This window comes from Xyrauchen texanus, chromosome 39 (genome assembly GCF_025860055.1).
Source record: "Xyrauchen texanus isolate HMW12.3.18 chromosome 39, RBS_HiC_50CHRs, whole genome shotgun sequence".
NCBI lineage: Eukaryota > Metazoa > Chordata > Actinopteri > Cypriniformes > Catostomidae > Xyrauchen > Xyrauchen texanus.
In genome coordinates, this window is record NC_068314.1 from 14303508 (window position 1) to 14447686 (window position 144179).

Genomic DNA, 144179 nt, shown 5'->3' on the forward strand with positions numbered 1-144179 from the left:
TCTCAATCTAATTAGCATCTGCTAAACATCTTCAAAAGATCAGATTTACAAAAATACTAAATCATAAATGTCTCAAAGACATCTGCTGAATGGATTATTGACATCCAAGAGCAAACGTCTAATAGACGTATTGCAGGGTGCAGACCAGGGGTGGACTGGCCTTCGGGAGCACCGGGGGTTTTTCCACTGGGCCGTTGGGTAATGTGGACCAGCCCATTACTGTGCAAGTACCGGCCTATCGTACAGGCAATGTAGGTAACCGCCTTGGGCTCCAACATGCCTGTGCGGATCCCATTACAGAGTGGATATTCAAAAATATTGTAAGGTAAGGCCAGTACAATGGCTTTTATTTTGAAATACTGAAATGCCTTTTATTTTGAAATTACTTACACATCGTAGTGCATTTTCTTATGTGTGTGTTAACTCCATACCTCCCATGGACCTCATTATTTGACATTCAAATAACAAAAATGGTGACAACCAAAGACTCTGGAAAGCCAAATTATATTTTAATGTTTCCAGCATTACTCATCATAATTGCATTTTACTAGTAAGAATGCCAATTACAGAGCTCTATAATTGAATTTTTACTAGTATGAATTCCTATCAAAGAGCTCTCTATCTGAATTGTTACTGGTAAGATTTTCAATTTCTGAGCTCTCTAATTTAATTTTTTGCTAAAGTAAGAATTCCAATTAGAGAACTCTCTAATTGAATTTTTACTATTAAAAATATCACATTAAAGATATATATAATTGCAGAGCTCTGTAATTTAATTATTGAGCTCTATAATTACATTCTTACTAGTAGGAATACCAATTACAGAGGTCTGCAAATACATTCTTACTAGTAAAACCGTCATTGTAGAGCTCTACAATAGTGATTCTTACCAGGAATAATTGCACTGTAGAGCTCTCAATTCAGTTCTATCACATTATTGTAATGGCGCCTCATGCATATTCATATTTATCTGGCTTGTATAAATTGGCATATAAATATGAATGGGGGGGATCACAAAATGTATTATGAATATACAGTTTATGATTATATATTATTATATATAATATTATATCATATGTTATTATACATATATTACAATTATTTCAGTTATTACAAATTTTGTTATAAAAAAAAACTTTCCCAGTATTTCATACATTAGGCACAACTTGTGAATGTAGGAAAAACAATGCCAGGGTAAATTAAAACATAATATGCATAAAACATTTTATTACATTTTCAAAAGAAGAAAAAATTTGCTATCCTCCTTTATGATTCATTAAAAAAACAAAAAAACAAAAAACAAACAAACAGTAAAGCTACTTGTCTTTCTACTGTTTTGCATGTACACCTCTTTGCAAACTTTCACACAATCTATACAATCTATAATCTATATTTACCTTTGAAACATTTTGATACAATTTTGTCCCATTTTCGGGGACAAAAATAGTATGTATATGCTGCAGACCGCAGAGGGCTGTATGAGTTTCTGACATGTGAAAAACTTCTTTTAACTTTTTTCAAGAGTATACAGAGGTGAATTAATATAGTTAATTCATATAATTTTTTTTTGGTTAAATAAAGGTTATAATAATAATAATTATTATATAAAATAATCATATAAGATATTATCCTTCATTAACAAAGCATATTTCTGTTTTCATCTCTATATTCTCTATAATCTTCACACAATGTAAATGCAATCAATATGTTTTCATGCTAATATCTTACCATGTCAAACATGGCCTTTATTTTGAAATTTAGCCTACCTCAGGTAGGATTTGGAAAGGGAAATGGGTATAATTGCCTCTGTTTTACATCTAATGAATACAAATTTTTACTTGTAAGAATACAATTGTAGAGCTCTGTGATTGAAATTCTTACAAGTGAAAATTGAAAGAGAGAGCTCTTTAATACAGGTTTTACTAGTAAGAATCAAATTACAGACCTTTTTAATTGGAAGTTGTTACAAGTAAAAAATTTTAGAGCTCTGCAATTGCATTCTTACTAGTAACAACGTCATTACAGAACTCTGTAAGTACAATTCTTACTAGTAACAATGCCATAACAGAGCTCTGTAATTGGAATTCTTACCAGTAGAAAATATATTGTAGAGCTCTCTAATTTAAATATTACTAATACACATGAGTACAACCAGTAATGCTGGATGAACCCAAATTGGCTTGCCATAGAAGATAACGTATTAAGTATAAGATGAGTTCTGAATAATCACAAAATGACAAAGATCTGCAACTTACAACAAAAAAAATAGCACCATATATCTACCCACATAAGAGAACAATGGCAATCTAATGTCAAACTGTCTTTTTACACAAAATAAATTGAAATGGAAAAAAGTGCATTATGTCTTTTCATACCTTTTCTTTATTATTCTACCAATCAATAAGGGTAAAATTAGCCTTTCCTTGTCCTGCACATATGATGTATTTGCACACAGGAGCCAGATACTTGTGCAGATAATCATTAAATGGTAAATGGTCTGCAATTTTATAGTGCTTTTTAACATTAGCGGTTTTCAAAGTGCTTTACACTGTGACTCATTCAACCATTCACACACACTCACACATCAATGATGGCAGAGCTGCCATGCAAGGTGCTAGCTTGCCATTGGGACCAACTTGGGGTTCAGTGTCTTGCCCAAGGACACTTTGGCATGTGGACTCAAGATGGCGCAGAGTATGGCGGCTGCTGCGTTGCGAGCTCCGACAGAACATTGCAGTTTTTTGTTTGTTTTGTTTACAGTTTTAGTTTTTTTGTCTCGGAGGTTGTCTGCCTTTTTATATACGACAGAAACGCTTTTGGACATTGGTTCTGCAATTACACACCAAAAACCGGACTTCAAATTCCTTAATGCCGACCCGCTGTTTACAAACACACCAGCGGAGCCCTTTGCCTGGGTAGCCCGGCCGTGTAAATGCAGAAGGAAATGGGGAAAAAGAGCTGGCGTTCTCATCAGAATAAGACATCGCGCAAATCGACCCCCGCTACCCAGTATAGTACTGGCAAATGTTCAATCTCTGGACAACAAGTTCTGCGAGCTGAGAGCGCGGATCTCTTTCCAACGAGAGACAAGGGACTGCTGCATTATCTGCCTAACAGAAACTTGGATGTCTGAGGAGATTCCAGACTCAGCCATCGAACTAGGGTGACCACCTGTCCCGCATTTCAATTATGTCTTTATTATTTTGTATTTTTATTATTAATATTATATTTTGGCATAATTTAATTTAATCGTCCTTTAATTACAAAATCACGGAAAAAAAAGTTAATAAGAAAACACTGAACATGCGCAGCGCAGCCGTTTTTCTTGCCAGAGCGGGAAAACACTGGAGAAAGAAAAAAAACTACAACAGAAAGATTGATCTATCTGGTGCTCCCGAGAAGAAAAATTGTCTTTGTTCGTATAATAAAGAATGGGAGAAAATATATACATGGTTAAAACCAGTTACAGGTGACCCTAAAAATGGAGAGTGCAGGGTATGCCACCGAAGTTTCACGGCAGCTCTGCTGAAGCATTTCAGTGCCCCAAACATGACAGCTCTGGTATCTTTGGCTTTGAGCATTCCCATCACCAACGCGTTCGTGGAGCGGGTGTTTTCACTGATGACCACTGCGTGGACAGACACAAGGAACTGAGGACCTCTACATCTATGGACCTCATCAAAAGTGAACTCCTGGTGAAAGTTGTACAGACATGTAATGAATGAGAATGCCCTACTCGAAACTGCCAGATCAGACAAAATGTTTTAATTCAAGATGCACTAAATCCGGTAAGAACACATTAATTCTTTCTAGTCTTTCCTAATGGAATTGATGTGCTTATTTGGAAATGTGCTTTTTAACGATTAGATTATTATTTTCACTTCATTATATTTACATTGAGTAGGTCTGTGCTGTTACAATTAGTTTGTATCGTAGACCTTATTCCAAACTGAGTGACGTTCACAGCGCCGTCATTAACATTTAACATCACTGCAAAAATACATCTAATATAAAATCAATTTATTCACCTAGTACAATAATAGTAAGTTATTTGTCCCTAGTGTCCCACATTGTCCCACAAAATCAGGTCTGCTGACCTGCAACAGAGCAATAGCCAGGTGGTCACGCTACATCGAGCCCACTGGGTTCTCCGTGCACCGAGCGGACAGAGCGATATCCCTCTCAGGTAAAAGCAGAGGTGATGGTGTATGTTTTATGATCAACAAATCATGGTGTGATCAGAGGAATGTACATTTTATCAAGTCTTTCTGCTCTCCTGATCTGGAATTTCTCATTCTTCTGTGTCAAACATTCTGGCTACCGAGGGAATTCACAGTGGTCATTATCATAGCTCTGTACATCCCCCCACAAACTGACACAGACCAGGCACTCAAGGAACTGTATGGGAGCATAAGTGAGCAGGAAACCGCATACCCTGAGGCCATGTTCATTGTGACTGGAGACTTTAACAAAGCCAATTTGAAAACAATTGCACCAAAACACCACCAACAAATCAGCTTCAACACACAAGGGGACCGGGATTTGGACCATTGCTATTCTCCTTTCCGGGATGGCTACAAATCCCTCCCCCGCCCACCAGGGCAAATCAGACCACTCTTCCGTTCTGCTGCTGCCCACTTACATGCACAAACTGAAACAGGAAGCACCCACCCTCAGAACGATCCAGTGCTGGTCGGACCAATCAGACTATATGCTACAAGACTGTTTTGATCATGCGGACTGGGAGATGTTCCTTTTTTGTTATTGTATGTGTATTCTATATTGTGTGTATTGTTTACTGTACATTGTATATTATTATTGTGTTGTGTAATTATGTGTACATTTTATATGTAAATATGTTGTTTATTGTAAATTGGTATATATATCGTCACTGTCATGACTGCTATGTTGCTCGGAACTGCACACAAGACTTTCACCCACTGTTGCACTTGTGATATGGTCGTGTGACAATACAGTGATTTGATTTGATTTGATGTGGAGTCATGTGGGCTGGGAATTGAACCACCAACCCTGCGATTAGTGGCCAACCTGCTCTACCACCTGAGCCACAGCTGCCCCATTAGAAACAGTAAACAAACTGATTTGATGATGTTCAGTATTGAGAACACTGACACACATCTTTATGAAGAACCAAACTCTGACAGGATATATGCATAGGCTGGTTCACTGGTGACACTTCACATAATTGGCTCAGCGGTTGAGGCTCTGGGTTACTGACCAGAAGGTGAGGGGTTCAAGCCCCAGCATTGCCAATATGCCACTGTTGGGCCCTTTAGCATGGCCCTTTGACCATATCTGCTCCAGGGGTGCCGTATCATGTCTGACCCTGCACTCTGACCCCAGCTTAGCAGGGATATGTGAAAACAAATAAATTTCACTGTACATATGCAAATATGTATGTATAATGTGTGACCAAAATAAAGGCTTCTAGAAAATAATGGAAAATAAAAAGCTAATTTCCCAGTATATTTACATTGAAGGTTCTGTTTTCTTCATCAATTTTTTTTAAATTTTAATTTTTTGTGTGTGTGAGAAAAGGTTGTGCATTTAAGCTGACATCAGTTTTAATCAAAATCAATTAGAGTTGGATCAAATTGACTGGTGGGCCCCATCAAATCACTGACTTACATTAAATAAAAAAATGATATTGTACAAGGAGACTGAGTAATGGTGGTAAGCAAGAAAAACAGCCGGTACTCTGAAGACTATATTTGAGAAGTGCAGGTATTGCTTACCATCAGGGTTGGGGAGTAACGAAATACAAGTAATGGGAATATGTATTTAAAATACAGAATTCCACTACAGTTACAATGTAAATCATTGGTAATTAGAATACAGTTATTTTCAAAAGTATTTTGATTACTGAAGAGATTATTTTGCATTTTATTGTAATTTGTTTCATTTAATATTTAGTCCTTTTCAGATGGAAAACATTTATACATATAAATAATAACAGCGGTGAAACACTTTTTTTATAATGTGTTGCATTCATACGAGCAGACAGAGAAGTTTGAAGTAAGTTTGGAACAGAAGAATTAGAAATAAAACTTGTGTAAATTGTCAGCTTTACACTAAGCTAAAATGCTATTTCAAGCCATTTCACATGCACGTTACCAGGTATGATCATATTTTTTTTATCAAGAAAATTCAAGTTGGATCATAATTTTTTCTTGTAAAACCTTTGATAGGGCAAAACTCTTATTCTTGATAGTAATTTTTTTTATTGTTTTCCTGTAAAAATATAAAAAAAATCCTTAAAACATGATCAATTTCATTTATCTTGTTTTAGAAACAACACTGCATAAGATATTTAGGTTTTTCAGAGAAAGTATTTTTAACAGAGTTTTTATAGTCAAAACAAGTGAAACAATCTACCAGTGCTGAAGAAGTAATCCAAAGAATTTAGAATAAATTACTGACCTTGTGTAATCTAACAAAATATGTTACAAATTACATATACAGCATGTATTCTGTAATCTGTAGTGGAATACATTTCAAAAGTAACCCTCCCAACCCTGCGTACCATTAAGGACCTGCCCACTTCAAGCACTGGTCTCTAGATTAGTGTTTCCCAACCACTGTGCCACGGCACACTGCCGTGTCGTGGGAAATTATAAAATTCCACAAAATAAACAAATGAATGAAAAAAAACTATAATTTCAGGGATCCAAACTTCTCAAATTTCAGAGAAATTTACCGTTTTGAAACCATAATTTGCCACTTTTGTGATTGTGAAGAGCAATGATTAATGTGGAAAAGTGACTGATATTTATATGTGTTAAGGGTGCATGACTTGCGACAAGTCTATGAAGTGACTTTACACCAAAGTGTTTTTCACACACATGTTTCTGCTTCACTAAAAATGTCTTTGAGAGCAAAAAATGTATACTTAAAATCTGTCCAAATTTGTGAAGCAACATTGATTGTCTCATAATTTCTTTTAATTAAATATTACCTTATTGTTTACGAATATCAGAGACCCCAGTTCTTTCACCAAGAAAACACTTAGACTGAAACATAAACAAGTCCTTTTATTACTTTCTGCTATCAAAGCAACTGCAAGCTTTTTTTCTGTCTTCCAAATACATGTTTTCAATGTTTATTGTGCACAACACACACTTTTTTTACATGTCAAACTTGTAAAATCGCCCCTCTGTGACACTTTCTTCAACTCTTGTCATTGACTCTTGGCAATGCGGCGTTTGACGCTGGGTTCAGCCTCCAGAACCAAATTAAAACTGCCACGAGAAGTCATCTGTCCGAGCCAAAGACACAAAATCTAATGACAATTGCCTCCGCATCAGTCTCCCTTGATGCGTTTGATTACGCACAGGCGAGCACACAGTTTAAGTTGATGCGGACCAGGAGGAAGGTTTGAGTTGTCGATTGAATTTTGTTCAGTTAATTGTTTACGTTTTTTGATCCTATTTTAATCGTATTTGTTTTTTTGTAATATTGCGTTGTTCATATGTCTTGTTTTAGTGGCCTCCGCTGTCACTGCGGGGAAAAAACATTAATCTGCTTCGTGTGGTGTCTCTGTTGTTCATCTGTTCTCTTCATAAATAAATAAATGTATAATCTGCTGTACTGTATGCTCGTCCTGTCAGTCAAAATAACGGACGATGAGAGTCTAACGCAAGCACTGTATGTGGCTTTTTTTTTTCAGAGCCGGATTTCAAACATTACAAGTAAACGCGTTACTAAGATGGACAGAAAACATGGACAAGTTGTTGAAAAGGAAAAATATGGACTATAGTTAGCCTATGTGGGATAGTGGTGTGCCGTATAATTTTTCAGTCATAAAAAGTGTGCCATGGCAGAAAAAAGGTTGGAATATACGGCTCTAGATGCCTGCATTGTGTTGCGCTCCATTCAGCTGTCTACAACAAAATAATCTGTAAACAGATTCATAATCATTTTGTGCAGCCTGCTCTCAGTAAGTGACTTCAGTGAATGCCCCATCCTGACTGCGACTCACTAAGCCACAAAAGTGGTTCTTTAAGCTTGAATTGCTCTGAAAATTCCAACATTCCTAAATTCCTCAGAATTTACATATTGGTTAAGGAGCATGATTTATTACATTTTTGATTTTTACCCAATCCTTGTGTTGTAAATGCCATGTGACTAATCACTATGGAAAATGATGTCCTGACACTACTGATTGGCTTATTGCACCATAAGAAAGTGCACAGTCCCAAGACCTTTACTAAACACTATTCTGCCAGTGACAATGGTAAAACATCTAAAATAATATAATGAAATTGTGGCAGCGGGTGAGTGGTCAAGCGGCCGCCCGGAGAGATAGAAAGCGGTATGTGTGCATACACCTGAGCCAGATTACGATTAGCACCTGTTTCTAGTTGCAGTGAACTTGGGGAGAGCGGTATAAAGACAAAGAGATCTAGAGTCCTGCTGAGTAGTTGATGTGTGAATGTGAAGCTATTGCATTTTTGTGAAGCTATTGTGTTTTTGTGAAGCTGTAAGCTCAGAAGAGTTGACAAATAAAAAGCCTTACCTGAGACTGAAGGAACCCGGTTCCCTGAGTCCTACTTCCCTCCTTGTGTGAGGTTTTGTTACAGAAATGTTTGTGATAGTTGTATTTCATCAAAATATATGGCTGCATTTGAATGGACATCAATGTAGAAAGATGATTTTTGCCTCCATGATGTAGTTATGGTACCTACAGTACCAGTAGGGACTAACTGCTGAAGTTAATTTGCCAAACCATGACCCTTGGTTTCAGGATACTTAATTGGCGTGTTTGATTAAAATATCACTATATTGCACAGATCATACAAAACAGAGACAATTATATTTTAATAAAAATTCAGTGTGTAGCATTTTATTAAATATACCCCTTTCAGCAACTATTTAAAATGGAATGTAAGCTGCCAGCACCTTTAAGCAATACTGTGGGCATTGCCGTTTGGTAGTAGTCATATTTAGGTAAAAGTGCATCATCTGTCTAAAAGGGATAGTACCAGTGTATAAAAAAATAACAACCGCCACATGCCAAATGTGTATAATTTTGTGTCCTGTAATTTTGCTCATCTGCCCGACACTGTAGCAGGCAATCTGTAAGACATCTCGGAGTGACTTATGACAAGAAATCCCACTAGACACAAATACACATGCCTGAAGAAACACAGTTGATTATATTTTAAAGAGAAGATGACAGGAAATTAGTCGTTGTGTGTAGCTGATTCACTATGTTATGATTCTAAACGTGTGTTTCTATATGTTATCATACGAAGCAAATGGCCTGCAACAAAATTGGGGCTGCAAGTGGCATGTGTCAACATAATTCAGTACAAGCCTCAAAACATCGCCTCAGAAAAGGATTTCTTCTGTGCTTGTCTACTTTTTAGCCTATGTATGTTGCAAAATTATCATGATGATAAATAATGTGGTATAATGTGTTATTTTTTATCTGTGATAAAGGCGAGCAGGGATGGCAAAGCACTTGTAAGTGCTTCTTACAGGTTAGGATGTTCAGTGGATAACCAGGTCACCAGAGCCAAATGACATGTGCATCTAATGGAGTAAACAATCGCTAAGAACTTTAGGAACAAATGTCTTAATGTTGGAACATTCAGCAAGAACAGGGTCTGCATGATGGCCCCTCTAAATCTCTTCCAAGTTCCATTTTTACTGGTGCTACAATCATGGCTGCAGGTGAGAATGCATGTTACATAGATATTTGTCTCACTCTGCTGGTTGTCTCACTCTGTCAGTTGCTGCCCACTTGAAGTTCGAAACACTAGCGCTCGTCACTGGATCTTCATCCTCCTCTCACAGAAATCTGTGGTCAGTGAATGAATTTGCCTCATGGTATGAACTCAAAGAGGAACAAAGTCACTCTCAAAACTTCATATTCACTGTACCTCTATGGTGGAATCACCTTTCCAACTCCATAAAAAGAGCTGAATCCCTCTCTACCTTTCTTACAGTAGAAATATATATATATATATATATATACATTTTTGTTATTTTTTTTATCCAACGAAAACTCCCAACACGATTGTGACAGGGCGGAGGGCGGGGCCAGGTTGTGATTCTACACACCCGGTCCCTTATCAGGCTTATCAATCCTCCGAGAGAGATAAAGGCCAACTGCGGATGGTGGTACGACAGAGAGAAAGAGAATCTTTACAGGCAGCTGTCCATCCTATGTGTGTGTTTGTGTCTTTTGGTTTCAGTTTTACATTAAAATATTATTTATATTGTCAAGCCGGTTCTCGCCTCCTCCTTTCCATTGTTCCCTTTACACTGGTCCCGAAACCCGAGAAGGAGGAGGGATACGCCGTAGTAGAGTTCTCGCCGCTACCATCCACCTCATGGCCATCTTCCGGGGTACAGAGGAGCCCGGCTGCCTGGAAGTGGAGGAATGGCCGTGAGGGAGAAGGGTCTCCTAGCTGACCGCCTGGAGCAGTCAGGGCAGGCGGTAGGGGCGGAGGAGATCCCTACCAGCCGCTGAAACAAGGCGGGGTCTGAGACCGCCAACCACGGGCAGGGAGGGGCTCGCTGCCGACCGCCTGGGGCAGGAGAACTGCTGCCAGGGTTGGGGGATACCCCTTCTGTACCCCGAGAACGTGACGGTGCATGCCGTCCGCCAGGGGCTGGAGGACTGCCTCCGATCCGCCTGGGGAGGCATGGCTGTCATCCACTAGAGTGTGGAGGAGTGGCCGATGACCAAGCTATGGCGTATCGGAGAACCAGCGAGTACGTTTTTTTTCCCTTTATCTCTTCCACTGCCGCTCTGCGTTGGCCTTTTCCCTCTTTTAAATTTTACTGTGTTTTTTTAGGGGGTACTACACTGTTACAGGAAGTACCCCCTATTTTAATAATTTTTGTTTCCCTCCCCCTGTCCACTCCCAGATTCAGGAAAGCGGGGATGACCTGCCTGCAGACGGGGCTTAAGGCACACCATCCCCCAGGGAAGGGGGGGGGATGTACGTCATGCCGGGGGCTCCCTGGCCTGAGAGAACGAGAGAGGAATGTGACAGCTCGGAGGGTGGGGCCTGGTTGTGATTCTACAAGGAAAATGCCAGGAAAATGCAACCAACACTTTCAGATTAGTTTAATGTGCAGAGACAACTAGAAAGACATTTTATTATTATTATTATAATTAAAATTCTTTCTCCTATCCAAGTTTAATGTGCAGCGACTACTAGAAAGACATTTTATTATTATTATTATAATTAAAATTCTTTCTCCTATCCAAGTTTAATGTGCAGAGACAACTAGAAAGTCATTTGTAGGATGATTCCCTGGATTTTTACAAACTGTGTCTCCTTTTCTTTGGTGCTAAGGCTGCACAATTTACTGTATTTTAATCCCTATCACAATTTCTGCCGCTCACAGTTAATTAAGCATAATCGTCTGCAATATTAGTGAGCTAGCAAACAGAAGGTGCCAGCCAGTAAGTTGCAAAATGTTGTTCATTTTCATTATAGGCTCTGTCTGCATGAGATCACAAGCTCTTTCCTAGTCTGTTTTCACCACACCTGACCAATCACGCTCTCTTAAGAAGTTCGCTACTGACCAAACACTGTTTCTCTTTCAGGGACATGCTGAAATACAGAACTGCACCACAGATGTTTATGAGTCTCGTATGTGTGACACACGTGGATAATGATACCCCGTTCTGGGCTAGATGCACATGAAATTAATTCCATCTCGTGTTTTGATAATGTACAGACCAGCTGTCTCTGAGTGCACGTCGCTAACGTGCGCTGACTGGGTTATTTTAAAGTGCTACGCATTTACCATTTTAGTTCCACATTTGCCTAATTCCAAATATATTTGGCCATTACAAGTGTGTAACAAATCTAAAGTAACCCCATGACACCAGGTTGTGTGGAGAGAGGAAGAGACGGGAGCACAAAAAGCCACTGTCACCTCTGCTGGTAACACACTGAAACAACACTGTCTTCATTCAAAATAAAAGGCTTGATAAAATAATTAGGCCCTATCTGTCACTCACTCGATGTTGTGTCGATGTAGTGACACTAGTGGTCGCTCTTGAGAGCCCAAGACACCTCTGATCTTTGATAAAAGGCAAATGGGAATTGGTGAGTGGTATTTGCATGCCCCTCCCCAGACATACGGGTCTAAAGGAGGGGACGTGTATACCGCTCATTCAGATTTTCTCTTCGGAGCTGAGCGGTCGATGGTTCAGCGAGCTGAATTTCCCACGGCTTCCATTCTCACCTCTCATGGACATTACCGTGGCTTTCTCCCATCTCTGCACGGGTGCACTGCAGAGATTGCCCCTGGGCACTTCGGCAGATCATATAGAGTGTATTCTGAAAGAGTAGAAAGCACGCCACCCCAGCGGCTCCCTGCCTCAGTCCTTCTACGTACAGGTATGAGGCCAGCACGGCAATCTCTGGGGGCGATTCAGGGACCACAATGGGACCAGTTCCACCAGGTAAATCCCCACGGACTTCCCATTCCTCGGCATGCTCGTGTGCTCCGGTTAGGCGCTCGGATGAGTGCGACTGCTCATCCCAGGGTGAGTTCAGCTTCTTGTTTGGTGCCCGCGAAGGTGATGAGCTCTCAAGCACGGTGTCGGAGAGCGGGGTCGTCAACTCTGACACGGAAACCTCTGATGGGCTTCCCCCCCCTTAGGTGTGGTCACCAAGTCACAGGCAGACTCCAAAATGACGGACATGCTTTCCCTGGCCACCGTGAGTGACGGGCAGAGTGTTGCGCCTCACGAACGAGCATCCCATCCCAGGCGACCTCAACACCACAGCGTATGCGCTGTCACGGCATGTCACCCACAAGGGAGAGTGGAGATTCCGCCCTCAGGTGGTCCAGCTGATCTGGAGTCGATACGGGCAGGCACAGTTAGACCTCTTCGCCTCACATTGCCCACTCTGGTACGCCCTGACCGAGGTATAGACATGCTGGCACACAGCTGGCCACCTGGACTATGCAAGTATGAGTTCCCCGCAGTGAGCCTGCTTGCACAGACCCTGTGCAAAGTCAGGTAGGATGAGGAGCAGGTCACCCAGACTTGGTTCTCGGACCTCAAGCTCCTCTCGTCAGCCCCTCCCTGGCAAAATCCCCTGAGGAAAGACCTTCTTTCTCAGTGACGGGGCACCATCTGGCACCCATGACCAGACCTCTGGAACTTCCATATCTACTTCATTGAAAAAGTTAAGTCTCTATTGGACAAAGGTGGGGTTGTTGGAGCTGTGTTTCTTGACCTTAAGAAGGCTTTTGATACTGTTAACCATAGAATTCTTATGTCTAAATTATTAGCTTTTAATTTTTCTCCAGAAACCTTGAGTTGGATAGAATCATATTTGTCAGGTCGAACACAGTATGTTCAAGTACTGAATTATAAATCAACAGCCCTAAGTATATCCACAGGTGTCCCCAAGGATCTATTTTGGGTCCAATGCTATTTACTTTGTATATTAATGATCTTCCATGTAACATCTAGATGTGTTTTTGTTCATGTTTTGTTTATGTCCTTTTATTTTGAAAAGTTTGTTCATGTTCCATGCCATGTTTTGTTCCTGTTTCCTTGTCATGTGACCTTCCTGTTCTCTCCATGTTCATGTGTCTTGTTTTCATTGGTTCATTGTTTGATTACTTTTTTATCAGTTCTAGTTTGTCATTGGTTTTAGTTTATTGTCTTGTTATCTTGTTTAGAGTTCTGTTTGTTCATTGGCATATGTTTCCCCATGTCCATGTATTTAAGCCCTCATGTTTGCCATTGTCTCTTGTCTAGTATTGATGTTTGTTTGTGAAATTGTTCATGCCACGTTCATAGTCAAGTCCAGTTAAGTTCATGTTTATGTTTGTTCAAGTCAAGTTCATGGTTATGTTTTGTTTTGATTCACATTTTTAGTCAGAGTTTTTTTTATATTACATTTTGGAATAAACTGCACTTCAATTCATCATGTCATTGTCATTGCCAGCTACACAAGCATTACATTCCATCTGTTTGTCCCGACACTAACATCCAAATGTATGCGGACAACACTGTTAGTTAAATACATGGGAGCAGTGTCACAAGTTGCTAATGAACTTACAAAATCCATGGTTCATGTAACAGCTTTGTTAGAACAATGCTGTATACAATTAAATCTCTCTATACCATTTGTATATTTTTTTACCAAAACAAATAGTTCACGTGTAGTCCCAGAGGTTTTTGTAACAGGGAAAAGGCTACAAGTTGTATCTGAATTTAAGTACCTTGGAGTTTTGATTGATTCAAGACTTTCTTCCAAAGCTCAGGTTTAAAAGTAATCTGTAATGTAATCGGGTCAAATTTAGTCTCTCAAATTTTAGATTAATTCTAGTTTTTATGTCTACAGAGGCTGCTGTGATGTATGTACACTCTATGGTTATTTCTCATATTTCTCATTGTTTAACAACTTGGTCACAAGCTAGTATAACTACTCTAAAACCATTGGAGTCTCTGTATAAACAATCACTAAAAATTCTTGATAAGAAATCGGTTTATTTTCATCATTGTCCAATATAAAAAAAAAATAATCTTCTTAGTTGGGATAACATGATCAAATATGTAGATGTTTGTCTTATGCTCAAGACTATACATAACTTGGTCTCCCCATTAAAACAATATGTTAACAGAAGAACAACTGCCCATTGGTCCACAAGGGGTGGGGCAAGAGGGGACTGTATTATTTCCCTCAGAATGTGTACATTTAGTCAGTCTGTATTTTCTGTTAAAGCTGCATGAAAATGGAAATCCATCCCATCAACAATTAGAGGACTGGATACATAAAGTTCTTTTAAGTTTCATCGTAAAAAAAAAAAAAAAGTCAAGATAAAATCTGTTACTAATATAATGTATTTAATATGATTTATTGTGCTTGGAATAGATTATGTGCTTGTATTTATTTTTTATTATTATTATTTGTATTTGATAATGTAGTTTGTGTGTGTTTTTAATGCATTAATATATAAATGCCTTGTATTTTAGGGTGACTTTTTAACATTCTGTCAAGGGTCTACAGATGAAAAATAGCCATTTGGCTAATTCTGCTATATTTACAGTCATGTTTATTAATGTGCATTGTCCCTGTAAGTAAAATAAATAAATACAAATACTTTACCTTCAAATCCTATATACTTCCATTGCTAATGAAGTGTTGTTGTATTTTCTTTTAACTGTATTTAAGAATCATTCAAATAACCAAACAGAGACAATTATTTTTAACAATTATTTTTTAAAAATGAGTAAGCAGACAATTCATGTCCAGTGAATAACAAAATCTGTGTAAAGAGTAGGGCTGGGCGATATGGCTCCAGAATTTATTTCTCAATATTTTTCTGCAAATTGACTATATTTGATATCTCAATTATTGTGTTTTTGATCTGAAATAGCATAAAAGTATTTATATTTACATTTTTTTATCAGAGGAAACATCATTTATTCCAAACAGCCAATGTAGCAATGTAGAATTAATATTTTAAAGGCATTAAATAAAAATCTGTTTAAAAGTGATTAAGGCATTTTCCCCACAGTTTTTCAATAAAGGAACACAAGGGAAAGTAAAATGTAATCATTTTCATTGATTTGCACATTTATACTTATATTTAAAGGTGCAATATCTAACAATTTTCATGTAATATTTGCTATTTTTTTGATAATGTATGAATGGCTTGCAACGCAACTTAAAAAAAATTGCCCGTCCCAGACTTCCTAGGTTGGCTATTAAAGCCTGTAGACTGATTTTCATGTTGAGTGAAAACTAGAGTGAACATCAGCAGAGCATTTCATTCCTGATTGGACCTTTGTTCGGTTTTAGGGATCAAAACCGACCTTGAATTGCATTCTTCTTATTGGACAGGTAAGCTTACATAACTGCAAAGCATTGATCTGTGTCATTTTAGCTAAACTACAAGAACACATGAAATGAATGCTAGACAATGTTCAAGATAATGCAAAAAGACCCATTCATTAGTGTAACGTAACTTTGTTATACAGAAAATATATACATTATATTATTATAAAACAATAGTGCATCAATAGATCAAAATGACAGTTGTGATGGAATGACATCAATATATTTTATAAACAGCTACTCTCATTATACACCACATTTAGCTAACAGCTATTGATAAAGCTGGCTAGCTAGCTAATGCCGACATAGGCTATCGTATAAATGGAGTCAATGTATCATGCAAAGTAAATGTATTACTTCAAATTACAGTCTCGCATAGTCAGACCTATATCCACACTTTGTTTCAGCCCTGTTCCAGCACTGGAGAGTCAAATATAATATACAGTCTCAAAGTTTGTAGTAAAACAATCATAACTATGTAATTTTAATTATGCTACCTCATATTTCAGCATGATGCCGGTGAATCACGCTCAGTCTTTTTATACGTCACGTCATTGTTTTGGTCAATGCATGCTCGTGTCCCTATGGAGTGTGTTAAACTCTGGCAACAGGTAGATGTGCACAAGCACTGGCAACAGGTAGATGGCTGCAGTTCACTTAAAGGCCACAAGTGTCATTAATAACAAGGGTTTCTGAATCTATAATACTGCACCTTTAACATCCATATATGATTGTAAGTTTAATAAAAATGTATCTTTGTGAATAAACAAGGTGTGCAAAATCTACTACACTAATCTTTTTTGGTAACCAGATGAATATTGCATAGTAGCATTCTAAATGATTATTGTGGAACCCATGTTTATTATTATGAAATAATACTGAATTGTTATTATTATTATTTTCAGGATAAGATTTATTAAAGATAAATTTATATATTTCTGTCCTATTTACATCACCCTAAACTGGGGTTTTTATTTTGACTCTGCATGCAGTCATGTTGGTTTCACCTTCACCAGGAGCTTTTATTATGAAAGGGAAAGGGCAAAGTTATGAGTTTCGCAACTTGTGAACCGTTGTTAAACACTCCTTTACTGTTCCGCGGTTGTAGATTTGTATAATAAATTAATAGCGGTTACTAATGTTTGGAATGGCGCGTACGCTTGAACCGGCTGTACTTGCAGTTGAATTGCGATAAAAACACACACGCCCTAGCATACACAGAGATCAGTGTGTCGCCGGTTCATTCTAAAGCGCACACAGACCATGTTTATCTGTCTTTAATCACATCCTTTGGAAGTTAAATAATTACATATGATCATATCTCCATTTTTATGTTATTTTGATTAGTCATAGAGCCCTGAAGGATCGTGACATTAGTCTACCATTGCACTCTATGAAACTTAATGGGCAAAAAAACAAAAACAAATTAAAATCATTGTGATATTAACGCTATTGTTGAATTTACATCAGCAGCAAAATCATCGTGATTATATCGTGTGTATTTGATGTATCGCCCAGCCCTAGTAAACAGCACATCAATTCCATCATACATCTTTTACTGCTTTTACATACATCTACATCACATTGTTGAAAGACATATAAAAAGTCTTCAGAGAAACACGTTTTTTTTTTTGTCATCAAGAAATAGTACACAAAAACCTAAAGCAATGTAAAAAATATACATATGTTTGAAAGGTTAATTGGTCATTAAATCACAAACAGGTTTACTTGCACAAACTGATGATGTCACGATGGAACAGACCAGTCCAAAGATTGCATTCATGTGCAAAGGGCTCACAGTGCATCCTGAGAATACTACACTTAACACTAAATTGTTCATAACTGTGATACTACATTCCAGATCCAGCGCAACTTAATGGAGGTACTTAAGGCTGTTGGATTGCTAGGGTCCTTCAAATATATTTCCACTACTTGTAATCAATCTTTCCATACAAAATCTATCCTTTACGGAATCTATTCCATTAACGTTTCCTCCAGAGGCGATTCTAGGGACTCTGGGGCGCTAGGCAAATAAAAAAGCAGGCCCTTTATGAGATGATTTAGGTGGATGGATCACAGTGATGCTGTACAGTCCCAGCAGGGTGTGTCAAATATGGTGGTCTGCGGCATCCTTTTACTTGTGCAAATTGCATTCAGCAGTGATTTTGTCTGCAAGTTTGTGCCATTGCCTTATCTGCTTAATTTAATTAGTAAATAGGCCGCTAAACCAGTGCCGACAGTGTGTGAAAAACAGGGCGCAATTCATTCTTAGTGAATCTGCCCCTGAATGGCAATCCAATCTTTTCTAAAGCAATTTGAAGTAAAAATTTGAATCCATAAAATTGTCTCTAAATGCATACATATTTGGACTACAACTTCTAATGGCCTTGCAATGACAAAAAGGGGTGAGATCACTTTAATGGGCATTTTGATTTTGCATGTCAGATGTGTACTGATTAAGGAATTACGCTCAAAGTAACATTTCTATCATAAAACAGTGGCGAAATTTCAAAGCTGGAGATTACACCTTTCTAATGATGTAGCTATATTTTGACGAGATTAAATAAGAATTGTATGGAGTATAACATGCTGTAAATGTAAACAATAGCCTATCCATTGTGAATTGTGCGGCCTCTGACTCCCGGATTGTTACGTCGGACATCCTCTTCATGATGCCAGCATCCCCTTACTTAAATTTGATTGTATCTAAAATGATGGGGAACCCTAGGGGGGGGTTTTCGAAAATATCATTCTAGTCTACTAAGCATTGCCATTCATTGGCTTCAAGTGTTATTACTGTGAACTACTGTAATTGCCACCCACGGGGGGGCCCTCCCAGCTTGGGGCCCCAGGCGATTGCTTGCTTTGCCTGTCCCGTAGCTCTGCCTTTGCAACTGGTTTGACATCAATGAAACCAAACAGCACTGTTTTTTTTTTTTGTCTAAAGCTGCAATGGAGTGAAATATTTTTAGTGAATACAGTCTTAAATTTCTGTCTGTTCCTGATACAAAGCTATCGTATTGCTTAAAAATACAAGGTATATAGTGCAAAATTCATATTGTCTATTTTATGGTGTTTTCTTTTTTCTCTAAGGAGCTTTACAGCCCATAGTCACAATGTAGTTACAGTACATTGTATAAAAAAGGAGCAGCTTGGAGATTCTTATTTAGTTTTTCATGGAGGATTTGAAACAACATCAGGGAGAGTAAATGGTGCCAGAATTTCTATTCCTTTAAAGGCTACAAAAGAATCACAGTATAAAGACTCAACGTTCATGAACTTAAAGAGTGTGTATGAATTACTCTTTGGACCCTTAGCCGAAATGAGAAAAAGTGATAAACTGTGTTTGGTCTGTCACCTTCAATTAAACTCATTTTAATGGGTGTGAAATGGCCAAGTTTTGAACCGCTAAAGAAACCGTGGAGAATGGGCTTGCTATGTCATGCTCGCCCTGTGAGTCAATACTAGCTGAAGGACAGAGAACCACAGCACATCCAACAACACTAAGCCTAACCTTTAAACACACAGTCAACATTTGGAATGGTCCTCAATAGATCTCCTACCAATTAGAATATAACTCTAATGTAATCCAAGACCAAGAGTCAATGTGTAACAACATTTCATAGCACATTATTCCTTGGCATCTTTCTTAAAAAAAAAAAAAAAAGAAAGAAAAAATTAAAATGACTAACGTGACAAAAAGTGACGTGATAGGACAACAATTTTATCTGGATTTAGATAGACTCTGATACAAAACTATTTTAATCATGATGTTAATTTATGATGTGTTACCTGTTTGTGCAAACAAGCAAGACTACAAATGTGATCATAGTATTCTTTCTTAAAAAATAAAGGCAAACATATATTTCTTTCATATTTTTCTGTCTCTCGTGTCAGTGATGTCCATGTCTTGGGTTTAGAAATGCGTTTCTTTCTCTGTGATGGTGGAGATTTTGCCGCCCGCCCTCATTTTGGCATTAGCGTCATTGATAGCGCAGGGACCCCTGCATCCAAGTTGACCTCTCATTCTCAGGTCAGAGCTGGGGGTGGTCAGCTTTTTCATTCTCTGCAGTCACATGCACATAATATGTAGCGTGAGTCTATTTGTAGACCATTTTAACATGCACATATTTGCATACAGATGAATTGTTCTGCAAAATAACTAGTATATACATTCATAACATGTACAAGGTCAAGGACAATGTACTGTAATATCAGGGCAGAGATTTGGCTTGAACATCCCCCTTGGAATCTATGCCCCTAAATATCATACTAGAACCTTCCAAATTCTTTTGGCCATGGATCCCTAGGTGGATGGAGGGACAGAGCAGGGACCCCCTGATACATGTAGAATAAATCTTAGTTTTGGATTTTAAGTCTTGCATATAATACATAATATGTGTCTAGCAACATATTTAATGTATTTACATACTTTGTCACGATGCTAACATCTGAAAAGCTACAGTATATTAAAATAATAATTATTGATGTACAAAGTGATGTACTTTTGTACATTTTACTTTTACAATTTAAAGCATTTTAGTGTGGGAGGGACGATGAAACATTTACCAGGACTTCAGTTTCTGATAATGAGCTTTTTTGGAGTTTCCTGAATATCCCTGGTGAAAAAAAATAAAATAAATAACTACTGTAAATCCAGGTACTAGTTGGCTGGTCTTGGCTGTTCTAAATGGTATTAGGCTAACTGCATGCTTTAGGATGGTTTCCCAGCCGGACATGGCCAAAACCCCTCTAAAACTAGCCAACTGACGAACCAGCAAACCAGCTTAGACCAACTAACAAGCATGGTCTAGTTTTACCAACACAGTTGGGTGTGAGAATGTGTTGGTTTTACCAGTTCTTTTTTTTTTTTTTTCAGCAGGGATTGTATTTTGCTTTAACTTTCACAAAATTAAGTTTGAAATCAAACAATAACTGGCAGACCCCCGAGGGGGCCCCTTGTTGAAGGCCACTGAACTAAAATATACTTTACTGCTGGTTTGCAAACCGATAATGAGTCACAGGTCAGTTATAATGGGTCTGGAGGGAAACGCAATGCTACATGAAAATAATTAAATTAGAGCTGTCAATCGATTACATTTTTGATAGATAAAATGGTATCACTTTACAATAAGGTTCCATTTATTAACATTAGTTAACAACATTAGGTAACATGAACTAACAATAAACATAATACAATACAATAATTAAAATCATTTGTTAATCTTAATGTTCATTTCAGCATATTCTTATACATTTTTTAAATCAAATGTTGCATTTGTTAACATTAGTTTATGTACTGTAAACTAATATGATGAACAATTGTATTTTTTATAAAATAACATTACAAAAAGATTATTAAATGCTGTTAAAAATATATTGTTAATTGTTTGTTCATGATATCTAATGCATTAACTTATGTTAACGAATGGAACCTTTTTGTAAAGTTTTACTGAATTAATTACATGATATGCCGATAAATTAATCAAATTAATTGCAAATATCTATATTTACCAAGACATCCCCATATTTAATACATAATAATTACATAATTATAAATAGCTACATTTAAATGTCATCTATTTATATTAAATGTAATATAATTACATTTAAATAATTATACATTTATATGATAAATATGATATCATAGAATATGTCACTTTGGATAAAATAATCTACTAAATAAATGTAAATTAATGTAATAAGTAAAGCATTGATTAGACAATGCAAAAAGTGGCATTAGAAGTCAATAAATGGTTGAAATCAATGAAAATAAGACTTTCATTGGCACAAAGTCAACAGCAATCAATTTTGCAATTGAATGTGTTAATTTATCTGATGTAGACCTATTATAAGGGCTTTTCTAAGAATGTGTCTATGTATGCATCATACGGACACATTTGAAGCTTCTCACTTTGGTTGCGTTGCATCATAAACAGCATGTTTAGTAAGCTGTGTCAAATTACAAGTAGTTTGAGGGGGCCTGGGTAGCTCAGCGAGTAAAGACGCTGACTACCATCCCTGGAGTTCGCAAATTAGAATCCCAGGAATTCTGAGTGACTCCAGCCAGGTCTCCTGATCAACCAAATTGGCCCGGTTACTAGGGAGGGTAGAGTCACATGCGATAACCTCCTCGTTGTCGCTATAATATGGTTCGCTGTCAGTAGGGCATGTGGTAAGTTGGCCGTGGAGCCTCCACAGGTGTTATGTCTCTGCGGTAACACACTCAACAAGCTACTTTATAAGATGCGCGGAGTGACGGTCTCAGACGCAGAGGCAACTGAGATTCGTCCTCCACCACCTGGATTGAGACGAGTCACTACGCCACCATGAGGACTTAGAGTGCACTGGGAATTGGGGAGAAAAAAAATGTAGTTTGAAACATGTCACAATCTCCTCTCAAAACCACATCTCAAAACCACGTCCGGAGTTGTGCCCCATCCAATTGTCTTTGAACATAAGATTGCGTCCTCATTGTGTGCTGTCGGCAATCAGAATGTGTGACTTGTTGCCTGTAAAGCTGGCACATGAAGGTGGCACATGAATTGCTCTGATGGTAATAGTCCTTATTACGGTCAGAGGACATGATTTTTTTTTTAACACGTTACTTAAATTGCAACTAACCACATACATTGAAATAGTTAGGATGGGGAAAAAAGTCTAATCATCTTAAAATGGATAAAACTATTTCCATATCTTAAATTTTTTTGCAGCCAAAGGCTGTGTGACAAATCAAATGGTATTTTAGGCACAAATGCATCTGTTCTTAAGTAAAAGTTAGCCAAATTAGTAAGATGAAAACATGGATACGTTATCCGACATGCCTCATCCTCAAATACTGTGAAGAAAACTATACAAGGTAAAAAATATAAATATATTATTTATATATATAAATATATATTATATTTAAGCAATATCACACGACCTAGAATGCGATATGGCCATACATCAGCACCGATTCAGCCACAGACACTCACAGTACTGCTGATTTAGGGTCATATAGCAAGATTGCAAGGATGATATTGCTTATATAGAACAGTTCAATAGACAAGTAAATAAAATAAAAAATAGGAAAGAAAAGAATCTGCCATTGATATTTCAAAACAAATAATGTGTCCAAGACTCTCACTTTACAAAAATCTCACTTTAGAACAACTAGTATCACGGCTTGGGCTGTTTCTAACATGTTATTGGAGAAATAAGGATGTGTGTGAGAGAGAAAGAGAGAGAGCAAGAGAGAGAGGGAGAGAGAGAAAGAGAGAAATGGAGCTTGTGTGATCTCCTGTTGATGCTGTAGTTTGTTAGTCAGCTTTCTGAAGATAATGTAATTTTGGTTAAATTCATCCTATTTTCTCAGTGGAAAAATAGCCATCCAAGCAGGGGTATTCCTCCCTATTTCGTGGTAGCTGGTGTGCAAGAGTCATTCACTATAGGAACTGCAATCTCCTCCGTCCTTATGTCCTCTCCAATGTGGAAACTCCAGTAAGAGGTAAGCGCCTTGAGTTTGTGTAATTATCAGTTGTGTCTATCAGCTGTGATAAGCCTTAATGCTGAAGTTGTTAGTTTAAAGCCATTTAAATGTATTTCCTAGCTTTAGTAGTGTAGTAGTAATACAAGCGATCACAGAGTTCTGTTGAATATAAACACCTACTGATGCTGACTTCACATCACCTAACAAGCTAATATTACACACAAAAAATATCTTTTGTCAGCCACCTGCTGGCTAAAATCTGTAATATCACAAAATTAAATGTAAAGAGACACATATAGTTCTTAACACATATGCACTGCTCTTACACTTTAGTTTAGAATGACACGAACACAAGCGGAGTGATACAAACAGTGAAACGTCGGAGTGTTGATGGTGTGAGACCATCAGTACTCATAGAACGTCTCTCGTACAATCAGATTTGAGGACCAGAACTGATATATATATATATATATATATATATATATATATATATATATACACACACACACATACATACAGTTAATATAAATGGTTATATGTCCTAAATGTTTATAGTAGTAGGCTGGTGTAGTACACAAGCCCCGTCAAACAGCTCTGTATGCTTTCTGAAGCAGAAACAATCAATAAGACATGACACAATGGGGTCATGTCAGGGCAGCATCCTCATCATGCCCGCAGTGTGACATCAATAAGAGATACGAGTACATTTGCAGTAAATTTGGTATTTTATACCTCCCTAACAATGTGAGGGTGCTCTTGAATGAATCAAGAACAGCAAAGGAGAGAGCAAATGGACAGACGTTTCTTCACTAATGATACAAAGATAAATGTGAGTGGTGCTTGCCAGTGAAACAATGCTTGGTGTTGTAGTTTTATTCTTTATATAAAATGCATAATAGTGATTTTACCTCACGGAAAGTGCCTTTAGTTTTCAAGATCTGAAATAAGATTCCCAGAGGAATGCACACCATAGAAGACATGGCCATCATCCAACCAATCCCATAACCCCAGTCTGGATATGTGTACACATTATTATACATCAAAGGCTTGTACTTGATTAAGAAGAACAGAAAGATTCCCTGAAAAGACAGCAAGAATAAACAATCATACATAAAAAACCATACAAATGTATCTTGACTTAAGTTAGCCTACAGATAATACAAAACATTAAACTTACTGCACAGATGCCTGGAGTGAAGTACTTCCAGCACCATTTGATGAAGAAGATGGGTTTGAATCCAATCATATCCTCAATGTTCAAATAAAACCTGTCGCTACCTGAAAATTAAACAAATGATATATTATACACTGTGTTTTTCTTTTATGCATTTTGCTTGTGGAAATGTAATAGTGGGGGTTTTCTTTTGATGTTGGAGCAAAACATATTTGCAGTGGTCTCCCATTAATTCCCGTTAAACGGGAAAAGAAACATCCCTTTTTTTGAAAAATAATTTTGTAAAAAATTGTAAAGGGATTAAACAATGTTCCCTTACGAGGGAACTCGCGATGCGTCGATGACGATTTGGGAACGCCTTTGCGTGATTATCTCTGAAGCACGTATGTCAACTAGTCAATGGAATGAATGAACGCCACGGGAGGGTGACGTCATGACCAGGAAAGGATATAAGCACATCCGGTGCGTTACTCATGTCAGCTTTTGTGCCTCAGCAAAGCGCTCTGTGTCAAAACTGTCTGTCTTATTTATTGTTGTCGGTCTCTCTTTATATTGGATATTATGGCGAAACAAATATTTAAAGCCTGTGCTTCTCCTTGCCCTCGTTATATCATGGGTGGAGATACACATGAGCTTTGTGTAGTTTGTTTGGGAGTTGAGCATGCGATGTCAGCCTTCGAGGGGTCTGACTGTCAGCATTGTGAGCGTCTGCCGCTCTGCGTGCTCCGCGTGCTCCGCTCCCGTCTGTCCGCATTTGAGGATGATGGACAGGCTCGCGAACCTCAGGGTTCTGGACCCGCGGCTGCCGAGGCAGCGCGGAGAAAGCTCACTTGGGTTTCGCAAATGGATCTCTCGGCGGGGTTGGAGACGGGCTCTGCCTTATCTCCTCCTTTACCCGAGGAATCCATTGCTCTCTTGCCGGTGTCGGAAGCCCGCGCTGCGGCTTCTTCCACCCGGGAAGAGAGCCCGATGCTTTGGTGCTCTAGCTCTGAGGAGGTAGAGTTACTGAGCATTTATGAGAGTGACACAAACACTAACACAATAAGGGAGAGGATTCGCCATCCCTCTCCCCAGCATATGAGGAGCTTATTGAGGTGATAACTCGTGCTGTTGATAAATTAAATATTTACTGGCCAGCAGAAAAAAGAGATACTCGTCCTAAAAGCAAATTAGACGAGCGTTTTCTCACATCTAATGTTTCATCTCAATCACGGGCCCTTCCATTTTTTCCTGATCTACATAGTGAGCTATGTAGATCATGGAATAAACCATATTAGTCTTTTCACGTCTTTTTAGTCCCCATGTTCACATGTATTCAAATATAAAGGGGCTGAAAGATTTTGGTTATGGGTCGATGCCCCCAGCGGAACAAACGCTTGTGAGCTATCTGTCTCCTGGGCCAGCATCGTCCCTGAGGGATCCCGTGTTGCCGAATAAACCACTAAAAACCACATCCAATTTAGTGGGTAAGGCTTATACGGCAGCAGGTCAAGCTGGAGCCTGTCTGCACACGATGGCAGTGCTCCAAGCCTATCAGGCAGATCTGCTGGGGGATATCGATAGGAGTGAGGGAGTTAGTCCCGACGAAATTCGAGAACTTCGTCGGGCTACAGATCTTTCTCTCAGAGCCACGAAGGAGACCGCCCGTGCTATTGGGCGGTCTATGGCAGCCCTCGTAACTACTGAGAGACATCTTTGGTTAAATCTTGCAGAGATTAAAGATAAAGAGCGGGCTTTTCTCTTAGATGCCCCTATGTCTCCCTCTGGTCTTTTCGGTGACTCGGTGAATACGGTTGTTGAAAGATTTCAAGAAAATAAAAAACAATCTGAGGCTTTTAAAAAATTCCTTCCTCGCCGAGTCCATCCCCCTGGGGATGCTGGGCGTGAGCATCCCCAGCCAAGTTCCTCGCACCGTGTGCAACAGAAAATAAGTGTTGCGTCTCGTGCTCCCCCGAATAAATCTTGGGGACTGAGCCAACGCTCTCAGCCGAAGTCGGCTAAGTCTAAGTCGGATCTGAGGACCGTACTTACGGCTAAGAAGGCTTCGGCTCAGAAAAGGTCCTGACGCTATGCACGTCAGACCATCGAGAACAGCCCCAACCGGGGTGGAGCGGTGTACACCTCAGAATACGGTGCCTGCTCCACTCCGGGGTCCTCATGGGACCAGTCTGCCAACCCGCCACCCTTGGTGCTTCGGGCGCAGTGGTATCCAGCGAAGTTCGACGCAATGTCGACTCGACGTTGCGTCGGACGTGAGCCCTCTGAGGGGGGTTTAAAAACAGTCAGTTCGGTTGTTTCCTGCCAATATGCTTCAGGTCGCCGAAGTGGCTGTTCCTTTAACACCAGAGGCCAGTCTCGAGAGTCTGGTACCCTTAGTAGATTTTCTGACAGAGTGGAAGAATCTGGCGAATATATCTCCTTGGGTCCTGCAGATAATAGAGAAAGGTTACAGAATCCAATTCGGTTCTCCTCCGCCTCGTTACAACGGGGTGTTACTCACGGTAGTACATCCCGAGCAGGCTCTGGTAATGGAGCAAGAAGTAGAGTCTCTCTTAGCAAAGGGAGCTATAGAACAGGTGTACTCCCCCGACAGAGAATCGGGGTTTTACAGCTGATACTTCATTGTTCCAAAAAAGGATGGGGTGTTGCGTCCAATTTTAGATCTCCGTTTGCTGAATCGTGCAGTCATGAAATTGAAATTCAAGATGCTCACACTCAAACAGATAGTGACTCAAATCAGATCCGAGGACTGGTTTGTCACGATAGATTTGAAGGACGCTTACTTCCTTGTCTCCATCCTCCCTCAACACAGGAAGTTCCTGAGGTTTTCTTTCGGGGGCAAAGAATACCAATATCGGGTGCTTCAATTCGGTCTAGCTCTGTCACCCCGCACGTTCACGAAGTGCGTAGATGCAGCTCTGGCCCCGCTCAGGCTGCAGGGCATACGCATTCTGAACTACATCGACGACTGGCTGATTCTGGCGGAATCAGAGCAGTCAGCGGGTCGGCATCGAAATGTCGTTCTCGCTCATATGAAGAAATTGGGGTTGAGACTCAATGCCAAGAAGAGTGTGCTTTCTCCATTACAGAGAACCACTTTCCTTGGTGTGGTATGGGATTCAGTCACGATGCGGGCCACAATATCGCCCGTTCATGTAGCTGCTATCTTCACAGCCGCAAAAGAGTTGAAGCTAGGCCAGTCACGCACTGTGAAACAGTTCGAGAGACTGTTAGGCCTCATGGCAGCAGCGTCCAATGTGATCCCCTTTGGCCTGCTGTACATGAGACCTTTGCAGTGGTGGCTCAGGACCAGAGGGTTCTCCCCGAGGGGGAACCCACTTCGTATGATCAAGATCACGCGGCGGTGTATCCGCGCCTTGATTATATGGAGGAAACATTGGTTCCTGTCCCAGGGTCCGGTGTTGGGAGCTCTTTGCCATCGAGTTGCTATCTCGACAGACGCTTCTCTCACCGGCTGGGGAGCGGTAATGGAAGGCCACTCAGCTCAGGTTCTGTGGAGGAACCATCATCTCTCTTGGCATATAAATTGCCTGTAGATGATGGCCGTCTTCAATGCGTTGAAACATTTCCTCCCAGATCTGAGGGGCCATCATGTGCTTGTCCGTACAGACAACACATCGGTGGTCTCTTATTTAAATCGACAGGGGGTCTACGCTCGCGTCCACTCTGCAAACTGGCGCACCAGATCCTCGTGGTCCCTGGGTTAAATACTCTCCCTGAGGGCAGTGTATATCCCAGGGTACCAGAATATAGGAGCAGACACCCTGTCGAGGCAGGTGCTGAGGCCAGGGGACTGGAGACTCCACCCCGAGACGGTGGAGCTCATTTGGGAATTTTATGACCAAGCAGAAGTGGATCTGTTTGCGTCTCAGCTTACGACGCACTGTCCACTTTGGTTCTCCCTCACGCAACCAGCCCCCTTGGGGTTGGACGCTATGGTACAGACGTGGCCGAGGCTACGCCTGTACGCATTTCCCCCTGTTGCTCTGCTCCCAGGAGTTCTGGAGAGAGTTTGCCAGGACGGAGTAAGTCTATTATTAGTAGCTCCACGCTGGCCGAGTCGAATTTGGTTTGCGGACCTAATTCATCTCCTCTACGGCCCTCCTTTCGAGGTACCTGTCAGGAGAGACCTTCTGTCTCAGGCAGGGGGCACAATATTTCACCCCCGACCGGAGATTTGGAACCTATGGGTTTGGCCTCTGAGGGGGCCCAACTTTTAGAGAGTGGTCTCTCGACTGAGGTCGTTGACCATTCTTAGCTCCAGAGCTCCAGCCACGAGGAAGTTATATACACTTAAGTGGAAAGTTCACACGTCTTGGTGTCACCAGCATCAGCGAGATCCAGTTAACTGTTCAGTCAACACAGTACTTGAGTTTCTCCAGTATCGTTTTACATCAGGTTCATGTCCTTCTACCTTAAAGGTTTACGTGGCGGCCATTGCGTCTTTCCACGCCCCTGTGGGTAGTACATCTTTGGGTCGAGACCCCCTGATTATTCGTTTCCTTCGTGGCACCTTGAGGCTGAGGCCTGCGGTTCGAACTAGGGTTCCGGCATGGGATTTGGCGATAGTTTTTGAAGGCTTGTCTGGGGCTCCCTTCGAGCCCCTAGAGTTAGTTTCAGAAAAATTTCTGACATTCAAGACTATCTTTCTGTTAGCCATTTCGTCCCTAAAAAGAGTCGGAGACCTTCAGGCTCTTTCAGTGTCTCCCACCTGTTTGGAATTTGCACCGGGTATGGTTAAGGCATTCTTATACCCTAAGCAGGGTTACGTCCCTAAGGTGCCAACCAATATTCCAAGGCCTATTGTACTGCAGGCATTCAGTCCTCCTCCGTTTACATCCTCGGACCAGGAAAAACTGAATCTCTTGTGTCCACTGGGCTGCCCCGTGGAGAAGATCTGATCAGTTGTTTGTCTGTTTTGGTTCACCTAAGAAAGGTCTTCCTTGCCTTCTAAACAGACAATCAGTAAGTGGATAGTTGAGGCTATTTCTCTTGCATATGAGTCCTCTGGCCAGCCGTGCCCTTTGGTGGTCAGAGCTCACTCTACTCGAAGTATGGCGGCCTCTAAAGCCCTCTTATCAGGAGTTTCCCTCCAGGAGGTTTGTGATGCGGCAGGTTGGTCCTCGCCGCTAACTTTTGTGAGGTTTTATAGCCTGGACCTGGAAGCTGCCCCAGGATCCCAGGTCCTTTTTACTTAATTTGCCGACAGTTTTTTATCATCTGGCATTTTGTAATTATGGCGGATTGGGTATTATCGTTCCCAAAGCGTCATCGACGCATCACGAGTTCCCTCGTAAGGAAACGTCTCAGGTTGCGACTGTAACCCTAGTTCCCTGAGAAGGGAACGAGACAATGCGTCGCCCTGCCATACTTCCTGCATCCCTGCGATCGACTTTGCTTCGGCTCTAAAAGCTAACGCGAGTAATGCACCGGGAGTGCTTATATCCTTTCCTGGTCATGACGTCACCCATCCGTGGTGTTCATTCATTCCATTGACTAGTTGACATACGTGCTTCAGAGGTAATCACGCAAAGGCGTTCCCAAAGCGTCATCAACGCATCGTCTCGTTCCCTTCTCAGGGAACTAGGATTACAATCGTAACCTGAGACGTTTTCCAAGATTGTTCAATGAACCATAAACAATTAATGAACATGCACCTGTGGAAAGGTCATTAAGAAACTAACACCTTACATCCGGTAGGAAATTAAGGTCAAAGTTATAAAAACTATGCCAAGGGTCCTTGCTCATCTGCGTAAACATGTCTTAGGCATACTGCATGGAGGCATGAGGAATGCAGATGTGGCCAGGGCAATAATTGCAATGCCCGTACTGTGAGATGCCTAAGACAGTGGTACAGGGAGACAGGAACTGGACTGAGGGCTTGTAGGCCTGTTGTAAGGCAGGTCCTTACCAGACATCACCAGCAACAATGTCACCTATGGGCACAAACCCACCTTCGCTGGACCAGACAGGACTGGCAAAAAGTGCTTTTCACTGAATAGTCGTGGTTTTGTCTCACTAAGGAGGATGTTGAACTCGCGTTTATTGTTGAAGGAATGAATGTTACACTGAGGCCTGTACTCTGGGTGGGATCAATTTGGAGGTGGAGGGTCCATCATGGTCTGGGTCGGTGTGTCACAGCGTCATCGGACTGTGCTTGTTGTCATTGCAGGCAATCTCAATGCTGTGCATTACAGGGAAGACATCCTCCTCCCTTCCTGCAGGCTCATCCTGATATGACGCTCCAGCATGACAATGCCACCAGCCATACTGCTCGTTCTGTGCATGATTTCCTGCAACTTTCCAACTTGGAAAGTCAGATTTTCCAACATCCTACTGGGAAAAGTGCAATGGAACGCCACTTGATGTCATAATTACAACTTGGAAAGTTGATAAACATTCACTTTTATTGAATAATATCAATAAATTCGTCAAAAGTTCATACATTAAATTAAAGCTTGTTTAACAAACATTAGCAGAGTAGCAGGTGTTCAAAACATGGTAAATTATACTCTCTTTTGATAATCATACATCTGTAGCACAAATGCTAGCATTGCAGATTGTTTATGAATTGAGTTTCTAGGAGACATCTCTGGTGACAGTCCAACACCTGCTAAGCTAACTGCAGCATTGCAGTTTTGTTTCCTTTAACCTCTTGATACGCAATCAATCACATGCGGTAGTGACGTCACTAATTAATGTTAACAAATGATACATCTTTTCAAAGGTCTAAGGGTTCAACATTGATATCCGATCTCTGTTTAACAATAGCAATTTAGTACGAATGAAAACATGCAATATCAAAACGGGACTTCATATATTTTTAATGAAAACACGATCGCCAGATGAATCCAGTTCGCCACACTTGGGTCAATTGTTCATGACAAGTTCATTGAAACACATCCAATAGCACTTTTTGTCCATAAAAGTGATAAATCTGAGAAATATTGATTTGTTTACATGAGATCTCGCCTGAAAGAATTACCCTTCATCATCATTCTTCAACAAACTATGCAGTCTGAGCAGCATTCATGTTGTAAAACTGTATTTTATTTTATATATTAGAGTCTCGTAAACAAAATGAGCCGGTCTCCAAAGTCTATTTTTAAAAAAGGGTTTTATTCATAATATCCAAGCAGTGCAGTCAGATTTTGTCGTCTTGAAAGGCAGAGCCTTAATTTTACTCTGTATGCTTCCAGTGATTTTACAGAGACAAAAGCTTGCAGGAACCAATTTTTTTTTTACTTTTAACATTACTTCTTTAGATTTGTGGCTTTGAGAACATTGTATTTCTTGGTTTTCTTGGTACATTTATTATTGTTTTTTAGATTATAAAAACATGTTCAGCACAAAATATTTCCATTAGTATAGCCTACACTTCAGCTTCTCTAACTTTATAAAATAACATATATTAATTCTCAAACTTGGGAAATAAAGCCCAAAGTGTCTTCTTTCAAAAGATACTACAACTGTGTCCATACTCCAAAGTGTTCAGTAAATACAAGTTCAGGTATGTCATCTTCATGATTTGTGCTCAAAAAGGGGGTGCATATCAAGAGGTTAACGTCATCTTCAGAGCATCTGGCACTGGAGTGCCGTTAGTTGGAGATATCAAGTGGAATATCCGATTTGAATGGAACGCAGCATCTGTACCTAAACTTGTCTTCACTCCTAACCCAAAGAGATTTAGCGAGTATTAGCTATACAAATTAGCTACCCATGTATTTGCTTGCCAGCTATAAGCCACCTAGCCAGGTGCGCAAGCTACCTAATTTAGTAAACATATTGAGTGATGTAGCTAATGCAGTTAACTTTGTGAGAGATGTGTGTGTGTGTGTGTGTGTGTGTGTGTGTGTGTGTGTGTGTGTGTGTATGTAGTGTGTGTGTAAACAATACAAATCCTTAAAATTCACTGAACTGATTGTACACCTGCTTTTGAACATAAACGAACTCTCTGACTCTTGCCAGCAGGTGGCACAACAGCTACAGAAATATGATAACACTGTGACCAGCCTCAACATTTACATTAATAATTAAATATAATTTTTTTTTTTTTACTCCATCATATGTCTGTAAATTAGAGATTATAATAAATATTAGATTAGATTAAACATTAAATTAGTCTGATTTTAGGGATGAATTTATTTATCAGTGAGTGAAAATTTTCCAGCTGAAGAACTGTTTTTACTAAAGATATTTCTTTAGGTAATAGAAGATGAAGAAAAAACAAAACACTTACCATAGATCCAGCCAATACAGATGGACTCAAAGATGGCCACAAATAACAGACACATGCCACTGGCTGCATACGAGTCGAAGAGCTGGAACACATACATGCCACCCTGACAGAGAACAGAGTTGCGCATATGTCAGAGGAGATGAAGGAAAAACATGCAAGGTGTTCAGTTGTATATTACTGAGTAAATAAGCACAGAATGTCCTCCATGGAACAATGATAGTATCAGATGGTAAAATCATGGTATTCTGATAAACCATAGTACTGAATGTTTACCATAATAATCTACCATGGTATTTATAAAGTAATCCAAAATATTCAAGAATAAAACAGGAATACCATAATACATTTCTAAAAAAAAAAAAAACAGTATTGCCATGGTACCGTGTGCAAGAAACATTGTAGTAGCATTGTACTTTCGGGTAGTTTCCATTAGTGAAATTCCCAAAGGAGGAGTTAAGAATGACTTGTGCAATGTTGGCTTGTGCAAAACTCGCTACCACTAGGGTGTTATAGATGAATGCCAGGGCATTAATATGAGTGTTCTGGGCTGTTTATAGTGCATGGCTATGTGGATTCTAGGGTGTTTTGGATGTTTGCCATATGATGCTTACGTTCTAAAGTAAACAAATAAATACAAATAAAATACAGGTATATGATCTTTTGCTCGGGTTCTTCCTACTTGAAATAATAGCATGCCTCTCCTATGCTGTACTATTTGTAACTTTTGCTGACATTGATGAATGCTGAATGCTGAGATTTTCAGAAGGGAAAATGCCAAAGCGAGCAGCTGCACATATTTAAAAGCATTTTTTCCTGCCTCTCTGGCTAGTAAAAGAGAATTTTTGACATTCCACACTAGAGAGCCTCCATTCCACAGTCAGATTGTTTTATTCATGAAACACACAGTGGAAATGTTCACCTGACTGCATTTTACAGAAAATTCTTCCTCCTGTCTCTGGCCTATTTTTACCAATGGCCCTGCCATTAAACAGAACAGGAAGCCACACTGACTTGCCAAGGAGTGACAGCAATATGCCAAGACACTGCAGTCTACACTGTATGCTGGTGCCTCGGATATTAAAGGTAAAAACCACTACACATCATGTTTTTTTTTGTATGTTTTTTTTTTTAGATCCTGGAAGCTGAACAGTCAATACAATATTACTACAACGTTCTGCTATGTCAAAGATTATGTTTTCTAGCAGAGAGTTAGAATAATTAATAGTTCACCCAAAAAATGAAAATTATATCATACTCATACTCATGTTGTTCCAAACACAAATGACTTTCCTTTTTATGCTTTAAATAAATAAATATATATCTATATTTTTTTTAATAACGGCCTGTTTTTCAATACACAGGCAGTGAATAGTGCCTCATTTAAAAGCTTTAAAAAGGACTAAAAAAGTATCATAAAAGTAATCAATGTGACTCCTGCATACTCCAAGTCTTCTGAAGACATTAAGTAGATTTTTTGTGAGAAACAACCCAAAATGTAAGTTATTTGTCAATGAAAATCTTGACCTTATGTTGTGTGTTCATAAGCACTGAGAGAACCTCATTCATGGTGATATGCATGTTCACGCAAGAACTTTAATAGATTTTTGTGCTAAACAAAAGTTCTCAAGTGAACACGCAAGCTCTCAGCGCTTATGAACATACAAGAGACAACAAGATTTTCACTGAAAAATATATGAAATATCTTAAATAAAACATAACTTTTAGGTTGCTTCTTATTAAAACTTGTTGTATGCCTTCAGAAGACTTGGAACATGATGCATGCGTCACATAGACACATTTTATGATACTTTTGGGTCCTTTTTTAAGCTTTAAAGTAAGGCACTATCCACTAAAATTTTATTCAAATGAAGGCTAATGATATCCATTGAAACATGTCTATTTGTGCTCCAAATTAGAATTAAATTCAAATGGGGTTTGGAACAACATGGTGAGTAAATAAAATAAAATTTTATTAACAAATAAAATAAAATCTTATTTTGGTGAAGTATTCCTAATGAATTTGCTTACGTAGTAAAATAATTGAGGACACAAAATGTAATTAAAATGTTATTTTATTGTGCAGCAATATACTTATAAAAAAGTTGCTTGGGGCTGTGCTATATTGTGAAATGAGTAAATATACTCCACACTGCATTGTGCCTAACAATGCTCTTTAGCAGTAACAATATAGCACAGCTTATTGTCCCTTATATTATATGAATCATCACTGAAAAATGAATCATCACTGAGAAACATGTATCAAGTTTTTGGGACAATACTAATGCCGATGTAAAGACAATGTTACATTCCAGAGAAGAATGATTAGTACATGGGGAAATGACTTTACCTCTGTCAACATGATAAGACCCAGGAAGAACGAGGCCACAGACATGCCAAGAATGAGAAGCTCTCTACGGTAGCCCACGCGGAAGGTCTTCGGATACATGTCCACAATTGCAGTCACAAGACTCTCCACACACACAAACTAGATAGACAGGATAGAGAGTAAATAATAAGAGAGTTTTAATTATCTGGTGAACTTCTCATTGAAAGGAATTGTAAACAGGTTGTGTGCAAATATCACCTGACTGTCGAGTCCGAGGAAGATGAGCATCAAGAAGAAAAGACAGGCCCACACCGGAGACCATGGCATCATGGTCACAGCCTTAGGGTATGCTATAAATGCTAGACCAGGACCTAAAATATGTGTCACATTAAAATAACAAATATGCCTTTAATATGTTACAATACTATCACATCACCATCCATTTCCAACATTTTCTATTTCATTTTGTTGGACAGATGGAAAGCAAACACACCATTCTGTGTTCTTTGGTTGTCAATCATCTAGGACAGGAGGTTTAAATCTGTATAGGCACAGGAAACCCCCAACCAGATTCTCAGCCAACCCAGCTATATTATATCATGGACCTCAGGGATCCTGTTTTTTAAGCCTTTTAGGTCAAAGTACTTTGTAATTAACAGCAAGTAATTGATGCTGTTGATAGTATGTCCAAGTTAAATATAATGTAAGCTTCATTAAACCTTGACTGCCAAAACTGACAGTCTTTGTGCAGTCCTGATAAAATACTCTAATGATGCCATTTGGCTTGGCTGTGGATTGGGAGTGCAGAGACACCTGTCCCAGACCAGCAGGCACTGTAAAAAAAAAAAAAAAAAACTGTGTTTTTTGTTCCACCCATAATATTTAGTTACTCTTTGCATGGGATTTTCATTATTTTTTTTTTTTTAGTTTAACTGACTTAATTGGATTTAAAATGTAAGTTAATATCACAAATTGAAAAAGTTATCTGAACTGATTGAATGTAGTTCTGAAAACTTCAGTTTAGTTAGCTGAAATTAAATTGTATGTAGTTATAACACTTTAGTATACTGAACTGTGTGGCATGCTGCTGTAAAATCAGTGTTCAATGAACCTAACTTTAATTGTGAAGTCAACCCTACAAGTTTTGCACTACAGGATGGTCTCTTCTTGAGAGGCAAAGGCTCCACACGTAATAGTTAATTAAGATTAGGCACATACCGGTAGATAATGTAATGGTGATACTCAACAAACATCATTAACCCTTTAATCCAAAGGATGAGCAGTCTCTAAAAAGAGGCTGTCTCACTAGGTCGTAGATGCTATTCATTTAGCATACGAATCACAGAAATTAGAATGTTTTGGGCATGGGTAAAAGGTCTGTTTTGTTATAATCTAGATGTTTACTCCCGAACTTCTCAGAAACTGTCTGTAAAAAGGACTGACCTCTAATCACGAATGAGTAGAGCTGAAGTAATTGCCTTAAGAAATTAATTTTGTTACTCCCCATAACGGTTAGGCACAACTTAAAAGTCTGTTAAAGCTGTGCTCTTATATCACATAGAAGGTTGTTTCCCGATTGGTAAAATGCCTCTCACTGGGTTATTCAGCATAATAGCAGTTGTTTCTGCCCTTTTTTATTCTCCCCAGAGTGCTTAGTTACAACTTGAAATGTCTGTTATGGCTTCACTCTTAAACAGCATAGAAGGCTGTTTCCCCATTGGGTGAACACCTCTCTTTGGGTTGCTAAGCACAATAGCAGTGTTAATACTGTTTGGGTGGCATTAGTCTTTTAGTATACTACCAACATGGCTAGTTACACTAAGAGGTCACTTCTGAAAGTTAACCTGCAAAAAAGAGTGCTCTCACTTGGCTAACACCTCTTGTTATGCAATTGACACAACTTTGTGTTGGCTGGGAGAATATTTTGGCTCTCTCCACATGGTGTATGGGGTCAATTCTATCTCAAGTCATGCAGCACTCCGCACTCATTTTCTGTGTTAAAATACTTTTTCTTATCCCAACTTAATATGTAGATACAACTGTAAGAAAGGCATTTGTAGGCAAATTTTCTGGAAAACTGTAAACACTGTTTCTGTGGCATTATAAATGTCCCTACCTTTGTTTTGAGTGGCCCGTCTATACTGACAAAACAACTTGGACTTGGCCAATGACATGAGATGTGGGCAGGACAATCTGTTTGTTTGACTAACAGCAGACGTGGGCATATTCAGAAAGCTGTTTGACACTAGTGATACAGAAATTACAAACTTCAGCTTTATGTGTTCTAAATGGTTGCTAATGTAGGCCGTTGTTTACTGAAACAAGTCAAGTGAGTCAACTCCCAAATGTCTATGACCCTGTTTACACCTGGTATTAAGATGTGTCTTGGCTAATCTGATCACATGTGGTCAAGCAAGACACATTGCTGTTTACACCTGGTCCCTAAAGTGCATCCCCTGTGACTACATGTGTTCGGATTTCGAGGGGCGGGTCTCTGATTTCATGACAACATACATCAATCACTATGTCAGTGTGTTAATGCATAATAATAAAAAAGATAGAAAAGTAACAGGCAAAGTTTAAACTCTTGTTTTAATGCAGAGGTTGATTGATAGGCGAGGGGTGGTACTTCGCTGCTGTCTGGAACACATTCGGTATGGATTAGCATTTGTGATCTGATCACAAAACGTTTTAGACCCCATTTACACCTGTATTTAACACTGACCACAAGGCTGTGATCGGATCTCCCAAAAACACATCTTAATACCAGGTGTAAATGGGGTACATGATATTCTGGTCCCTAGATTTGGTTAAGGTCCCTAATTGAATGTAGTCTATGATTTCTTAAAATTTTTGTAGGCTTATAGTTCATCAGGTGGCAACTTTAAGTTCGAACACTTAAAAAAGGAATAGCACACCTTTCCTCAATAAGCCACAGGATTTTAGATATCACTCAAGTCCATAGAACAAATAGTTATCGAACTGATCACTCAGCCGTAGATTGGATCAAACAGAGTTATGTACTGAATTTTGCATTGAAAGCAGGATTGGTAAATTACCTCCAAATCAGGCCACTCTTTATGCTACCATATCATAGGGCTTCAGCTCCAACAATATTAATACTTAGGGCTAGGGGGTTGTTCAAATCTTTATTATTTAATAAATAATATTTGATTAGAAAACACAACTTCAAATAATTTTTCAGTTCCCTTTCAATATAGTGAGTCTTGATCTATTACAGTAAATAAGTAATGCAGTATTATTAATAGGTCATACAGTAAAAAGCCTTTCTGAGAAGAGAATTTAAATTGCTTAAGTCCAAACACACCTCACTTAGACATTGTCCTCTCTCTGTCTCACACACACACACACACACACTCACCCGACTCTGCCACTGCCTCTATTGGTACATTCTGTTCATATGCCATGAAACCCAGCACAGAAAAGATGGCAAATCCTGCCACAAAACTTGTGCCACTGTTCAGACAGCACAGTATGATGCAGTCCCTGCAAACAGAGATGCAGCATGTCACATACACTGTGAATATATGCATATAAAATGGAAACACAAATACTACATTATTGTTAAGTAACACTTTACAATAAGAATATATATTTTACATTTATTACATGTAATACATTATAACATTAAAAGTAGTTTAAGTTACTGTAACATTAGTTAAAGGGAAAAGCTCTTTGTGTTTAAAACAGAATTTAAGTGACATGACCAACATACAGTATGTTATGTTATAAAGTATATGTTATAAGTTGTGACTGTACACTCACTTGTAGCAGTTGTTATTATAGCTGTTGTAGCTGCCGAGCGCAGTCAGACAGCCCAGACAGATGGCATATGAGAAGAAGATTTGAGTGCCAGCATCCACCCATACCTGCAAAAATCATCAAAAGAACCATTAAGAGTAGTTTAGAATTCATTAAAAAAGTTCTGAATACTGAATTGTAAATGCAAGTTTCTAGACGTTCTCTATGTTACAGTGTTGCCTCCTGGAAACATTACCAAATTTGTTATACTGAGAAAAAATAAATAATAATCCGTTTTTATTTTTCAAGTAGTGGGGTGGGACCCAATACTAATCAATAGAAATGCAAAAAAATAAATAAATAAATAAAATATGAACTTCTGGGAGTCATTTTGATTCTTCTTTCAAGAGGTGTGAACATACTGTATTATGACCTGACTATATTTTCCAGTGTGAATAGTGTTTGCTTATTATATTTGCTATGAAGATATATGTTTTCAGTGATTGTTTTTTCCTTGCATAATAGAAAAATATTAATTGTTTCAGTTTGTTCCATTATACATATAATACATATATTGATAATAATAATAATAATAATAATAATAATAATTTATATTTTAAGAAGGAACAATAAAGAACAAAAAATACCCATTGGTATAACAATGCATTCATAGAAAATTAAAATAATGTACACTTATACAGCAGCAATTAACTGATTATTTTGCTCAACAAATAATAAAATGACTTCTGGCAATGACTTAAAATCCCTTTAAGGCTGCAAGGGACTCTAGTGAATTAGTGAACAATTTATGTGAACTAGTTTATCTACATAAACTGACTCACTAAAATGTATTGGAGTTTCCAATGCTCAATATAAGGGAATCATTTACAGTTGAAGTTAGAAGAAGTTTACAAACACTTAGGTTGAAGTAAATAAAACTCATTTTTTAACCACTCCACAGATTTCATATTAGCAAACTATAGTTACCCGTCTGTCGCTCTCTTCGACGTTGTGTCGGAGAAGTGACACCAGGGGTCTCTCTTGAGCACCGAATATACCTCAGATCTATGAAAAAAGGCCAATGAGAAGTTGGCAGCCAGTATTTGCATACCCTGCCCCCGGACATACGAGTATAAAGGCGAGGAAATACTAGAGTTCACTGAGAAAATTTTTTCAGAGACGACGGTTGTGCATGCTGTTCGCGTGAAATCACACCAGTTCCAGTATTCCTCTGACGCTCTGCATGCTGTTGGATTGAGGGCACATTACAGCGGCGATACTGGGTGCTTCGACAGTGCAGAAACCCAAACTCTAAGAGAGTTAAGAGTGATTTTCTCTAAAAGAGCAATACACAGCGGCGTTGAAAGTCCTTTTCAGGACACGTCTTTTTAAAGACGAGTTTCCGCATCTGTGTAGTTTCTGGATGCTGTTGATTTCTCCCCACCTCTGACAGTCATAAAAACTGCCTGGCGTACCTGGGTTGCGATTACACGCAGGCAGCGTTTTTATGAATGGTCTATGTTTTCAGGTCGAGAACATAGCTATGTCAGCATTGCGGTCGCTGCTTCTTTTGTCATGAGTGAAAGCCACTTCAGCCACCCACCGCGCCTCGCCTCTTTCCTACGGGATTGAGGCAGGCGCTGCGGGTGATGGAGGCGATTTGGGGAAACTGACGGGCTGTGTCATTTTTTAAACATTAATATCCATCCCAGTGGACATTAGGTCTTAAGAGACATCAGAAGGAACCTCATTATTTAGTATCAGTATGCCAAGGTTGGGACATTTGTGGACATATTTCATAGCTAAAATGTGATTTAACAATAATAATATTATCAATTTTAAATTGATGACAATAAATACAATGTTCTTTTAGGAGTATACAGTGGTAGACTTCCTTGAACTTCTGGTAAATGGATGGATGGATATCATCAACACATCTTTTGATATGCCTCCAGTTTAAGAGTCCTATCCACTGATAATTTATATATAATATACACAGATCAGCCACAACATGAAAATCAGCCACCTGCCTAATATCGTGCCCCATTTTGCCACAAAAGCAGGTCACACCCATCGAAGCATGGACTCCACAAGACCTCTGAATGTATCCTGTGGTATCTGACACCAAGAAGTCAGCAGCAGATCCTTTATGTCCTGTTGCAAGATGAGGCCTCCATGGATTGACTTGTTGGTCCAGCACGTCCATAGATGCTCAATCGAAATGAGATCTGGAGAATTCGTAAACCAAGTCAACTCTTTTTCAAGTCCCTCAAACCATTCCTGAAAATTTTATCCTGCTGAAAGTGGCCACTGATATAAGGGAATTCTGTTGCCATGAATGGGTGTACGTGGTCTACAACAATCTTTAGGTAGGTGGTTTGCGTCAAAGTAACATCCACATGAATACCAGGACCCAAGGTTCCCAGCAGATCATTGCCCAGAGCATCACACTGCCTTCACTGGCCTGCCTTCTTCCCATTGTGCATCCTGCTGTCATCACTTTCCCTGGAAAATGATGCACACGCACCCAGCCGTCCACATGAGCTAAAAGAAAACGTGATTCATCAGACCACATTCTTCCATTGCTCCATGGTCCAGTTTTAACGCTCACATGCCCATTGTAGGCACTTTTGGCAGTGGACGGGTCAGCATTGGCATTCTGTCCAGTCTGCGATGCACTGTGCAAGCTGCGATGACTGTGTGTTCTGACACCTTTATGTCATGGCCAGTATTATGTTTTTCAGCAATTTCTGCTACAGTAGCTCTTCTGTGGGATCGGAACAGATGGCCTAGCCTTCGCTCCCCACACACATCAGTTAGTCTTGGGCACCCATGACCTTTTCGCCACTTCACCAGTTGTCCTTCCTTGGACCACTTTTGGTAGTTACTAACCATTGTATACTAGGGACACACCATAAGACCTGCGGTTTTGGAGAGATGCTCTGACACAGTTATCTAGCCAACACAATTTGGCCCAGATCCTTACGTTTGCCCATTTTTCCTGCTTCCAACACATAAAATTCAAGAACTGACTGTTCACTTGCTGCCTAATATAGCCCACCCCTTGACAGGTGCCATTGTAACAAGTTAATAAATGTTATTCACTTGTCAGTGGTTTTAATTTTGTGGCTGATCAGTGTATATTTGATAATTTTTCACCACATAAAATATCTTGGAGGTACTAGCAGAGAAGAAAAAAAACATACTGCTGGGAGAGCAAGACCCTGCCGTTTTACAAAGCCACCACTCAGGTCCAATAAAGACATGTCAAGAAAGGAGTGAGGAAACTTTGATGAAGTTGTGAACCGTAATGGGAGGGTGGTGCTGGTCAAATGGCTCAACAATAGATCAGTCCTCATGGCTTAGAATTTTGTCTGTACTGGCCTGATGAGGTGCAACGCTGGGACAAAAAGCACAGCATGTATGTGAACGTCACTCGGCCAGAGGTGGTAAGGCTCTACAATAAAGCAATTGGTGTGTCGACCTACTGTATCAACTCATCAGTCTTTACAGGAATGAAATTAGATCCAAAAGGTTAACCCTGAGAATGATAACACGTGCCTTTGACCTCGCTGTAGTCAACAGCTGGTCTGAGAACAGGATGGATGCTGAGAGGGAGAAGATCCCAAGAAAAGATGTCTTGGATCTCCTCCATTTCAAAATGAATGTGGCCCAATGTCTGGTGAGGGTGCAAAAGCCAGTGGCAGCAAAACGTGGAAGACACAGCATGTCTCCTGAGCAAGTCCATGGGTACAGACAACAAGGCCCCTACTTAAAGTGCAGTTTGACATGGTGGACCACAGGCCAAACTATAATGAAAAGGTGCAAGAGGCACCTGCACAGGAAAGACACATGTCTTCTGTGATAAGTGCAACATTCATCTGTACTTTGTACCACACCAAAATTGCTTCAAGGGAGCTCATCGAAAATGAAAAACATATACTGTACAATGCACACAGTGATACTTTGAAGCTCCAACAAAAATCAACCAGCAAGTACACACAAACACACAGTGATACTTTGAAGCTCCAACAAAAATCAACCAGCAAGTACACACAAACACACACACACACACACACACACGTAGTGTTTCCATGTTTTATGGGGACTTTCCATTGACATAATGGTTTTTTATACTGTACAAACTTTATATTCTATCCCCTAAACCTAACCCTACCCCTAAACCTTACCCTCACAGAAAACTTTCTGCATTTTTACATTTTCAAAAAACATAATTTAGTATGATTTATAAGCTGTTTTCCTCATGGAGGCCGACAAAATGTCCCCACAAGGTCAAAAATTTCGGGTTTTACTATCCTTATGGGGACATTTGGTCCCCACAAAGTGATAAATACACACACACACACACACACACACACACACACACACACACACACTCACACACACACACACACACACACACACACACACAGTTAAGCAGCTTGGAAAATGATGTCAAGCCTTTAACCAATTAGCCAATTAGCTTCTGATAAGTTAATTGGAGTCAATTGGAAGTGAACCTGTGGATGTATTTAAGGCAAGGAAGAAGCCACTGCTCCAAAACAGACCATAAAAAGCCAGATTACAGTTTGCAAGCACACATGGGGAAAAAGATCTTACTTTTTGGAGAAATATTATCTGGTCTGATGAAACAAAAAGTTTATTGTTTGGCCATAATGACCATCGTTATGTTTGGAGGAAAAAGGGTGAGGCTTGCAAGCTGATGAACACCATCCCAACTGTGAAACATGGGAGTGCCAGCATCATGTTGTTGTGGTACTTTGCTGCACTAGGGAAAATTATGTGTATATATTGAAGCAACATCTCAAGACATTAGCCAGGAATTTAAAGCTTGGTTGCAAATGGTCTTCTAAATGGACAATGACCCCAAGCATACCTCCAATGTTGTGGCAAAATGGCTTCAGAAAAGTCATGATATTGGAGTGGCCATCACAAAGCCCTGACCTCAATCCGACAGAAAAGTTGTAGGCAGAACTGAAAAAGCATGTGCGAGCAAGGAGGCCTACAAACCTGAATCAGTTACACCAGTTCTGTCTGGAGGAATGGGCAAAATTCCAGCAAATTATTTTGAGAAGCTTGTGGAAAGCTACCCAAAACATTTGACCCAAGTTAAATAATTTAAAGGCAATGCTACCAAATACAAACAAAGTGTATGTAAACTTCTGAACCACTTAGGATGTGATGAAAGATATAAAAGCTGAAATAAATCATTCTCTCTACAATTATTATGACATTTCACATTCTTAAAATAGTGATCCTAACTTACCGAAGACAGGGAATTAAATTAAATGTCCAGGAATTTGTTTGTTTTTTAAAATGTATTTGGCTAAGGTGTATGTGAACTTCTGACTTCAACTGTATTTTGACCAGTTAATTTACATGAACTGTCCATAAGAACAAATTTATTGAAATTATTAGTTTTTTTAAGCAGGACATGGGAGAGGGAGGATGGTTTAGGTGAGTGTGTTTGATTACTCCCTCCACTCAATTGCTGCATTCTCTATAAAAGCAAGTACTAGCAAGTGGCATCCAACAGGTGCCTATCAGGGCATTCATGGATGTCCTTACAATCACGGCGAAATCAGTACCTGAAGGGAGATAGATTTTGGATGTCTTGGTTGAGCTAATCGATTGGGCAAGGATGGAGTTCAAACCTGCAAAATCCAGAGGTTTGGTGCAGAGGAGGATGCATGTCCAGGATCAGTTTAGTTTTAAGATCAAAGAGGACATCATCCCAATGGTCCAAGAGAAACCGGTGAAGAGCTTGGGGAAGTGGCACAGGGTGGACCTCAACGACAAGCAGAGTGTTAAGAAAATGCTCATTTATGTTGAAACTTGGATGACATCTCTGTAGAAGAGTGGCCTACCTGACAATTGTAAGGCCTGGGGATACAAACATGGGGTGCTTTCCAGAGTGCTCAGGCCACTACTCATTGACGAGGTACCCGTCGCCATTGTAGAGGGGTTGGAGAGGAGATGGCTGGGCATACTGAGAAGCTCAATTGGCATATACAGCACAGGCAGCAAGCTGCAGCTGTCAGTAACATCAGTGGCCGAGAAGTACAAGGCAACCAAAACATGCCAGGCTATCATGCTGCGAGACATCAAAGAAGGATGAGTATGTCAGGCAGAAATTGAGGTCAGAACATTTCACAAGTGGTCAGCCGGCAGAGCACAGAGGGAGGTGGAGGATCGCCAGCATCATGCCAACATCGTCGGGTCAGTGGCCCAGTGCAGGCAAGGTCTAGGTTGCTCTATTAGGGCAAGCTGGAAGAAGGCTAACCCTAAAAAAACTGGTGTGGCATGGTGCAGAGGGAGGTCCACAAGGCATAGGAGGAAAGTCAACATGTCAAGGCTGTAGCTATGAACAAGCAGGGAAGCTGGATGAGGTGGGAGAGTGAGTGAGAGAGGGCACTGACCTGGCAGGACATCTGGAGTATGGAAAGACACCAGATTAAGTTTATATTATGTTCTGTGTATGATGTCCTGCCTTCTCCATCAAACCTCCATATGTGGAGGCTGGCAGAGATCCCCAGCTCCATGCTTTGTGGACGGCCAGCCAATCTTGAGCATGTTCTCTCCTCATGTTGGTCAAGTTTGGCAGATGGAAAATGTCGGTAACAACGCAACCAGATTCTAATTCAGTTGGCTGCTGGTGTGGAGCAGGCAATAAATAAAACAAAACAACTTTCTAAGGGGGCCCTATTTCAGTAATTTCCTTAGGTCTGGTGAAAGTGCAGCAGCAGAGACGAGGAGCAAAGGGGTCCTGGCCACGGCAAGCTGCACTGCACACATCCTCTCATTCACAGCAGGAATAGAAAGACCAGTTTTCTCTAACACCAATACTAACCAGTTGGTCAGTGATCAAACTTCTTTCTCTGTAAAGGTCTGGGAAGAGAGAGAAGCATGGTGTTAGGTGTTATGTGAAGCCACATAACACCTAAGTCAGACATACTGTATGTATCCTATTTATGACTTCTAGAGTCATGCCCTTTTCCGAACTCTTTAGAGATTTCCAAACCATTTATACAGCCTCCAAATCAAACAAACAGTTGTTCTGATACCCTGAATTGACGAATTCGGTCAATGTACATGCTTAATGCCCTAATTGGACAGACCGTGTTTAGAATCTTTAGGGAAGAATGTCTGTAGGGTAACAACCTGATCCCTAAAGTGAGTTGCCAGCACTTGGGTTCAGTACCTTTCCTAGGCTTAAGAATGGCCTTTAACAGGTCTAGTCTGCATAGTCTGAACTCTTTACATTATTTATTGACCAAAAGGCCTTCAAGGTCCCCTACACATTTTATTGATACCAAAACAAGTAGCAGCACAGTCTCTAGAGTTGGAAAGCTTATGCATACTCTCGTTAGAGGCTTAACCGGGGACCCATTACCACATGTAATACCATCGCTAAGTCCCAGACTGGGAAAGAGGCAGAGCGAGAAGGTCTCAGACAATACACACTATGCAAGAAGTGCAATGAAGTCCTTTGAGTGCCTTGTGCTTTCATTCTTCAAAGACATCACCAACCCCCTCCTGGAACCCCTGCAGTTTGCATACAGAGCCAACAGGTCTGTAGACGATGCAGTCAACTTGGCCCTCCACTACATCTTCCAGCACCTGGACTCCGCAGGAACCTACACCAGGATCCTGTTTGTGGATTTCAGCTCTGCTTTAACACCATCATCCCGGCTCTGCTCCAGGAGAAGCTCTCCCAGCTAAGTGTGCCTGACTCCACCTGCAGGTGGATCACTGACTTCCTGTCTGACAGGAAGCAGCATGTGATGCTGGTGAAACACGTCTCCGACCCACAGACCATTAGCACTGGATCCCCCAGGGCTGCGTTCTTTCACCTCTGCTCTTCTGTACACTAACAGCTGCACCTCCAGTCACCAGTCCGTCAAGCTTCTCAAGTTCGTGGACGACACCTCCCTCATCAGACTCATCTCTGATGGTGACGAGTCCGCCTACAGGTGGGAGGTTGACCACCTGTTGACATGGTGCAATCAAAACAACCTTGAGCTCAATGCTCCAAAGACAGTGGAGATGGTTGTGGACTTCAGGAAGAACTCAGCCTCACCTGCACCTGTCCCCATCACCCTCTGTGACTCCACAATCGACACTGTGGTGTCTTTCTGCTTTCTGGGAACCATCATCTCCCAGAAACTCAAGTGGGAGCTGAACATCAGCTCCCTCATCAAGAAAGCACAACAGCGAATGTACTTCAACCTGCCAAAGACAATGATGGTGCATTTCTACACACCCATCATCAAGTCCATCCTCACATCATCCATCACTCTCTGGTATGCTCCTACTACTGCCAAGGACAAGGGCAGACTGCAGCGTGTCATCCGGTCTGCAGAGAAGGTGATTGGCTGCAATCTGCCGCTGCTCCAGGACCTGTACGCCTCCAGGACCCTGAAGCGTGCTGGAAAGATTGTGGCTGATCACTCCCACCCCGGCCACAATCTCTTTGAGACACTCCCCTCTGTCAGAAGGCTGAGGTCCATCAGGACAAAAACCTCGTGCCACAAGAACAGTTTCTTCCCATCCGCAACTTGCCTTATCAACAAGGCCCGGTACCCACCCTGACACTCTCCACACTCCACCTCTGGCTCTACATGCCACTGTACTTACTCTGCTGCTCTTTTATTTTTATTCTTACTTTTAATATATACTGTGTGGACATATTTATATTGCTTATATTTTAATACTTGTTTTTTATATTTAGAGAATGTGTGACAGGCGCCTACAACACCAAAACAAATTCCTTGTATGCGTAAAAAACATATTTGGCAATAAAGCTTTTTCTGATTCTGATTCTGGTGACACAATAAATTTAAAAAGGGTGGGTATGATTTTCAGTGAATAATGATTTAAACTTTCAGCTGTTCCTTACAAAAAGCTATTGTATAACTTCAGAAGACTGATGTCATAGTAAATTCAATTCAAAACTAACAGTTGATGTAGAAAATGGATGGGGGAAATGCATATTTGTGAGCTAATGTAAGGAATAATTAGATTAAGATGTTTACATGATTTGGGCATACCTCTTGGTTTCTTGGTGCAAGATACTAGCATTTTACATGAAGCCGAGAAGTAAGTGCAGCTTGATCTAATTTGCGATGTTTTCAAACCTATGCTTGAATGTAACATCATCCGTCTGCAGCACTGGTGCTGGTGTTTGGTCAGTGTGGAAGAAATCCAATTAAAGCGTTTACATGCCAGGATAAATCCATTAAAATGGGAGCACTCCACATACTGTGATTATCATAACTCTGATTATTAGAATATTCGCAATATCATAATCGCAATATTCTTTTTACAAGAGCAATAGTTCAATCGCAGTATTTCCTTAAATCGCATTGTAATCGCATTATGAATGCGCATGTAAACATAGTAAATGTGTGGTCCCTGGGGAGCGTTTAGCTGTTGAGGATGTAATGCAGTGAGGATACATATTTTATTAACTCTACCCTTAAATGGCAACTCTAAGCCTACCCATCAGAGGACTAAAAATTAAATGGTAAAGGAAAAATGGAACCTCTGAATCGCAGTCGTCATGCATTATCCTAACACGATTACTTCTTGGTTTTAACATGGGATGCCAACCTGAGTCTTCCATGCTGCTGAAACAACGCCAAGGTACTGGAACATTCGGAAGCAACATGACATCCTTATGACACTTTAAAGCTTATTTGTAATAAAAAAAGGAGCAGCATGGAGAGTCTTCAAAACATGTTTTGTATTCCACAGAAAAGGAAGATTAAACAGGTTTGGAATGACACAGGAATGAGCAAATCACAGAATTTGTATTTTTGGACATACAAGTATTAAGTGGTAATCTACCATTGTCAGTGCACGCTACTTTTCATTAAGAACTACTTGGCAAACACAGTCAAAGCTAGGTTTATTGATGTTTTTTACACACTTCAGATAAATGAATAAAGCAAAATGAGGTTCCTTCAGGAAACTACAGTGCAACATTTAACATAAATCCAAGCAGACGGGACACAAAGTAAATTATATCTGCATGGTAGTAAATAAAAACAGCAACAACAGTAAAATAATAATAATACATTGACAGTAAGACAGTATTTACAGTGAACATGTGAGCCAAATATCAGCCTGTATTGAAATCAAAGCTACAGAAGATTTTTGGATGTTAGATTTAGGGTTACATTGGCAACATGAAGTTTCAAGCTCCAGCCTGCACTAATGCACAAAGCATTCACTGACTTTTAAGAGTCACCACTTTCTTTTAAATCTGCCTTCCTATCCTGGTACAAGATTCTCTCCTGTGACTTGCCACAAACTCTTGTAGGGTTCTAGAACTCTGAATAGACTCATTCTGTGTAGAAATGTGGCTATAGGGGATCTATGGGAGTCGTTGGAAAATAAGCCAATGTCTATTTAAAATGCTCTCACATAGCCATTGAGCCACTAATCTCCTTTACTGGGAAAACAATTGACAACTCACATCATTTGCTTCCTCCAGTGGGTAATCAGGGTAACCCCTCTGACCTCACAAAAACAGAGCAGCTTCCCTCCAAGAGCATCCATTCTATGGGGATGGTCATTTATGTTTTTGTTGTTTCAAACTTGCCCAGCACGAATGCTCTGGTTTTCGGATATTGCACTACATTCTTTAAAGTCTGCTTATTGATGTTGTGACATTATATATATTTATATATATAAGGGCTGTCGATTTAAAAAAAAAATTACGCAATTAAATCGCAATGCTTTCCTGGGAAATGCAAGCTTGTAGTACCACCAGTTTACTCCAGAGGGCCGTAAGTGAAATTTCAGCTGTGTGAGCAACACACAGTTTATTACAGTGAACAAAACATTAACAACCATTCAGCAGACACACATCACAAACATGAGTTACTTTCGGATCTCAAGATGTGTTTAAAGATTGAGTATTAAACTATATTTAACTTGATACAGTGACCTAAAGATTTTATTTTTATGACGCACCACACCTGAGACACGACACAAGCATGTCTGATGCAGGTCGTATGGTCTTTACCTCACAAATATTTAATTACCAACAAGGTTAAGGAGGTGTCCTTTAAACTGTTACACCGTTTTGCCCAGTCAATCTTTATTTAAGAAACATGCTCCCTGAAATAGATCCACTTTGCTCCTTCTGTAATGTTGTAGATGAATCTACCCCTCACCTTTTTTGGGAATGTGTCCACGCTGTAATATTTTGGAGAAAAATGTGTTTGTTTGTACGTACCTTTATTTTATTTATTTGGTTTTCACAGTTTTGATAACTTAAGTTAATATATTCTGATGTTTCTTTTTCTTGCCAAGTTTTTTTTACATATAAGTGTAAATTTATGTCTATAAAGCCCCTATTTGCACTTTTTTTGTAAAGACTTGAAATATTATTTAAAATACTCTTTGTACCTCCAACAACTCCAAAGCATTGAAAACCATTGCACTACGTAATTAATATAATGTCTTGGCATTATTGTAAATTATATCTGTACTATCGTGTAGTATGTATAACCCTGGCTTGTTTATATGTAAAAAAAAATGTCTGACGCAGATGTGCATTGGTGGGTCCTTAAACAAGCCCTCATAATAAATATCCAATTGATTGACAAATTAATTGATTGCTGTGAACTGTATGCCAATGATTGACTTATGATCAATAATATGGTAGTAAACAATACATTGTATACTAAAGCCGCTTTTTGTATTGTCTTATCAATGATTAACTCTTCTGCTCCAGGAATGTAATGCATTTTAATTATCTGAATATTTTTTTTATTTTATTTATATATATATATATATAAATATGTGAATATATGTGATTAATTTGATTAGACACCATGTTAATTAATTGTGATCTAATATATATGTATATATCGATATGATAGCCTATATATATATATATATATATATATATATATATATATATATATATATATATATATATATATATATATAAAAAATGTAATATAATGCCTTTGATTCCCAATGCCGTTTGTTTCCAAACACAAAATGTTATGAAGACCACATCATCATATTAGGCTTTACTAAGCCTAAAGTGGCTTAGTAAAGCTGGGAGACCAGCAAAACAAGTCAAGTCAGTTTTATTTGTATAACGCTATTCACAAAACACATTATACAGTAACATAAAATAATGCTGTGGTGTTTTAACGTTGACATTCTCGAATACAGAACACTGAATAGCGCGGTGAGATCGTAAAGGAAGACGGTGAACAACAGAGCATAGAAAGTGTGAACAGACTTCTTACTGTGTGGCATGAAAGCTAATCTCTCTCTCTCTCTCTCTCTATCGATGCCACTCCACTTACATTCCTTCACTCCTGCTTTCTGTTCACTGGGATATTTTTCATAAGGGATAATGTATACAATTATCTGGTATTTATCACAAAGTAAACGTCAACAGGGTGATCAGGACCTTGAATTTAAGTGGGGGGCTCTTGTATCATACTGAAGGCCTGCACATTATCCCACTTATAACATTTAGCAAATACCGGTAAACAAATAAATGGACATGACACATTTATGTGAGTTGTGAAGAAACAGATCACAAAGTGAAAAGAGACACACAACTAGCACAAATGTGTAGGAAATCAGTTGCCTGGGACAAATGTCTAGTATACAGTGTAGCAGTCATAATAAAAAATGATCACATGGTTCTCTGGAATGTGTTATTCTAATTGGTCAATGGCACCATCCAGTGGTCTAATACTTCTGAGAACTGACCGCACATCTGGAGATAAAATAATATTTCAGCTGTCACCACAGTATTGTAAGTGATCATTCCTACCTACACGTATCACTCTGCTATCTTTACAAGTAAGGTAATAAAATAATTTAAACTAAAATCAATATATTATATTATATTATATTATATGGTATTATACAATATTACATTTCATGTCCATTTATTTATTTATTTACTTGACTTGTAATTGTGTTGTAAGCAGGATAATGAGCTGTCAGGTGGTCATTTTCTTAACATAAACACCAATCTGACACAAACCAGAGGTGGAATTCAGACTATAGACTCCGTAGTCTTTCTTCTCACATACTAACATATTGAAATGTTTCAAATGTAATCATTACTTCATGTCGATTCAATTATTAATTTAAGTAGCAATGCAATAAGCAGGATGATATCAGCAAGGCTGTCAATAACACAAAATAAACTGCTTCAGGGTGATACAAGTCCTGACCACCCTGTTGGGGTTTATTTTGCGTTAATGGCAGGCTGACTTTACATTTATACAAACTTATACAAAGTAATCCAGAGAGCCACGTAATAAGAATCTTTATATACTTCCCTTTTTATGTTATGTTTTGCCTTTGTAAGTACAGTCACCTAAAGACCAGGGATGTGCACTGACATTTTGAGGGGCAGGGGCTCTAAACCTTTTAGTTGGGGTCGGGTGGTGCACATGCACCTCAATTTATTTTGTGCTATAGTTTTTTTTTTTGAATATAGCCTAAAGAGACATAAAACTTGATTAAATTATTTTGTATCCATAATTATTTTCCAAAATATGCTAAAGACGAAAATATAAATGTTGGGATAAGTTGCACTATACAGGAATAAAACAAATAACACCTTGGGTTTAGGTTACATTCACCGGTTCAAAAGATAATGGAGCCTTCATAAGGATACCACTGCAGGTGAATGACACAGCAGCAACTCTTGGACACAATCCCTTTTTAATGGCATACTGTATGTATGTATGTATGTACAGTTTTAATGGCATTAAGATGACTAATAAAAGATACACTCTTTTGTCTGTTTGATGATATGTTGGGATTACTATGTGTGTACTAATATATATAATTTTTTTGTGGGACCCTGTTACGGCATGATTTTTAATTTGAAGAAATCCATTCAACCGTGACTTCCTTTGGACCCTTTCTACAGTAGGCAGGATATTAATTACATTTTATTTAATATTTATTGCTACAGAATAACTAGCAATAAAATTGTTTTAAACTGTATTGAGGCATGTTGGAAATTTTGATAACATGGTAATCAACAAAAATGGAAATGGAAAATTTCCATTTTCTCTCATATAAAATATTAAGTTTGACCTCCTGAGGTGGACGACCAACATTTTCTGAAGGTTAAGCACCTACTATTTGTTGACACTTTGTTGAAACTTGGTTTTATCAGCTTGATTTCACAATTTCACACTGAATTTCACATTCTGTCCTCTATTCATAGAAAGTGCATCACTCTTTCAAAAAAAAAAAACATAAAAAATGCTGTTAAACACTAGAAAGAAGAGCAGGAGGGTATTTAATCTATAAGAAGTAGCATGCCATGGAATGAAGTCATTACTCATACCTGAGGGTCAGACAGGCGAGAGATGTCAGGGTACAGGTAGAACTTAATTCCATTAAAAGCACCAGGCAGCGTGATTCCTCGCAGAAGAAGGATCAACAGCATGAAATACGGAAAGGTTGCAGTGACATATACCACCTGCAGAAGAAAAACAAGGCTTATCGAAATCACACAATTTGATATAGTAAATAACAACAACAAAAAATTGCTAAAAAAAAAAAATGTATAAACTCTTAAATAAAAATATTTACCTCTATATTTTCTCAATTTCACGCAAAACTTTAAATTTATAATTTTTTTTAGATATTTTTTTTTTACATTGTATTTTAAAAAGGTAGATAGCAGTTTAGTCATCACATTTTTGTAATTTATTTTCCCATGAATAAATTGTTAATATATTAGAGAGAAGGAAATAACAGTACACACAGTAGTCCAGCAACCATGGATGGCATGCATTAGCTAATTTTCTTTTCTCCAAGAATACAGAATCAAAGAAATTGTACATGTGCATGGTGAATAGGATATTTACTTATAGCACATGTGAAGTGCTTTTACTTTGAAGCTGCATTCAAGCACTCATGCAGATCTAGCACTAGCAGCAATCGCCTGAGAGTTTAAACAGCCTGGATCGCCTGATTGGATTGTCACGGAGTGACCGTCATGATTTGTGAATCAGAGGAACTTTTGATCCTGATACTGGCTGATAGAATACACACTTCAGAGAAAGATATTACTGTAGAAGAGCACTTGACGGGAAGAAAACTCTGGATTTTCATGAGGTTTGTGAAGTACATCTGTTTAAATGAGTTTTACTGATATTTGCCTTTTATCATTAGAAAAGAAAGTGAAAACTAACAGGAAAATGTTGAGGAGAGACTGTTAGAATACGTGCTTCAGAAGAAGATATATCGAGCGCTCCACAGTATGCTGGATCTGCTGAAGTTGTGTGAGGTTGGTTTATTACATCTGTTTAAAATAAATATGTGCATATTTGCATACGGTATATGACATTAGTTGTATTGATATTTGCATTTGTATCATTAGACCAGACAGTTAAAAGTTACAGGAAACTGTTGAGGAAAGAGGGGAAGAATGAAACAGGTGAGTACTTTAACATAATGAGCTCAAACATGTCGGTTGTGACTCTGATATGTGGGCTGTTTACCTGAGACTGTTGCACACCGGTCTATTAATGTACTAACGCGATGGCATGGAACAAAAAACTAACCATGACAAAAAACTAACCATGACTCAGTCGCGTCAAATGCAAGCAGGCAATTCTCAGAGCCCTCAAGAAACAAATAAGCAAAACAGGAAAATGTATCTCTGCTGATGCCAATTATTAAACAATTCTGAATATCAGCCGATTTATCGGCAACACATTGATGCTGCTATTTTGGTTCACGGAAGTATGGCACTTTTACCAGACTTTGAAATAGCCCTCTTGTGTTTACATGGGCGACATCATGCCAAGACATTGACGATGCTAAATTGCAATAGGATTTTTTATATATATCGAACGGTGTTTTCATGGCGAAGCATAAAATAACGTCAAAAATTGGAATAAGGAAATGTCTCATATCTTCTGCATGCATTGTTTGATTTACATACAAATTTTGCCAAATGTTTGTTCTTGCAGGCTGATCACATTGATGTAGCTATTGTGGGTCACAGTCATAGTGCCACCAACTGGCGGAAGGAAGTGTGTCACTTTCAACAGACTTTGAAACATCCCTCTTATTTTTTTACCTAAATTAATTCCAAAAACTTTAGACTAAGGTCAAGACAGTGCAGATTTTAAATTCTAAAGGGATACTTGATATCTTAAATACTGTTGCTATGGCAAATCATTAAATGTCATCATTAATTTTTGTGCATTTTCACATGTTTTGAGGTATTTTGAGGATACACAGATGAGAAAGCTCCAGGATATTATGGAAGAGTTAACATTTTCCTCAGAAGAAGAGTGGGACTCCGATGAACGTTTAAAGCAGGTATTTAAATTATATGCTGTATAATATAAATATGATATGTAATATTATATAAAATTGCAAGAATGTTTAGATTATATTTTAAATAGCGTTTATGCTGCCTCATTATCATCAACAAAGATTGTGCTTGCAAATATGTGTTCAGGTGTAAATGAGTAAAATGCATTTTAAATACGCCCATATTAGAAAATCAGCATATTATATTTCTGAAGGATCATGTGACACTGAAGAATGCAGTAATGATGATGAAAATTCAGCTTTGGTCACAAATTGCATTTTACAATATATTTAAATAGAAAACTGTTCTTTTAAATTGTAAAAAGAGTTCAGGATATCAATGTTGTTTCTGTATTTTGGATAAAATAAATCCAGTCTTGGTGAGCAGAAGAGACTTCTTTTAAAGGTAGTGTAGGTCTAAAATTAAGTAAAGTCTTTATGTAAAGAAAATATATAGTCAGATTACATCTTTTAACTTAAAACTTGATTTGGATCATTATGTCTCCTCACATTCATTCTCTTTCCCTCATTGATAGTCCCAGGGCAGGGTCTTTGTCTCTCATGTGTGAATTACAATGAATATTCATGATCGTTCACGCCTCCTCGCATATTACCTTTCAACACTAAAATTGTCTTACAAAAGTGAAATTACTATATTGTTTTGTATGAATGAGTGATCAGGATGGTTTTCACAACATTTTGTAGAAAAACTCTAGGCTACAATATCCAGTTCTCAAAAGTCTTGTGGACAAATGTTTAGTATGTGTTATATGGACTTATTTCAGTGACTTAAAAGTTTAGTTTTTTCAAAAACCATGCATAAATGTTATTTTCTCAAAAAAACTTTAGCCATTAATATGTTTTAAGCAACTGAAAAAAGCACAAATGTCAAGGCATGTCAAAACTTCTCCAGGGCCCAAAATACCCTCAGACCCCAGAGGGTTAAGTGACGTAATTTGAATGTGAAGAGTGCACGATCTTGTTGACCAGTCAACTGTCATTACTGCCGCTATCACTATTGAGAAAGAGATCCTTATTGGATTTACAAACCTGAGATGTTCTACATGACCGTGTGATTGCTACATTTATTAAACAGGAAAGGAGGACTGATTTTCACTTCAAGCTTATTGGGAAGTGCATTTTGCATTGTTAAAGCAACATCAGGAGTTTTCTAAGTGTAAATTAGACTGCTGGAGCATTTAGTGTTGGATCAAGTTATGAAAAGTAGTGCTGCGTTTCATTCAACTTGGAAAGTCGGATTTTACAATGTCCTACTAGGAAAAGTGAAATGAAATGCATCTTTAATTCAGAATTACAACTTGTAGGCTCGTGCAGAAATTCTCAACAGAGATGTAGGGGCATAATGTCACAAAAACATGTCGACACTCAGAGAGATGTACAAAGTAAGTGATAAACATTCACTTTATTAACCAATATCGATAAATGAGATTGTTTCCACATTACATGATATTAAATTTGGTTTAACAAATTCCAGCAGAAACAGGTGTATAAAACATTATAAGCTCTTTTGATAATCGTACACCTGAAGCACAAATGCTAGCACTGCAGCATTGTTTATCAGTTGGGTTGCTAAGAGACATCTCTAATGAGAGTCAAACTCCTGCTATGCTAACATGAGCATTGCAGTTTTGTTTCCTTGAATTCTTGAAAGCATTTATAGTAGGAGATATCAAGTAGGAATATCCCACATCCAACTTGAATGGAACGCAGCATAACCATGTACCATGACGAAACTAAATTATAACAAATATTATTAGATAGATGTTTCCAGGTATTAGACCTCCTTGGTAGATTCATATGAAAAATTATGATTTTTGAATGTCTGTTCGGGAGACATTCATGTCGCAAATCAGTCATGCTGCAGTTGAAATTAGGCTTGCATGAGCATTGAGTGTCCTTTCAAGTTCTGGCTTTCGTGCGTGGATGTGTTTTTAAAATGTCAATTGGTATTACTAGTTAGCTGCAACATAATGTATGATTTTTTTTTTTTAAATGGCATGACTCACACTGAAGGCCTAGACTTAAAATGGATGGCCCGCCACGGTGTATAACTACGTTCTTCAGTTAACTATGTTTATCAAAAGAACGAAAGATAAAGTTAACATCCGTTTAAGATGGTTTGCAAAATAACAACATCTGTATCCTAAAAATAACAGCTTGTATTTGAAGTCACTTTCCATCCCATGTGGTCCAAATCATTCAGAACCGGTGAGTCATTAGTTTATGCTGATTTGTGCTGTTAAAAGTCACATCATAACATATTCCTTTCATTGTATTTAACAAGATAGCTTTTGGGAGCCGTGAAATACTTTTTATTAGTTTTAATTCTGTTAGAAGCTGGCATGACTTGTGTTGACGGTGTTTGTATAATGGCATAGTCCTATATATTAGCTAATATTCAAAATATTTCTTTGACATTTCAGCGCAATGTGAAAGCATGTTACGTGGCATTCACATGCTTGAATATGTTTGTTTTTGCACAACAGCACCACAAAAGAGCTGAGATGTTTCTTGACTCAAGACGTTTAACAGTTTTGGCTTTTTTAAACTTTACATGGCATCTAAAAACACGAACAAGCGGTCAACGATATCTATCTAGCGCTTGTTTAAATTGAATAATTTATAAAACAGTGTGGACGGACACAAAAACATGCTCAATGTAAACAGCCGCGCAGTGTAAGACTAGAACTCAGCAGGAATTGTTTGATCACACTTGCCTATTCTTTATTATTTGTTACTGCACATTTTAGATATTAGAGTAGAACATCGTCATAACTAAGAAGTAACACAAAAGTATGGCAATTATGCAATGACAAAAACTACTGTTGTAACCTCCGTTCCCTGATGGAGGGAATGAGAAGTTTTGTCGATTGTAGTGACACAAGGGGTCTTTCTTGAGAGCCTTGCGTACCTCTGAACTTGAGAAAAGGCCAATGAGAAATTGGCAGACAGAATTTGCATGTCCCGCCTCTGGACTTACGGGTATAAAGGGAAGTGGACGTGTGTCTGTCAGTCAGGTTTTAGCACTGAGGAGCCGTTCGGCCTCAGAGTAGGTTTTGGCTGTTTACAGTGGTAGGTTTAGAGTCATGGCAAGGGGGACACAACATCTCATTCCCTCCATCAGGGAATGGAGGTTACAACAGTAACCATGACGTTTCCCTTCTGTCACTCACTCGACGTTGTGTTGATTGTAGTGACACATGGGGTCCCATTTAAAATGTCATGCACTAAATCGTGTTATGTGAACTGCTGACACAGGTGGAAGCAAGCTACTGCATGCTAGAAGCAACTGTATCAGCCGCATGTAACCCCCTCCAACACCCCAAAAAAGTGTCATATACAGTTCTTAGGTTCCCAGCACCCCTGAGGGGGGAAACAAGCGACATGTCTATCATAGGTGCAAGCCGGCCAGCCGCAGCCTGTTATAGAGCATAAAGGGGCAGGGGCTTAATGCTATAAAACGCATCGGGGAAGGAGTTCTTTTCCTATTCTTTCAGGGGGAAAAGACTCTGCGGAGAACACATCCTACCTAGGCTGGGGGGAGGTAACATGTGGCCAATACGTCATATGGGTTGTCAAGCCACACATGGAAGTGGCACGGTGGTAGGTCCTACCTAGTAAGGGAGGATCTCCACAAACACAGCGACCGGGGGCAGAGATGCTGCCCAAGGGAGACACAGGTCCGCCAACAGGGGGACCACACAGCTGAAAATACGTCACAGGGAGTTGCCTGAAAAGGGAATTATGCCTATGGAGCCCTACCCCAATACAGAGCACTTGAGACTCATAGGGAGTCTGGTCGCAAATTCCTCCTCAAATTTGCAGGCCAGAGGGCTAGGGAGGAAGAACATCCAGGAAGTGCAAGCTTATTGGCTAAACTGGGAGAAAGAGAGCATTGGCTCACTTTGGTGAAGGGCACTAGGTGCAAGCGGTCAGTTGTTCCATGTTACAGAGTTCTACGTGCTTGGACCTGACAAATCATGCGACGAGACAGACTCAACCCTGAGATTACAGAATCTCGCCTTTAGGTATTGGCCAGCCCATTGCTCTGCAGATGTCTGCTTAGGGAGGTGCCGTTGACCAGTGCCCACGAGGATGCCACACTTCTCGTCGAGTGTGCTCGAACCCGCAAGGGGGCGGGCACGACTGGGTCTGGAAAGCAAAGTAAATGGCGTCAACGAACCAGTGGGGAGCCTCAGTTTGGAGACAGCATTCCCTTTCCGGGAAGCTGCAGGGTGACAAGCTGGGAGACGGGGGTGTTGAGAAAGCGAGCCTTGTCAACGTCACGCATCTCGACCATGTTCAGCCATAGGTGACGTTCCTGGACCATGAGGATGGCCATCGCCTGCCTGAGTGCCCACGCTGTGACCTTCGTGGCTCTGAGAGCAAGGTCGGTGGCAGAGCGCAGTTCCTGCAGCATGTCGGGGTTAGGACTACCGAAGTGCAGATCTTTAAGTGCCTTGCCTAGGAGAGCCATGGCATGCAGGGCGGAGGCGGCCTGTCCAGTGGCGCTGTAGACATTCGAAGTCAGTGACAACGTCATCCTACAGGCCTTGGAGGGCAGTACCGGACGATAGGGCACAGGTGGATTGCAACCGTCCTATCCACCTAGGGGACCTCCGTGTACCCGTGGGACATCCCACCGTAGAGGGTAGTGAAATAGGGCGAGACTGGGCGAGCAGACCCGAAGGTGGCAGCCCAGACAAGATGCCGCTGTGACGCTCTCTGATGCAGCGGCGAAATCATCATCCAGCTCACGGGGTCCGAGGGAGACAACGGATTGGCCGTGAGGCGAGCCGGTCTTGCGTCAGACCCGGACGGAAGCAAACGAGCATGCTGGGGGGGGGTGGTTCGTGGGGATTTACCCGGTGGAACCAAGCCTTTTGCTCTCCCCAAATCGCCTTCATCGCCGGCCTTAATCCCGTAGGAAGAAGGCGCAGAGCGGGGGGTAGCTGAAGTGGCTTTCCCTCCGAAGGAAGAAAGCCGCGATTTGCCATGGCCATGTTCTCGCAATGAGAACAAAAAAACATTCATAAAAGTTGCCTCCATGTGATCACAGCTCAGACACGCGAGGCAGCGCTTATGACCGTCAGAAGCGCAGAGAAAACAGCTGCATCCTGGAACTACACAGAGGTGGAAAGGCATCTTTAAATAGACGCGTCCTGAATAGGGCATTCAAAGCCTGCTGTGTATTGCACTTTTACTTATGAAAACACTTCTCTTTTAGAGGGTATAAGCCATTTCACAGAAGCGCTGTCGAAGTGCCCAGGGGTGTGGACTGAACAGCGAGAAGAGAAGGAGAAAGCCACTGGAAATGCGCCATAAGATCCAATAGCAGTGCTCTGGCAGAGGTGAGTGGAGCAGTAGTGAGAACTCAGCTTGCTGATGCACAACCACTCCTCTCTGAAGAAATCTGACAGACAGATGCACATCCGCTTCCCTTTATACCCAAATGTCCGGGGGCGGGACATGCAAATTCTGTTTGCCAATTTCTCATTGGCCTTTTCTCAAGTTCAGAGGGATATATTTTAAACAGTATTGAATGATTTTATATGCTGGACACTTGTTGGCAACTTTTCTTTAAAAATATATAAATAAATAAAAGGTTTGTATAGACATCAATACATTAGGCCAATTTATTTTTGAGTACAGAAAGAATCCCAAACGTTTGACCATGAGCCTTTAGATCAAAAAGTTAAGCTTATGAGAAACAACTTAGTGTCCTTTGGACTGGTTGTGTAGGCTATATTTATTTTATATTTATAAGTTCTTGATATTAATTTTATTTACAAAATTGTACTATTTTTTTATTTCATTTGCTTTTCAGCCAGCTGCGTCAAATCCTAAAGACACGCGGACAAGTTTCGTACACCTCTCTCCCGTCTGCCGCTGTCTCTTCTCCTTAAAGGAAACTTATTATGCCCCTTTTTACAAGATGTAACAAAAATCAGGTATCCCCAGAATGTGCCTGTGAAGTTTCAGCTCAAAATATCCCACGGATCATTTATTATACCATGTTATAAATGCCTCTTTTTAGGTGGAATCAAAAACACGCTTATTTTGTGTGTGTCTCTTTAAATGCAAATGAGCTGCTGCTCACTGCCCCCTTTCTGGAAGAGGGCTGTGCCTTTACAGCTCATGCTTCAGATACTACAGCAACAACAAATCAGCATTTTCGGGTTAAAAATTAAAAATAAGGACATAGCTCTGGTCTCTGTGAATACAAACAGAGAGAATGGTAACTTAAGCTGCATTAGCCAAGGAATCAGCTAACAAGCACATTCGGAAAGGCGATTTGCAAACATTCACAAAATAAAATGTGCAATACTTACATCTTCAGGATATAAAGCTGTAACACGAACAGTTGGTACTGGTCCATGCTTGAGAATATATATATTTTTTTAAATCCTGCTTAATATTGATGCACAAACATACAGAAATGTTTTTGTACGTTTGTGTCATTGAATTACAATTGTTCATTTAAAGCAATTTTAGGGATATATAAAAATGGTAAATTACTTCTTTACAATATAATCTTCAGATCTAGATATTTTTTTCAATAAATAATTCTATTAAATTATAGCAAAAATTTTAAATGAATCAGTTAGCAATAAAACTAAAAATACTGTGTGGGTGTGTGTATTTATATATATATATATATATATATATATACACATACACGCACACACACAGTATATGTAATGTAAAAAAAAAAGAAAGACAAACAGATGGCTCTTAACACCTATGCACTGCTCTTATATTTCAGTTTAGAATGACACAAACACAAGCGGAGTGATGCACACACAGTGAAGCGTCAGAGTGCCATCAGTGCTCACGGAACGTCTCTCGTCCAATCAGATTCAAGGACCGAACTAACTGATATAGATTATATATATATATATATATATATATATATATATATATATATATATATATATATTCAACAACACTCAACAGTCTTGCTTTTCAGCAGTCATTGTGGCACAGTCACACAGACTGAATCGCTCCGTGCGTCTCTCCCCATATGCGGTGTCATCTCTACTTAAATACTCCTGCCGCTCCTCCCTGGAACTTAAGTCATTAAGTGATAGTGGGGAACTCTTGCTATGTGTACGTAATCTATTCTTTTTGCTTACAATGATTGTTAATTCTGACAGTGCAAATGTGCTGTTCCACAAATCTAATGGAGCATTTTCAAATACAATGGTTTTCCTCTCACAGGTGGCAATTAGAAAAAAATCTCCCACAGCAATTATTCTAACTTTACCAAATGAAGATTAACCAACTGTCTGCTTTATTTATCTAAGACTACCATGTACATAGGCTAGTAGGCCGTGGTTTACCATGGAAATTGTATCTACAGCCATGGCCAAAAGTATTGTCAGTGACATAAATTTAGCGTTTCTTAAAGTTTTCTGCTTCAGTTTTTGTGGTGTTGATTCACAATGTTTCTAGATTATTGCATTGTAGATTATTGAGTGATCAGATGCATTTTAAATAATTGCAAAAAGCTTCATTGGCCAAAAAAAATGAACTCTATCACAAAAACCCAAATGTCACTGTTGTTTGGCCATGGCACAAAATGACCAGCTAACTTCATTTCACTAATCATTTCAGCAGCACTTGGTTAAGTGTGAACGAGTACTAGTCAGGTGAAATCACTCCATCATTCTGATTGGATTATAAGAGCAGACTGATTGCTATAAAAGGAGGGAAGAACTGCTTCCAATCATTGTGTTTTGTTAGCAATGGTTACCTCTAAAGAAAGACGTACAGCCATCATCACTTTGCATCAAAATGGCCTCACATGCAAGGAAATTACTGCAAAGAATATTGCCAGAGAGAACCAGAGAGAGGTTCAACTGATGCAAAGAAGGTTTCAGGACATCCCAGCATATCCAGTAAGTGCCAGGACCATCTCCTCCTGATGAGTCAGCTACGGAGTCGTGTCACCACCAGTGCGGAACTTGCTCAATATTGGCAGCAGGTTGGTGTGAGTGCATCTGCATGCACAGTGAGGTGAAGTCTTTTGACCTGGTGTAAAGCAGGGCAGCAAAGAAGCCACTTCTCTCCAAGAAAAACATCAAGGACAGACTGAAATTCTGCAGGAAGAACCAGGCTTGGACAGCAGAAGACTGGTGCGAAGATATTTTCTCTGATGAAGCCCCATTCCGACTGTTTGGGACATCTGGAATATCGATAGTCTGGAGAAGAAAAGGTGAACGCTACCATGAGTCCTGTGTCATGCCAACAGTGAAGCATCCTGAGACCATCCATCTGTGGGGTTGCTTTTCATCCAAGGGAGTGGGCTCTCTCACAATTCTGCCCAAAAACACTGCCATGAATAAAGAATGGTATCAAAACGTTCTGCAAGAAACTTCTCCCAACGATCCAGGAGCAATTTGGTGATGATCCGTGCATTTTCCAGCATGATGGAACACCATGTCACAAGTCAAGAGTGATAATAAAGTGGCTCAGAGATCATTACATTGAAATTTTGGATCCGTGGCCAGGCAACTCCCCGGATCTGAATCCCATTGAGAACCTGTGGTCAATCCTCAAAAGGCAAGTGGCAGAAGCCCACGAGCACTAAAAATGTCAAGAATGGATTGCCATCAGTCAGGATTTGGCCCAGAAGCTGATATCCAGCATGCCAGAGCAAATTGCAGAGGTTATGAAGAACAAGGGTCAACACTGTAAAATCTATTGACTCTTTGCATATATTTAATGTTGTTGCCATTAAAAGCCTTTAAAACTCATGAAATGCTTATTATTGTTTTCCAGTATACCATAGAAACATGTGAAAAAATAATCTACAAATACTGAAGCAGCATACTTTGCAAAACACAAAATGTATGTCACTGCCAAAACTTTTTGCCATGGATGTACATAATCAGTATATGCAAGTCATTAAATACCACATGCATTGTATTTATTTTTCCTCTCCTAAAGGTGTGTAAGGCAATTTTACATCTTTCCCGAATGAAAATGTACTATGTACTTGGCACCCAAGTTGAAAGCAGCAGCTGTCAATAGAACAGAAACTTTGTCTGCTGCAGTTGCAATTTGGGATAATAATCTGATCGCTTCATAATGAATAGCTCTGTAGCACCCCCTTGAAAATGGGAATGTAAAGGGGGCTCTGTAGCACCCCCATTTTCACATACAGTCACCAAAATTGGTTCATATTTAGCTCTCATCAAGCTGAACAACTTTCATACTCACAGTCATCAGCTCTGCAAAGTCGTCCATTTTGTTTTTTCTGAACTTTTAAATATGCCTCTTAGGGTATTCATGTGACTGGCACCAAATGTGTGCAACAAGCCAAGACATTTTAGACGCTAAATTGTGAATGGATTTTTTATATTTTGAACAGTGTCGCCATGGCGAAGCAATACATTTATGGCCAAAAAACAGGAAACAGCCATAGCACCACCAACTGGCAGCAGGAAGTTTGGCACTTTTAACAGACTTTGAAATAGCCCTCTTTGGTTTATATTCCAAATTCAGAATTCTTTAGAATGATGTCAAGACACTGCTGATGTAAAATTGTAAAAGCAATATTCAATATCTTAAATACTGTTACCATGGCAATGCATTAATTGTTATTTCTTGCTTCCTATATTTGGGTGTTTTTGAGGCACTCTGCATGCTTAAAATGTCATTACATTTTGCACACACGGCCATTAGGACTGGACAAAAGTTCACACATGGCCATGGGGGCTCTTTAGTGCCCCCTTTAACTTGGGCATGTAATGGGGGGGCTCTTTAGTGCCCCCTTTAACTTGGGCATGTAATGGAGTCGCTGTAGCAACCCCATTTTCACCTAGAGTCATCAAAAATGGTACATATGTCAACTTTCATACTTGACATACTCATGGATGTGGCTATTATGGGTCACGGTTATAGCACCACCAACTGGTAGCAGGAAGAATGGTGCTTTTAACAGACTTTGAAATAGACCTCTTATATTTACCCAAATTGATTCAAATTTGTTTAGAATAAATGTTAAATGCCAAATGCATGTGTTCACCTTGCATATTTTTCCAAAAGCCACCATGTGGAAATGGATCCATGGTGCTTGGGCCCGTCATCACTGCTTGCGGCTATAGTATTTCTTGAAATTGTATATAATAATGATATGAGCTGTTAATGTTTGAAATAATGTGTTAAATTTAAAAAGTAATAACATTAAGTTTACAATAATTTGTATAACAAGCGCTATAATGGTACTGTCACTTTAAGAGTTTAACTCGCGTCTCACAGACTCACACTGGAGTTTGTTAATTCATTAACAAGAGAGAAATCTCTTTTTTTAGTGCATCCACGCTATTTGTGGTTAAAATTAATAGTTCATATTACTTTTTATCTGACTGTAAAGAACAGACAGGATATTAAAGACACATTATTCAATAAACGTGGAGTGGGTATACTATGTATTCATCTTTGATATTACACGAAATAAATGCCCCGTTTTAATTTCAAGCACTTATTCAGACACTTTAAGCACTTCAAGGACCTTATTTGAACAGTGTAGACAAAATTGGAGTAGGGGTAAAATCAAGTGATAAAGAGATTATGATGTTTGATGGGTCATTTCATTTGACACATGGCAGAAAACAATGTTTCCAATTTTTTCATTATTCTATATATTATTCAACATTATTCTTTGAAATTTGTCTTTTTGCATTCCACAGGAAAAAATACAGCATACGGATTTGGAATGACATAAGTGTGAGTAAAGAAATTACAGAATTTCCATTTTGGGGTTAAAAATCCTTTAAAATTAAGTTACATATAATGGGTCACACACAAAAAAAAAAAAAATGGTTTTTGATTGTCTTCTGTTGACAATGTTACTTAATACATGATACGAATGTACCCTCCTTTGTGAATGTCAATGATGTGCAAATGAACTATCTTACATGTATACCTTGTAGTGTAAAGGTTTGAGTGAAGCAGTGGTCTTAATGTGAAAATCCTTTAAAATTAATATGAAATGTGTCAACCAACCCCCCCCCCCCCCAAAAAAAATGGGTCTGTAGTGGTCTTCTGTTGACAATGTAACTTAATACATGATACGAATGTACCATCCTTTGTGAATGTCAATTGACAATCTTACTAGTATACCTTGTATTGAAAAGGTTTGAGTGAAGCAGTGCTCTTAACTTGAAGGGTTTAAGGAATGCTCTGAGGGTCTGCCAGATGGGGCAGGTACTCTTCCCAAAGGCTTAATTGGATACAGATTGAAAGATTGATTCTCAAGGAGAGGAAGACATGCAGCTTTGAGCAAGAGATTTTGAAGGAAAAAACACTCACAACATACCAACCAGCGTAAGAGCTTTATCTCCCAAGACACATGGAGATTTGATCCCACAGTGTGATCACACCAACAGCATTGAACATCACAGCTCAATTCGTCTCCACGTTCTAGAACGTAAAATGTTTTTGCAAAAAGCCATTCAACATTTTGAAACTCTTTTAGTAGTGTTAACAAAACCGCCCTAGGTTCTTGTTCCTCTGGCATCCAGTCAAGACCATGGACAAGACAGTGTTTGGATACAAAAGCTTCTACACTGTTTCCCTCTAGAAGGAGCCCAACTGGGTTGTGCTGGCAGTGTGAGAAAATGTGTGGCACAGAAACATACAATCCCCAATGTCTTCAAACTGACCTGGATAATTTACTGTACCAAATAACAACAAACATTTCCTCAAATTGGTTAGAAATATAATCACCCATTGAGCCACTTTAAAAGTTAATAAAAAAAAAAACTCCATACATTTCAGACAGGAAGCTATTTTGTTCTAAGCTGAAAAAAATGTTTCTTTAAATGAATAGTTTACCCAAAATGTACTCCCCCTCATGTTATTTTTTATTTGTTTTTTCCAAACCCACATGACTTTCTTCATGAAAAAAAGCAGAATGATGTCTCAGTCACAGTTCACTTACATTGTATGGCATTTGTGCCACAATGTATTTAATTACTTAATGTCTTGCTTAACAAGGTAATCCAGTGAAATAAAATGAATAGACAGTATTAAACCTGCACAGCACAATCTGTGTGAGTGGCCAGTTTGAGACAGGATGCCCTTTATTCCGAATGTACGTCAGTTTAAATGTGGCAAAGCTTGCCAAGCTCACTAATTTACACGATTTTCAATTAGTCTCATAAAATGATTACATATCCATATCCAAAAACCATAGCTACCACAATTGACAATCCCCCCATTTGGATTTCAGATACATGCGTATGGTTTTTCTGAGTAAATAGACCAATGTCTAAACACACCATGAGACTTTAACACACCTTGACTCTTTCCCAACTCTCCCTGGTCAAACATTCAAGCCCTGCATTCACAGGTCAACCCCATGCTATAAATCTATCACTGGCTAATGGGAGAATTGCAAACGGCCACAAAAGACCTGTGGGTGAACAGCTTTGCAAATGATCTGAATGCTGCAATCTGTTTAGTGGTCAAAGGAGAGGAAGAAAGCAGTTTGCTATCCGCCAGACAGTATTCCTCCCAGAAGGGAAGAGGCGAGCAAGCAACTTTGCATGCTCCTCATGAACGCTCTACTTTCCCCTTGTGAATACAGAAATCAATCTTGGACAGGCTGCTAAAGCCACGCCATGAAGGAGCTTTCTTTCCTCTTACTTCACAGCCAAACAAAAGCCACTTCAGGAGATATAGGCCTTGCTGCTGAGCTCTTTTCTCCTGGATCTGTACAATGTGAACCCATTTATTTTTCCCCACACATCCCTCTTCCTTTCTTTGCACTTTCTTTCTGGCTCATTGAGTCCGTTAGACTTTCTTAAAGGCTGCTGGAAGAATACAATCTAGAGGAAGCTAGTGACTGAGCTAGAGATTGGCAGAGGGACACAGGCCCACATAATGTAGTAGATTGTGGGTACAAGGCGAAGGTAGAGGAAGGCAAGAGTTGCATTTCGCAGTCCAGACACAGGAATAATGCCAGTTTGTTTTCCAAAAGCACTTTTTTTCTGAGTAGGTTGGTTTGAGTTTACCAATAAACCCCTCGGTTATTGTTAGGATCTACCTTTGTTCACCCAAGTTTCCGTTTGCTTTTTGGACCACTGCCACTTTCTGTTCAATGGCTTTTCTGAATTACATACAGTCTGATATGCAAGTCAGTAGATTTGATTGCTAACATTCTTTCAACCTTTGTCTTAATCCAAAAGATCCCACAGTGTGGGGAATGCCACAAAGTGCCATTGTCCTCTTAAAGAGTTTAAGCTTTATGCAGATGATGTTGGCATTTGAGTCCTTTTCATTTACTAATCAATTTAAAATTCTGTATATACGCTATAGTGATCACTGGATTACGTTTTTAGTTCACAGTAGTGTAGGTTACCACATATTGAGTATTCCACATTTCAGAGTTTTGCTTATTATCTAATTTGCAAGGATGGAATGCATGTCTTACCCACCCAATTGATTCCATGCTGAATTGGCCGCATAACATTAAGGTGCTAAGTTCCCCTATTTATCCAAGTCTCTCATTGAGACATCTCCAACTCACCCTCTAACTCTTTGGTTAACTTCTACACACATTCTCAAACATCCATTTTCTGGTCACTGGGCCTTTTGTTTTTACCTTTCCAGTTGATTTGGGACCTTTCCAAATGCAGAAATAACATATGACCCAGGCTATAGCAAGACAGATAGCAAGTTCCCAGCGAAGACTTCCGATTTCCTCAATTCCAGAGGATATGTTCAGAACACGGCGTCTGTGGAGAAACACATTTGAAATTAATTACTTTTTTAGAAGCAATCCATTACAAGAACAAGTCAAGTTGACAGAACTCTGGAAAGTGGCATATTCATATGAGCATGCTTTCAAACTTCATCTGAGCTACTCAAGGATGGCTTAGTGATTAAAACTGTAATCTTGTTGACCAACATAGCTGTATATAGCATTAGATCTATATAGGAGTCAAATTAATTGCTTTACCCTGATTGGCAAGGCTTTTCAACTCCGCTCCTGGAGGGCCACTGTGCTGCAGAGTTTAGCTCCAACTCTAATCAAACACACCTGATCAAGCTAATCAGGATCTTTATGATTACTTGAAAACTACACGCAAGTTTGCAAAAGCAGGGATAGACAGTGGCCCTCCAGAATGAATTAAGTAGCCCTGCTTTACAGTTTAAATAAATTTCATGAAAACCATTGCACTTTCTGAAACATTTTCTGCACAATGCAACAACCTCCAAGCTGAGCTAAACTGACTTGGATCAACATTTTAAGAGTATTTTTCTTCCAAAAGAATCAACTTCCCATGCCCAAATATCTTCACTAACTTTAAGGTGGTCTAATGTTTTGTTCAGCATTGACTGGCTATGACGCAGTAGCGTAGTCTTGCAAGATAATGAAGAAAAGCCACAATTATCTTTCTTGCACTGCCATTTATCATCTCTGACATGTTCTTGGGTGACATCCACTGCCTAAGTCATGCCCCCATTGAACAAGCCATCCCCATTCAAGCTCACAACTTCTGTGCTTCACAGTTCTACAGTGCTGCCTGCTCTATGTGAGTCTGAGGCCAGCAACATGCGAGAACTGTCTAACAGCTGTGGCGTGATTACTTCCTACTACTTCCTTTGCCTTGGATATGAAACAGAAATTCTCTACAAAAAAAAAAAAAAAAAAAGCCATCTGTGGCCAAATTTGTGTTCATACCATTCCAAGCTGTGCAAGTGCCCTTTTGGTGCTTGTTGACAACAGCAAAGCAAAAAAGAATGACAAATTGTCAGTGATTAAGGTTACAGTATTACATGAATAGTAAGCAATGGCCATACACACACAACTATACCAAAAGTTGCCTAGCAAGCCAGAATATCACTGTGTGTATTAACTGTCTTGCTTTGAATTGTTGTTGATTGCAGAGTTAAGGGTATTTGTCTAAAGTTATTGAGTTATTTGTCCAAAAACAGCAGCAACATATTGATATCTGTATGAACGTGCGTATGAAAGACTGTATACTCACTCCCAGAACTCCACGACTGGTGATGTGGCATATGGGTTGCTGAGGTTGGCAATGCTGGCATTGTTAAAGTCCACACAGTTTTCTAGAAAGCAATTTATTATAATAGTCAGTTTTACATTTATGCATTTAATGAGAAAATGTATGTATTGGTACTTACATATTTTCAATTCCACAAAAAATGTATAAATAAATTATATTTAATAAATAATAAATTATACATATTTATGAATGTTACATATACTCTGCATACTTCAAATACTTGTGTGTATAGTGTGCATAGTGTCCATATTGTGTATTATATTGATGTATACTGTGCATGGTGATTACATTTAAAATTCTGTACATCTTGTATGTCATCTTATGCTGTTACTACATGACTGCTGTTACATGTGTATGGCATAGTTACAATGAACTGATCTGATTTTGATTTATTTGAAATACACCAACCTGTGTTCCAGTAGTGGCCGCATGAAGCCCAGGGCAGCTCTGTTGTAAAGCAGTTGAACAAGTAGAAAATAGCCCAAGCCAATATGACCACATAGTAAACGTTAAGATGGGCTTCAATGACTTGGGTCGCATAGCCAATGCCTAGAAAATATTATAAATGTTTTACTTAAAGATGACAGGAAACAGTGCCTTTATATTTCCTGAGTGCACCTTTTTCAGCGCAACGATTAGATATTTAATCATGAGACAATATTGTTTTAAAACTTAATAATTGAACAAGGCCTTACCTTCAAAGAGTGGGCAGACTTTTCGCCAACATGTTATGCCCCCCTCACTAGTGAACTGACCTAATGCTGTTTCCAGGAAGAATACTGGGATACCACAGCAGATGAAGAAGATGACATAAGGCACAAAGAAAGCACCTAAAACAGACACTGAGAGTTAGGAGGACCATAGATGTCCATTTAAGCACATGTTTTATTAATTAATTAATGCAAAGCCAATAAACAGTAACTTAGATGTTTTTGGTTGACATGAAATAAATAATCTATATAAATAATGTTTTTTATTGTTATATACAGGTTTTTATATATATATATATATATATATATATATATATATATATATATATATATATATATATATATATATATATATATATATTTTTTTTTTTTTTTCACATTTTAGAATAATAGTAAAGTCATCAAAACTATGGAATAACATAAATGGAACTATGGGAATTATGTTGTGACTAAACAAAATCCAAAATAATTCAAAACTGTGTTATATTTTAGCATCTTCAAAGTATTCACCCTTTGCCTAGAATTTGCAGACATATACTCTTCTTGAGATATCTTTTTAAACAGTATTGAATGAGTTCCCATCTATGCTGGGCACTTATTGGCTGCTTTTCTTTATTAGATGGTCCAAGTCATCAATTTAAAAAAAAAAATAATTAAATTAATTAATATGGTGGCACAATTGTATTTTTGTCTACAAAACTAAATTCAAACATTTAAGCATATGTCTTCAGATTAACTGATTTTTAAGATCATGAGAAACATTTCAGTCAAGTGTTTCAAAACTTTTGACCAGTAGTGTGTGTATATATTTTGTGGCAGGGCGGAGGGCAGGGCCGGGTCGGGATCATACACACCTGGTCCCGTATTAGGCTAATCAAGCCTTCGAGAGGGATAAAGGTCGACTGCAGAGGATCGTGTGGGAGAGAGAGATCATTTACGGACTTGTCCGTCGTGTGTGTGATTGTGTCTTCTGTTTTAGTTTGAAATTAAACGATTATTTATATTGTCAAGCCGGTTCTTGCCTCCTCCTTTCCATTGATCCCTTTACACTTTATTTATTTATTTGTTTGTTTTTTTTTTAGATCTGATAGTGATTCAAGGAATTCTTCATTAGCAACCACAATGCAACAAGTAGTAATGTCTATAAATTCTGTTGTTCTTAAATTGTACTGTTGGACCGACTGGATGCATGGTCACAGAATCCTGTTGTATGATTTTCTGACTTCTGCCATATATTATTACCATCAGGAAGGGGAAGAAGCTATCCTTTGTTCACATTCAACTTACATAATTATTAGAGCATCTTATGTGCTGAATGTTTCATCCATATTCATATTTCCATGTTAAACACACAGCTTCACAACTATGATTTAAAAACATGAATCATATAAAAACAAAGAGACTCTTCTAACCAAATTGCAATTGCCCTAATAGTATAACATTAATGCAATATTACCATATTTATTATCTTTTTTGGTAAAAACATAAATAAATTCATATGAGACTAATTTCGTTCGGTCAAGTTCTATTCTGGCATATGGTTTAACATCTTACTGTCATAACAGTCTTCATTTGTAGCATGAAATATGTAACAAAAAAGTACTAAAAAACAGGTCCCATGGTAAAACTATGTGTTTTGCACATGTTCCAGTATGGAGGACAAGGACTGCCTTTATTAAAAATAATTGTATATAAATATATTTGCAAATAAATGTGAAAAATGAAAAAGTGTACATGTAAATACATAAATAAATCTTAAAATCTGACATACATTTATACTTTTATTTCCTTATTTATGTATAATTGTATTAATTTATTTCCACACATATTTATTCATTTAATTATTTATTTTTACTTAATTTATTTCTACATTTATTTGTTTCTTCATGTATATATTTCCATATTTTAATATTTCCATATTTATTTATTTATACTTGTATTTATTTATAGATTTCTTTGTACATATGGAATGAGGGGGGCATGCTTTATCCCTGAGGCATAGCAATCGAACTCAGAGTGCTTCAGAGTGGAGCTTAGAGGCCACAGTGACATGTTGTGGTTGACAAATTAAATAAAACTGAAACATAGTCAACATAGTTGGATGTGGACGAGCATTAAGATATTGTAAAATGTACCTGTCTGTGAGTTGAGCGAGTTTAATGGGAAATTAATATCTGTATTGAACGAATGACTTAGAGGTTTTATATCAAAAATATATCACTACTGTTTAACTTAATGCATATCTCTGGACAGACTCTTTTAAAAATCCCTGCAGGGCCTTCTAAAATGCTCAGGACTTTGCTGAAAATTTTGCCCGTCAATCTGAACAAAACTGCGACTCCAACAGATCTGATAACACACACTTTTTTCCAAATATTTACATGGGGATGACAGGAATTAACATATCATGTGCTGTAAAGTTGCACACAGCTGATATTCAACAAGATGTGTACTGCACCCTCCAAGGACACAGATTATTAAGGGCATTTTACATGGCAGTAAACGAGAGTCCCATTAATTTTCTATTGGAGGAAGGTGATAGGAGGCAAAACAATGGAAATGCATTTTTTTGGAGTTTTTGTATTTGCCAATATTCTTCTCCAATATACTGGATACTGGGAAACCAATTACTAGATCTCAGGCATGCACCAGTCTACTCCATATAGTAGGCCTACAGTATCCAGTGAAACACTAACACAACATCTTATACTCCAGGGCTCCAGACTGCGACCAAATGGTTGCATTTTGTGACCGTTTTTCCCGTCGGTGCAACAACATTTTATAATGGGTTGCACTGGTGCGAATTCAGTGTTGACCAACTTTCTCTCTCTCTCGCTCTCCTCTTATAAGCTGTCGTTTTCTGTGAAGCAATATCAACCGGAAAATGCTTCAAAAGTGGAGCAAATCAGCGTTTTGAGCTACCTGGTTTTAACAGACAGAGTTGTCTGAAGGCAGAGCAGGTGTGTTTACTTGCGGACCGGTCTTGAGCTCTCAACTGCAATGCGCAGCATAAATCTTTATCAGTACTTGTCCAGTGGCATCTTTCCAACTGTAAACATGCACATTTAAGATTATATTTGTGCTTGTGTACTGAAAGCAATGATAGACAATACACGCTCACTTTACATATTACAAACACATGCCCCAAAAAAGCTGCTCTCAGCGTTGTGATTCAGGCATTGAGCGGATTTCTTCAGTGCCTGTGGACACGTAGCGAGAAGCAGCAAGAATTATGGCATGTACAGAAACCTCTGTGATACCACTGTATCACCTGAACCGGAAGTGCCTACTTGAGAGCTGTATCTGACTGGAGGAACGGGAAACCAGTGTAAAGGCTCCAAACCAGGTGTGGAGAAGCGGGCATGCATCCCTGTGTTTTGGGAAACACTATCTGCTTTCCATTGTTCCTGCTTTCGACTTTTTTAGGACTTTAATTTTCCTCCAGTTTGAACTGCATATGACGCTGGGGCTGGCTATGACATTAAATGTTGGACAAAACAGCGCAAGCGCATAAACACAGCGCGCAAGTGAATTACAACAGTGTGAGCACCATGACACAGTTCGTACGTTAAATGTAAACCTGCAGAACTTTCTTAACGTCATACTGGCCACCATCTGAGTCAGCGTTTGGACTCGAAAGAGATGCTGAGGTAAGACGAGTGATAATCCCCATCAACAAACCTACAGATACGCACAATAGCTTCAATACATTTCACTTCCACAACAGAAAAAGAAAACAACAGGATCTTTCCACCCAAATTGCGATAAGAATATATTTGCTAGCTAGCTAGCTGAACCGCCTCAAAAAACAATAATTTAACTTCACATTCTACTTTTTTTCCATCATTATCCTTTTTTAGCTATGTACGTGGGGGAGGAGTAATTATTTTTAAGTAATGCAAGAATTGCATGCACATATTAGTAATGCAATGGAGCAATATAAAAGAGTGGGAATGTTGAGGTAAATGTTGCTCAACACAGAAGACAAGGCAAAGCGGCACCATTTTAATGACATCACTGTAAAAAGTAATTGGTTTGTTTGCTTAGATAACTTAGATAAAATGCTTTTATTTACAAAATGAGTATTTCATATTTAAATATCAATATTTTAATAATCACTTTTAGGACTTGGTTAGGAGACTTCACAGCTCTTTAGGACAACACCAAACATTTTTGTCCTGAGGAGAAGTATGTAGAATATGCTAGAATAGATCTTTTTCAGACCTGCTTGAATAGGACATGCATTCATGTTTCCCTTTGTCAAGATTACTGCATTTAATTGAAGCAAAATCTTCTGTAATACCATTCTTCTTTTGCACAGATTTAACTCTGCTCACAACCTGTCTGTGGTGACCTTCCTTATGAAAGAAGATCAGCAATAGCTGATGTTTCTCCAGATGTCATCAGAGGTCAAAATGTATTATTATTATTATTTTAAGGAGATATTTTGCTGAATGTCCAGATTGTGCTTTTCAATGCAGCTTGTACATTCAGCAAAATATTTCCTTTTGTGTTCCATGGAAAGAAGATAGCCATGTGGGTCAGTAAATGACAGTTTTCATTTTAAGTGAAAAACAACCCCATATTTGAGCAATTTTACAGTAAATGTATGGAAGCAAAGTAACGCTTTCTAAGTTTTAAATAGTGCCCAACCAATATATCGGTTTGCCTTTCAACGATATATCAGTATCGGTATATTTGTTTACCGATATGCGCAGATGTTAAAACATTTTTCAGAACATATTATACAGAAAACGTCTCGGTTAGTAATGTAACCTCCATTCACTGATGGACGAACGAGACGTTATGTAGATGAGTTGACACTAGGGGTCGCTCCTGCGGAGCCCAGACATCTCTGATCTTGAGAAAAGGGCAATGGAAATTGGCATGTGGAATTTGCATGCCACTCCTCCGGACATACGGGTATAAAAGGAGTGAAGCTGCAAACACACATCAGGTATCGCACTGAGGAGCCGAGCCAAAGACCCGGCCATTTCAGCGGTTGGTTCAGTGTTGTGGCAGGAGGGAAAAAACGTCTCGTTCCCTCCATCAGGGAATGGAGGTTACATTAGTAACTGAAACGTTCCCTATCTGTCACTCACTCAACGTTGTGTCAATGAGTTGACACTAGGGGTCCCAATGGAAAACGCGACAAGAGCTGAACCGAGTTACGCAGACTGGCGGTGCGAGACAGGCAGACCTCTGTGTGCCTCGTAGCCAGCGCAGCAAGCTGTCGCATAAGTACCCCCAACACACTGGCATGTATGAAGCGGTCCCCTGCACCTAGGGGAACAGCTAACTGCTCAGAAGTACAAGGACTGGCTGGCCCAGTGTGGCCTTCTCTCTATTGTTCTCCCCAATAAAGGAACAAAATCGTTCGGCTGGGGGCCAAATATATGTTCCAAGCTGGGGGGTGTCCCTCCAAAGAGGAGGACAGCGTGGAGACCACACCCGGCCCCAAGACTGGGGGGGGTTTAGGTGGAATACAATACGTGTCAGGAAGACATGAGAGTAAGCCGGACCGAACACTAGGCACAGTTCGCTGACAGAGAACGCCTGCAGGTCCCCTACCGTCTTGATGGAGGTGAGCGCTGTCAGGGGGGCGGTCTTCAGAGAGAGAGAGCCTTTAGCTCTGCTGACTCAAGGGGCTCGAAGGGAGCTCCCCGAAGGACCACGGAGTGGTCCCACGAGGGAACGAGGTGCGACCTGGGGGGGGTTTAACCTCCTCTCGCCTCTCAGGAACTTGATGATCAAATCATGCTTCCCTAAATACTTACCATCCACTGCATCGTGATGTGCCTATATGTCAGCTACATACACTTTCAAGGTGGAGGGGGACAGCCAACCCTCCAACTTTTCCTGCAGAAAGGAAAGCACTGATCCAACTGCGCATCTCTGGGGGTCATCACCTTGGGAAGAACACCAATGAGCAAACAGATGCCACTTCAGGCCGTAAAGGATGTCTCTGAGAATGCCATATACCCCCAGAGCCTCTGAAAGGATTTCAGTGGGACCAATGTGTTCTGTTTGAACGCATGCAGACAACTCAGCACTGACTGCGCGCTTGTTGGTGAGGTGCGCCGTCATTGAGACCAAGTCCAACTCCGTACCGAGAAAAGAAATGCTCTGAACCGGGACGAGCTTGCTCTTTTCCCAGTTGACCCGAAACCCAAACGGCTGAGGTGCCAGAGCATCAGGTCCCTGTGAGCACACAACATGTCCCATGAGTGAGCTAAGATTAGCCAATCGTCGAAATAGTTGAGGAATGCGGATGCCCACTTCCCTTAGCGGGGCAAGGGCTGAAGGCGCGAGGTGAAAAGGACAGGCCGAAGGGGAGGTCTTTGTACTGATATGCCTGACCTTCGAAGGCAAACCGGAGAAAGAGTCTGTGTCGAGGAAGGATCGAGGCATGGAAGTACGCGTTCTTCAGGTCTACCGCCGCAAACCAATCCAGATGCCAGACACTCGCTAGAATGTGTTTCTGCGTGAGCATCTTGAACGGGAGTCTGCAGAGCTCGGTTCAGAACTCGCAGGCCTTTTTTGGGTAAGATGAAGTAGGGGCTGTAAAACCCCTTCTTCACCTCGGCTGGAGGGACAGGCTCTATCGCGCCATTCCGTAGAAGGGAGGCGATCTCCGCACGCAAGGCAGCGGCATTCTCGCCTCTCACTACGGTGGACGCCGTTGAACCTGGGTGGGCGCCTGGTGAAATGAATCGCATAGCCGAATCGGTCTGTCCTGATCAACCAACATGACGGGTTGGGGAGTGCGAGCCACGGCCCCAAGCTCCGTGCGAGAGGGACCAAGGGTACATCAGCGTCGGACGTACCAGCGGGTGGTGCCTCGCAACAGGGCGGAGTCCGGGGTGCTGAGTCTAGAGACATCAAAGCACTTCAAGGCGGAAGCGGTGTGTCCAGCGGTGGTGTAGGCCTTAGCCGTCAGGGAAGACGTCAGCCTACAGGCCCTGGACGGGAGCCTCGGATGGTTCCGCCAGGTGGAGGCGCTTTGCGGGCATAAGTGCACCGCGACTGCTTGATCCACCTGGGGAATCATCGAGTAGCGCCTTGCCACCCCGCCATCAAGGGTAGTGAGAGCGGAGGAGCTCACGGATCGTGTGTGGGCAGTGAAAGGTGCCTGCCACGAGCGCGTTAGCTCATCATGCACCTCCGGGAAGAAAGGAACGGGGTAGAGCGTGACTGTGAGTGGCGCTCTGGCCCCAGGAACCAATCGTTGAGCCACGAGGGTTCGGGGGGGGATTCCACTCCAGCCTGACACTCGCAGCTGCCTGGACTGAGCCGCCGCACCAGAGGGTGGGAGTCCAGACGAGTCCTCAGCTTCAGACATGATGAACCCGCTCTCAGATGCCACGATCGATAGCTCATCGTCGTCAGGCGCACAAAAGGAGATCGCAGGTCCACCGTGAAACGAACCGGCAACCTTGCCCCAGTGCTCGGTTGGAACATACAAGCGTGACGGGGAGAGAAGTCCGTGGGGGAATACCTGGCGGAGAGGCTCCCACTGACGTCCCCATAACGCCCCCAGTGCTAACCATCCCCGCTTCATACCTGTAGGTAGAAGTACCGAGTCGGGGAGCTGGTGGGTTAGCTTGCGCTCTTACGAGGGCGAGCCGTGACCGCAACGTAGCCATGGTCATGTCCTCGCAGTGAGGACATGAACCATCCACGAATGCTGACTCCGCGTGGGTGGCACCCAGACACGAAAGGCAGCGATCGTCGCCATCAGACGGAGAAAGACATCGACTGCAACCAGGAAATAAACACAAATTTCGCTTTCCATTTCTCTTTTAGAGAAAATATTACTCTTGTGTGTTTTTATGTATATATATATATGTATATATACAGGTAGGTAGGTATATATAAATATACATGTAAACTAAGTTACTCATTCCATGAACTTTTTCTCCTGCTGAAGCACCCAGGGGTGTATGCTCAGCACAATAGTGTGTGAGGGGGAGAACCGCTGGAAAGCACCATAGATCCAAAAGCGTGTAAAGATGAATGGAGGCGGCAGAGGAATTCAGCTCTGTGACTTGCTCGCTCGGCTCCGAAGAAAATGTTTGATGTGTGTTTGCAGCATCACTCCTTTTATACCCGTATGTCCGGGGGAGTGGCATGCAAATTCCACACGCCAATTTCCATTGGCCTTTTCTCAAGATCAGAGATGTCTGGGCTCCGCAGGAGCAACCCCTAGTGTCAACTCATCGACACAATGTCGAATGAGTGACAGATAAGGAACTATGTTTCAGAATTGGTGTCATAACATAGCTTGTCCATCAGAGCGCACTCCGACTCCACTGTTTACAGAGCTGACTCTGAACTGATGGTGGCTCTGCAGACAGGGCGGAGTTAAGTTGCTTACTAATTTGGGAAATACATACTGGAATGTTAATAAACAATGACCCTATCATTTTCCCTTTTCAGTATAACTAATATAACGTAAACCCTATCCCTGACAACCATGTCACTCATGTTTATCACATCTGTTTGCTGTTAGCCAGCTATAGTTTGTCAGTGCATTCAGTAACATAGCAGATTGAAAGGTAAGCATCAGACTATGTTTTTCCAGCTCAGCAGACAATGTGCTGTGGTGGATAATGTCTGTTGAGTGTTGATTTCATGCTACATTGTTACCTAGTTGGCGAGATGCAATGCTGTTCAATCTTTTACTCTCCTTAACAACAAACTAATAGCTAACTAGCTAACCACGCAGCTACTTTAATTGCTTGTCAGCTGATTGGAAGCTAATGTGTAAACATTTATTCACCAAATTGTTTTGTTCAGGATTCAGAGCTTGGTACCCCCTTCAACCGAACAATTCCAGTCGTTGCATTTATAAAATGTAATAATTAAAAGTCTGGTTTATTTAGCTATTTATTAATCTTTATTTAAATGGTCAGCATTTGATTGATACTAAACATACAGTACTGATGTTTATTTAGCTATTTATTTTATTTATATTTATTCTTTATTTTATTGGTCAGCATTTTAGTGTTACTAAACAGTACTGTTGTTTATTTAGCTATTTAGTTTTCTTTATTTACATGGTCAGCAATTGACTTATACTAAATAGTACTGATGTTTATTTAGCCATTTGTTGTATTTTTATTTATTCATTATTTTCTGTTTGCTGTTAGCCAGCTATAGTTTTTCAGTGCAGTAAGTTATGTAGCAGACTGAAAGGTAAGCATCAGACCATCTTTTTGCAGCTCAGCAGACAATGTGCGGTGGTGGATTATGTCTGATGAGGTTTCATGCTATGTTGTTACCTAGTTGGCGAGATGCAATGCTGGTCAATGTTTTACTCTCCTTAACAATGAACTAATAGCTAATTATCTAACCACGCAGCTACTTTCATTGCTTGTCAGCTGAGTGGAAGCTAATGTGTAAACATGTATTCACCAAATTTTAGTCATTGCATTTATAAAATGTAATTTTTAAAAGTCTGGTTCTCTTACGAGAGGTTCTCTCGTATTACGTAAGCTAGCTTACGCTTACGGGAAAGATTAATCTTTTCTGAGATATTGAAGCCAAAAAATTATCCTTAATTTTGTATCATTTGTCAACGCAGTGCAGCAACTGCAGACCTTGAGCGGGCTAGCTAGCGAGCTCATTGGTTGCTCTGCGGCAACTGCTGCAGCCTATAGACGAACTTGCGTGAACTCGCGCCCAATGAGAGGCGCCCGCGCGCTCAATGTCCCAAAGCCCGCCAGAATGGGCGTGGCTAGGGTGCATATAAGCGCAGTTTGTAGGCTGGAACCCTGATTTTCATCTCTTCAGCGAAGCTCTTCGCATCTCTGAAACTGCAAGAAGCCGCGTCGCTGTTCGAGGGGCATCAAACAAGCTTGGACAGCGCTCGAAGAAGCCGGCCGCCGCCACCTTCAGCCATCCTGCGAGCTACGCCATCCGGCGACGTATTCTTTTTAAAGCAAACTAGTTCCTCAGTGAACTTCACAAAAGAGCATGAGCGTCTAACCAATTGTTGGGCCACGAGGGTTCGGGGGGGATTCCACTCCAGCCCGACACTCGCGGCTGCCTGGACTGAGCCGCCGCACCAGAGGGTGGGAGTCCAGACGAGTCCTCAGCTTCAGACATGATGAACCCGCTCTCAGATGCCGCGATCGATAGCTCATCGTCGTCAGAGCCCAAAAGGAGATCGCAGGTCCACCGTGAAACGAACCGGCAACCTTGCCCCAGTGCTCGGTTGGACCATACGAGCGTGATGGGGAGTGGGAAGTCCGTGGGGGAATACCTGGCGGAGAGGCTCCCACTGACGTCCCCATAATGCCACCAGTGCTAACCATCCCCGCTTCATACCTGTAGGTAGAAGTACCGAGTCGGGGAGCTGGTGGGTTAGCTTGCGCTCTTACGAGGGCGAGCCGTGACCGCAACGTAGCCATGGTCATGTCCTCGCAGTGAGGACATGAACCATCCACGAATGCTGACTCCGCGTGGGTGGCACCCAGACACGAAAGGCAGCGATCGTGGCCATCAGACAGGAGAAAGACATCGACTGCAACCAGGAAATAAACACAAATTTCGCTTTCCATTTCTCTTTTAGAGAAAATATTACTCTTGTGTGTTTTTATGTATATATATATATATATATATATGTATATATACAGGTAGGTAGGTATATATAAATATACATGTAAACTAAGTTACTCATTCCATGAACTTTTTCTCCTGCTGAAGCACCCAGGGGTGTATGCTCAGCACAATAGTGTGTGGGGGAGAACAGCTGGAAAGTCTGGTTCTCTTACGAGAGGTTCTCTCAGTATTACGTAAGCTAGCTTACGCTACGGGAAAGATTCATCTTTTCTGAGATATTGAAGCCAAAAATTATCCTTAATTTTGTATCATTTGTCAACGCAGTGCAGCAACTGCAGACCTTGAGCGGGCTAGCTAGCGAGCTCATTGGTTGCTCTGCGGCAACTGCTGCAGCCTATAGACGAACTTGCGTGAACTCGCGCCCAATGAGAGGCGCCCGCGCGCTCAATGTCCCAAAGCCCGCCAGAATGGGCGTGGCTAGGGTGCATATAAGCGCAGTTTGTAGGCTGGAACCCTGATTTTCATCTCTTCAGCGAAGCTCTTCGCATATCTGAAACTGCAAGAAGCCGCGTCACCGTTCGAGGGGCATCAAGCAAGTTTGGACAGCGCTCGAAGAAGCCGGCCGCCGCCACCTTCAGCCATCCTGCGAGCTACGCCATCCGGCAACGTATCCTTTTTAAAGCAAACTAGTTCCTCAGTGAACTTCACAAAAGAGCATGAGCGTCTAACCGATCGTCGAGCCACGAGGGTTCGGGGGGGATTCCACTCCAGCCTGACACTCGCGGCTGCCTGGACTGAGCCGCCGCACCAGAGGGTGGGAGTCCAGACGAGTCCTCAGCTTCAGACATGATGAACCCGCTCTCAGATGCCGCGATCGATAGCTCATTGTCGTCAGGCGCCCAAAAGGAGATCGCAGGTCCACCGTGAAACGAACTGGCAACCTTGCCCCAGTGCTCGGTTGGACCATACGAGCGTGATGGGGAGTGGGAAGTCCGTGGGGAATACCTGGCAGAGAGGCTCCCACTGGCGTCCCCATAACGCCCCAGTGATAACCATCCCCGCTTCATACCTGTAGGTAGAAGTACCGAGTCGGGGAGCTGGTGGGTTAGCTTGCGCTCTTACGAGGGCGAGCCGTGACCGCAACGTAGCCATGGTCATGTCCTCGCAGTGAGGACATGAACCATCCACAAATGCTGACTCCATTGGCCTTTTCTCAAGATCAGAGATGTCTGGGCTCCGCAGGAGCAACCCCTAGTGTCAACTCATCGACACAATGTCGAATGAGTGACAGATAAGGAACTATGTTTCAGAATTGGTGTCATAACATAGCTTGTCCATCAGAGCGCACTCCGACTCCACTGTTTACAGAGCTGACTCTGAACTGATGGTGGCTCTGCAGACAGGGCGGAGTTAAGTTGCTTACTAATTTGGGAAATACATACTGGAAAGTTAATGAACAATGACCCTATCATTTTCCCTTTTCAGTATAACTAATATAACGTAAACCCTATCCCTGACAACCATGTCACTCATGTTTATCACATCTGTTTGCTGTTAGCCAGCTATAGTTTGTCAGTGCATTCAGTAACATAGCAGATTGAAAGGTAAGCATCAGACTATGTTTTTCCAGCTCAGCAGACAATGTGCTGTGGTGGATTATGTCTGTTGAGTGTTGATTTCATGCTACATTGTTACCTAGTTGGCGAGATGCAATGCTGTTCAATCTTTTACTCTCCTTAACAACAAACTAATAGCTAACTAGCTAACCACGCAGCTACTTTAATTGCTTGTCAGCTGATTGGAAGCTAATGTGTAAACATTTATTCACCAAATTGTTTTGTTCAGGATTCAGAGCTTGGTACCCCCTTCAACCGAACAATTCCAGTCGATGCATTTATAAAATGTAATAATTAAAAGTCTGGTTTATTTAGCTATTTATTAATCTTTATTTAAGTGGTCAGCATTTGATTGATACTAAACATACAGTACTGATGTTTATTTAGCTATTTATTTTATTTATATTTATTCTTTATTTTATTGGTCAGCATTTTAGTGTTACTAAACAGTACTGTTGTTTATTTAGCTATTTAGTTTTCTTTATTTACATGGTCAGCAATTGACTTATACTAAATAGTACTGATGTTTATTTAGCCATTTGTTGTATTTTTATTTATTCATTATTTTCTGTTTGCTGTTAGCCAGCTATAGTTTTTCAGTGCAGTAAGTTATGTAGCAGACTGAAAGGTAAGCATCAGACCATCTTTTTGCAGCTCAGCAGACAATGTGCGGTGGTGGATTATGTCTGATGAGGTTTCATGCTATGTTGTTACCTAGTTGGCGAGATGCAATGCTGGTCAATGTTTTACTCTCCTTAACAATGAACTAATAGCTAATTATCTAACCACGCAGCTACTTTCATTGCTTGTCAGCTGAGTGGAAGCTAATGTGTAAACATGTATTCACCAAATTTTAGTCATTGCATTTATAAAATGTAATTTTTAAAAGTCTGGTTCTCTTACGAGAGGTTCTCTCGTATTGCGTAAGCTAGCTTACGCTACGGGAAAGATTAATCTTTTCTGAGATATTGAAGCCAAAAAATTATCCTTAATTTTGTATCATTTGTCAACGCAGTGCAGCAACTGCAGACCTTGAGCGGGCTAGCTAGCGAGCTCATTGGTTGCTCTGCGGCAACTGCTGCAGCCTATAGACGAACTTGCGTGAACTCGCGCCCAATGAGAGGCGCCCGCGCGCTCAATGTCCCAAAGCCCGCCAGAATGGGCGTGGCTAGGGTGCATATAAGCGCAGTTTGTAGGCTGGAACCCAGTTTGTGGGTGGCACCCAGACACGAAAGGCAGCGATCGTGGCCATCAGACGGAGAAAGACATCGACTGCAACCAGGAAATAAACACAAATTTCGCTTTCCATTTCTCTTTTAGAGAAAATATTACTCTTGTGTGTTTTTATGTATATATATATATATATATATATATGTATATATACAGGTAGGTAGGTATATATAAATATACATGTAAACTAAGTTACTCATTCCATGAACTTTTTCTCCTGCTGAAGCACCCAGGGGTGTATGCTCAGCACAATAGTGTGTGAGGGGAGAACCAGCTGGAAAGTCTGGTTCTCTTACGAGAGGTTCTCTCAGTATTACGTAAGCTAGCTTACGCTACGGGAAAGATTAATCTTTTCTGAGATATTGAAGCCAAAAAATTATCCTTAATTTTGTATCATTTGTCAACGCAGTGCAGCAACTGCAGACCTTGAGCGGGCTAGCTAGCGAGCTCATTGGTTGCTCTGCGGCAACTGCTGCAGCCTATAGACGAACTTGCGTGAACTCGCGCCCAATGAGAGGCGCCCGCGCGCTCAATGTCCCAAAGCCCGCCAGAATGGGCGTGGCTAGGGTGCATATAAGCGCAGTTTGTAGGCTGGAACCCTGATTTTCATCTCTTCAGCGAAGCTCTTCGCATCTCTGAAACTGCAAGAAGCCGCGTCGCCGTTCGAGGGGCATCAAACAAGCTTGGACAGCGCTCGAAGAAGCCGGCCGCCGCCACCTTCAGCCATCCTGCGAGCTACGCCATCCGGCGACGTATTCTTTTTAAAGCAAACTAGTTCCTCAGTGAACTTCACAAAAGAGCACGAGCGTCTAACCAATCGTTGGGCCACGAGGGTTCGGGGGGGATTCCACTCCAGCCTGACACTCGCGGCTGCCTGGACTGAGCCGCCGCACCAGAGGGTGGGAGTCCAGACGAGTCCTCAGCTTCAGACATGATGAACCCGCTCTCAGATGCCGCGATCGATAGCTCATTGTCGTCAGGCGCCCAAAAGGAGATCGCAGGTCCACCGTGAAACGAACTGGCAACCTTGCCCCAGTGCTCGGTTGGACCATACGAGCGTGATGGGGAGTGGGAAGTCCGTGGGGGAATACCTGGCGGAGAGGCTCCCACTGACGTCCCCATAACGCCCCCAGTGATAACCATCCCCGCTTCATACCTGTAGGTAGAAGTACCGAGTCGGGGAGCTGGTGGGTTAGCTTGCGCTCTTACGAGGGCGAGCCGTGACCGCAACGTAGCCATGGTCATGTCCTCGCAGTGAGGACATGAACCATCCACAAATGCTGACTCCATTGGCCTTTTCTCAAGATCAGAGATGTCTGGGCTCCGCAGGAGCAACCCCTAGTGTCAACTCATCGACACAATGTCGAATGAGTGACAGATAAGGAACTATGTTTCAGAATTGGTGTCATAACATAGCTTGTCCATCAGAGCGCACTCCGACTCCACTGTTTACAGAGCTGACTCTGAACTGATGGTGGCTCTGCAGACAGGGCGGAGTTAAGTTGCTTACTAATTTGGGAAATACATACTGGAAAGTTAATGAACAATGACCCTATCATTTTCCCTTTTCAGTATAACTAATATAACGTAAACCCTATCCCTGACAACCATGTCACTCATGTTTATCACATCTGTTTGCTGTTAGCCAGCTATAGTTTGTCAGTGCATTCAGTAACATAGCAGATTGAAAGGTAAGCATCAGACTATGTTTTTCCAGCTCAGCAGACAATGTGCTGTGGTGGATTATGTCTGTTGAGTGTTGATTTCATGCTACATTGTTACCTAGTTGGCGAGATGCAATGCTGTTCAATCTTTTACTCTCCTTAACAACAAACTAATAGCTAACTAGCTAACCACGCAGCTACTTTAATTGCTTGTCAGCTGATTGGAAGCTAATGTGTAAACATTTATTCACCAAATTGTTTTGTTCAGGATTCAGAGCTTGGTACCCCTTCAACCGAACAATTCCAGTCGATGCATTTATAAAATGTAATAATTAAAAGTCTGGTTTATTTAGCTATTTATTAATCTTTATTTAAGTGGTCAGCATTTGATTGATACTAAACATACAGTACTGATGTTTATTTAGCTATTTATTTTATTTATATTTATTCTTTATTTTATTGGTCAGCATTTTAGTGTTACTAAACAGTACTGTTGTTTATTTAGCTATTTAGTTTTCTTTATTTACATGGTCAGCAATTGACTTATACTAAATAGTACTGATGTTTATTTAGCCATTTGTTGTATTTTTATTTATTCATTATTTTCTGTTTGCTGTTAGCCAGCTATAGTTTTTCAGTGCAGTAAGTTATGTAGCAGACTGAAAGGTAAGCATCAGACCATCTTTTTGCAGCTCAGCAGACAATGTGCGGTGGTGGATTATGTCTGATGAGGTTTCATGCTATGTTGTTACCTAGTTGGCGAGATGCAATGCTGGTCAATGTTTTACTCTCCTTAACAATGAACTAATAGCTAATTATCTAACCACGCAGCTACTTTCATTGCTTGTCAGCTGAGTGGAAGCTAATGTGTAAACATGTATTCACCAAATTTTAGTCATTGCATTTATAAAATGTAATTTTTAAAAGTCTGGTTCTCTTACGAGAGGTTCTCTCAGTATATGCGTAAGCTAGCTTACGCTACGGGAAAGATTAATCTTTTCTGAGATATTGAAGCCAAAAAATTATCCTTAATTTTGTATCATTTGTCAACGCAGTGCAGCAACTGCAGACCTTGAGCGGGCTAGCTAGCGAGCTCATTGGTTGCTCTGCGGCAACTGCTGCAGCCTATAGACGAACTTGCGTGAACTCGCGCCCAATGAGAGGCGCCAGCGCTCAATGTCCCAAAGCCCGCCAGAATGGGCGTGGCTAGGGTGCATATAAGCGCAGTTTGTAGGCTGGAACCCAGTTTGTGGGTGGCACCCAGACACGAAAGGCAGCGATCGTGGCCATCAGACGGAGAAAGACATCGACTGCAACCAGGAAATAAACACAAATTTCGCTTTCCATTTCTCTTTTAGAGAAAATATTACTCTTGTGTGTTTTTATGTATATATATATATATATATATATATGTATATATACAGGTAGGTAGGTATATATAAATATACATGTAAACTAAGTTACTCATTCCATGAACTTTTTCTCCTGCTGAAGCACCCAGGGGTGTATGCTCAGCACAATAGTGTGTGAGGGGGAGAACCGCTGGAAAGTCTGGTTCTCTTACGAGAGGTTCTCTCGTATTGCGTAAGCTAGCTTACGCTACGGGAAAGATTAATCTTTTCTGAGATATTGAAGCCAAAAAATTATCCTTAATTTTGTATCATTTGTCAACGCAGTGCAGCAACTGCAGACCTTGAGCGGGCTAGCTAGCGAGCTCATTGGTTGCTCTGCGGCAACTGCTGCAGCCTATAGACGAACTTGCGTGAACTCGCGCCCAATGAGAGGCGCCCGCGCGCTCAATGTCCCAAAGCCCGCCAGAATGGGCGTGGCTAGGGTGCATATAAGCTTAGTTTGTAGGCTGGAACCCTGATTTTCATCTCTTCAGCGAAGCTCTTCGCATCTCTGAAACTGCAAGAAGCCGCGTCGCCGTTCGAGGGGCATCAAACAAGCTTGGACAGCGCTCGAAGAAGCCGGCGCCGCCACCTTCAGCCATCCTGCGAGCTACGCCATCCGGCGACGTATTCTTTTTAAAGCAAACTAGTTCCTCAGTGAACTTCACAAAAGAGCACGAGCGTCTAACCAATCGTTGGGCCACGAGGGTTCGGGGGGGATTCCACTCCAGCCCGACACTCGCGGCTGCCTGGACTGAGCCGCCGCACCAGAGGGTGGGAGTCCAGACGAGTCCTCAGCTTCAGACATGATGAACCCGCTCTCAGATGCCGCGATCGATAGCTCATCGTCGTCAGGCGCCCAAAAGGAGATCGCAGGTCCACCGTGAAACGAACCGGCAACCTTGCCCCAGTGCTCGGTTGGACCATACGAGCGTGATGGGGAGTGGGAAGTCCGTGGGGGAATACCTGGCGGAGAGGCTCCCACTGACGTCCCCATAACGTCCCCAGTGCTAACCATCCCCGCTTCATACCTGTAGGTAGAAGTACCGAGTCGGGGAGCTGGTGGGTTAGCTTGCGCTCTTACGAGGGCGAGCCGTGACCGCAACGTAGCCATGGTCATGTCCTCGCAGTGAGGACATGAACCATCCACGAATGCTGACTCCGCGTGGGTGGCACCCAGACACGAAAGGCAGCGATCGTGGCCATCAGACGGAGAAAGACATCGACTGCAACCAGGAAATAAACACAAATTTCGCTTTCCATTTCTCTTTTAGAGAAAATATTACTCTTGTGTGTTTTTATGTATATATATATATATATATATATATATATATATATATATATATATATATATATATATATATGTATATATACAGGTAGGTAGGTATATATAAATATACATATAAACTAAGTTACTCATTCCATGAACTTTTTCTCCTGCTGAAGCACCCAGGGGTGTATGCTCAGCACAATAGTGTGTGAGGGGGAGAACCGCTGGAAAGTCTGGTTCTCTTACGAGAGGTTCTCTCGTATTGCGTAAGCTAGCTTACGCTACGGGAAAGATTCATCTTTTCTGAGATATTGAAGCCAAAAAATTATCCTTAATTTTGTATCATTTGTCAACGCAGTGCAGCAACTGCAGACCTTGAGCGGGCTAGCTAGCGAGCTCATTGGTTGCTCTGCGGCAACTGCTGCAGCCTATAGACAAACTTGCGTGAACTCGCGCCCAATGAGAGGCGCCCGTGCGCTCACTGTCCCAAAGCCCGCCAGAATGGCCGTGGCAAGGGTGCATATAAGCGCAGTTTGTAGGCTGGAACCCTGATTTTCATCTCTTCAGCGAAGCTCTTCGCATCTCTGAAACTGCAAGAAGCCGCGTCGCCGTTCGAGGGGCATCAAGCAAGCTTGGACAGCGCTCGAAGAAGCCGGCAGCCGCCACCTTCAGCCATCCTGCGAGCTACGCCATCCGGCGACATATCCTTTTTAAAGCAAACTAGTTCCTCAGTGAACTTCACAAAAGAGCACGAGCGTCTTTTTAAAGATGCCTCGCACCTGCGGTTCATGCCGCACCCCTCTCAGCGCCGGAGACCGCCACATCATCTGCGCTCTCTGCCTGGGACTGGGGCATGCAGAGCTCGCCTTCGCTGATGGTGGATGCGACCTCTGCAAGGAGCTTCAGATGTCGACCCTGCAGGCTCGACTGGAAGCGCTCAGGACCGAAGCCGCCGCGCCGCCTTCTGTTTCGCCGCGCCGGAAGAAGTGCCGCTCCCAAAGGCTGCCGGAACCGGGTTTAGAAGCGACTGTCTCGCCGGAGCCTCTCCCTCGAGCATCGTGTTCACCCTCCCCGCCCCCCCCCGGGACGCGCAGTTGCCGCCAAGTGGCCACACTGCTGCCACCTCGGACAGCGAGGCGGAGGACAAGGGCTGCTGTTCCATCATGGCTTCGGACAGCGAGGAGTGGTCACAAGCCTCCTCATCGGCCCAGGAATCCAGCAGGACCCTCGCTGGAGTCAAAGGGGAACTGATACGCCTCCTCACACAGGCCGTCGACCGCCTCGGGCTCGAGTGGTCACCGCCCCCTGAGCAGGCTCCCAACAGACTCGACGGCTGCTTTCTTCAAAGCCATCACCGCGCGGCGCCCGCGGCCCGGGCCGCTCCCTTGCTGCCGGAACTCCACGCCGAGCTCTCTAAATCGTGGAACGCGCCTCTCTCGGCCAGGATTCGATCCCACGTCTCCACCTCTCTCGCTTCAGTGGACGGTGCCGCCGAGAAGGGCTACTCTTCCATCCCCCCGGTCGAGGATTCGGTAGCAGCACACCTTTGTCCGCCCTCCGCGAGATGGCGGTCTAAGCCAGTGCTCCCGTCTAAGGCCTGCAGAACTACTTCCGCCTGTGTTGGCCGCGCCTATTCCGCCGCCGGCCAAGCCGCATCTGCTCTGCATTCCATGGCCGTCTTGCAGATCCTCCAAGCGGACCTTCTTCGGGAATGGGATGAGAAAGGCAGGCACCCAGAGGCTTTTACAGATCTAAGGAGCACGACGGACCTCGCCCTTCGCGCCACCAAAGCTGCAGCTCAAGCCCTAGGGAAGTGCATGGCCTCGCTGACTGTAACCGAGAGACACCTGTGGCTAACGCTAGCCGACATGGGAGAAACTGAGCGCTCCACGTTCCTCAACGCGCCGCTCTCTCCATCCGGTCTCTTCGGTTCCGCGGTAAGTGGCATTGTTGACCGTTTTTCGGAAGTCCAGAAAGCCACCCAAGCCATGAATCTCTTCCTGCCTCGCCGCGCTAGCTCCTCTGCAGGCCGCCCACGTAACCAGCCTCCTGCACGAGCGTCTTCACAGTGCTCAGCTCAACAAAGCCAGACTTCCCAGCGTCGACAGGGCGGCCGCCCCAGATCGCGCTCAGACAGCCGCCGCAGACCGCCGCCCCCCCGTGGGCCTCGGCCTAAGATTGCACTGAAACCTGACCAACCGAAGTCCTCCTAGCTTTGTTGAAAAAACGACGGCTCAGTCCCGCCGTGGCCAGACCACCGTCAAAGCTTCGCCCCCTGTCAGTCCCCTTCTCTCAGGCTACTACAGTGGTGAATTCAGCAGCCAACAAGCCGGTGTTACTACCCGCTTGCCTGCACTCAAACGCCGTTTTCACGGCGACACAAAAAGATCTTGTAAAGAGCAAACATGTCTTATGTGTAGAAAATGTGCCCACAATCCAGTGTTCACCCCTACACACAAGCATTACACTTTCCGTGTCCCTATCAGAGAGCAAACATGTCTTATGTGTAGAAAATGTGCCGACAATCCAGTGTTCACCCCTACACACAAGCATTACACTTCCTGTGTTCCTATCAGAGCACACTCACATAAAGCGGGCACAGCCCGCTCAAGTGTTAAGAGTCAATAAACGCGCCCACGAGCCCGTGCGCGCGTCCCCTCTCTGCCCGCTCTGTCACACGGCCAGCAAACACCTCTCTATGTGTAAGTCCCGTGCCCGTGACTATGCTCGCGCATCACTTAACAGATGTGACTCTTTCCCCATTCATTTCAATCGGGAAGTCACTCACAGAACAGCATGTCCCTGCTGTCTGCGAGCAGTAATACATAAGCACAATAAGCGCGCTCACACATTCTGTTCAGCCCGCTGTGTACGGCAATCAGGGCGACTCGGCCATTCACCCTCTAGCGTTACGCTTCAAAGCGTGGGAAGCTATCCCAGGGATATGCAAATGGGTGTTAAGCACAATAAAACAGGGCTATTTCCTACAGTTCGATCGCCGTCCTCCCCGCTTCAGGGCGCGGCTCGAAACTACTGTGAACACGGAAGCAGCCTGCATGCTTCGTTCAGAAATAGCAAACCTTCTGTGCAAAAGGGCCATAGAGAGAGTGCCGCCTTCACTGAGCGAGTCGGGGTTTTACAGCCGTTATTTTCTTGTCCCCAAGAAAGACGGCGGCCTCAGACCAATATTAGATCTCAGGGTTTTGAACAAGGTGCTTGCAAAAAGACGTACAATCAGGAAAATCCTCAATCAGGAAAATCCTCGCGCATGGGGGACTGGTTTATTTCTCTCGATCTGAAAGATGCCTATTTTCAGATTCAGATAAATCCCCGTCACAGGCCATTCTTGAGATTCGCCTTCGACGGTCAGGTTTATCAATATACCGTCCTTCCGGTGTCAGATCCAGGAACCTCTTCCATCTGACAAAACGCATACTAAGTTGGTCCCAGGGCCACCTGCGCTCGCTGAGGGCAACGCAAGTGCCAGGCGACCTGAACGACGGCCCAGACAGACTGTCCAGAGACAATGTTCCCCCAGGGGAATGGTCCCTGCACGCTCAAACAGTCCAGAAATTATGGCAAATATTCGGCAGAGCAGAGATAGACCTCTTCGCGTCAGAAGAGAACTCTCACTGCCCAGTATTTTTCTCGAAAAGCGAGGACGCGCTGGCCCAGGACTGGCCCAACCGCCCGCTTTACGCCTTCCCTCCCGTCTCGCTATTACCACAGGTAATGCAGAGGATCAGGGAAACGCGTCACTCGATGCTCCTCATAGCCCCGCGCTGGGAGAATCAGACATGGTTCCTGGAGCTTACGCAGCTGTCACTGACAGCCCCGTGGCCCATCCCAGTGAGAGCAGATCTCCTCTCTCAAGCTTGCGGCACGATCTGGCATCCCCACCCAGAGCGCTGGGCGCTGCACGCGTGGGTGATCAATGACTACCCGTCGCTTTGCCAGAAGGAGTAATGAACACTATCATACACGCTAGAGCCCCTTCCACGAGAAGACTCTATGCGTCCAAATGGTCGGTGTTTTCAAAATGGTGCTCCGACAGAGACCTGGACCCACGGACATGTGGGGTGTCGTCACTGCTCGTGTTTTTACAAGAGCTGTTGGATAAGGGCAGATCCCCATCCACGCTCAAAGTGTACGCGGCGGCCGCCGCGGCGTTCGCCGAACCCCTGCACGGCCAGTCACGGGGAAAAACGAGCTGGTCATCCGCTTCCTCAGGGGAGCTAGAAGGATGAACCCCCACGCCCCCATCGGTTCCTATCTGGGATCTTTCTGTAGTTCTCGAAGCTATGAAAGCCCCCTTTCGAACCGCTTGAATCCGTGGATTTGAAATACCTTTCACTCAAAACCGTTTTTCTGACTGCCCTGTCATCAGTTAAACGTGTGGGAGACCTTCACGCGCTGTCTGTCAGCGCTGCGTGTATGGAGTTTGGACCAAGTGACTCCAAGGTCATTTTAAAGCCTAGACACGGCTATGTCCCCAAGGTGATCGGTACTCCTTTCAGATCACAGATTATTTCCCTATCGGCTCTGCCAGCATCCGATAGCGAACGCGACACAAATCTCCTTTGCCCAGTCAGAGCACTGAGATTGTATACTGCACGCTCCGCCTCTTTCAGACGCGCTGAGCAGCTTTTCGTTTCGTTCGGAGGGCACACCAAGGGTCTCGACACCTCGAAACAGACACTGTCTAGATGGATAGTAGACGCTATTGCTGCCGCGTACGCGTCGAAAGACCTGCCATGCCCGTTAGGCATTAGGGCTCACTCCACCAGAGGCATGGCCTCCTCGTGGGCATGGTCCAGCGGGATTTCCATTCAGGACATATGTGTGGCAGCGGGCTGGGCTTCCCCCTCCACCTTTGTCAGATTTTACAATCTGGAAGTGCCCGCTCTGCAGGCAAAACTACTAGCGGTTTAATACGCTACAGCTCCCCTGGTGAGCTGCACTAATGGGACACATTCCACACAGACCGGCACCGGCGCTCTGTTTTTCCCTTCCCACTATGTGCTTATGTATCACACACACACTGACCCGCACTCTTGCCGGCCAAATATTATTTCCCCACTCACAAGGGCTCCCCCGGGTCCCCCCACCCCCCTGGGGCTCATGCAGTGGATGCTTGGCGCGCACGGCGTTGACAATGGGTTCCCATAGCGTAAGCTAGCTGGCCGTGCTCGCGCCACGAGCGATTTTCACTTCATTCAATGAAAACCAGGGTTCCAGCCTACAAACTGCGCTTATATGCACCCTAGCCACGCCCATTCTGGCGGGCTTTGGGACAGTGAGCGCGCAGGCGCCTCTTATTGGGCGCGAGTTCACGCAAGTTCGTCTATAGGCTGCAGCAGTTGCCGCAGAGCAACCAATGAGCTCACTAGCTAGCCCGCTCAAGGTCTGCAGTTGCTGCACTGCGTTGACAAATAATACAAAATTAAGGATAATTTTTTGGCTTCAATATCTCAGAAAAGATGAATCTTTCCCGTAGCGTAAGCTAGCTTACGCAATACTCGTTCCCTCATCTAGAGAGAACCAAGGTTACGTAGGTAACCGAGACGTTTTCCACCATTGAAAGTTTCCCCTGAACTTGTATAGCAGAATATGGTGTCTCTTGACTCGGCAGGTGTGAATGCTTTTTGTTTTACAACCTGCCCCTAATTGATTGGCAGTATTAATATAGTCAGCATTTGACTCATACTAAACAGTACTACTGATGTTTATTTAGCTATTAATTATATTTGTATTATTCTTTATTTTATTGGTCAGCATTTGATTGATACTAAACATACAGTACTGATGTTTATTTAGCTATTTATTTTATTTATATTTATTCTTTATGTTAAAGGTCTGCATTTGACTGATACTAAACATACAGTACTGATTTTATTGAGGTATTTATTGTATTTTTATTTATTCTTCATTTAAATGGTCAGCAATTGACTTATACTAAACAATACTGATGTTTATTTGGCATTTATTGTATTTGTATTGATTCATTATTTTCTCAGTGTTCATTTCTAGAATTTGTTGACAATGTAAAATAATAATGTTAAATATACTTAGATAAAAATATTTGTTTAAGAAAGCAGCTTTCTGAGTACCTTTGCATAGTCATATTGGTGCAAAATCAGTGAACAATCCATACAGAAAAGGTCTGTTTTCATTCCAGCTCAAAAATGTACTATATCGATAATCTGTGTACTTTTCCCCTCTAAAATCGGTAACAGTCTCAAAAATCCCACATCGGTCGGGCTCTGGTTTTAAAGTAAGTCCCATTGTACTGCCATTGTATGGAAAAGACATTCTTTTAATTTATCTTTTTGTGTCTAAAGAAATGGGGGTGAGTAAATAAAATTAAATACAGACTATAAAAAGTATTCCACCTCCATGAAAGTTGTTTTATTGTTTTACAGCATTGAATAACAGTGATTTATTTATTTATTTATTTTGTGCTTTTTAGATACTGATCAACAAAGGCTTTAATGGCAATGTTAAAACACATTTTCACATAAGTGTAAATAAATTCATCACCAAAATACTTGACGGCAATTACTTTTTAAGTCATTATTCGGTAAGTGCACATTTGGCAGCAACTACCAGTCTCTAACAACATGGCATGTCCACTGCAGGAAATGATTTATGTTTAACAAAAATATTTTTGTTGCTTTTGAAGTGTTATTTTGTCTTCATGGTGTTTTCCCAAGATACTGACTCACCACTAAGTAGATTTTATGAATATAGGTGTATTTATACTGCAATTATGTACAGATTTTGGCATTCTAGCTGTCAGTTTGTCCAGATACTCAGGTGACATTTCACCCCCATGATTCCTGTAGCACTTGCCATAGATGTGGCTGTCTTTAGGGGCACATCTCACGCACCTTACAGTCGCCTTACACCCTTGTCTCTTCAGTTATATCAATACATATATATATATATATATATATATATATATATATATATATATATATATATATCCTGTCATATCAATATATATTGATATTCTGTTGCTTAACTTCTTTAATAAAGTGATGAATTAACTATATGCATGATCACATAATCAATTCCATTTTCTTATGCATAACTGAAATATACTTTGAATCATATGTGTGTTAAGAGTTAACTTTTTGCTTTCCTGCACATTGCTCAGAAGCCTTTTTCTCTCTGTCCTGCACGTAGGCTGAAGGTCTCATGGGAATAAGCTTAGCTGTGATGAGAGGGGGGCAGGTAGAATGTTAAACATATGTGTTAGATATGTTTTGTGTTTGACCGTTACCTGTCCATAACTAATTATATGATTTAAAATCCCATGTAATACCACTTGAATAGTAGAAGTGTGATTTCTCTCTTATTATTTCTTTAAGGGAACAAAAATGTAGATGCCCCGAGACCATCTGCGAGGTCACTTCAGATGTAAATCTCGATCCAGGACGACAGTTGCGCTGATTAATGTTGATAGGCCGCATAACAATCTATATGTTGTGACTTTATGTTCTTTTAGCCAACCAGAAGTGAACTAATGGAATGTACGTCCTTGCAAATGGTATAATTGATGTAAGATTTTGTGTAATGTATGATTTGGCCTTCGATCTCCTCGTGAGACTTTGCCGCTGGCTGTACCAATTTCACTGCAAACTATTCTTCAGTAAATTTTGGATTCTTTGATTGAACTTCTTGACTCCTGGTTTCCTTTCTCCATATCTGATCCGGGCAATAACTGTTACACCCCTAACAGCTCCGACACAACACTGCAGTTTATTGTTTGTTTTGTTTACAGTTTTATGTTTATTTGTCTTGGATGTTGTCTGCCTTATTTTATACACGACAGACAAAAGCTTTTGGACACTGGTTCTGCAATTACACACCAAAAACCGGACTTCAAATTCCTCAATGCCGACCCGCTGTTTACAAACACGCCAGCGGAGCCCTTTGTCTTGGCTGCCCGGCCGCGGAAACGCAGTAGGAAAAGGGGAAAAAGAGCTGCCGTTCTCATCAGAGTAAGACGTCGCGCAAATCGACCCCCGCTACCCAGTATACTACTGGCAAATGTTCAGTCTCTGGACAACAAGCTGAGCTGAGAGCGTGGATCTCTTTCCAATCAGAGATGAGGGATTGCTGCGTTATCTGCAGAGATTCCAGACTCGGCCATCGAACCCGCAGGGTTCTCCGTGCGCCGAGCGGACAGAGCGAAAGACCTCAAAAGCAGAGGTGGTGGTGTATGTTTTTATGATCAACAAATTATGGTGTGATCAGAGGAACGTATATTTTATCATGTCTTTCTGCTCTCCTGATCTGGAATATCTCATGATTCTGTGTCGACCATTCTGGCTAACGAGGGAATTCACAGCGGTCATATCACAGCTGTGTACATCCCCCCACAAGCCGACACAGACCGGGCACTCAAGGAACTATATGGGAGTATAAGTGAGCAGGAAACCGCGCACCCTAAGGCCGCATTCATTGTTACCGGGGACTTTAACAAAGCCAATTTTAAAACAATTGCACCAAAATACCACCAACACATCAGCTTCAACACACGAGGGGACTGGGTTTTGGACCATTGCTATTCTCCTTTCCGGGATGGCTACAAATCCCTCCCCCACCCACCATTTGGCAAATCAGACCACTCTTCCGTTCTGCTTCTGCCCGCTTACAGGAATAAACTGAAATGGGAAGCATCCACCCTCAAAACGATCCAGTGCTGGTCGGACCAATCAGACTCTATGCTTGAGACTGTTTTGATCACGCGGACTGGGAGATGTTCCGGTCCGCCTCTGATGACGACATCGAGGTTTACGCTGATAGCATTACTTGTTTCATCAGGAAGTGCGTAGAGGACGTTGTGCCAACAAAAACGATACGGATCTACCCCAACCAGAAAGCATTGGTTAACGGCGATGTTTGCACGGCACTTGATGCGCAGATCTCCGCTTTTAATTCTGGGAATGCGGAGGAGCATAAACAAGCCAGTTATGCCCTCTGTAACTCTATCAGTGCAGCCAAACGCCAGTACAGGCACAAAATTGAAGGACAGTTCAACACCAACAACTCTAGAAGTATGTGGCAGGGAAATAACATCATCATGGACTACAAAGGGAATAAAAACTCCACCGTGAACACCGCTGCCTCTCTCCAGGATGAGCTTAATACATTTTATGCTTGTTTCGAGTACAACAACACCGCCCTCGTGGAGAGAGCACTCGCGGCCGACACTACAGAGGTTGGTTCACTCTCCGTCTCTGTTATGGATGTAACCCGATCCTTCCGACGGGTGAACATCCGTAAAGCCGCGGGTCCAGGAGGCATTCTGGGCTGCGTCATCAGAGCATGCGCGAACCCACTGGCTGGTGTTTTTATGGACATTTTCAACCTGTCCCTCTCCCTGTCTGTAGTCCCCACATGTTTCAAAACGTCAACCATTGTGCATAAACAAGCCAGTTATGCCCTCTGTAACTCTATCAGTGCAGCCAAACACCAGTACAGGCACAAAATTGAAGGACAGTTCAACACCACCAACTCTAGAAGTATGTGGCAGGGAATTAACATCATCATGAACTGCAGAGGGAATAAAAACTCCACCGTGAACACCGCTGCCTCTCTCCCGGATGAGCTTAATACATTTTATGCTCGTTTTGAGGACAACAACACCGCCCTTGTGGAGAGAGCACTCGCGGTCGACGCTACAGAGGTTGGTTCACTCTCCGTCTCTGTTGTGAACATCCGTAAAGCCGCGGGTCCAGGCGGCATTCTGGGCTGCGTCATCATAGCATGCGTGAACCAACTGGCTGGTGTTTTTACGGACATTTTCAACCTGTCCCTCTCCCTGTCTGTAGTCCCCACATGCTTCAAAACGTCAACCATTGTGCATAAACAAGCCAGTTATGCCCTCTGTAACCATTGTTCCTGTACCGAAGCAAGCAAAAATCACTTGCCTAAATGACTGGCATCCTGTTGCTCTGTCCCCCATCATCAACAAATGCTTTGAGAGGTTAATCAGAGATCACATCTGCTCTGTGCTGCCCACCCCTCTGGACCCATTGCAGTTTGCCTACTGCAACAACCGCTCCACTGATGATGCCTTTGCATCTACAATACACACTGCTCTCTCCCACCTGGAAAAAAGGAACACATATGTGAGAATGCTGTTTGTAGACTACAGTTCAGTATTTAACACCATAGTGCCCTCCAAGCTTGATGAGAATCTCCGGGCTCTGGGCTTAAACAGCTCGCTGTGCAGCTTGATCCTGGACTTCCTGTCAGGCAGACGTCAGGTGGTTAGAATGGGCAGCAACATCTCCTCACCACTGACCCTCAACACTGGAGCCCCACAGGGCTGTGTTCTCAGCCCACTCCTTTATTCCCAATACACACATGACTGTGTGGCAACACATAGCTCCAATGCCATCATTAAGTTTGCTGACGATACGACTGTGGTAGGTCTGATCACTGACTATGATGAAACAGCCTACAGAGAGGAGGTGCACACTCTGACACGCTGGTGTCAGGAGTACAACCTCTCCCTCAATGTCAGTAAGACCAAGGAGCTTGTAGTGGACTTCAGGAGGAAAGACAGAAAACACAGCCCCGTCACCATTAATGGAGCACCGGTGGAGAGAGTCAGCAGTTTCAAGTTCCTTGGTGTCCACATCGGCGTCTACTGAGGAACTCATATGGTCCGTCCACACTGAGGCCTTGTGAAGAAGGCTCACCAGCGCCTCTTCTTCCTGAGATGGCTGAGGAAGTTTGGAATGAACCACCACATCCTCACACGGTTCTACACTAGTACCGTAGAGAGCATCCTGACTAGCTGCATCACCGCCTGGTATGGCAATAGGACCGCCCACAACCGCAACGACCTGCAAAGGGTGGTGCGAACTGCCAGACACATCATCGGAGGTGAGATTCCCTCCCTCCAGGACATATATAACAGGCGGTGTGTGAAAAAAGCTCGGAGGATCATCAGAGACTCCAGCCACCCGAGTCATGGGCTGTTCTCACTGCTACCATCAGGCAGGCGGTATCGCAGCATCAAGACCCGCAACAGCCGACAACATGACAGCTTCTTCCCCCAAGCAATCAGACTTCTGAACACTTGATCTCTCACGATCAATAATCAGCACTGCACATTATTAATATTATATCTCACACTGGACTGTCAAATGTATTCTCCACAATATAACTACTGTATATATATTTTTTATATACTCTTATTTTTTATTTTTATTGTATGTGTATTCTATATTGTGTGTACTGTTTACTGTACATTGTATATTATTATTGTGTTGTGTAAATGTACATATGTGTACATTTGATATGTAAATTGTGTTGCGTAAATATGTTGTTTATTGTAATTGGTATATGTCTCGTCACTGTCATGACTGCTATGTTGCTCGGAACTGCACACAAGACTTTCACCTACTGTTGCAATTTTGTACATGGTAGTGTGACAGTAAAGTGATTTGATTTGACATGCGAATCATTTTTCTATTTTTCAAACTAGTGACTCTGATGTACTTATCCTCTTCTTTAGTTGTACATCTGGCCGTCCACATCTCTTTATGTCCTTGTTAGAGCCAATTGACCTTTGTCTTTGAAGACTGTTGTGTACACCTTTGTATGAAATCTTCAGTTTTTTGGTAATTTCAAGCATTGTATATATCATTCCTCAAAACAATGATTGACTGACGAGTTTCTAAAGAAAGCTGTTTCTTTATTGCCATGTTTGACCTAATATTGACCTTGAGACATGCCAGTCTATTGCATACTTGTTGTGGCAACTCAAAAACAAACACAAGTTAAGCTTAATTTAACAAACCAAATAGCTTTAAATTGTGTTTGATACAATGGCAAGTAATTTACTAGTACCAAATTAGCAATTTAGCATGATTACTCAAGGATAAGGTGTTGGACTGATGGCTGCTGGAAATGGGGCCTGTCTAGATTTTATAAAAAATTACTTTTTTCAAATAGTGATCAGTACCCAATCTGCTCAGTTACTGGGATTTTCACACACAACCATTTCTAGGGTTTACAAAGAATGGTGTGAAAAGGGAAAAACATCCAGTATGCGGCAGTCCTGTGGGCGAAAATGCCTTGTTGATGCTAGAGGTCAGAGGAGAATGTGCCGTCTGATTCAAGCTGATAGAAGAGCAACTTTGCCTGAAATAAACACTCGTTACAACCGAGGTATGCAGCAAAGCATTTGTGAAGCTACAACACGCACAACCTTGAGGCGGATGGGCTACAACAGCAGAAGACCCCACCTGGTACCACTCATCTCCACTACAAATAGGAAAAAGAGGCTACGATGATTTGCAAGAGCTCACCAAAATTGGACAGTTGAAGACTGGAAAAATGTTGCCTGGTCTGATGTGTCTCGATTTCTGTTGAGACATTCAGATGGTAGAGTCAGAATTTGGCGTAAACAGAATGAGAACATGGATCCATCATGCCTTGTTACCACTGTGCAGGCTGGTTGTGGTGGTGTAATGGTGTGGGGGATGTTTTCTTGGCACACTTTAGGCCCCTTAGTGCCAATTGGGCATCGTTTAAATGCCACGGCCTACCTGAGCATTGTTTCTGACCATGTCCATCCCTTTATGGCCACCATGTACCCATCCTCTGATGGCTACTTCCAGCAGGATAATGCACCATGTCACAAAGCTCGAATCATTTCAAATTGGTTTCTTGAACATGACAATGTGAAAATGGCCCCCACAGTCACCAGATCTCAACCCAATAGAGCATCTTTGGGATGTGGTGGAACGGGAGCTTCGTGCCCTGGATGAGCATCCCGCAAATCTCCATCAACTGCAAGATGCTATCCTATCAATATGGGCCAACATTTCTAAAGAATGCTTTCAGCACCTTGTTGAATCAATGCCACATAGAATTAAGGCAGTTCTGAAGGCGAAAGGGGGTCAAACACAGTATTAGTATGGTGTTCCTAATAATCCTTTAGGTGAGTGTATATATATCATGATAGTGACATAAATGACTCATCGTGATATAATATTTTGGTCATATTGCCCACCCCTACAATTTTGAGACAACATAAAGTGGAGTAAATTATGATAATTATTTTTGGTTGAACTATTAACAATTGATTCACAAGCTCAGTAGATTTCAATGGAGCTCTGATGAAAAGCTGCATTGTGCCACCAGAGTACATTTGGTTTTCTTTCAGCCTGATGAATATTTGTTTAGCTTTTGGTGTGAATAGGCCTTAACACATGGTTCTGAAAAGGCAGGTTTTGTGCAATTACAGAATTGGACTTCCAATTAAGTTAAGGGGTCATTCGTAACCACCACAGTTTTTGACTAAACAATTTGATGGCTATTGGCACTTTGTAGGGGAAAAAAGACTTAACAATAATCCTTGTTTTAATGTTTTGTTTGCTTTGTTTTTTTGTTTTTAGCTTCTAGATTTGTGGTCTTTGATGTGTCAAAAAGAAGAAATGGAAATCTGAAGTGGAGTCACATGAGTGATGTAGAGGATGGGATGCTGGAAGTAAGGATGGTGTGAATGTTTAAGCCACTATGTCAAAGTCCAATTGTTGATTATCTCTGCAGAAAAATGCAGAGGCGACTAGAGTGTGATCTGAAGTACCTCAGCAACCAGAACACCCATGTATATGCTGGTGACATCTCATCTCTGAAAATGTGGCACTACATGGAACATTAGGGATGTACTCCTGAGCATATGTCAAGCACATCATCTGTTTCTCTGGAAGTGGAGGACTCGTTTGAGATGACATTTACACCTTTATAATGGTTTTATATTTAACACTGTAACAAAGTTACGAGAAGGGTGATCAAGGAGGACACAGGAAACGGGGTCGATATGGAAGGTAGGCTTTTTAATTGCCGTTTTCTGTTCAACAATAAACACAACATATAGCACACTGGGTTGCTTTTTTGGGCTCTCTCTCCCTGACTGGAGGCTCGGAGTCTGCTTTTATGCCGCTCTCCTCGTGCTCACTGGAATTAGAGACAGGTGTTAGGCATAATTTAGCTCAGGTGTAAGCGCCCTTACCGCTTTCCTCTCCCGGACGGGCGCTTGACCACGCCCCCACGCCCGTCTCGGTCTCGATGTGGTGTTGTATGATGTTCGTATGGCCCTGTAGCGGAGAAAACACATCTGCAAATTCTTTTTGCAACTCGGAAACCTCTGCGAGCTAGCGCGGTGAGAGATGGTCTCCACAAGTAACCGGGGTGTTGAGATTGCGGGCTTTGTTTACCTCTCCGGAACTACTGTTGCCAACGTCACAGAGGCCGCCCCTTCTCTCCACAATTTGAGGAGGTTGAGGTGATATATTTGACGTGCGCCCCCTCTATCGGTACGTTTAACCTCATAATCGAGATCCCCTCCTCGTCGTGTGACCTCAAAGGGTCCTTGCCACTTGGCGAGCAATTTATAGCTCGATGTTGGGAGCAATACGAGTACCTTATCTCCCGGTGCAAATTCCCGTAGCTGAGTACCCCTGTCATACAGCCGGCGTTGGCGTTCTTGAGCCTGGAGCAAATTCTCCTGTGTTAATTGCCCCAGTGTGTGGAGTTTTGCTCTAAGATCAAGAACGTACTGAATTTCGTTTTTGCTATCCGAAGGTCCCTCCTCCCAAGTTTCATGGATGACGTCAAGGACCCCGCGTGGGCGTCGCCCATACAGCAGCTGAAATGGGGAGAACCCCGTGGAGGCTTGCGGAACCTCTCGTACTGCAAACAACAGGGGGTCCAACCACTTATCCCAATTCCTAGCGTCTTCGTGCACGAATTTACGAATCATATTTTTTAGCGTCTTATTAAATCGTTCCACTAGGCCATCTGTCTGTGGATGGTACACGCTAGTGTGAATCGACTTAATGCCCAACATTTCGTAAAGTTCGCGAAGTGTTCGTGACATAAAAGTCGTGCCTTGGTCGGTGAGGATTTATTTCTGAACCCCCCACCCGGGAGATTATCCTGAAGAGTGCCCCTGCAACACTACGTGCTGAGATGTTGCTTAGAGGCACTGCTTCCGGATATTGCGTTGCTAAATCCACCAGGACTAACACAAACCGATGTCCACGTGCTGTCCATTCTAATGGCCCGACGAGGTCCATTCCAATTCTCTCGAAGGGGATCTCAATCAATGGAAGGGGGCGCAATGGCGCTTTTGGGGTGGCCGGTGGGTTTACAAGCTGACATTCGCGGCACGCCGCACACCATCTGCGGACGTCACCGCCAATGTCCGGCCAGTAAAAACGGGCTATTAGACGGAGAAGTGTCTTCCTTTCCCCTAGGTGACCGGCCATAGGATTATAGTGAGCCGCCTGGAAAATCATTTCCCGGTGGCTCCGTGGAATCAATAATTGTGTCACTTCCTCTTTTGCTTGAGCGTCCTGCGTCACTCTATATAGCCGATCTTTAATCAAGGCAAAATATGGGTATGAAATGGCGATGCCCGGCCGGAGCTGTTGACCATCAATTACCCTCACTTGGTCGAGAGCATGTTTAAGGGTTTCGTCCCGCGACTGCTCTAGTGGAAAGTCCCCCTCAGGGAACTCCCTGAGAGGAGGGGCGGCCACCTCGCCCCTTCCCTCGTCATTCAGAGCAGCCGAGGACGGTCCCGGCTCCGCCTCCCCTGCCAAAGCATCGCACACCGCACACCTCTTTATGCAGGACCCATCTGCGCAAATACCCTCTAAAATATCTCTAAAATCCGGCCAATCAGTACCCAAGATTAGCGGATGAGTGAGGCGGGAACTAACCGCTGCCTCCACACTATGGTTTCTTCCCCTGAATTTAATCGCCAAAGTCACCATGGGATACTTGTGAACATCCCCATGCACACACCTCACCCTCACCACTTTAGCTAAACCCAAAGCCCTGGGTTGAACCAAGAGTTGGTGGATGGTGGTCTGATTGCAGCCGGTATCCAGCAAAGCTTGGTAAATACCCCCCCGATCCTTTACCTGAATCTGGTACACTCCAGCCCAATCGGGGGCAGCCTGCGGGGCGTCGGAGACCCGCACCACCGTCCCCACCTCCATCAGCGGACACTGATCCCAGAAGTGGTCCGGGTCCCCGCACCTCCAACAGGCCGGCCCAGGCGTTACACCCGCACTTGTGCTGGCGGGCACCCCCACCTGAGGAGGAGAGCGGCTGAAGGACGGGGAAGGGGAAGGAGCATTCTCCCAAGGCCGGGAAGCAGGTCGCAGATACCCTCCACGCCTGCGCGGGGCAGGAATGGGCCCTGGGGAGAGAGCAGAGTGAGAGAACACAGGGGGAAGGGGAGAGAGAGAGAGAAGAAGAAGGCTCGTCCGCCCTCAGGATCGCCGCCAAATGGTCCTCCGCCAGCCGAACAGCTTCCTCCAGCACTGGACCCACTCCGCCGTTCTCCTGGGCAGCCGTTGCGCGAATTGCTCCAGCACCACCTGATCGATGACTCCTTCGACGTCGCCGTCCCCCGCGAGCAGCCACCGCCGACAGGCGTCCCGGAGCCGTTGAGCAAACGCGAACGGCCGATCGGACTTCTCTAGCTTCATGCCCCGGAAGAGCTGGCGATTCTCTTCCAGGCTCCGACTGACCCGTTGCAGAATGGCCCTCTTCAGGTCAGAGTAAGCCAGGAGGTTTGTCGCCGGCAGTTGTTGTGCCGCGAGTTGAGCTTCCCCGGACAGGAGAAAAATTAGACGGGCTGCCCACTGTGGGCGGCCAGGCCTCAGGATCATCTGCTGCCCCCATCTTCTGTAACGTGGGCGGGGGTAGCGTAGCGCAGGTGTCCGGGGTCGCGGCTGTGGCCGACGCAGTGTCCTGGCTGAGGAGGCTCCAGATGGCGAGACGGTCCTCTGCCTGAGCCCGCATGATCTCGAAAAACCGTCGATGTTGGTCCTGCCAGAGCTCAAGCAGGGATTGCTGGTGGCTTTGATGTAACGTCGCGAGGGACTGAAGGACCTCCGCCAACTGGGAGGACTCTATGGGGCGACCTTGCTCCATGCTTGGACGTGCTTGAAAGGAATTTCCCGGGTTTGGCACCAGTGTAACAAAGTTACGAGAAGGGTGATCAAGGAGGACACAGGAAACGGGGTTCGATACGGAAGGTAGGCTTTTTAATTGCCGTTTTCTATTCAACAATAAACACAACATATAGCACACTGGGTTGCTTTTTTGGGCTCTCTCTCCCTGACTGGAGGCTCGGAGTCTGCTTTTATGCCGCTCTCCTCGTGCTCACTGGAATTAGAGACAGGTGTTAGGCATAATTTAGCTCAGGTGTAAGCGCCCTTACCGCTTTCCTCTTCCTTGACCACGCCCCCGCTGCCACAAACACTTATTTATATTTTAAAGTTAATATTTTAAAAAGGTGTGTTTGTGTGTGTATGTATGAGAGAGATAGCTTAAACACTTAAAACAATTAAAATACAAATGTTTCATTTAGGGCTGCACTATAATCCAAATAAATCGAAATTGCGATATGACCTTGAGCGACTATTAAATCTCAAAGGGCTGTGATTTAATTAAATACATAAATAGTCTACTCACTTTAAAGTTTATCTCCGTCCAGTCTATACTAAGTTAGAGCATTATTAAAGTGTTTTTATAACAGTTCTGTGCTTCACAACTCCATCTCATGCTTAGAGTAACAGAAGTGCACAGAGTTTGGTTCCATTTGCTTACATGCGCCAAGCGCTTTATTTACACTAAACCATTCTCCTGTCATTTGTTTACCTAACGAGAGAGCGTCTTGCTCGTATTACACTCCCAGTGGAAACAAATGAAAGCAGAACTAATATTACCAACATACAACAAAATTAAAAGGAAGGAACTTACATTTAATAAATCAAAAATATCTAGATACTATATATAATGCATTGTAAAATTAAGTATAATAAAATAATGAATAAAAACAATTTAATGAAATAGTGACAAACTAACCAAAACTTTCACTTTCATCTTTAGTTTGACATTAAGCCTCGTTCTTTAGGACTATTTTATATACAGTAGAGAATAGTTTTAATAATGCTGCTTGTTTTTAAGAGTAAAGAGTAAAATTAAATATTTTTTTTATTTAATTATCTAACCAACCAACAGTGTATTTGACAGCAAAACTACATTGGTAAACATGGTATTACCAACAGGGAAATTCAGTTAACAGTGACATTGAGCAGAACGCTTACATATAACCAGTTTTGACACAGCTAGGCCAGTCCTCATCTGATCAGCCCCAAAGTGTGTCGGCCCACCGGAAAAATGCCCGGTATGCCAGATTACCAATCCAGCCCTGCCTCACTTCATTCTCTGGCTCAAACACTCTGATTTAACACTTGTCTCATTAAAGTAGAGAATGTGTCGGAAATGTAACGCCCTTTACCATAACTGAGTTTCACTCTTCCTTAACAGCTGTAAACACTATTATAACTATCGTAAAAGTGGTGTCTGTTTTTGCTGTACCAGCTCTAGCCGATGTCCGATAATAAATGAAATAATGAAAGTTTGGAAGAACAAGCTGATCGTTCCGAACCACCTTCGCATGCACGACTTGAGCAGGACCTTTCACTGTGGTAAGTTTTAATTTTGTTGCATTCTTACAAGTACATTGTTGATTATTGTGAACTTAACAAAGCTTCAATTAAAAGACATGTAGTGCATCTTAGTTAGTCATCTTTTGCTGGAATGGGTGTCACCAAGCTATGAATGGAAAGCAGAGACTTCCTTCCAGTTAGTGAACAAGTTAGCTGTGGACTATAGAGGATAGCTGCCGTCACATTAAAGCTTTTAATTATATAATTATATATAAAGACTCTTGAGATTTACCATTTTGTTACACAGTTTTAGGAAAAAATTTCCCACAGCTGAATAGTAAACCCTTAACAAAACTATAACGTTACATAGCAAGTTAGCCGAGTACTACCATGGATTGCAGACGTAAAATGACTGTTTGAAAAAATAAATCCATCTCCACACTCGATCACTATTCATGATAGTAAGAACGACAAACAATCTGCATAATTCTACACAATTGTAGATAAAAGTTGGCCTTTAGCTGATTAGCACAACTATTTCAACACAATAACATTAGCTAGCAGGTTAGCAGTAGCCTAAATCTGTGCACTGGGTGTACACCATAGCTGCAACACAACTCTGCATTTAAACTCTTGGTAGTAGATAAATTCACAAATAATCAATAATCATAATAGGAGTAATTGACTTGAAAATCTGGTATTGGTTGTGCTTGTACTGTTGAGGAATATTGGTAAATATTAATTTTAACCACTGATACTTCAATTCCTCTCCCGTTGGAAGTCCAAACAAAGAGGTTTTGCTTTCGCAGTGAGGAAAACAGCATCTTCTTGACATGGCAAAAAAACTAACCCAACTCATCCTGGCCTCGGCTACAACTGTGTTTGTTTGTGGGCGGGCCAAAGAAACCCTTAGACGGGCATTATGCAAATGTGATAGTGACGTAGATACTTTATGGAAGAAATGGCTGGACTACAATCCAGCCATTTCTTGTAGTTATTGAGCAGGGTTGTTTGTGGGAGAGAATAACACTCTTTTGCACGGACTTTGTGCTTTGTAACTTTACAGACATTTTACATGCACAAAGAGCTATGTTACACACTAAAGGAAAGGTAAAATCCCAAAAAGCATAATAGGGTCTCTTTAACAAAGTGGGTATGTAAGTAAGCGTGTCTGGTCATTTGTGGGGCTTTAGTGCGATGGTGTGCGGACTAAAAAATGGTCATGCACATAGATTGTTCCGTTTCTGGCAGTGTCTGGAAACCACACACGCCAGAGCACATATCCTAAAATGGTCAGAATCGTCATGCTTACGGATTTGCACCTTTTCATGCAATGATTTACAGCATCTAGAACTAAATTATTCTGACAGAATAATTTCCTTTTTCATGATCAATCATTGCTGCCATTTCCGAGTACTCGTGCTCATCCCTTATACTGTATGTGCATATCAGTGTTTTCTCCTGTTCATTTATCAATGCTTTTCAGAATGTTGGACTGTTTAATATGAATTTAAGCAAGTTTACTCTACGTCGATTTCATAGAGGATTTCACCAGATAATTCTGTGCCGAATTCAAATGGTTTCTGCGACTCGCACAATACAGCTCACTGCGTGTCCACATGTGCTGAGAAATCTCCCGAGAGTAACCGCTTTGGGGGTGTGTGTTTATAATATGTAAAGTAAGTGTGTATTGTCTATCATTGCTTTCAGTACACAAGAAAATCTAATCTTAAATATCCGTGTTTACGGTTGGAAAGATGCCAGCGGAGTACTGTTAAAGATTTTGCCTCCTATCGCCTCTCTCCATTAGAAAATGAATGGGACTCTTGGTTACTGCATGCCATGTAAAATGCCCTTAATGGTGCACGCCCATTCCATTATAAATATGGAAATATATACAGTACATGAAGAATTAAATGTAGAAATATTTATATGTAAAATAAATACATGTAGAAATAAATAATTAAGGGAATAAATAAATGTAGAAATAAATTAATGTGGAAATAAATTAATACAATTATACATAAATAAGGAAATAAAAGTATAAATGCTTATATATGTCAGATTTTAACATTAAATTATATATTTATATGTACACTTTTCAATTTGTTACATGTTTTGCAAAAATATATATTTATTTATTTTTTAATACTGGCAGTCCTCGTCCTCCATAGTTCCATAGGTTTATGTACCACTGTATCCTTTGTTTACTTTGAAGTACCCTGGAATGCCATTTATAATTTTGCATTATCTAATACCATCAGATACCATCTTGACACCATGGTACAACCACAGTAATTTAGAGAGAAAAACATATAACATATGTAGAAGAAAATGACCACTCACATTAAAATAAAGACTCCAGTAAAATCAGTAACCTTATAAAAGCTGTTTTATTCTATATGGAGAGGGTCCGCACATTGGGGCTGCCATGTTAGATTCACATGACCAGCCAAATACTTCTCGCTTAATCTCAGTAACCATCCTGTTATTTGACACTTTCACTCATTGATTAAAGTAATCATTGCTGACTTTGAATTGTGAATTTTTACATTGACATCAGTAACTGAAAACTATTGTGTTTGAATGATGCGGCATCTAGGCCACTAGGTGTCAGTGTAAGACGGCATGAACTAGAACTTACATAGTGCAACTTTAAGCACTTTTTCTGCACCATTAATCCCTTTTCTGAACTGTAATTAAATCATTAAGCTATGCACACATGCATGGTCTACACAAGTAGCAACAAGAGGAGATATCTCCATGCATTTCTATGCGCTATTGAGGACAGAAAATATCTTTAAAAGCATTTGACAGGAGTAGGTTCAAGTGTGTCATTGTTGAGGTAGCGGTTGAATGGGTAAGAATGAATGAATGATCTCCTACCTCCACCGTTTTTGTAACACAGATATGGGAACCTCCAAACGTTGCCAAGTCCGATAATCTCTCCAGCCACTGATAGCATAAACTCAACCTTATTATTCCACTGCCCCCTCTCATTCACCACTTTCTTATCATTGCTGTGCACCGCTTTCGTGTTCGATGCCTCGGGATCCATCGTGTCGTCTGTTTTTCCATTGATAATGGGAATTGTCTTCTCGGCTGTCATGACGTTCTAACAGCCTGAAACATATGGATTACACCAGGAGTTGAAGAATCACATGTCAGCAATGGGATTGAAACAATCTTATATCAAAGTTGTTATCAAGAAGTTTGTAGAAAGGCGAGGGGTCATTCTCATAGGGCATGTTATTGCATTCAAAAACAGCTCGACAGTGAGCAATGAAATGGAACAGAACGCAGAGGTCTTATCGTTCTTGATGATGGGTGCGTTCATTTCAGAAGTGATCATCTCCAAGCCTTATTCCCTTTGAAGATGTTACCATCCACTGTGAAAGCTTTGGAGTGTTGAAAAGAGTGGGTGTCTGAATAACGGTCATTTGGAATGCACTTTTAAAGTCATTTTTATTAGAAATTCTGTTTGGAATGACCTTACAGCATGGCGATAATGATTGTTCTCCCTTCGAAGTGCCCTCTGAAAGATCCCAGGGTGTAATTGCAGTGTTCCACTTTTGTGGCTTTCTCGATTATAATTGCAGCGTTCCAATTTGTTGTATTGCGACTTTGTTGAATATTATAGGAATGTTCTAATATGTTATGCCGCGTCAAGCCAAGTCATTTTTATTTAAATAGCGTGTATAGCGCACACATCAAATAAGCTTTACAAAAAAAAAACAAAAAAATAGTTTTACTTGATTATATTACAAACTTTCAAATTTTTCAGTCTAGTCTTTGCTGATTGCAAGGGGAACGTCCTAATTTGTCATGATTTGTCACGTAAGTGGAACGTTATTTGATTGGATAACAATAAATTGCGGAACAGTGAAGCACAGGTCTATATTATAGCTATGCTAATATATCTTCCCCAAAGTGATGCACATCAAATGCAAATATAAGTAAACTGGGTATGACATAAAACTTAACAGAGTTCCAGCTCTTATAAAACAAAATTCAAGCGTACTCACTCCTCCATAGTGCATGAGATCTCAAACTGTTATAGGACTTACCGGTATTGGTGGAACAGTAAACCTCCTTAGATCTCCTGATAACAACCTGCTTTAAGTGATGCTTCAATTTAAGCCTGTTTGACAGAAAAAAAAGACAAAAAGAGGAAAACTGAGAAACCCTGGTGGATGTCACAGTGTTATGACTGTGACAGTGGGCAACTCACTACTGCTGTGATCAGAGCTCCCGGTCTAATGTCCAATGCCTCTCATTGGAAAAGAGCCATGTGTCCAATACCACTCTACCTCACACTACAGCTCACACCTCCTCAAAACATTATACACTGAGGAAGAAACTTTTATTTCTATTTATTACTTTTGCTTATAATTGATTGTTGTAATATTCATACAGTATTTGATAAACAGTAAGTGAGATGTTTTAATCTATAAATGTTTTTGTCATAATAATAATTGTTATTATTATTATTTTATTTTGTCATTTTAATGTAAATTACTTTCATTGGCTGGTTGTAATTGATTTGGTCTCTTATTTAATGGGGGGGGGTTCTATGAATTATGTTCAATTTATATTTTATTCCTCTATCGTATGGTCTACCATGAAATTTACTATAAATGAAGGTTTGGAGACCTGACACTGAAAGCCTATCAACAGCAATGTTGAAATCAGCCATAATAGAAATTGTAAGGAGTCTGTGTTGTATCTTAGTTCCCAAGTGCCTAAACTCTCTGTTGATTTGAAAATTACAAGCTCTGTTTGTTTGTGTTTTACCATTAAATACATTATAAATCAAAAACTTTGGCAAATTTATTGGCATTAGAGTTCCTGTGAAACATTGCTCAAAGGTTGTAAAACTTTAAATTGTTTGTATTGAATATTCTGGGGAAAAAAGGCTGTACGTTTATCAATGGACTTCATTCACTCACACTGCCTTGACATAGTCTGGTAACTTTGGGGAACAACTAGCCTCAAGCTGCAAGCTGGAACAAATGTTTTCATCATGCAGCCTAATGAGTCTCAGGAATTGTTTTTCACACCAGAGAGATTGGTCTCTCAACAGAAAGAATTGCTTGGATGGCCAGGGGCTTTTTGCTCCCCTAGTGCTCTGAGTAGGATGCAAAAGTGTGACCTTGTCACTATACACCCCTCAATTAAGGGTCAGTTGTCATTTTAAGTTGAAAAAAGCAGGACACTGCATAGAGAGTGGCCACCAAAGACGCTGGCAAAGACTCTGTGCTCCCTTTAGACACAACTCACTGATATCTGCATTTATGTTACTTCATAGAAGTAATCTTCGATATAAAATGTTTTAAATAATTTCTTGAGTTATATTGTGATTCAGGTAATGCATAAAATACTTAAATAATTACTATCAGACTTTTCATTTTTTATTTTAATTCATGGGCTTTTAGACAAGTTGTTCATTTATTAAATAACATTTAATGATACAAACATTACATGACCTCTTGAGACTTAATCATATTTTTCAAAAACCTGTCTCAATAAATCCCAATCCTTTTAAAAATCATACATGATTTAAGAATATAAATTGAAAGCCTGGCCAAAATCTAAATAATGTGTATCTTACTCAGTTCCCAAATAATTTATATTTATATGAGAAATAGTTAATGTGTATATCATGTCACTTCAAACAGTGTTAGTATTGCCCTGCAGTGTGACATGCTATATTTATCTAAAATTATTATTTTTCATGGCCTCATTATTTGAGAGACTACATGGCATATTTGTGTACAAAAATTCAGTTGTCACACTATATAGGACTGACACACTATGAAGAAGGCTCTGTTGGCCAAAATGCATCAGTGTGCAGCTACTGATTTTAAACATTTTGATGTCAATGTGACAAGCCAAATAAAATAAAGGCTTTTTTATTTTTACAGCAGAGAAAAATTCATTGGACTTCATTTCTATATGCTATTAACATGGTTGGGGAGTAAAGGAATAATGTAATGGGATTACATATTTAAAATACAAAATATAAGTAACTGTATTCCACTACAGTTACAATTTAAATAATTGGTAATTAGATTACAGTTACGTTCAAAAAGTATTTTGATTACTGAAGAGATTATTTTGCATTTTATTGTCATTTGATTCATTTAATATTTAGTCCTTTCAGATGGAAAACATTTCTACATATAAATGATGTGATCCAAAGTGCATTTGAACAGCGGTGAAACACTTTATATGATGTGTTACGTTCATACAAGCAGACAGAGAAGTACGTTTGAAGTTTGGAGCAGAAGAGATAGAAATAAACCTTGTGTAAATTGTCAGCTTTACACTAAGCTAAAATGCTATTTCTAGCCATTTACATGCACGTTGCCAGACACGATCATATTTGTTTATCAAGAAAATTCACATTGGATCATAATACATTTTTTCTAGTCCGACCTTAAATATTAGGGCAAAACTCATATTATTGATAAAAATTTCTGTATTGTTTTCCTGTAAAAATATAAAAAAATCCTTAAAACAAGATCAATTTGATTTAACTTGTTTTAGAAACAACACTGCATAAGATATTTAGGTTTTTCAGATAATGTATTTTTAGCATGTGTATTTTGTCTTACTGTACTGGCAGAGTTTATATAGTCCAATTTGTTTTTTTAAATCTACCAGTGATGAAGAAGTAATCCAATATCCAAAGTATTTAGAATATGTTACTGACCTTGAGTAAACTAACGGAATACGTTACAAATTACATTTTACAGCATATATTCTTTAATCTGTAGTAGAATACAATTCAAAAGTAACCCTCCCAACCCTGGCTATTAATGGAAACCCAACCAAAGAGCATTTTCACCTTGCTACGGAACGAGGCCCTTTCAGCAAGTAGAGCTCCAAAGTATTTTCTTTCACTATAGAGGACTATTTAAGTGAACAGCAAAAAGCTAAAAGTTGATTAAAAATTGGGTAAAATATTTAAAGATACAGAGAACATCACTGTGGAGATGGAGGCGTGGTCGAGCGACGTTCTGTGGAGAGTGAGGCGGTAAGGATTGACACCTGGGGAAATAAACTCTAAGAGATGTATTGTGTTGCAGTGAGAGCTGGAGATGATATAAGGGCAGTCCAGACCACCAGAGGGGAGAGAGAGGGATGGATGAATCCGTCTTGTGTGTGTGTTAAATGTTCTGCTGAAAAGCATTATTTTGTGTGTGTAATGCTGAAAAGTGTTGTAAATAAAAGACTGTTCACCTGGCCCCCACTTCACCAAAAACTTGATGTTTACCAAAAAAAGTACATTTCCATGTAAATTGTCAACTACCTAAGTGTAAAACTGGCAATTGGTTTACATAAACTATATTTTTTAATTGTTTTTCTTGGTTCTGGTTTCTTTAATTAATATTACCAGGTGTGAATGGAAGATTTTGATTGAAGAATATTCAATCTCAATAATATGTTTGACATGTCAGTAAATAAGCGGTTTGTTTGGTGTTAAAAAATATTTTTATGCAGTTTTATGTTTTATGCTGCACATGTGCTGTATATATTATTTAGACAGCATTTTTGAGAAACAAATTAGAAAATTTTTGGTTGCTATTGCATGCATATAGCACGAATATACTTTTTTAAATAATTTATCTAATACATATTTAGAGAGAGCGAGAGAGAGGGAGAGAGAGAGAGAGAGAGAGAGAGGTTTTGAGAGATGGAATGGTGTATAGTAGCAATTACAGCAAAACCAGATTAAATCATTTTGTCTTACATGCACATGTTCTGAAAATGCTTCTGTGATGTGTCATGTATTCCTCTCCTCCAGGAGGCGCTATATACATTTGCTTCCATAATATTTTGCAAGCAGCTCTTGTGTTACCCAATAGGAGCTGCGATCCCTCACAGAGAGCTAAAGGGGTAGTAAATGATATTAGAAGGAAATCATGTCATTGTTTACTCAACCTATTGTTGTTCCAAACCACTATACATTTAAATTATTGGCAATGGTGTGATAAATGGGTAAATTAAATACTTTTGGAAAGTTGAACTGTCCTGGGGTATGACATGCTTTAACAATTTTAAACAGCATTTTACTAATTATTTTATAAATATTAGGTATTTAGCTTTTTTGACCAGTGAAGCATAAAGGTAATTAGAAGTGGTGAAAAAAATATAGTGACCAGACAGCCACAGCGCCTAAAATATACACTTAACCTTAAGCATTTATTTACATTTTAATGTAAAGAATTACATTTTTACGTGATGAAAAAGTCCATACATTACAGAAATGTTTCAGCTCAACTACCCAAATAAAAAACTGCATACACATACACCTGCTAATGAAAATAAAAATATACATTTTACCCTTCATGAACAGGCTTATTCATTCACATAATACTAACACATATGGTTTAATGTAAATGGGAAAATAATTTGTGACTGACCCTGTGGTCTTTTCTCAAAGACTTGCAGAGGCCCCTGCCTGACCACTGCTAATTTGTAATAATTCTTTGGAATGGACATCCTCAGTCATAAAGTTCTATCCCCCCAATAAGATGTAATTTGGGAATTCAAACAATCTGGACTTATCCAGACTTATCTTTTATTGTGTAACTGAGCCTGTGAAAAGGATGGAAGGAAAACACACATATATCAGGCTGGACGTGATGCATGAAAGGTGGCCCCTTGCTAAGCATTTAAAATAGCCCTTTTGAAGGCTTTGGAAGAATGCAAAGTTGAAAACAAGGTTGATCAATACAAACAGTGCAAGTCTCCATGACAATGTTGGTTCCAGGGAGGAGAATAACTACCCCTTGTGTTCTCTCATTCTCTCTGGCTGTTCGGGAGTGGTGCTGTTGGCAGAAAAAGAATCCTTAGGAACTCAAAGCTCAAGAAAATTAGTTTATTTTATTTTCAGTTGGAGATAGTGATGTTTTTTTTGACCAGAGAGTATTTTGTCAACATTACTTTTTTCATTATAAAAATACATTACGTTTCACATAATTTGAGGTGAACTTGGCAGTGTTAACAAGTCCTTCAGTGATACAACTAAACAACTAAACTAAATACAACTAAATACAGATAGCTTTCACAAAGACAACATAACTTTTAAACACTGATTGAATATAAGTGCAATATTATCACATATGTTTGATAATTTGCTAGCGAATTACTATATTTGCACATAAGGGTGTAAAGGAATGGAAAGGAGGAGGCGAGAACCGGCTTGACAATATAAATAATAGTTTAATGCTAAGAACTTAACCAAAAAGACAAACATACACACAAAGGTGTCGGACGTAAATCTTTCTCACTCTCGTACCGAAGCTTCCAGTCAGCCTTTATCCCTGTCTGAGGCTTGATTAGCCTGATTAGGGGACAGGTGTGCGGAAACACAACCTGGCCCCGCCCTCTGCCCTGTCACATTCCTCCCTCGTTCTCTCAGGCCTGGGGAGCCCCCGGCATGATGTTACACCCCCATTCCCTGGGGAGGGGCGGGACTTCTGCACCGTCTGCCAGCAGGTCAGTGATCTAGTTCGAAATATTTTCAAAAGAATCACAAAGTGAAATATGATTTCTGTGAATCATCAAATACAAACGTCTATTTTATGCACCGATCACAGCTGTTGTAAGCCCAAATAAGCTAATAATTTTATATCTGCTTTTACCTTCTAAAACATGAGCCATTTTGTTACATGTCTGTGAGCTTGCTTGGCTGAATAATCTAATGTTATATCTTATATGTCCAGAACAAAATATGCCATCCAGCAGGAAAAGCATGCTAAACAAATCATCAGAAATGTTTTCCATTATAGATAATAAAATGTTACATATCATCAAAATGTAATGCTTTCTAATGGCACTTAAATTGAGCTTCTAGTCCACTCAGAGGCAGAGATATTCAATTAAACAGTTGGGGTGGTGTATGAACTGAAAATTAGACTGAATGTCTGTTTACGAGCACATATTTGAGGGCTAAAATGTGTTAAAGCAGAACCTACATTTTATATCTGTATATTGTGAAGGAATGTTATAGAGAAAAAAATATATTTTCTGGTGCTTGCTGCTATATAGTGGAATGAAATATGACTTTTCAAAGTGAGCTGGAGTGAACAGAACCAGAATTACATGTTTACAAACTTAGGACAAATAAAAAATAAAAACTTAATGCATAATAAACACATAACATTATTCATGAATAATTTGTAGTATTTTATTTGGGGGGGTATTTCTGAAAATATTAGTTTTTTTGCATTTAGTCCAGAGTATATGTGAATGGTAAGCTTTTAAATTTGAGTGTAAAAAATTGCAGGAGGCAACCAAAGAATGGTTAATTGACATAAGAATACCACTTTTTCACAATATATAGGCCACAGTATGAGACTGCAGTGAAACCTCCACAATTTATCTGAAGAGAGAATCACAGAGAGAGTTCTACAAATGTTCCCAAGCCTTGACTCTCTGAGAACCACACTCCGCTGTTTCAGGCCTCAAGCAGCATTTCCTGGAATTGTTAGCCACTCTCTCAGCTGCATCTCCCATCAGTTGCACGCTTAAAGCCTCCCAAGTAATGTCAGTTTGGTCAAGAATCATGCTGTGCTTATACCGCTCTATAAAGATATTTTCGTCCAAGCTGGCTTATTTTATATAGCGATGCGATAAAAAATTTTAAACTTACAAAACTTAAAAAAAAAAATAATAATAATTAAGGGCTAATTTTTAGAACCAACTATGCTGACGAACTCCAAATCCCATGCTGCATTGCATATAAACAACATTGCGGTGCACATCCCCGCAAACGCTATTGCATCTTTATTATCAAATTAATCATTTTAAACACTTTATAGTCACACTATAAGTTTGATCATATTCTATCCATCCTTTAGTGTGTCTGCTGTGAAGTGTAATTCGATATTTATTTCATATATTTTTTCATATATTATATAAAATATTATAAATTTTATATAGATCCATCATTAAAAGTTGGCGTAGATGCATCATAGACGTTTACTAATGGCAAATTTATGTTTTAAATTGCTTGTCTCTATCAATTTCATTGACCGTAGCTAACTGGCATCAAGTGTTTTGATTTACTCGGCTACACTCTTTACAGTTTTGCTTTATATTTTCAAATTGCTATAGTAGACCCCATGTGCATTTATTACACCTCATCAACAATCTCATACAGTGCAGTCTTCCTCCATAAGTTAAGTTTAGTCATGACAACACTAGGAAAAATGTAGCATGTTAGTGTGGGTATGATATATTGATGGGATATTGGACTTGGCAGACTAGATCTGCTTATGCTGCTGCTGCATAGTACGGATAATTTCTACTGCTAGAAAATACAAAAACATACAGAGTTCTATATCCTGATATCTGAATTTACGAGAAAACTTAATAGCTTTGCTTTAAATGGTCTACCTTTGGCTATTGCTCATTGTGTCAGGGCGGAGGGCGGGGCCGGGTCGTGATTATACACACCCGGTCCCTTATCAGGCTAATTAAGCCTCCGATAGGGATAAATGCCGATTGCGGGTGGTGGTGCGGGAGAGAGAGAGATCGTTTACGGATATGTCCATCATGTGTGTGTTGTTGTCTTTTGTTTAAGTTCATCATTAAATTATTATTTATATTGCCAAGCCGGTTCTCACCGCCTCCTTTACATCGACCTGCATTACACTGGTGCCGAAATCCGGGAAGGAGGAGGGATGCCCGTCACAGAGTCCTCGACACTGCTGTCCACCCGGGGGAGCGCCGCTGCCATCTGCCGGGGGAGGGAGTAGCCTGACCACCTGGATGCGGTGAATGGCCGCCATCCGTGAGGCGAGTGGGTACTGGACTCCCTGACCGCCTGGAGCGATGGAGCCGCTGCCAGGGGCGGAGGAGTGCCCTGCCATCCCCCAGAAACGCGGAGGGGTCGACAGAAGACCGCTGTCTGTGAGAGGAGGAGGAAAGTGACTCCCTGACCGCCTGGAGCGGTAGGGCCTCTGCCAGGGGCGGAGGAGTGTCCCCAGGAGTCGCCGTGAACGTGGAGGGGCGTTCTTTCCGCCGGGGGTCGTGGGTCTGACTCCGGTCCACCCGGGGAGGAGCGGCTGTCATCCACCTGAGAGGGTGGAGGAGTGATGGAGGACCATGCGACGGTGTATCAGAACCGGCGAGTACATTTTTTTATCTCTCTCTCCTCTCTCTCACTGCCGCTCCGCATTGGCCTTTTCCCTCTCGTTTAAATTTTACAGTGTTTTTTTTGTAACACTGTTACAGGAAGTACCCCCCCCCATTTTAAAGGTAGATGGGGATGACCTGCCAGAAGACCAGGCTTAAAGCCAAGCGTGCGCACACAGTTTTTAATTGAATGAAACAATTATGAAGTGCTCTCTTAGTGTTATGTTTACTAGTAGGCTGTTACAGTATAACATTGCTGATAATAAAAATTATTATTATTCCACTGGGGGAGACAAAAACTCACCAATCGCAAGGTGCAGCCGATGGCCAAAACAAGGGAGACACAACGTCGTCGTCTGCCTGAGAGTGTTTTTGTGTTGAGCACATGGATCAGGGTTTATTTACTGCTATGTGCTTGGTCTGTCTTTGTTTGAGTCTCTGTGTGAGTGCACAGCTTCGGGTTGCCGTGCGCTCTTCTGTCTATTTTGTGTTCAGGGCATGGTGTCTGGGTCCTGACTTCTGTCTAGTTCGTAATCAGTTCTGGTGTCGGGACCAGGACACTCATGCTCATTGTTTTGTTTTTTGAGCGCATGGCTTATGATTGTGTTGGTTCACCATGTACTCTCCAGTCTCTTGTCCTGGCCCCGCCCCATTGTTACAAGTTAATTTCCCTCATTACCCTCCTTGGTTCCTTCCCTATTTAATCTCCTTGTGTTTTCTGTTCAGTGCCAGTTTGTTGTCTGATGTACATGTGAATGGTTTCCTGCCAGGTTTGTGTTCTGTCTGTCTGTCTGTCTGTCTGTCTGTCTCTCTGTGCTGCAGATGCACTGAAGGACAGACAGAACATGATCAAACTTAAAATGTGATAATGTGTTTAAAATAGTGCTGTCAGCGTTAACACATATGATTAATTAAAAATGTCTAACATGTAAAAATTTTCTAAATCGCGATTTAAGGTATGTACCAATTTGACATAATATTTTGACATTTTAGAATGCAATGTAATGTTCTGCATTGATTTAGTTCTTGTACCTTTTAATAGTTGTGTTCTCATTCTTATGTATCATGCACAATGTTCTGAAGTGTATTTGTGACTGATGGTACTATGCTGCCTGAAGTATTGCTCTACAAATTTTGATATTTTTCTATCAGGGCATTAGAAAAAACTTAATAAAGGCTAAGCATAATTATACATAATTTTATCATCTCTAATTTCCTGGTCATTTATTATAAAATTAACGAACTCTCTACATCAGGGGTCGGTATTATTAAAACACGGACAATATTATTATTAAATATGTCACTTTTTTATTAAAACAACTGAGTAGTGTTCTTGATATTGTTTTATAAATAGCCTTTTTATGACATACTAGAAAGTGGTTTATTCAGTTACATGTACACTTCAAATCTGACATTTTGATACACTTTTGTCCCACTGTTTACGTTCACTTCAGACATAACCGACTGCGTTTAAATGAATGCCTCACCAAGAAATGCATTAGGGGAATAATGAAGTGTATTTCATCATTTAGGCACGTACCCGCATTAGCACTCTCAGGACATACGCACATGTAAAGCGCAGCACACAAACATAATTATAAGCCACCTGTCAATCAAAAAATGAGCATCTACAGACACCAGGAAATAAAAAGTCCATCTTTTTTTTTATTTGATCTAGATCAACCAACCAGTTGTTGTCTTGCTATCATGATCGATATAACAATGAACACCCCAGATATAGATGTAGAACATAGGCTAAGTATAGAAAATTACTTTTTTCCAATAAACATCAAGATTGTTTTATCACCCAGCCCAATTGATAACATTGCCTTAATCTCTCACAGCAGCCCAATAATCTCAGTGATAGAGAGCTAAATTAAAGGCTCCATTATAGACACATAGAATCTAGCATGCATAAATATGAAAAAGACCTCAATATGTTTCTTCAAATTAAAGGCTGAATTAATGCTGATATCTGTCTTGAGCAAGTTAAACTCACATGACAAGATCAAGCATTAGGACCTTTTCACCTCAAAAACCGGCTTCAGGTACAGCCGTGGATGGTCAGGTGTTGAACTGTACTTGAGAAGGTGTTACAACTCACACGATGTTCATGAAGCTTTCACACATTTGGAGAAAATGGTCATGTTAAAACTGTGTTTTCCATATTATTCATGACCACATCACTAAGGATTCTACAGAAAGGTCATGCTGTTCAAACAAATCATTTAAATACGGGCTGCGCTAGAAAACAATATTTTTCAATCTGACAGACAGAGCTCTAACATTTCCATCATGGTCTATTTTTATTTATCATACATGCATTTGTTTCAGATCTAGGGCTACATTTAGGGGGTATAGCATCTTTTATTATTGGATAGACACGATGGTGGATATGTGATAGATTTTTTTCAACTGCAAGTCTGGTGAAACCTGTCAATCAACTGCTGCATAAAAACAAGACTTTTTTTTCTCCCCAATTTGTAATGCTACCCTCTAGATCCTCATGGTGGTGTAGTGACTTGCCTCAATCCAGGTGGCTGAGGACAAACCTCAGTTGCCTCTATGTCTGAGACCGTCAATCCGTGCCTTTTATCACGTGGCTTGTTAAGCACATTAATGTGGAGACATAGCGTGTGTGGAGGCTTCACATTATTCTCCAACTCACCACGTGCCCCACTGAGAGCGAGAACCACATTAAAGAGACCACGAGTAACTCTACCCTCCCTATCAACTGGGCCAATCTGTTTGCTTGGGAGACCTGGTTGTCAAAAACAAGACTTTTAAACTTTGTTACATGCAGCTTTAAAGCGTATTCACATGGACAAGAACTTACAGATCTTCTTCAGTGTGTCTGCTATCAACATGCATCAGTGACACAGAAGAGAAGGACATAGCCTACATCTAAAGCTGAATGATACAGGTTGCCTACTCCACTAAAATAACTCAATGTCATTAATTCCAAGGATAACAGGAAGAAATGGTGCACAAAATTCTGCTCTTTCTTTTTAATCTTTTACATTTTGTGTGCTTTATTATCATGCAGTAACTGGCAATAGCAACATACTGATGTTCCCTTTACAAAAAGCTTCACTATGATGCTGTGCTTTTGCTAAGTGCTATGGGGAACAATCCTAGTTGTGACCGAGCTGAAATAATGTGTGTAACACGTCAATGAACATTGACCGGAATTTATAGCCTCGGCTGATGTAATCATTAGCTGGACCTGCGGCCAGGCTATAAATGGATACGTCACCAGGTGTCATCAGAAACTCTTTTTTTCAGAGCGATTCTGTTTCTGTGTGTTTTACAAACCCTGTCAAAACTTTCTTTCCTCTGTTAGGAGTTAGAATTGGTTAGGCAGTGTGCAGTGAACATTTTTCTCTTTTCTCTTCTGTTTAGAAAATATTATATATATATATATTTCTAAAAAAGAAAAGGAAAATCATGAGGAGGATCGCGATTCTCTTCCCACCTCCGAGCTTTCCGTCCGCGATAAAAAATCTACGGAGGAATTGATTGATGTTGTTACTCGTGCGGTAGCCAGATTGGACTGGCCACGTGAAAAAGAGACCCCAAACCCTCCAAATTAGGGGATAGATTTTATCTTCCAGTCTACGAAAGGGAATGCCTCATGAGTCCATTCCCTTCTTTGATAAACTCCATGAAGAGCTTTTTCGCTCATAGAGGAACCCCTAAAAAAAAAAAAAATGTTCTTCCCGTGTTCACATACCCTCGACGTCATTATATTCGACTATCGTGGGTGCTGAGGCACGGGGGTATTCAGTGATGCCGCCGGTCGGAGAGAGGCTTGCGGGCTATCTCTCGCCGGGCTCGGCATCGTCACATAAGAAGCCCTCTCTCCCCTCAAAGCCTTGTAGGACAACCTCCACTTTAGTGGGAAGGGCTTATCAAGCAGCAGGTCAGGCTGGTGCTGCTCTGCACACTATGCTGTTTTACAGGCGTACCAGGCTGACCTCCTGGACGACCTGAGTGTGGGTCCTGCACTTGACGAGCAAGCCTCAGACCCGCCTCGGTCCTGTCTGAAGGGAGGCTCAAAAGCAAAGTGTGGCGAGTCGTGCTCCTCCTCCCAGGGATTGGGGACAGTCTCACCGCCCTCGCCAGCCCCCGAAGCAAGACCTCAGGACTATAATTTCTAGTAAGAGAAAACCCTGACGGTCTTGCGCCTAGATTAGGGGGTAGCTCCCCTCGGGACGGGGCGCGTGCTTTACTTCACCCCTCCCGGTACCCCCTCGAAGCCCCTCCATTCCCGCCACCTCTTGGTGTTTCGGGTTGCAGAGGCTTCCATCAAAATTGGGTGTTTTCGCTGTTCCTGCATTTTATTCAGGACATGAAACACTCGACAACCCCTCAACAGGAAGTGTTAAAATATAATACCATCTCAGAGATCCTGGCAGTGTGGAAACTTCTGCCAGATATTTTCTTTTCTGTGGGTCTTATAAGGGCGTCAGGATTTAATTCTCTCGCCGCTTTTCCGTGTTTCAGTGGCGTGTTCTCACTACCGTAAACCGGATTTCTTTTTTATGTAAAAAAATCCCCCTAAAATTTCCTGGTTAAAGGGGCCATGGTATGTGTTCCCCTTCCAGAGAGAGAGTTAGGTTGTTACACTAAATACTTCCCGTTTCCCATGGAGGGTGGGGGGTGGCGTCTGGCTTAGATCTTAAAGCTTGAACTACCCGTGGTGTTCAAGTCCTAGATGATGCCTATCAAGACGGTCGTATCTCAAGCCCTACAACTCTTTTGGCTGGTCACCATCGATCTTATGACGCACTTCTATACTTCATTTAGATGTTCTGCCACAACATGGAAAGTTCCTGAGGTTCGCTTCCGGGGGCGAAGTCTTCCAGTGTCAGGTTCTTTCACTCGGCCTAGCCCTTTTTACCCGCACATTCACAATGCATGATGTAGCGCTGGCTCCTTGTGACTCCGGGGCATCTGCATTCTGAATTATGTAGACGACTGGCTGATCCTAGCGCAGTTCCAGGAACTGGCAGTTCAGCACAGGGACATCGTCTTAGCTCATCTGTTTCTCTGGGGTTGAGGCTCAACGCCAAGAAAAGCGTCCTCTCTCCCACTCAGAACACTGTCTATCTGGGCATTGTATGGAGTTCAATCACAATGCGGGCACAACTGTCTCCCGCTAGGATTGAGTCCATTCAGATCACCCTGAGCAAAGTCGGGCTAGGTCAAGGTTGCACAGTATCAACGATTTCCGGGTCTCAGGGCGACCACGTCCTCGGTGATCCCTCAGGACCTTCTGCTCATGAGACCATTTTTGTTGTGGCCCAAGGCCAGGGGATTTCTTCAAAGGGCCAAAACCCCAAGGCTAATAAGGGTTACGTGCCTCAGGCTTTGTTCCCTTTCTATGTGGTCAGACCCCGGTTTTCTGCCTTGGGTCCCACTCTAGGTGCATCTTGTTGTCGCAGGCTGCTAACAACAGACGCCTCCCTGACGGGCGGCCTTAAGTGGTCGTCCAGCTTAAGGGGATAGGAGGGTCGTCAGCTCGGTTGTCACAGTCACTGTCTCGTGTTGACGGCTGTATTTCTGGTCCTGAAATACCTCCTCCTGAGGCTGCCATATCTTGGTGTGGGTGGACAATACAGCAGTAGCCTCTTACATAAATCATCAAGGAGACCATGTTCTTGTCAGCTGTATTTCTGACGTATCAGATTCTCCTTAGGGCCCAGGGCAAGCTTCTGTCACTCAGGTCAGTTATATCCCTGGATGCCCGTATGTAGGAGCAGATTTACTGTCCAGACAGAAAATACCAATGGGGGAGTTAAGAACTCCACCCTAAGGTAGTAGTTGCCCAGAGTTCGCCAGCAAGGGTTTTTGCCTCTTACTGATAGCACCGCACTGGCCGAACAGGGCTTGGTTCTCGGAGCTAATTTCTTCCCTCAACGGCTCGCCTTGTGCGATTCCGAACAGGAAGGATCTTCTATCTCAGGCACAGGGCAATATTTCATCCCTGCCCCGAATTGTGGAATCTTTCATGTTTGGCCCCTAAGGGTACCAACTGAGGGACATAGGGCTTTCTCCTGAGGTTATCGAGACCTTTTTAATGCCGGGCGTTTTCCACTTGGAACAAGTTTGGGTGAGATCTTAGGGCAGAAGAGGACCTCTTCGCCTCTGTGAATAGTGCAATGTCTCCTCTACTTCTCCCTTAAATCACCCAACCCCCTTGGGTCTGGACGTTAAGACACATACATGACCCAGAATGCATCTGTATGCATTTCTTTCCCGGGAGTCTTGGCAATGTTCACCAGCAAGGGTCTTGCCTCCTATTAATGGCGCTGCGCTGGTCGAACAGGATATGTTTCTCGGAGTTAATACCTCTCCTCGACGGCTCGCCTTGGGCGATTCTGAACAGGGAGGACCTTCTCATCCTTGGCCCGAATTGTGAAACCTTTCATGTCTGCCCCCTAAGGGTACCAAATGAGGTTCACAGGGTTTTCTCTTGAGGTTATCGAGACCATTTCAAGTGCTAGGGCTCCCTCCACTTGGAACTGATCTGGGTAGGTTTTACAGGGCAGAAGAGAACCTCTTCGCCTCTATTGATAGCGCAATGTCTCCTCTACTTCTCCCCGAGTCGCCCAGTCCCATGGGGCTGATTGTAGTAATGCATACATAGCACAAATGCGCCTGCATGCATTTCCTTCTACTAAAGTTCATATTACAGAACCAGCTAACTGCCAGTTTGCTTCAGTTCTGGATTTTCTGTAGAAAGAACTGTCAGCGGGCACTTGTCTCGCCACTGCCAGGTTCAATGTGGCCACTGCGGTTTGCCACGGCTTGGTGAGCAGGGTGCCCTCAAAGAGGCATTATTTGCCCGGGCCTATGAGGTGCACGGTCAAGCTTCGCCAGTAGGTTTTAGGGCTCTCCTCCTCTAAAACCTTGGCTAGAGGTTTCCTTCTGCAGCAAGTTTGTGATGCGGCAGGTTGTCCTCTCCGAACATTCATTAGATTTTTATAGTTTGGATGTTCTGCCACTCCGGGCTCTTATACCCTTGAGTCGACATCTCAGCTCATGCCTGAACAAGTTTGTGATGCGGCAGGCTGGTCCTCTCCGCTCACATTCATCAGTTTTTATGACAAGTTTGTGTTGCGATAGGGTTCTCTTCGCACACATTCATGGAACTTTATGGGTTAGATGCTTTGCTACTCCGGACTCTTATGTCCTTGAGTCGACATCTCAGTCCATGCCTAAACAAGTTTGTGATGCGGCAGGTTGTCCTCTCCGCACACATTCATTGGACTTTTATAGTTTGGATGTTCTGCACTCCGGGCACTTATGCCCTTGAGTCGACATCTCAGCTCATGCCTGAACAAGTTTGTGATGCGGCAGGCTGGTCCTCTCTGCACACATTCATCAAAATTTAATGGTTTAGATGTTTATGCTACTCCGGGCTCTTAAGCCCTTGAGTCGACATCTCAAGCTCATGTCGCGTTTTTGTGAGTACACTGCACAACCGTAGGGGTCCGGACAGCCCCCATTGCGGAGGCGTGGGTATTGCGTTCCCCATAGCGCTTAGCAAAAGTGCAGCATCATAGTGAAGCTTTTTGTAAAGGGAACGTCTCGGGTTACATGTGTAACCCTTGTTCCCTGAAAAAAGCGGAACGAGATGCTGTGCTTCTTTGCCGCACTGGGACGTCCCAGGACTGCTCTTCAAAAAGAAGTATCTGACGACACCTGGTGACGTATCCATTTATAGCCTGGCCGCAGGTGCATCTAATGATTACATCAGCCGAGGCTCTAAATTCTGGTCAATGTTCACTGACGTGTTACACACATTATTTCAGCTCGGTCACAACTAGGATTGTTCCCCATAGCGCTTAGCAAAAGCACAGCATCTCGTTTCGCTTTTTTCAGGGAACAAGGGTTACACATGTAACCCGAGACGTTATGATTGATGTATGCATTCATGAAATCACATAGCCTCAATTCGAAATCTGAATTTGTCAAATGTCGGACAGCATTTGTAATAAATACCAATATTTATTAAATGTTTTTAAATCGGCAGATTCGTTTTCAGATAATTCAGCCCCTGGCTATGCCAGTTTTCTGTTTTATTTCTAGATCACAAGCTACAAGGAATTAAAGCGATGTCCTCCTCTGTCTTATGTCTTAAAATGAAATGGCACAAAAATTATTGCGATGGCTTCAGGTCGCCAAGTCATGTACCACTGCATCTGTACAATTATCAGATAAACTGACACGAAACGCAAGGGCTCACGACCTCCCGAGTGTCAGAACTTGCACCGTGTATGCCTGGCCTAATAGCAGTTAACTTGGCAACCGATCTACAGCTGTTCAAGTATTTTTACCTGTGTGTGATTTGATTTCACAAGAGTCACGAGATTCTCCCTAGACAATCACATTGATGGATAAAAATAAAATCAGGACAGGGAAGTAGGGAACACAGACTGAGGGAACATAGCAGTAAAAGTAGAGTTACATCACTTAAAATTAATTCAAGTAAAATTATAAAATTTTTATGGTATACTTAAAAAAAATAAAATAAATTCTGGGCCGGGTCATGACTCCACACACCTGGCCTCTAATCAGGCTAATGCCACCACTATCATCCACCAAAAATGCGGCAGGGGGTTCCGTCCACCAGGTGCCGGTGGACTGCCTCCGATCCACCTGGGGAGGTGTGGCTGTCATCCATTAGAGGGTGGAGGAGTGGCCGAGGACCAAGCTACGGCATATCGGAGAACCTGGCGAGTAAGTGTTTTTTTTTTCTCTCTCCCACTGCCACTCCGTGTTGGCCTTTCCCTCTCTTTTTTTTAAATGTTTTGTTAATTTGGCACAATCGATGATACGGCGTGTTTCCTCCCCTGGTCCCCTCCCTCATCCAAGTAGACGGGGATGACCCACCGGCAGACATGGCGGTAGGCATGCCCCTCCTTGAAAGGGGGGGGTATATGTCATGCCGGGGGCTCCCCGGACTGAGAGGGAGGAATGTGGCACGGTGGAGGGCGTGGCCGGGTCATGATTCCGCACACCCGAACCCTAATCAGGCTAATCCAGTCGCAGAGAGGGATAAAGGCCAACTGGAGACTGTAGTGCGAGAGAGAGAGAGGTTTACGGCAGCTGTCCGACACCTGTGTGTGTGTTTGTCTTTTTGGTTGAGTTTTATATTAAACTATTATTTATATTGTTAAGCGGTTCTTGCCTCCTCCTTTCCATTAATCCCTTTACATGAACTTTTACATGAAATTTACATGAGGCTTTATATGAAATTAGGATGAAAATAAGGTGCATTTTTAACTGTTCTGAAACCAGTGCAGACAGAGAGCACACTGGAGGTTAAAGCTTTCACTAAATAGGGAGCAAGGGAAGGGGGCATCCTAGAGCTTTTAAGTGCATTCATTACTAACATCCAACTAAAAGTTCAGTTTCATGCAGCAGATGATGTTTGGACTTACATTTACATTTATTAATTTGGCAGATGCTTTTATCCAAAGCGACTTACAAAAGAGGAAAACATAAGTAAATCATCTTAAGGAGACAGTGGTACAAATAGTGCCATACTACAAAGTTTCACTACCATCAGAATAGTGTTCAAAACAGATTAAAGTGCAAAAATATTTTTTTATTCTTGTCTAGTGACTGGTTAAGTGCTCATGGAAAAGATGTGTTTTAAGTTGTTTTTTGAAGACAGAGATTGAGTCAGCTTCATGGATAGATGGAGTTGGGAAGGTCAGTCCACCAACGTGTTATGATGAAACTGAAAGTCCGGGAAAGTGTTTTGGTGCCTCTTTGTGTTGGTACGACAAGGCAACGTTCCTTAGCTGACTGCAGGCTTGTGGTGGGAACTTAACTCTGCAGAAAATATTTTAGGTATGCTGGAGCAGACTCAGTGACTGTTCTGTATGCCAGCATCAGAGCCTTGAATTTGATATGTGCGTTAACCGGCACCCAGTGAAGAGAGACAAGGAGTGGTGCAACATGCACTCTCTTTGGTTCATTTAAGACCAGATGTGCAGCTGCATTCTGGATCATTTACAGAGGCCTAATTGCACATACAGGGAGGCCTGCAATGAGAGTGCTACAGTAGTCCAGTCTAGTTATGACAAGTGAATGAACTTGAAGTTGCGTGGCATGTTCAGAGAGGAAGGGTTTTGTTTTCCTGATATTGTATATGTAAATCTACATGATTGTGCTGTCTTTGAGATGTGGTCTGTGAAATTGAGTTGGTTATTGATAGCTATCCCTAGTTTTCTGACCATTTTGGAAGGCGTTACTATAGTTGAACCCAGCTGCATGATGATGTTGTGTTCAACAGCAGGGTTGGCTGGAAAGACGAGGAGCTCAGTCTTGGTTGGGTTGCAGGTGGTGTTCCTTCATCAGACCAAAATGTCTGCCAAACAGGCTGAATTTCGAGCAGTTACCGTGGTGTCGTTGGGCTGGAAAGACAAGTAGAGCTGTGTGTCATCGGTGTAGCAGTGGTAAAAGAAACCATGTGCCTGAATGATGGGTCCCAAAGAAGAGAAATAGCCCAAGTACTGAGCCCTGAGGTACCCCAGTAAGTAGCTGATGTGACTTGGACACCTCAACTCTCCAGGCTACCCTGAAGGACCTACCTGAGAGATAGGAATTAAACCAGTTAAGCATAGTTCCTCTGATGCCCAGAGTAGTGAGTAATGGAGAGTAGGATCTGATGGTTGACTGTGTCAAAGACTGCAGAAAGGTCCGGTAGAATCAGGACGGATGATCTGGATCCAGCTCTTAGTGACTCAGTGACAGACATCAAGGCAGTCTCGGTGGAGTGTCCACCTTTGAAGCCTGACTGATTGTCATCCAGCAGCTTGTTCTAGGCAGAGATCTGATTGAAAACGTCATGGTTACTGTTGTAACCTCTGTTCCCTGATGGAGGGAACGAGATGTTGCGTCGAATGCAGTGACACAAGGGGTCTTTATTGAGAGCCTCGCATACCACTGAACTAGAGAAAAGGCCAATGAGAAATTGGCAGACAGAAATTGCATTTCCCGCCCCCGGACATACGGGTATAAAGGGAAGCAGGTGTGCACCTGTCAGTCAGGTTTTTGCCTTGAGGAGCCGAGAATAAGGTATGGGCATTTACAGTGGTAGGTCTAGTGACGTGGCAAAGGGGACACAACATCTCGTTCCCTCCATCAGGGAACAGTACCGAGTTCTATTGGCTTAGACCTGACAAAACACGGGACAAGACCGACTCAACCCTGAGATTGTAGAATCCCTTAGAAGGAATTGGGTGTTGTCCAGTCCGCTGCTCTGCAGATGTCTGCTAGGGAGGTGCTGTTGGCCAGTGCCCACGAGGATGCCACACTTCTCGTCAAGTGTGCTCGAACCCTCAATGGGGCGGGCACGGCCTGGGTCTGGTAGGCCAGGGAGATAGCGTCAATGACCCAGTGAGCTAACCTCTGTTTTGAGACGGCATTCCCTTTCCGTCGTCCGCCGAAGCAGACAAAGAGCTGCTCAGAACATCTAAAGCTCCAGAGTGGGCAGTGGGTATTGTCTTGGGAGGCTACCTGTGCCATGCCGAACCGGCCCCAAATCAGCTGGACCACCTGTGGATGTAGCCTCCACTCTCTTTTCTCAAAGTTAATGCAGCACTCCCACTGTCGTGTTGAGGTTGCCCAGGATATGAGTGGCTTGCATTGACATGAGTCACTGCTGATTCCAAAGGAGGAGATGTCGGACAAGTTGTGACATATGACGAGAGCGCACGCCACCATGGCGATTTATGTATGCTACCATCACGGTGCTGTCTGAACAGATCAAGACCCGGATCATTGGGAGAAACCTCAGGGTAGGGTAAGGAATACAGTTAGCAACTCCAGCCAGTTGATTATGCAATGCAGCCGGGCCCCTATCCATGAGCCAGCGGCTATGTGCCCGTTGCAAATGGCACCCCAACCCAGTTGAGAGGCATCTGTGGTGACCACAACATGTCTGGACACCTGCTGTAGGGGGACTCCAGTCCATAGAAAACCCAGGGTATGTTTAAGGGTTGAACAATCAACCCGAGTGGCACGGCCGAGGATGCCATATGCCCCAGGTGCCTCTGGAACTGTTTTAGAGGAACCGCTGTGCCGGGCTCAAAGAGAGTGAGGCACCTGAGCACTGACTGCGTGTGCTCGTTTGTGAGGCGTACTGTAATTGAGACTGAGTCTAACTCCATGCCAAAGAGATGCTCTGAACCGGGGTGAGCTTGCTCTTTTCCCAGTTGACCTGAAGCCCACCTGGGTGCATAGTGACTCTCGAGAGTAAGCTAGAATGAGTCAGTTGTCGAGGTAGTTGAGTATGCAGATGCCCACTTCCCATAACGGGGCAAGGGCTGCCTCTGTGACCTTCGTGAAGACGCGAGGGAACAGGGACAGGCCGAAGGGGAGGACCTTGTACTGATACACCTGGCTGTCGAACGCGAACCGTAGAAATGGTCGGTGTCGAGGCAAAATGGAGACTTGGAAGAATGCGTCCTTCAGGTCTACTGCCGCGAACCAATCTTGATGCCGAACGCAGGTTAAAATCTGTTTCTGCATGAGCATTTTGAACAGGAGTTTGTGTAAAGTCCGGTTGAGAACTTGCAAGTCCAAGATTGGCCGCAACCCACCGCCTTTTTTGGATACGATGAAATAAGGGCTGTAGAAACCCTTGTTCATCTCGGCTGGAGGGACAGGCTCTATCACACTTTGAGTAGCAGTGTTGTAATCTCTGCACGTAAGGTGCTGGGATTTTCGCTGTGCATCGAAGTGGAGCAAATACCGCTGAAACGAGGCTGGAGCCTGGCGAATTGAATTACGTAGCCGAGTCGGATGGTCCCGTCTAGCCAACACGACTGGTTTGATAGCGAAAGTCATGCATCCAAGCGCCGTGCGAGGGGCACTAGTGGGACGATAATTTTTTATGTACCAGGTGGGGCTTGACAGCGGAGGTGAGCAGGTAATAACACATCGGGAGGCAAAAGCACGCTCCAAGGCTTAGGTGCTGAGAAAAGACTCAAAGCAGGGGACAGGTTAGAGACTGAGGAAGAGGCCCTGGAGAGACGTCTTCAGAACTCGTCAGTGCCAGCCTTCCTGGGATGGGCAGTCGCGGGTCCGGAGGCAAGGTAACTGCGTCCGGGGAACCGGCACTGTAGAATTTTGGTGCTGGGGCGGCGTGAGATCGGCAAGCACCGGCTAAATTAACAGTGTGGGTACTGAAGCCCGAATGGGGGTTCGGCCCTCCACCAGGGGACAGAGTGGTCTTTATACCAGCTCTAGAGCGAACACTGACTGCCCGGGTCTTCCGTCTCAGGAGTGCATAGGAACTTTCCGGGTCCTTGAGGGGGTCCTGGAGAAGGGGGGCGTACGCCGCCTGCGGGGTGCTCGACGCTTGAGGTGGGCCCGGATTGAGGTGGAGCTGCCTGTTGCTTGGACACAAAAAATTACAGCCTCGACCACAACATTGAACATGGTCAAATCTCGCCTGCTGTGTATTGCTCTTTTGCGAGTGAAAATATACTCTTTTAGAGGGAAAATACCCTCTTTTAGAGGGAAAATACTCTCTTTTAGAAGTATGTACTTTTTTAACAGAAGTGCTGTCGAAGTACCCAGGGGCGTGGACTGCACAACGTGCAGAGAGGGAGAAAGCCGCTTGTAACGTGCTGTAGATCCAACAGCAATGCTCTGCTTATAGAGGTGAGTGAAACAGTAGTGAGATTCAGCTTGCTGATGCACAACTGCTCAACTCCGAAGAATAAATCTGACTGACAGACGCACGCCCGCTTCCCTTTATACCCATATGTCCAGGACGGGACATGCAAATTCTGTCTGCCAATTTCTCATTGGCCTTTTCTCAAGTTCAGAGGTACGCAAGGCTCTCAAGAAAGACCCATTGTGTCACTACATTCAGTACAACGTCGAGGGAGTGACAGAAGGGGAACTGTCCTTTCAAGTGTTTTCGCCATGTTTTAGAATGGGATGAGAGAGAATGGTCTATAGTGTTCTACCTGTGTGGGGTTAAGTGCATATTTTTAAGCAGTGGGTTTACTCGAACCTGCTTACATGTAGTGGGGAAATACCTGTACTTAGAGATGTGTTAAATATGTGTGTGAGTGCAGGTAGGATGGATGAAGAGATTACTTGGAGAAGGTGGGAAGGAATGGGGTCAAGGGAACAGGTGGTAAGGTGGTTGGAGAGGAGGAGATTAAAGACCTCAGTGTCAGTCAGAGGAGAGATCATAGAGACAGAATAGTTGCATACAGGAGGCGGGAGTTTGAGAGGATGTGGTGCTGAGAATGTATTGCTGATGGCTGTAACCTTATTAGTAAAATATGTGACAAAGACATCTGCTGTCAGTGAAATGAAACTTTGAAACTGCTCCAGATATCCTCTTTTTCAATAATATTTGTAAAATGCTTAACATTAATATGACATTAATTTAAGCACAGAGTCTGTAAAAATATAAAGCCAAATGCAAATGTGTAAAAATTTTGAAAAGTTTCATAGGGAAAAATATTAACCAATTTATTTTACAGGGGGAGCACCCATTTTAGAATCACATAACCAGCTGAATACTACTCACTTAATCTCAGTAACCATCTTGTTATTGGACACTTTTACTCTTGGATTAACTTAATCATGGTTGATTGTTAATAGCAAACATTTACAGTGACATCTGTAACTGAAAACTATAAATTTTTAATGATGCTGCATCCACACCAGTAGGTGTCACTGTAAGTCCAAGATGACACAAACAGAAAGTTACAGAGTGCACCTTTTAAACAATCTGTTAGTGTTGTTCTGTTCTGAGCAATCTCTCTGATCATCCATGCAGCCAATAATACAGCCAAGTATATACATATAATACATTACTAAACATCCATGTACAACCATAGGACCATAGGCAGTGGCATTTCTACGTAATATTGAAAAAAGATTAAAGGCTACAACATGAAGCAACCACATTGAAAATTTAGTGAAAACTCTTTGGTTTGTTATGGGGTGTAAGGGAGGGAGGGAGTTGTTTGGGCATTTTCCTAGATTCCCAAGCCATTCCTACAAGCTGGCTTCCCTAACAGGAACTATAGGTATGTTGATCTTATTAAAACAATTACTAAAGACCTGCATTTTCCACCTCACCCTTAAAAGACCCCGGGGCAATGCAATTTCTAAATCAATTCCTTCCATAAAAGCACCAGTGTTGGCACTTTCCAAAGGACTGTCAATTACTTCTCTCTTCATTTTGCAAAAGGAAAGCAACATGATTCAACAGGGCCATGATAAAGGGCTATTCTTTGGGGAAATCAGCCTGTGCATGGTATTGAATTAATTCTGCATTAATCTGCACCCGCCTTTGGGAGCTCACTAAATATTCATCTGCAGTGCCAGGCACACCACTGCATGCAAATGAAGCATTTGAGTTGTGGAGATGCTTCAGTCCTCTCTCTCTCTCTCTCCCTTGAGCACTCTATCTCTCTCTCTCTCTTGCTCACAGACACTTCTTCAGTGTGGCACTTGAAGGGTTTTACCACCACCTTCAATTATGCAAAATCTAGACAGAGTTTGTGGGTCTTCTTGGGATCATTGATAAAAGCTGTTTAACTAAGAGATCTGCAGCACAGCCTGGTAAGAAGGCTAATACTCTTCTGAGTTCAAACTTTCCCACAATGTAAATATTATGTAACACAGTACTTTATAGCATTTTTTCCCCACCACATACTCTTTATGGACATGGATTACAAAGAAATTGTGGTAACAACTTGCAATAAGGTTCTATTTGTTAACATTAGTAAATGCACTAGGTGTCATGAACCAGCATTTATTAATCTTGTGTAACACTAGGTAGCCTAGGTTCATTACTGGATTTAAGACAAGGAACTTATGGGGAAGAATTTCAATAGGAAGTATAAGAACAATATTCACTCTGTGTGTATAAATGTATACATATAGATGTAGTGAATGTAAGTGTTATGTGTAGTTTGACCAGCGGAGGGCGCTCTACAGTCAGACATTCAACAATACCACAGAGGCTGTAATACTGAAGGAGAGTTCTCAGTTGTTGATGCTAACTGCCTTGTTCATGTGCTCGTGATCTGTGGAATAAAAGACAACGTATATTTCCCTTTGTGTCTCATATGTGAGCTGCATCCAAGAATATTACAATACAACAGTTAGTTCTAGTCCTCAAATCTGATTGGACGAGAGATGTTCCATTAGCACTGATGGTCTGACACCATCAGCACTCGGATGCTTCACTGTTTTATCACTCTGCTTGTGTTCATGCCGTTCTAAACTAAAGTGTAAGAGCAGTGCATATGTGTTAAGAGCTTCTCTTTGTCTTTTTTTTTTTACATTATATATGTTAGCCAGTAGGTGGTGGCAAAAGATCATTTTTGTGTGTATTATGAACCAGTTGGAATATGAAGTGAATTTGCATCAGCTAAAGTTTTCATAAAACAGCTCATCGTGATTGCTTGTATTACTAATACTAAAGCTAGGAAATATACTTAAACGGCTTTAAACAAACAGCTTCAGCATTACGGCTCATCACAGCTGAGAGACACAACAGACTGATAAATTACACAATGGGTGCTGTTTAAAATGGAGGAGGACATTGTGGTTTCTATAGTGATAGGCTCTTGAGCACTGGCTACTGTGAAACAGGGAGAGATACCTCCGCTTGGACACTATTTTTCCACTGAGAAAGCTAATCTTCAGAAACCTGACAGCATCTCTGCTTGGGAGTGGCAACAGGTGATTGCTCCATCTCTCTCTCTCACACACACACTCTCTCTCTCTCTCTCTCTCGCTCACACACACAAACACACACACACACACATACATACATCCTTGTTTATCCAATAACTTGTTAGACAACAGCACAAGCCGTGATATTATTTCTGAAGTGACATTTTTTAATTACTAATGGAGGTTTGGACACACCATTTGGTTTGAACAAACAATGGCAAATTTTGATCTGTCACATAATAAAGTAGTTCCATGCACAAATGCATTTTTATGACCGTACTCAGTTTTTCCTCAATTTTTAAAAATGTACTTGTTCGTTAAACTATATATATAAGCAATATCATACTCACAATCATACTATATGGTCCTAAATCAGCACTGCTGTGATTACCTACAGCACTCGGCCTGCGGCTGAATCACAGCAGTGCTGATGTAGAGCCATATCGCACTCTTGCTCATGTGATATTGCTTAAATATATATATATGTATATATGTGTGTGTATATATATATATATATATATATATATATATATATATATATATATATATATACAGTACTGTGCAAAATGTTAGGCTCTTGTGAAAAATTTTGCATAGAGAGTATGTCTTCAAAGATAATGCCAGTATGTTTGATTTATCGATTAACAATCCAGTAAACATAACAAAAAGTCCAATAATCATAAAAAAGCTAAATAAATATTTGGCGTGACAGCCTTTGCCTTCAAAACAGCACCAATTCTCCTAAGTACACCTGGACACTGTTTTTATTGGTTGTTGGCAGATAGGATGTTTCAAGCTTCTTGTGAGAATTAGCCACAGTTCTTCTGTCTATTTAGGCAGTATCAACTGCTTCTGTCTCTATATGTAATCTCAGACAGACACGATGTTCAGTGGGGAGCTTTGTGGGGGCCTGTGCAGGGCTCCCTGTTCTTCTATTCTTATCTTTTCTATTTTATAAAGTAAATTTGTGAGCCTAAAATTTATATTTCCTATTGACACACTAAAGCTGAAGATATATTGTAAATAACCATCTTAAGACAAATGCTTTTGTGAAACATCTTATAAGACTTTTGCACAATACTATATATATACATATATATATATATATATATATATATATATATATATATATATATATATATATATATATATATACAGTACTGTGCAAAATTCACATAAGATGTTTCACAAAAGCATTTGCATACATATACACACAGTTGAAGTGAAAAGTTAACATCCACCTTAGCCAAATACATTTAAATTCAGGTTTTTACAATTCCTGACATTTAATCGTAGAAAACAGATGTCTTGAGATGTTGCTTCAGTATATCCACATAATTTTCCTTCTTATGATGCCATCTATTTTTTTAAGTGCCCCAGTCCCTCCAGCAGCAAAGCACCCCCACAACATGATGCTGCCACCACTAAGCTTCATGTTTGGGATAGAGTTTTTCAGCTTGCAAGCCTCACCCTTTTTCCTCCAAACATAATGGTCATTATGGCCAAAAAGTTAAATTTTTGTTTCATTAGACCAGAGGAAATTTCTCCAAAATGTAAGATCTTTGTCCCCATGCTCACTTGCAAACTATTGTCTCACTCTTTTATGGTGGTTTTGGAGCATTGGCATCTTCCTTGCTGAGCAGCCTTTCAGGTTATGTCGATAATGACTCGTTTTACTATGGATATAAATACTTGTCTACCTGTTTCCTGCAGCATCTCCACAAGGTCCTTTGATGTTGTTCTGGGATTAATTTGCACTTTTCGCACCAAACTACGTTCATCTCTAGGAGACAGAATGCATCTCCTTGCTGAGCGGTATGGTGGCTGTGTGGTCCCTTGGTGTTTATACTTGCATACTATTGTTTGTACAGATGAACGTGGTAACTTTCTGCATTTGGAAATTGCTCCCAAGGATGAACCAGACATGTGGAGGACCACAATTGTTTTTTCAGAGGTCTTGGCTGATTTCTTTTGATTTTCCCATGATGTCAATCAAAGAGGCACTGAGTTTGAAAGTAGGCCTTAATATACATCGACAGGTACACCTCCAATTCAGTATGCCTCCTATCAGAAGCTAATTGTCTAAAGGTTTGACATAATTTTCTGGAATTTTAAAAGCTGCTTAAAGGCACAGTTAGCTTAATTTAACTATGTAAACTATGGAAGTTAAGTATGTAAAATTCTGCCCAACTGGATTTGTTATGTAGTCAATTAAAAGTAAACCAATATATCTGTAAACAATTTTTGGAATATATATATATTCCATACAGCTGATGTGGCTGCTTCCATCTGGGCCATGGCTTGCTTGGCCTCACTGGTGGCTCGGCAGGGGCCGGTGCAGGTGCTGAGTTAGCAGGCATGGGTCTTTTAGCCGGGCGCTGGCTTGAGACAGAGCGGGGGCGAGCCGTCTACGCTATGCTCCGTTTGGGCATAAAGTGCCTTATGGCTTGTGACTGCTGCTGAGTCGTGACGTAGCGCTCAGCAAACGTACTCACTGCACCACCAAAGAGGCCGGCTGGAGACAATGGGGCAGCCAATAGAGATTTCTTCTCTCTGTCTCTCATCCCCGTGAGGGTCAGCCATACATGCCTTTCCAGAACGACCAGGTTACCCATGGACTTCCCGATGGCCTGCATCGTGACTTTCGTGGCACACAGAGCCAAGTCTGTAGCAGCCCCAAGCTCTTTAAAAGTCTCCGGATCAAAGCCTTGCTCATCCATTTGTCTGAGGAGCTTCACTTGGAACACCTGGAGCACTGCCATTGCATGGAGTGCTGATCCAGCTTGTCCTGCCGCCAAGGATGAATGGGGCATGATTTCCATGCCCTGCTACTCATTGGGCAGAGATATGCCGCTACCTCCTCCTCCACTGGGGGTAGTTGGGCATAGCCGTTCTTTTCCCTGTCATCCATGTTTGAGAGAACATAGTCACTGCACGTGCGCACTGAGAGGGGCGCGTGCCAAGACATAGATAGTTCGCTGTGCACCTCAGGAAAGAACGGGGCAGTTCTGCAGGGTGCAGCCACTTGACAGCGTCCGGACTGCAAGAACCACTCATCAAGGAGAGACTGTCCAGGTACCTCTGGGGGAGACCACTCGAGATTGAGTTCTTCGACCGCCCTTGCAAGTACTCGAAGCATCTCCCTGTCAGTGGTGCCTACATGGTCCTCGCCCTCGCTGGGGGGAGGGCCGGTAGCATCATCCATTGACCAGTCGCCTGATGCGGCGAGAGACATGATATCGTCATTATCATCCTTATCATCCCCAGCGTCAGATCCACCAAACGAGACGAGGCCACACACTACTTCAGAAGGCCGGAGCTCGACTCGCACATAGTGTATGGGAAAATATGCGCTTCGTGGAGATTGAGGGTTTGTGGGCCGTGTGTCGGCATGAAATCCACCTCAAGTTTGTCCTGCTCGACCTCGCGGCCCCACCGTGCCCCCTCATGTGAACCCTCGGGAAACACAGAAGAGGTGGGTGGGAGGGCGTGAGAGGCTGAATCGTCCCTCAGAACGAGGGCGATTTGTGAGCGAAGCGCCTTGAGACTCATGTCCTCACAGTGAGGACAGTCTGTCTCCATGAGAGCTGACTCTGCATGGGCATGGCCCAGACAGAAAACGCAGCTCTCATGCTTGTCTGACGGCAGGATGTGTCTCTCGCACAAGGAACACTTACGAAAAAGTGGCTCTTCTAGATATATAAATATAAATATAGATTTATATTTATGTAACTTAAATAACTTATATTTATAAAATACAAGTATTTTGCTTTAAAAGGATACTCTACACCTGCCGACGCGCTGCAGAGAATAAGGATGCTGAGGTCCGTTCACCAGCGAGGCGGAGTGATGTTTGCCGGAGCACTGCAGGGGAGTGGAGATTCTTCTCGCTGCTGTGAAGATTACATCCGCTGACTGGTGTGAATCGACGGCAAAGGTAGAGGGCTTCAAGACAAGAGGTAATCGCTGTATTGAAGGAAGAAATTCTGAGGAAATGGTGTGTGTGCACCTGTTTTATAGCGATCAGTTTGCTCCAAAACGAGCGGTCAGTTTCGCGCCAAAACAGGTGGGGCTCAAACACCATAGTCAATATTAGAATATTGGAGTTATTGTAGAGAGATTGCCAATAGGTCGTGTGTGTATTAAGGCACTCCCCATATGCATTAGTAAACGCAATGTCAAGTGGACTGAAGTCATAAGGGAACAGAGTTTGACACAACACCGGTAGTATGAAGGGCATTTAAATTTGGCGGCTGACCTTGACCCAGGTAGTGCACGCACTTTCTGTCCAATCAGACGCAGCAATCAATCAGTCGAGCAGGATTTCACCAAGAACTGACAAAGAAGAGCTTCAAGAGCTTGAAAAAGAAACCTCCGCAAAACCAACGAGTGAAATGCTATGTTTTTTATGGTTAAATTCAAGCTTTGTTGTTTGTTTTAAATATATTTTACCTCCATATAGTGTTTCAATTATATTGCTAGTCTACATATCCTTAACTAATGATAGCTTGCTAGCATCTAATCTTTGCAACCGATAGCGCCAAAAATAAGAATTACTTGCTTAGTTAAAAATATTTAAAAAAATTATTTTAGATATTAAGGTATAAAACAGTTAATTTTCCTGCCGTTTTTATAACCAAGTTGTTATGTATTTGATAACATACACTTAGCCTGTCATCACAAAATAAGCAGGATGATATTGATTTAAAATTGTGCATGAATAATGAGACAGTACACTGATATGAAGAGATGTAAAATGACAAGAGTATTCCATAGTGTAAAGAGAAAGATTTACAAATATTTTAATACAGAAGTTGATGGTCTAAACATAGCAGAAAGGACTGTTTGACAGTTGTATAAGTGTTACAGTAATTTGTCAACCCACTGGTAATTAAAATTAGATTAAACTTTATTGCTCAAGTGGTATATTTACAAATACAGTTACGTTGGACAGTGAAAACATTGGAATTTTCTTTCTTTTTTTTCTAATTTGTCAGTAAATTAAACATAAACTAATCACATATTTTTGTTTTTATTGCATTTTACAAAATATCCCAACTTTTCTGTGGTTATGAGGTAATAGGGTTAATAACAATTAAGTAAATTCCTGTGACCTTTTATACACCCAAAGCGCAAGTTGAAGCAACAACACAAGCAGCAGGAGTCCATTCCGGAGAGCTCCAAAGATGCAACACCTAATTATCTGGAGGAAAATGAACCACCTTTACCAAGCTGCAGCAGCCAGGGTTCTGATACTAGTATGTTGTCATTTTGTCTATGTCACAAATAGCAATTAACTACTTGTATTTGTGTCCAGTAGTAATTGTTAGCTTACTAATATTCCTTTTGAATATTTTGTCTCTAGGCGTTTTGTTTTCTTTCATAATAATGAAGATAACATTTCTGGAAGAGAAAATAAGGTGGCAAGAAAAAATTATCGGAGAGCTAGAAAATTAAGGTGATTTTCTCTGAGAACACGTTCTTGGGAAAGCCAAAGGACAAGATGTTGTTTAGTATAATAATATGATGTTCCATGCTGTGTGTGCAATATTTATTACATACAAGCAATTTTCACATCAGACGTTTTAACTTCTGGCATTGTCATTGATTTAACTTTTATTGCTGCAGAGTGCTATTAGCTTTGGTTAACAGCTTAAGTTATTTTTCAACACTGGCTCATTGTGACAACATTACTCTGCCCATGCTTTTGCAAAATGTGTCAAACCTGACTGTAGGAACAATTTGAAGTTTCCGAGTGAAATGAGCACTAAAGGCGCAACTGTGCATTTAATTTGCTTTCAACACAAATCACAAGTACAATAGTGATTCCAACTTTGTAAACATGTTTTTTCACTCTATCTGACCTTATCTATATATTATTCAGAGCAACACCATGACAGGAATGAAAGTGAGGCTGGAGGGATAGACTTACCATTTTTTCAGTGCCATCCGCTGTAAAAAGCTGTAAAGCTCCTAGATGACTTCTTTTGTCTACTGAAATCTCTTGGAAAGATATTTTTGCACTGCTTCATCAAAAAACACTTTAACAACAATACAGCCAATGGAAGAGTCCTGCTTCTATCCCTCACAGCCTCGCTGTCATTCCTATTAAAAGTTAAAGATGGCTTTGCTCTGAATAAGGTCTATAATGTGCTGCTGTTTTATGATATCTAAACTCTTTTACTGTAAAGCATCGTTGGAAAGAGGGCACATTTTGTCACTTCTATCACTCAATCAGCGGTGTGTACACTGTTGCCATGCTTCAATCAGCTTACACAGTAGTGAACGCGAAGGGATTTGAAACCATAGAAGTGACACATTCAGAATGAATCAATGAAAACGACGCCCCATATCTAACCCCACCCATGACGGGGTGCGTGCAAATCAGGTAAAGCAGTGGAAAAAATGTTATAATTGTGTTCCCTATGTTATGGAAATGCCCACCAATCAGGGAATGGCCATTATTGTACTGCAGAGAACAGTATTGGTTAGATTTCCAACCACATTGTGACATTTTCACCATGAGCCTAGGATGATCATTTCAAATGTAAACTGTAGTGAATTGTACCTAGATACATGTTTGACACATTTAGCAAAACCGTACACATAATATACATTTTAAAATGTGTAATCTCAAAAATTCTAAAGTTCTGTAAATGTTGTGATTAGTAAAGTGTCATCCAGCCAATGATTAGCTACTGATTCTAAATAATTGCCATTTATTGTCCAAGAATAGAGAAAAATGCTGCCTTCAAAGTCTGTAAATATAGGCAGGATGAAAATAATGTGTTTTTAACATGTAAACCTGCCAGTTAACTGTCAATAACTGATAAGTCAGCTTCCTAAAAAGTGATAATTTAAAAATGCTATGCTACACTTTTGTTTATTTAATTTTAGCACTTTTGAGTATGAAACAAGAAGTCCACCACTATGATCACAATGATGACACCACATCCTCATCACCAAGTTTGAGCGAATCAGATGGGCCTGAACTAATAGACAACAGACAATAGAAGAAAAGGAAGATGGTGGCCATTTACCTCACATAAGAGGTAAATGTCTTTTCTACATTCTTTATAATGTTTACATTATATCATATAAAGATATAGATATATAAAGGACCTGAAGGAGTCCTTTAATTTTAAATACATTTTTAAGATTGTTACAATTAAAAACATATGTTAATTGTTTGGCAATTGACTGTGATTATTCAAGATGTCACTCATCTACAGTTTATTATCTTGTTGAACTATAAAACAATAAAGACAGAAGTCTTCACTGCACTTTTCTTATTGGAAAAAACAGATGTTTACTGTTATGATCCCTTGTTGTCTGCCCTGTGTACGCTGTCTCACTAGTCACGTTTATGTCATGTTTCCTTGTTGTCTGCTCCGTGTTTTCCGTTTCACCTGTCACCGATCCCGTTCCATGTCACGTTTTCACTGTTGTCCGCCCTGAGTCTCACTGTCCGTGTGTGATAAACTACACTTCCCTTCATTCCCGATCCTCTTCACTGCCGCCTCGGTGTTATTGTCCGCACCTGTTTGTTATCTTGTCATTATCGTGTCTGTTTATTTAAACCCTGCTGTTTTCCCTTTCCTTTGTCGATCGTTGACGTTTCATGTCCGTGCCGATGTTTACTGTTTGTCACTCGTGTTCGTTCGTGGTAACCCTGCCCTTCGTGGATGTTTTGTCAACCTGTGTTCACCTGTGTGTATTTTTGTGTTTGAGTTTAGTCTTTTCCCATCGTGGACATTTCGTTTGTTCCTGAGTGTGTTTATTTCTGTTTTTGCTTGTTAATAAAGTACTGCGCTTGGATCCAAATCTCCCATCTGCCTTCTCCTGCTTCCCACTTCATAACAGAACGATCGACCCAAAATGGATCCAGTGGTACAACAGGCAAACTACCGGCTGCTCTGTCTGAAGCAAGGGGACCGACCGGTGGAGGACCACATTGGCGACTTTCTCGAGCTGGCTATCGTCTCTGACTTCCCGGACTCTGCCCTGGTGGTCTTCTTCAGGGGCAACCTGAACGCCTCACTGAGGGAGCGCACGAGTGGAC

General features: G+C 41.5%; 1 protein-coding gene across 2 annotated transcripts; it reads right to left on the reverse strand.

Annotated features, from left to right (window-relative positions):
* Window positions 1-15256: 15256 nt before the first annotated feature.
* Window positions 15257-111510, reverse strand: slc6a11b (solute carrier family 6 member 11b). 2 transcript variants are annotated; one of them, XM_052111063.1, is made up of 16 exons: window positions 111459-111510; window positions 111295-111368; window positions 110114-110350; window positions 70970-71104; window positions 70683-70823; window positions 70236-70317; window positions 68846-68978; window positions 53225-53359; window positions 38872-38975; window positions 38468-38592; window positions 35344-35456; window positions 35107-35244; window positions 32760-32862; window positions 24503-24603; window positions 24234-24404; window positions 15257-19920 (listed from the first exon to the last, which is right to left on the reverse strand). In XM_052111063.1, the coding sequence occupies exons 3-16, from the start codon at window positions 110334-110336 to the stop codon at window positions 19771-19773; spliced, it is 1854 nt and encodes a 617-aa protein (XP_051967023.1). In that variant the 5' UTR covers window positions 110337-110350; window positions 111295-111368; window positions 111459-111510; the 3' UTR covers window positions 15257-19770. The 2 variants fall into 2 exon arrangements, with proteins under 2 accessions (XP_051967023.1, XP_051967022.1); XM_052111062.1 differs by lacking the exon at window positions 111459-111510 and having other exon boundaries at window positions 111295-111446.
* Between the last annotated feature and the right edge of the window lie 32669 nt (window positions 111511-144179).

What these genes read in the sequence shown, in the direction of transcription:
- slc6a11b (XM_052111063.1), bottom strand. Translation starts at nt 110,336, where the DNA reads ATGACAGCCGAGAAGACAATTCCCATTATCAATGGAAAAACAGACGAC. An exon ending in CTCGCCTGTCTGACCCTCAG is followed by an intron (nt 38,976 to 53,224) that starts GTATGAGTAATG and finishes TGATTTTTGCAG; the next exon opens with GTATGGGTGGATGCTGGCAC. An exon ending in CTGTATTGGCTGGATCTATG is followed by an intron (nt 24,604 to 32,759) that starts GTAAGTGTTTTG and finishes TTTAATTTTCAG; the next exon opens with GTAGCGACAGGTTTTATTTG.